Genomic DNA, 124,211 nt, shown 5'->3' on the forward strand with positions numbered 1-124,211 from the left:
GTACTTACAAGTTGCATCTGTATAAGAAGTATCAAGGGTTGATTCTCTGGTGCTTTGTATATCTGGGTGAAGATTTTGTCGAACGACAGCTTGTTACAATATCAACATATGGTAAGTGTATGCTACAGCACCACCGGATGAGGTCGTTATGACTTTCCCTTCTGAATTAAAAGAAGGGATAAACATCACCGTGATCTGCAAGGCTGCTAATGGGTACCCAGCTCCTCACATTTACTGGTACATAGGATCAACAAATATGACAGGTCATTCATCCCTGAATATCAGTGAAAATGGGGCAGGTCGATATGATACTGAGAGTACTTTGACATTCGTACCAAAGAGGTTCGACTATGGGAAACATCTTCTGTGCCTGGCAGTTCTACCTACATTATCCGCAACTTGGTCTTTGAATGATAGCATGGTTTTAAACTTACCAGGTGCCTAGTTGTTCAATATCATATCAATGTCATTTGCGATGTTTTCCAATTATATTTTTGAAGTAAGGAACTCCATAGAGTTTTGCAGAATGTTATGATATGTCTGTAACGTTTGCGTAAGTCTCTGTGTTTCTGGACCAGTTGAGATATCGTCTTTTTGATTAATTCGTAATTGACTTTTATTAATGAAATAAATATAATCGTCATGTCATGTCTATAGACCTATTAGGATAATCTACTTTGCTACCTATCGATTATTCTTAAATTATTAAACTTCAAACTGCAGTTAGACCCCATTCACCTTCTTGGTTCATCGTCAATCAACACCAGACGACATCTACGTCTATCTTCTCTGCCTGGAAAGCTAGATGCACCAGAACTGGACATGCAGAAACAATGTCAGTAGGTCGAATCAGATTTTATTGTAATATTTCACAAAATAAATAACAGAATGTAAACACAATACAAAACATTGCATTTAATGATTATGATACAGAAGGCAGTGTGTTAAAATAATGAATGACTGTATATGCTTATAACAATAACTGAGCAGTGAAATTTAAATGAACTTTCATAAAAAGCAGAGCTTGTGAAAATATTATGAAATCAGCAATGAAGGAGACACACACATACAATAATTCAGACTACAATGTTTTGAGAGAGCCAAAGATAAGGCAATAGCATAAATCAGATTCACCAAAAAAAGCATGATGGGGGCCATCTTACCTTGTATACCCTCTACTTCTAGTGGATTAAAGAACGGATCACACCACGATATATTGACGGTATTTGTATTTACAATATACCGTGCGTTCATTATTATGTGGAAGTATTTATGAAATATTATACCTGGCTATACATTTTACATTTTAAAGAGTGAAATTCATTATTTTGAAGCAAATTGAATCAAAAGGCAAGTGGAAACATAGTATAGACATGGCGGGATCTAAACAAATCATCAAAGAAACTTTACCCCAGTAACATATAAGTCATATAGGCGAGATAGTATATTTGATTATGATGATATTCATAACAAATGAAAGTAACCTTACTGAGCATTGTAACCTGAAACCTGGCGATCAGTCATGGGAATCATTTTTTTAACGTTTCACCATACACTAAGAACAGTGCAATCATTCAAAGAAATCAGGCCAGCGATCAGTCAATAAGCTTGTCGTTCAGAGGCAATGATGAACTAAACGATGAACATTTTTTTTGTCGCCATCACAGCCTTTACAAGCTAACCAGAAGAGATACAAAGACACGGATTGAGGTTATAATCACGCTCCGATCCCTCATACTTCACAATGATCCTTGTCTGAATGATATATATATATATGAGTTTCTCCACCTGCACGTGACTAAGTGCATACAACCAGTCAGCGCAGTGCAAGAAAAAATTCTCTTTCCTCGATTGTGACAGGATAGAAAATTCCTCCAAATCCTACTTCAAAACGATATCACTTGTTGAAAAGACGTTTGTTTCACCAAATACTTTGTTACTCTGTATTGCGATGGTACTTGTTCTTTTCGAATCGGTTAGGCTGATGACATTGATATTGCACTGCTTGGATTGATTGGCGAGGATCATCCCATTTCTGTCAACATCAACGTTCTGGGCAATTATTACCGGCAAAGCTGTCATCCTTTAGACAGGTAGACATACACTGACGTTTTTAATCACATTTGGCCTTTCTGTCGTAGAGACTGATGCATTAAAAAACTGGTTAATTAAAAAAAATTGCTATTGACAACGAATTTCAAATGAATTTTAACAATTTTAACAATTCCATTCGACAATGCTTCATCCAGGCGGCCACCTGGTTTCCACTATTCATAGACTACAACTTCAGCGATGTGATATACATGCTCCGATCTTCATCGATGATTAATTAGTGATTCCTGTGATGATATTTGTAGCATACATGGCGTTACTGTCCTCCTCCCACACGAACACCTCTTCATCACTGATAAATCCACGAATTCCCGGTTTCTCGACGACCGACGATATATGGCTTGACTTGACAAGCTCCCATTTGCCGATGTACCCATCAATTATACCATAGTATTCTCCAAGTTCTCCCTCTACAATCTTCACTCTCTTAATCTCACGATATATTCTGTTAAGGATGTTGCCAGCGTCTTGATGCACATTCAAAATGTTTCATCAGAAAATGTTAGTACCTGGTGAGTTTGATTCAATTTATTATTATATTCACCAATCTTTTATCCCGTTTGGTAATTTGTATGACAGTCTACTAAATATTCTTCAATGTATAAATTTCATGCATAATTCGGCTAGTAATATCCTTGATCCTTTTCGAAATGATTTCGCTAATTGTCATCACATCTGAAAAGGAGAATTTCTTCTCGGTTTTCGATGATTCTCTCTCGCTTTGCTGTTTAAAACCTTCCATATGTCATGTATGTCGACACGTTCCTTCCTATTTCCTCTTGTAGTAGAGATTACCGGCTCCTCTTCATCGATGATTACTTTGATCATTCTGTTCTCTTTTTCCGTGCTCTCTTTAACTTTTCTTCGGAAGCAACCTAAAAGTTATCGTTGACTACCAGGGAGATGCTTACTTATTGAGGCCTCGGCGGACGCGATCGTAGATTTAACGTTTTTTAAAGACTGCGCTTCTGCTTCTGCTCTCTTGTGCTGCTTCTCACCCAAATTGTTCCTGCAGTCGGAGGTTGCATCCTGGATATTCTTTACCCTACATGTTTTCTTGTGATTTCCCGTAGCGCATAGACTGAAAAAAGGAATTTCTTGTTGTCTGCAGTATCTTCTGATTGGTTTATAATCTATATCGCATATCCAAATCTCAACTTGATGTTCCCGAGTTCTTTTCTCTTTTCTCTGCTAGTAGTGGAAGCCATTACAATCAGGAAGTTGTAGAAACTTCGGTTGTTGAATTCGGTAGGAATGAACCAAAAAAATATATTGTTTTAGATTAGACAGACTGACTGGTATGCAGTTGCGCTTATCAAATATACAGATAGATGTGATCTCCCCTGGTCCGATTTTAAGGGGTTCACAAAATGCATAAAAGGAATCAAAATGAAAAAAAAAATATTGCGTCAAAGATTCAAATATGGTTGGTTTTATTGTTTGCGTCAGTTGAAGATCAACAAGGCATGTAAGGCAAAGCCCTCTAAGATGGCGGTGCGATGATATCATTGCCTAAGGTCGTCCCGAAGAGTATGTGTAGTGACAGTTCTCTGGACGCCTTCCCAATCCATTGTATGTTCGATTAAGCAATCTCGACATCAAACCGGCTATGGGAAAGAGCACACTCTGTCGTCCGAACAAATGCAGCTATATATTTGATATATGAAATATCGCACTTTCATTTTCGACCGCTGACAACCTAAGACATTAAGTCGTACATGCACTTTTGAAATGTGCTTAACGGCATAGGCTAGCGAAAGTAAGGAATAAACCTCACCGTCATCATTATTACATCAATGTGTTTGAGACACATCGGAAATGTCTTAAAAACAATTTGTCTCACCTACTGCAACTATCTTACATTTTGATAATGAACGTTTCTTTGTTGCAAGGATTATTGGATTGGACATTATCACTCTGATCTCAAATGGCGTATCATATTTGGTGCATGTTTGCTCTTCTTGTTTTCTGCAAAGGTATGTCAAATTAGATTAAATTTGAATAAAATTGAATCTATACATATTGGCTTGTAGCGTTTTTCTCTCTCTCTCTTTTTAAAGGTAGGCTGTTAATAAAACTAAGAATATAGAAAGTATGACTTCTTACGTTAATGTATGATTATTTTCAGTGAGTTTAAGGTCAAAGTAGACTGCCGACAAAAAACATATTTTCCCATTCATGCTTGCCATTAGCAGGATCAAAAAAATATTTTCTTTCACTTAATTGCGTTGTTCACGTCTGTCTCGGAATGCGCCTTCTGGGCATGTATCCATCTAAAGACCATGGACTGTGTTACGCATTTAAGGTGCACGAAGGGTGTTATCCTTCGCAAAATGGTGCAACCTGTAGCAAAACTCGAACAAGTGCAAGTTTGAACCCTTTTGTCACGTTAGAGTCAAATATGAACGAGAATCTTGAAGGGTGCAATTTGCAGCTCTTGATACTAGTCTAAAAAAGATGACGGTCTTGTAAAGTACTATGGATTAGCAATACGTCTATCATTACCAATCATTGACAATATTCCTTACCAATCCATTTACAGGCTCCCCCTCTACCATGTCTACAGCCACGATATCTTTTCAACGAAGGCAGTTCCTACCTGTCAAAGGAGAAGATTTTACGATGGAGTGCACCTATTTCCCTCCTTCGAATGTTCGCACTGTCAAGTGGAAACACGAAGAAACGCGAATTGCGTCTGAGTGGTGCACAACTGCAAGTGAATGTACACCCAATATTTCAAATCCTACAAAGTACAAGTTAATGGGTGATGACCGCAGCACATCCCTTACAATAATCAATTTGAACACTGGTGACAATGGGAGATACACATGCAATGTATTTAACCTACATGGAGAACGTTCAGCGACTGAAATACTGAAAGTACTAAATCGAGGTAAGAACAAAAGGGAGGTTTGACAGCATCGGTTACATTTCATTCCACCTAGCTAAGATTTTTCGTTTAAGCACGCACGCTATTTTGCGACGCATAACATCATTTTAATCGTAGCAATGTCTTAATCACGACCATGTTCTTACAGAAAAAAACCCTTCCCTACGAAGAATTTGCATTAACTACAATGAGCACGATGATCTACGAATGCGAAGGCCTACTCATCCAATTTTTTGCCATCATTCTTACCCACTGAAAATACATCGTAATGAAATACCTAAACCATTTTACCTAGAGCCCGAGACTATTCGCTGTTTAAGCAGTAAAAAAACAAACTTGATAAAAATTAAGGGTAATGCCTTTGTTTAGCACGTGTGAAACCAAACTGTAATCATAAACGCTAATCACAATCACAAAGTCCAATTCGACTCCGGATGGAAGTTCCAGTAAAATTTTACCCAAATTACGGTACGAATCTTCTGTGTGAAAGTTCAAGTGCTTCTAAAGACAAATTCAAGATAAAAGTTTGAAAAGGCCTATGATCAAACTGCAAAGATTCTATCGACGATGCTTTTGTTTCACCAAACATGTGAAAGGTGATTTAATTGTAGATATTTTTAGTTTTACATAACCCCCGTCACCTCCTGCTTTATGTATTATTTCATATAACGGGCTATTTCCGACGTGTTATTTGTAAGAAGTTAATAAATATGAATACATTGACGGGGCATAAATGTATGTGGCAAGGTTATACATTATATAAATAACATTATGACTGTTTTATTACTTTTTATTATTTATTTGTTTATTTAGCCCTTTGAAAAATTTGCATGAGTTCATACTCGCCAACAAGAAAATCATTTAGTGATTAATCATTTAAAAACTGAAATGGTAAAGAACCATTTGGGATGAGGGTGTATATTTCTAATGTACTCTGTATTTCTCCAGTTCCACCCTCACGGGTTTTCATGTCTGACGCCGAATCGGGACGGCAATACTTGAACAACGCCAATATAAGTATAACTGCTGGAGAGTCGTTTAGCATCACATGTGGAGCAAATAGGGCAAGGCCTCCCGCAGTACTGCAATGGCTAGTACCAGAGGACGTGACCGTTGTTCATCAGGATCAATCTGATGTCATTCAAGACGGATCTTACATCTCCCGGAAAGCCTTGACGATCACATCCACCAGAGATGACCACGGAAAGATTCTCAGCTGCATCGCATCACACCCTGAAATGCAAAGGAGTCTTAGATCCTCAGTTCTACTAAATATTCATGGTATGTATCATTCAATGAATTCTTACGTGAACGCGTATTGATTTAAATCCTAGATTTTTAGTCCTTGCAAAATTTCGTAACACTCAATTCATCCACAGTAGCCTAAACATTGGACGAAATATGCTAACACTTTACGTCATTTTAAGCTCCATTTCAATCTATTTGCATACTTATCTACACAATGACGAACCAGTTGTTTCCAAGCATTATTCCGTAGTGAACACAATTTTCTTTATTTCTTACCTTTTTATTGAGATCATCTCCTGTTTATTTACGCGCGGTATCGTTAAGTTACAAAACTGCTTTTCACAAAGCGCCTGTCCGCATTTCATACAATGCTTCCTTCTTTGTTCTAGTACTTTCTCTTACGATTCTTCTATTGTTTGCCATGCATACAGTTCTTCCTTCTTTGTTCTACTACTTTCTCTTACGATTCTTCTCTTGTTTGACATACGCACAGTTCTTCCTTCCAGTGTGCTGCTCTTTCTAACTGGAGGTAACCGGTCACAATCAACAGTCCTATACGTTCAAGAAGATTCACTGACTTCAATCACTTGTAAAAGTATTGGGTCATTTCCAGCAACTGAACTATCATTGTGGTTAGTTGGTGACTTTGGCAGGACTCCGATCCACGCAAATGTATCAAGTAATAGGAGCGTTTTAGACGACACTTTATTTGACACTGAAAGTACCATAACCATAAGACCGGATGCCATTAAACATGGAATGCACATTTTATGTTCATCGTATATGGACGATGTTTTCTTTGTTAAAGTACTGGCAGTTAGACTATTTGTTTACGGTGAGTTGTTTCCTTCAATAACTTAAAAATCTAGAGTCAATATTGTTAACGGTAGAACTGATAAAAGGTCATCAATGAAAATTCATCTAGAATAGCCTAACCAAACCTGAAAGAACTAAAGGATAGATACTCATGTGTTTTTTTAATAAATAAAATCATTTTTGCTGTTAGTGATGATTTAAATTTTTTTTGTTCGATTCCCAATATACTGTCCGGGCTATGTAAAAAAAAAAAAGTTTAATTCTACAGCTGAAGTTTGACTATGACCAATAGTTTTTCATGTTTTGTCTGAAGGTCTACCAGACAATGTCGCAATTATTGTCCGTGGTGATATGCTCGAAGGCTCTGAGACCAACATAACATTTACAGCTCTTAATGGATACCCTGCTCCTCACATTCACTGGTATATCGGGTCAAGGAACGTCACAGGCAATTCATCTGTGAAGACATCCATCAATAGCGCTGATCGATATGATGTTGAAAGCACTCTGACCATCATACAAAATAGGTTTGACCACGGCAAACGTCTTCTCTGTCAGGCAGCTCAACCTACTTCATCCACTTTGTGTTCCGTGAATAACACAAAGGTTTAGAAAAAAAAATTTCAACCTTCGATCAGGACGATGACTGTAATGAAAACCCAAAATCACCAGATTATTCAGTTATAAAAAATGAATAATGAAGAAAAAATATACATAATTATTGACAACGAAATTCAAATGAAATTCCACAGTTCCACTCGACAGTGCTCCATTTCGATAATTAAAGCAAGGTTTATCATGGCCGTACCCATATTTTTTCCCGGGGGGAGGGGGGTCGTCAAAACGCATGAAATTTCTTAGGAATGTTTTTCAAAGTAATTAATAGATTGGCGGTGCATATAGACACACGCGATTTTTGTTGATTTGGAGTATACCCGACGTTTTCCTAGGACCTAATGTAATCGAAAGAGTAACTTAAATGAAATAACGAGAAATTAGGATTATACCTTGACAGGAATAATACACGTAAACGGAGATGTCAGAGAAGCGCAAGCTGCAGATCACCAACGCATGTATTAAAAGGTAAAGGTATCAGCCTCTAGATGGAGCTGCGATGACTCCAGTACATAAGGTCTTTATTAAGTTAAATGACAGGTGATGTAATAAGTAATTTCAAAGTTGTGTGTATGTGTGTGTGGGGGGAGGGGGTCTGACGAGGAGTTAACTCGCAAAGTGTCAGATTGGTTACAAGTTGATAATTTGTTGCGTATCACTTAGTGGCACAGTGGTATGTTAAGAGTAAGCGGTGTTGATTAGGATCAATATGAACTCTACACACAATAAATGTGTTCAGGAACACTTTCACTGAGTTACCTCTGATTGTGTTCGTTTTGGAGCCCATCTTGAAGAGAATATGTGTCCTGACGGTTCTCTGGAAGCCATCAAACTCCATTGTTTGTTATTAGTATGTCAAGCAAATCTCAACCTCAAATCGGATAAGAGAAAGAGCACACTCTGTCGCCAGATCGTTGAAATGCCGCAATACCACTTAATATGATTAATATAAATAACATCGTACTTTCATTTTCGACCGTTGACAACTTAAGACATCATGTCGTTCTTTCGTAATGTGCTTTAACGGCATGGACGATTGAAAGTAATCGAACTTCATTGTCATCACTATTGCTTCACTGTGTTTGGGACACATCGTGGATGTCTTCTAGAAACGAAATTTGTCTCACCTACTGCAACACTCACACTCTCATATTTTGATAATGAATGCTTCATTGATACCAGGATTATTAGATTGGATGCTATCACTCTGATCTCAAATGGCGTACCATATTTGGTGCTTGTTTGTTCTTCTTTTCCTTGGTAATGGTAAGTCGGTTTCATAAGATTAAACTCCATAGGCATACATATTGGCTCGTAGCATTTCTCTTTGTAGTAAATATAGGCTATGAATAAAAAACAATATTCTATTCTGTAAGATAACTTGAAGTGAGGTTATGACCCACTGCATTCAGACTGTCTGGAAATGGTCCCCCCTCAAAAAAAACCGCTTCCATTCTTAATTCCGGTATTTGTCTCAGAATGCCCTTAATGAGCTTATGAATTTGGAGAGGACGTATAAACTGCATAAAATACAGAAACATTAGGTTCACAAAGGTGCAATCCGAAAAAGGGAAATGTACATGATAATAATTTATATAAACTTTAACAAGGACCAATTGTAAGCCTGTTTATTTAATAAGTGCTCATGATTCATCATCTAGAGCTGAATAATTTTTTTTTTCTGAATAGAAACGTATAATAACTAAATAAAGAAATCTGCAGCAAAAAACTAAAACAAGTGAAAATTTGCACCCCTAGAGTCAAATATCCGTTCGAATCTTGAAGTGCGCAACTTTGCACCTACTGATATAAAACAGATGCTATCCTGTAAAGTACTATGGATAAGCAATGAATTAATCTTGACAATGGTTGTTTAAAAGAATTCCTACCTACCCAATCCATTTGCAGGCTCGCCCTCTTCCTTGTCTTCAGGAACGATTTCTTTCCAACCAAGGTTGTCCCTACCCGTCAAAGGAGAAGATTTTACGATGACGTGCATCTACTCGCCTCCTTCGACTGGCCGCACCGTACATTGGAGACATGAGGGTATCCAGGTAGCTTATGAATCATGCACTTCTATGAGCATCTGTACAACTTCTATTTCCGATCCTTCAAAGTACAAGTTAATGGGAGATGACCGCAGCACATCGCTTACAATAATCAATTTGACCACTGATGACAATGGGAGATACACATGCGGTGTTTTTAACACAGGTTGGCAACGTTCAGCGAATGAACACTTGGAAGCACTAAATCCAGGTAATAACGAAGGTGCAAAGCCATATTTTTCATTACCAATTAAACACAAATATTGAAATCAAATTCCTGCACACTTTCAGGATTGGTCTAATTATACGTTTCTTGCTAATGTGGCTTTTCGTGTATTTCTATGCTTATCAGGACAGTTTATTTCTACAGGAACCCATCATCCTCATCTCGTCAGTGACATTTCATACTAGGGCCATGCTACCTATCTGCTTGTTATTATAAGAATATACACACGCTGAAATTCTTGTTAACGTTATCTATAAATTCTTGTTGAGATTTTTTTTAATGAAAATTCACAGATAAGCTTTACATGAAATGTTAAGACACACCACTCTATTTTGAAATAGGAGTAAACTTCACTCTCTATAGAATTATTAATATTTCTGGGAGAGAATATTACATATGAAATACATAATATGAACATGACATAAATCGAATATTGCAGTGCTTTTCACAATGCCACTGACATTCTTCAATGGTACACAAAGTTTGTGATGAAAGCCATTCAAGAGGGCATTCTTGTAGCTTTATTACTGCCCATGTCAAGGGCAGCACTTGAACAATGTAGTCGTATAGGTATTCACTATCTACTAAAGATTCGTTGAAATGTTAGATGTCCCTAGTATCAAAGAAAACTCGTGAGTTATAGTGTTAAAGACGCGCAAAAGAAAATAATTAAGATTGCAAGAAAACCAATTAATGATATGAATAACTGAAGCATAAGACATGTAAGAACAGGAATTTAGAAGAATATTACATTTGGATTTTAATCCTGAATAAAAACGCTTTCTTTTCCTCCAGTTCCACCAGCAAGGGTCTTTGTATCTGATACCCAATCGGGCTGGCAATACTTGAACTACGCTAACATAAGTATAACTGCTGGAGATCCGTACATCATCACCTGTGGAGCAAATCGGGCAAGGCCTCCTGCAGTTCTGCAATGGCTAATACCAGACGATGTGACCGTTGTTAATCACGATCAGTCTGATGACATTCAAGACGGATATTACATCTCTCGTAAATCTTTGACAATCACACCCACCAGAAACGATCACGGAAAGATCATCAGCTGCATCGTATCACACCAAGATCTACAAAGGACTATTAAATACTTAGTTACTCTAAATATTCGTGGTATGTATTTCAACCTAGGTTTTCAGTATACTTGCTGTTTTTTGTAATACACTGTTAATCCAAAATAGTTTGAATAAGCTGACATTTTGCTTCGAACCAGGTGCTTCTAAGCACTATTTAGCAGTTCAGGGATAATGAGTACATTCATTGACTAATCATATCGTCTTCTGATTTTTGTTATTTGCATGGTATCATGAAGTTTCTAAACTGCTTTCCAAAAAGGGCCTGTCTCATATCATACAATACTTCTTTCCACCTTTCTCCCTCTTTCCCTCACCCTTCTTTTCTAATTTTCTAATGCATACAGTTATGCCAGCCAGTGTGCTGCTCTTTCTAACTGGAGGTAACCAGTCCCAATCAGCAGTCCTATACGTTCAAGAAGATTCACCGACTTCAATCACTTGTAAAAGCATCGGGTCATTCCCAGCGACCGAACTATCATTTTGGTTAGTTGGCGACCTTGACAGGACTTCGATCCCTGCAAATGTATCAAGTAATAGGAGTGTTTTAGACGACACTTTGTTTGACACTGAAAGTACCATAACCATAATGCCAGATGTCAAAAATCATGGAATGCACATTCTGTGTTCATCCTATATAGACGATGCCTTATTTGTTAAAATGGTAGCAGTTAGACTAATTGTTTACGGTGAGTTGTTATCCCATAATGATTTTAGAACCAAGTAATAATATTGGAAAAATGGAACTGATAAAATAGTAAGACTATTCAATAAAAATTCTTGTAGTATAATTTGACAAACCTGACGAGAATTGCAAGGCAGTAGTTTACTGCTTCCACTTCTACTCACGGTTCTAAATATAGTAAACATAATCCCCTTTTGAAACGCAGGGTGCCTTACTATCATATTAAAGGGGTGCTTTGGGAGAGTTGATCGAAAATTCCAAAGTGCAGGTTTTAACCGATTATTCATTTACTGTTTCGTAGCTTTTAACATTAACATTAATAATGTCCTGAAGAGGTACATTTAGGGTCTGCCCTCTAGATAAAAAAATACAGAATAGTGTCTGACACGCTAATAACATATATTCAAACGGTTTACTTATTTTATTTTTTACTACTGTATAAGAAAATACACACAATTTTGAACTTTCAATGTCTCATTTCAGTTATTTGATTTTTGAAGCTGTGTATCCAATTTGTTAACAATACTAATCTAAGTAATTATTTTCTATTCCCACATGAACTGACTCTGCTGATAAAATCTTTAAAATTTCTTTCCAATCAAACATGATTATTAATGCTGTTTAGTGAGTACTCTTTCCAATTTATAGGAAGTATAATACTTCTATGAATCATTCACCATCTATGCGGTGAATTTTATGCATCTTATTAGAAATTCTATGTTAAACATTAAATGTCAGGTCTGTACCCATGGTCAGCATATAAGTGTTCAAAATCTCTTTATTTCAACAGTTGTATATGTTTATGTGTCTATGTGATGAGATATTAGTCAGTTTGTTTGTCAAATTGCTGGATTGATAACAAACAATAAAAAAGATAAAAAGGACGAGAATATTAAACACCTTTTTCATCAATTTTTAGTATGATGTGCATTAGCAGGTTAATAAATGATGAAGCGAATGCAGGAGAATGTGAGAATGTGTTCATAGAAATAACGAAACGTTGTAAGTAACGTTATGAAAATATAAATAGAAAATAATTAAGTTAACACTCTTGTAAACAATCTAAATAATGATCTTGCTACAGTTTAGAAATAGACTGGCCTTGAAAAAAAGATAAATGAGAGTTTGGAATAGGCATCCGATTGTTAAAACAGATAGCAGTACCCAATTTTACTGGTCCTGATGTAAGCAAAAGAGCAACTCAACTGAAATACTGATGAATTAGGATCATATTCCTACATGTAGGTACTGGAGCAAGCACAGAGAATAACAAGACGTCACTAAACAGTATCTATATATTCAAAAGCTTCCAACTACATTCGTATCCAAGCCACAACGCTGGTAAGAGTTCGATGCAAAGCATGTTTGATTGATGTGATACAATTTGGGGAAACTTAATAAAAACACTAAGTGATAATATATATAAAAAAATAGATCCCTTGGGCTTACTTTAGATGTGGACTGGATGTATATATGAATTTGAACCGATAAATTTGAACCTATATGTAACGAATTAAAAGTTAAAGGAATAAATCATCGTTTTGATATGTAGCAATGATGAACTTTGAACTTTAGAAGCGGATTCCTATACGAATACTTTTGCCAAACAACCTAGGGTCACAGAGTAAATTGTCATTTCACAAAAGCCAGCTTTAGGAGTGTTGATTTTGTAAATAGGGTTGTCGGCGAAAATGGGTGATCATGCCACATTTTGAAGATAGACGTTATATATTTTACGTCACAATCTCATAGCCTTTAGAGGATATTAGGAATAAACGTAAGCGGAGTTGTTAGAGATGCGCCAGCTGCAGATCAACAACGCATGCAAAGCAAACTCATTAGCCTCTAAGATGGCGGCGCGACATGACGTCAATGTATAATCTCTTAAGTTAAAAGACAAGTGGTGTCATAAGTCATTTCGAAGTTTGGTTGATTAGCAGTAATTTATGTCCCAATGTCTCAGATTAGCTGTAGCTGTATAAGATTTTTTGTGTATTTTGTGCAAATTGGCTACAGTGGCATGTTCAAAGTTCACGGTGTTGATAAGGATCAATATAAATTTTAAACAAAATGCTTTCGGAACAGGTTTTCTGAGGTATCTCTGATTTATTGTGTATTGGAGCCCATCCCTAAAGAGTATGTGTCGTGAATTTTTTCTGCACGCAATCCTCAAAGCTCAACCTCAACTATAATAGGGAAAAGAGCACACTCTGTCGCTAAAACATTGAAATGCAGCAATACAGTTAATATAATCTATAGACCTAACATCGTACTTTCATTTTCGACCACTGACAAATTAAGACATTAAGTCGTACTGTTATAATGTGTTTAACGGCATGGACGACTGAAAGTAATCTAACAAATTGCCATCATATTCCTTCAACGTGTTTGGTGCACATCGATGATGTCTTCCAAAAAACGAAATTTGTATTACAAACTGCAACTCTCTTATAGTTTGATATTGAACGTTTCTTGGTTACTAGGATTTTAGATTGGTCAGTATCACCCTGATCTGAAATGGCATACTATATTTGGTGCTTGTTTGTTCTTCTTTTCCTTGTTAATGGTAAGTCGAATTCAAAAGATTTAAATTCATATATATTTGCTTGTTATATATGTTTATATTATATATATTTCTCTTTGTAGTAAATAAAGGCTATGAATGGAATAAATAATATTACGCGAGGAAGTCATCCAGGATCTTGTAAGACCATTTGAAGTGATGTTATGGCTTAATACTGTCTGTATGTATTCATTTTTCCATCATAAGAATTTTTTTTTTTACATTTTTTGATATCATATAAGAATGTGCACAATAGGCCTATCCATCTATAGATGACCTATGAACTACATTAAATACATATAAATAAAAATACGTTCACAAAGGGTGGATTCAGCAAAAAGTGAAATGGACACGTACATGACAATAATTTATGTATGATATAATTGAAAGTACCCGAATGTAAACCAGCTCTAAGATTGTAGTCATTATTTATCGAATTGTTTTCTCTGTATACAGGTAAAAAAGAATTATTAAACAAATCTGCAGCAGAACTCGAAAAAAGTGCAACTGTGCATCTTTGGGGTTAAATATCATGAAGGGTCCAACTTTGCACCTCTTGATAGTCTAAAATTGATATCCGTCTTGGAAAATATACTATGAATTTATAGCAATCCGTCTGTTATTACCAATAATTGAAAATATTCCTACCCAATCCATTTACAGGCTCCCGCACTACCATGTCTACATCCACGATTTCTTTCCAACCAAGGCAGGCCCTACCCGTCAAAGGAGAAGATTTTACGATGACGTGCATCTATTCGCCTCCTTCGAATGATCGTACAGTACATTGGACACACGGGGGCAGCCAGGTTGCTTATGAATCGTGCACTTCTGCGAGTAGCTGTACATCTAAAATTCCCAACCTTACAAAATACAAGTTGATGGGAGATAGCCGCAGCACATCGCTTAAAATAATCAATTTGACTACTGGTGACAATGGGAGATACATATGCAATGTAATTTACTTAAATGGCCAACATTCAGCGAATGACATACTGGAAGTGCTAAATCCAGGTAAAGGATATGGGAAATGTAAAACATAAGAGCGACATTCAATACAGTCTGACTTAGATTTGCCTAATAAAAAATGAAAAAAAAAAACAGACAATGTCAATGAACGATCCTACTATAAAATATAATTTATACTCAAAAGTTAGACAATCAACAAGCTAGACACTCAATACTTAATATTGTGATTTATTTTCGTATATTGGTAAATCACCTACCATTCTGAAACACTGAAAAACAAATCTTTTACAGTGCTCATCAAACTAAAGTCATAAGATGATATACAAATGCGATTTCTACCAACATCCCTGAATGTTTTATCTTTCCTTACCAATTTCACAAATATCAAAATCAAAGTCAAGCATACTTTCAAAATCCTTCTTAGGAGACATTCATCACCGTGGATTATTTAAGTGTATGTCTATGCAGACAATTTATTGAAACAGTCAACCCACCATTCCCATTATACGACCGTCATTTCAAAATTTTACATGGACCTGTCTCCTATTTGCTAGCTATAAGACGTTTATTTATATACGAATTAATGTTTATCGTTACTCATTCCTGTTGAGTGGTATGTTTGTTAATGAAAAAAATCAGATTAACCAAACCTTACGTAACAAGACACACGACTAATCTGAAATAGAAATAAACTTCAATCTGTATGATACAATTATTACTCTCTCTGGAAAACAAAGTTTCGTATAAATGAAAACTAAAACATAAAAAAATGCAAATGATATTCTTCAAAAGTACATACAGTTTTTATAAAGTCCAGTCAAGAGGACATTCCAGTGGCTTTACCTCTGCTCATGCCATGGACAGCGCCAGTGCAATCTAGTACATCTAATAGTTCTTCACAATCTACTTGAGATAGCAATTAGGATCTATGCGTTGAACGGCTTGATCTCCCTTACCTCATAGCAAAGTGTTAAGTTATCAATTTTTTTTGTACGATGCTGTATAAGAACGTCATAAAGATAAAAAAAGTCAATTATATTAATCATCGAAACACATGAATAGCAAAGTGAGGAATCTTGTTAGACATGAGTTTTAAATATATCCTTTTTTTTCTTTAGTGTCACCATCAAGGGTCGTTATGACTGATACGCAATCGGGCTGGCAATACTTGGACAAAACCAGTATAAGTGTAACTGCTGGAGAGCCGTTTGGTATCACATGTGAAGCATCTCGGGCAAGGCCTCCTGTGGTACTGCAATGGGTGATACCTAAGGGTGTCTCCGCTGTTCACCACTATCAGTCGGATGTCATCCAAGACGGATCTTACATCTCCCGGAGAACGTTGATAATCACACCGTCCAGGAACGATCACGGAAAAATTCTTAGCTGCATTACATCACACCCAGAACTACAGAAAAATATTAGACGCTCAGTTAGTCTGAATGTTCATGGTATGTAACATTCATGAAATCATATACATTTACATGTATTGATGTCATCATGAGTCTAAAAAAATATATTTTTAGTCCTTGCTAAGTTTCTTAATATTCCATTTATGGAAAATAACCTAATAATTGAACCAATAATGCTGCAATATCACGTGCATTTCAGATCAAGTTTCTAGTCCCCGAGTCCGTTTAAATGTAAGAAGAACAGGCTGTTTCTAAACATCATTTTGCAGTAATCATGGTGATATGATATTGTACACAATTTCTATTTATTTCTCATTTATTTATATATCATTCATTTGCAAAACCGCTTTCCACAAAAGGGTATGTTCGTCTAGCGTTCAATACTTCCTTCTTTATATATCCCTCTTTATGTTACTCTTATTTTATATCTTGCCATATTTACAGTTATGCCAGCCAGTGTGCTGCTCTTTCCGACTGGAGGTAACCAGTCACAATCAACGGTCATAAAAGTTCAAGAAGATTCACAGACTTCAATCACTTGTAAAAGCATCGGGTCATTTCCAGCGACTGAACTATCATTTTGGCTTATAGTTGATGCCTTTGAGAGGACTCCGATCCTTGGAAATGTCTCAAGTAATAGGAGTATTTTAGACGACACTTTGTTTGACACTGAAAGTACCATTACCAAAAGACCAGATGCCACGAAACATGGAATGCACATTGTATGTTCCTCGTATATGGAGGACGTCTTCTTTGTTAAAATACTGACAGCTAGACTAATGGTGTACGGTGAGTTGTTATCCCCCAACGATATTAGACCAAAAATCACTATTGTTTACGGCAGAACTGATTAAAGACTATGATCATTCGATGGAAATTCAAGTAGTATAATTTGTTACAAACCTCAAATATACTGCAATGTAGTTTCTCCCCTGTCATTCTTTTTTAAACGAATTCTTTCTTGCTGTTATTGAGGAATTGACGAATTAACATTTATTTTGTTCGATTCGCCAATAAATTTTCCGGGTTCAGTTAAAAACCATATTCCATCCTTCAGTTGAAAGTTTATGTAAGATTAATCTTTTATGTTCTTTTAAAGGGCTGCCAGTCGATGTCACAATATCTATCCCAGATGACATGCTTGAAGGTGCAGAGATCAACATAACCTGTAAAGCTCTTAATGGATATCCCGCCCCTCTCATCCATTGGTACATTGGATCAAGAAACCTGACAGATAATTCATCGCTGGAGACTTCATTGAATGCAGCTGATCGATATGATGCTGAAAACACTCTCACTTTCACACCGACGAGGTTTGATCATTCGAAACGTCTTCTCTGCCAGGCAGTTCAACCTAATACAACATCTGATGCGGTGTCTGAGAATAAGACCATGGTTCTGAACATAGTAAGTTAGCACAGAGGGGCGATGTCAGTAATGAAGCAGTAATTTTGGTGGATTATTCAGAGATTACAATAACACAAACAAGTAAATGAAATAATAATCGTCAACGAAATGTTGATAGATGACGACAGTGCAAATCAAGTATGCCTCATCGCTATGTTTTGTTCAAAGAAGGTCGGCAGTGAGCGAGCAAAGCGACCAAGCTTATCATGGGGACATTTTTTTACCTTTTGCGCACACTTTTGGTAAATATTGTGAAAATTGGAGTCAGTAAAAAAGAATCACTTTTGATAATTCCGTGGGAGGGGGGGGGGGTGTCGTTGCGTACGGCTATGCAATGAACAAATATGAAAATGGCAAAATCTTAAAACACCCCCCCCAAAAAAAAAAACACCAACAAAAAACCTCGCCATTGTTTTACAGGGTACCTTACTCTTATAATGAAGGGTCAAAGTTTTTCGAAAAATTGAAAATGCATATTTTTACCATTTTATTTATTTATTCATTATTTACTGGTCTCTACATTTTGACTTCATGATTGAAAAACCCATGATATTCATTACTAATTATCTTGATCAGGATATGAAGAGATACCCTTAGGTGGTGGGTCAGGCAATTGAAATGGGTGAAGCTTTTCCCCTCTCAAATATGGGACTTTTACGTAATATATGCAATATATATTGCTTATAATATACATATTGTTTATATAAAACGTATAATATATGTATATTGTTAATTTCTTATTTTATCTTATTTTTATTCACAAAGAACTTATACAAGGGAGCCTTCATCCTACAGGCTCTGCTTTTTAGCTGGTCTCATTCCCTTTCGACTTCATGGCATTATTTTATTATAAAAATTAGTTAAATGTTATATTTTGTAAAAATGTATACTGAACTATCATTCTAAATGTAAAAAGATTGAATGAGAACATAAATGAATTGAATTTGAAATTGAATACTTACCCCTAGCATTACAGCCAGAACTTAAGTGAACCCATGATACTTAGGTGATTATTATTCACCATCTATGCAAGGAACCTTTATAGCACCGTATGATAGGTAAAATATCAAATGTCAGGACTGTATTATACCTAGCATCAGAACATCAGTATTCACAACATAGTTAAGTCTCTCTCTCTCTCTCTCTCTATATATATATAAAAACAGCGGTCTATGCTATGTGTATTTGATGTGATATCAAGCTGTTTATTTCTCACATTGCTGGATTGATAAAGTAGCCAAAAATAAAAACAAATTCATAGTAAAATCAAACCTGTTTCATCATTAATTAATAAGGTACTATAGTGCGTGAGGACGTGTTTATACACAAAAGAAGAATATTAAGGTTCTAAAATTATTTAACGTCTTACCCAAAACCAATTTATTCAAACGTTGACACACAAGTAAATCTCATGATACTGAAAAGATGGAAACACAGTTTCGGGCATATATATTGTAACATTTTGGTAGAAAAATCCAACTGTTAAACCGTTCGACGAATATCCATTGAGTGACAGAAATAAATTGAGATTTTTCAGATCTTCTGTCTGTTGTGAGGTTTCCTTACTATTTTTAAGAGGTAAGTGTAAAAGAGTAAATAGTAAATTCTACAATTCAAATTAGCAAGTTAAATCAGTTTAGAAAGAAGTGTAATTCAGTCAATTATCGATATCAATAACCAATTTTATTTTGAACTAATTTGGAGAAATAAAGTAGTCTCAATAACTTAAACATGACAGTGATCGCACATTAACTTTTAAGGAAATGAGTAGAATCCGCTACCCGTTTGTTATCTTCAAGGAAAAACTCAATTAGCTGAGTATATTATGCATTAATTAATGCATTCGGAAAAGTACTAAAGATTCCTCTCCTTTTGTCTCACATTCAACCTTGGGCAAACTAAATTGCACACTCTGTTGGTAACATGTGGAAAAGCCAAAAGCCATAGATTACACAATAAATGTTAACAAATGGAAACTAAGTAGAGTATAGCATGATTACTTTCGATTTTCGTGGCTGAACTTAAGTGTACGACCTCATAGCCAATAGTGTAATTTGTTCAATGCAGTTTCGGACTACTTGGGAGTATGCATGTATTCTTTTTCTATTACACTGCGATTGCTAAGCGAATTCTTATTAATATGGCCGTAAAGATGTGAACATTCTATCACCGTATCTGGAAATGGCATCTTATTTGCAGTTCTGCTTCATCATTCTCTTGTGCGGAAAAGGTAAGTTGCATTTCCTGTTCGTATAGCTCTAAAACATAATTTTCTGTCAAGAATTTCGAAACAAATGTCAAAATAAGTATTGAGGAGAAATACGGAATGCATAAAGTTTTACTCCATAAACGTATTGATGATTGCACCTTCCAAAAAGGGTAATGTGAACGTATTTCGCATGTTCTAAATCTGATTCAGATATTTTCTTTCCACCAACATTTGACCAAATACATAATACAAATGCTATAAATAGATTCTCATTTCGAAATGATACTTCTTGCTTTCACCATTAAATGTGAAATTTACATATTATGAAGAAAATATTTCTTTTAATTTTTTTTGCAGACTTCCCATCTGCAACTACTATCTCTGTTCTACAACAGACCCTACCAGTCACCGGAGAAGATTTTACAATTGAATGCAGGTATCCACCTTCTTCATATCCTCGCTTAGTACAGTGGAAACACGAGGACATCCAGGTTGCTTCTGAATCGTGCACTTCTACGAGTAGCTGTACAACTACAATTCCTGATCCAAAAAAGTACAAGATAATGGGAGATGACCGCAGCACATCGCTTACAATAATCAATTTGACGGCTGTTGACAATGGGAGATACACATGCGATTTTATAAACTATAGTGGAATTTGGTCGGCTGATGAGACAATACAAGTACTAAATCCAGGTAAGGACGTAAGACAATTGGACAGCATGGGCGACATTCCATTCATATTGACTCAGGCTGTTTGGGGAAACAAAATCAAATGTGAAAGACAGCGTCAATAAAAGAACGTTCAATTATGTTCATAGATAAAGGCCTGGCACAGTGATTCCAAGAAAGTAGGGGAAGGAGGGAAAAGTTGAGCATAGGGGCAAGGTGAGCCACCTCCCCCAGTCCAATAATGAATGAGTCAGACATTGTGGTGGTGTCATGTATTGATGATCCATTGCATAACCCCTTACCCCACCACATTGTTTTCAAATAAAATGACATCCAACCCAGAGGGCATTCCGATGCAAGTGCAGTGCAGTCGTAGTTATCCTCAATTAACTGAAAATAGCTATTAGGACCAATGACTTGAACTGTTAGACCTTCCTAGCCTTATAGAAAATCTTAGTTTATTTATACATACGATATTGTAAAACACACACTAGATAGTCATTAAGATTGCAAGGAGAGCAATCAATTAAAGTAATCATCGAAGCAAGAGAGTTTGAAGAACTGTTTGACTCGAGTTTAACATCTAAATAGTTATATCCTGCCTTCCTTTTCCCAAGTTCCACCATCAAGGGTCTTTGTGTCTGATACGCAATCGGTCTGGCAATACTCGAACAACGCTAATATAAGAGTAACTTCTGGAGAGCAGTACAACATCATCTGTGGTGCAAATAGGGCAAGGCCTGCTGTAGTACTGGAATGGCTAATACCAGAGGACGTGACCGTTGTTCATCAGGATCAGTCTGATGACATTCGAGACGGGTCTTACATCTCCCGGAAATCTTTGACAGTTTCACCTTCCAGAGAAGATCATGGAAAGATTCTTATCTGCATTGCATCACACCCAGAACTACAGAAAAATAGTAGACTCTCCATTAGTCTGAATGTTCATGGTATGTATCATTCATGTAATCATATACATGTTTCGATGTCATCATGAACCTAACACATCTTAGATTTTCAGTCTTTGCGGAGTTTTTTAATATGCCATTTATGGAAAATAAGCTAAAGTTTGAACCACTAATGCTGCAACACTACGTGCATGCTATATCCATTTTCTATATAGGCATCTGTTCAAATGCAAGACGAACCCGCTGCTTTTAAAAATCATTTCTCAGGAATCAGGGTAATATAATTCATCTATCATTTATTTATAATTCACTAGCCGTTTATTTACAAGGGATTTCATTCGCTTACAAAACTGCTTTCCACAAATGGCCTACCTGCCTTGCATACAATACTTTTATTATATCTCTCTCTGTGTTTGACACCTCTTTTCTATTACGCCTTATTTACAGTTCTGCCGACCAGTGTGCTGCTCTTTCTAACTGGAGGTAACCAGTCACCATCAACAGTCCTATACGTTCAAGAAGATTCACCGACTTCAATCACCTGTAAAAGTATTGGGTCATTCCCAGCAACAGAGCTATTGTTTGCGTTAGTTGGTGACTCTTACAGGACTCGGATCCATGCAAATTCCTCAAGCAATATGAGTGTTTTAGACGACATTTTGTTTGACACTGAAATTACCATAGCCATAAGACCAGATGCCGCGAACCATGGAATGAACATTGTATGTTCTTCGTATATGGAAGACGCCTTCTTTTTAAAAATACTGACAGCTAGACTAGTTGTTTACGGTGAGTTGTTTCCTTCAATGATATTAGAACTATGAATCAATATCGGTATTGGTAGAACAGATGCAAGAAAAAAATATGTTCATTCAATGAAAATTCATGTAGAATTATTTGGCAAGCATGAAATAAATTGCAAGGTAGTTACTTTTATGTACTAAAAAAAGATTCCACCATTGTTGTTATTAATGATTTAACTTTATTTTGTTTGATTCCCCAATAAACTGTCCGGAATATGTTCAAGACCATGCTTATTTCTTCAGCTGAAGTTTAACTATGACCAATGGCTCTTTGTTTCTATCAAGGGTTACCGGTCGATGTCAGAATATCTTTCCCAGGTGACATGTTTGAAGGTGCAGAGACCAACATAACCTGTAGAGCTCTTAATGGATACCCAGCTCCTCTCATCCACTGGTACATTGGATCAAGAAACCTGACAGATAATTCATCACTGGAGACGTCATTGAATGCAGCTGATCGATATGATGCTGAAAGCACTCTCACTTTCATACCGACGAGGTTTGATCATAGGAAACGTCTTCTCTGTCAGGCAGTTCAACCTAATACAACATCTACTGCGGTGTCCAAGAATAACAGCACGGTTCTGAACATATCAAGTCAGCACAGAGGGGCGATGTCAGTAATGAAACAATAAATCTGGTGGACTATTCAGAGATTGCAATAATTACAAAACGGGTAAATGAAATAATAATCGTAACGATACAACAGTTGAAATGAACAATGCTTCATAGCTATTTTATACACGCTTTATCATGACCATACGCATATTTTGTTCAAAGAAGGTTGGCAGTGAGCGAGCAAAGCGGCCAAGCTTCTCACGGGACATGTTTTAAATTTCGCGCACACTTTTGGTAAATGTTGTGAAAATTGAGTCAGTAAAAACCTGTCATTAGTGTAATTTGTCTATGTGATGTGATATCAAGTTATTTTTTTTTCTCACATTCCTGGATTGAAAAAGTTGCCAAAAATAAAAACAAAATAATATTAAAATCAAACCTGTTTCATCATTAATTGATAAAATACTATAGTGCACGAGGACAGGTTCATACCCCCCCCAAAAAAAAAATATTAAGATTCTAAAAATATTCAACGTCCTACCCATAACCAATTTATTAAAATGTTGACAAATAACAAAATCTCAAGATACTAAAAAGATTGGAAGTACAGTATGGGACATGTATATTGTAAAATTTTGGTTGGAAAATAAAACTGTTAAAGCTTTCGACGAACATCTGAGTGACAGCAATAAATTGATATTCTTGAGAATTTCCTGTCTAATGTGTGGTCTCTATTCTATTTTTAAGAGGTAAGTGTAAAATAGTATAATAGTAAACTCTACAATTCAAACTAGCAAATCAAATCAGTTTAGAAAGAAGTGTATTTATTCAGTCAATAATCAAGATTAAAAATCAATTTTAATTTGAACTAATTAGGAGAATGAAGAGGTCTAAATAACTTAGAAATAACAGTGATGAGCAGAATCCGCTACCCGTTTGTTATTTTCAAGGAAAAAAACTCAATTAGTATATTACGCAATAATCAATTCGAAAAAGTTCTAAAGATTCCTCTCCTTTTGTCTCACTTTCAACCTTGGGCAAACTAAATTGCACACTCTGTTGGTTAGATGTGGAAAAGCCGATAGCCATAGATTACACGATAAATGTTAACAAATGGAAACTAAATAGAGTATAGCATGATTACTTTCGATTTTCGTGGCTGAACTTATAAAGTGTACGACCTCATAGCCAATAGTGTAATTTGTTCAATGCAGTTTCGGACAACTTGGGAGTATGCATGTATTTTTTTCTATTACACTGCGATTGCTAAGCGAATTCTTATTAATATGACCGTAAGGATGTGAACATTCTATCACCGTATCTGGACATGGCATCTTATTTGCAGTTCTGCTTCATCATTCTCTTGTGCGGAAAAGGTAAGTTGCATATCCTGTTCATATAGTTCCAAAACATCATTTTCTGTCAAGAATTTCGAAAAACATGCGAAGTATCGAAAAGAAATACGGAATGCATAAAGTTTTACTCCACAAACGTACTGATGATTGCACCGTTCTTACAAAAAGGGTAGTCTGAACGTATTCCGCATGTTTAAAGCTGATTCAGTTTTTTTCTTGCCACCAAATACATAACAAGATTGCTGTAACGGAATCTTATTTCGAAATGAGGATACCTCTTGCTTTCAACATTAAATGTGGAATTTACCTATGATGAAGAAAAGAATTGTATTAATTTCTTTTGCAGACTCCCCATCTGCAGCTTCGATTTCTTTTCAACAACAGACCCTACCAGTCACCGGAGAAGATTTTACAATTGAATGCAGGTATCCACCTTCTTTATATCCTCGCTCTGCACAGTGGAGACACGAGGACATCCAGGTTGCTTCTGAATCGTGCACTTCTACGAGTACCTGTACAACTACAATTCCTAATCCAACAAAGTACAAGATAATGGGAGATGACCGCAGCACATCGCTTACAATAATCAATTTGACGGCTGATGACAATGGGAGATACACATGCGATTTTCTAAACAAAAGTGGATTATGGTCGGCGGATGAGACAATACAAGTACTAAGTCCAGGTAAGAAAGTAAGACAATTGGACAGCATAGGCGACATTCCATTCAAATTGTCTCAGGCTGTTTGTGGGAAAACAAATCAAATGTGCAAGTCAGCGTCATTAAAAGAACGTTCAATTTTGTTAAAGGCCTGGCACAATGAATCCCAGAAAGTATAATGTCTTATTCTTTCACAATATTTCAACCTTTAGGTTTATTAATTACATTTTATTTTGACAAGACAAAAAAGATAAAAACGTTCGCCTGAATCAAAGGAAACTGACGATGTCAGAATTATTCCTTGAAGCGCCGAAGCGAGTAATAGCTAATACACAGGGGATGATTATGGTCCATTATTATCAGACGTCTAAAAAACTAAATGCTTAGAGTCGTTAAATGAGGAAAGTTTATCATTGGCCATCAATTATCATTACAACAGTGATGCTAGAAAGGCCAGGTAAGCAGAGGCCAAAACAAGATCGGACCTTCTGAGACCAAGGACATTGATTGCATGTCCGCTGCAAAGTCCAATTACTACTCTTCTATGGCCAAGCCCGAGTGCACTGCCTGAGTGAATGCATTGACTAAGTGAATGTCAAAGACCAATAAAACATGTCCGTCATTGAGTATGGACCCCCTCCCCTTCCCCATATGTAATTATTTTATTATTAATACCCCATCTTTCAGTGTATTATTTGATCTATGTAAAGAACTATGTAATTGCCGGTTGATTTTTATTTGAATGAAGGTTTTTTCGATAAAAAATAGCATGAATAATGGACATTATTCCTTAATTAATGAACAATCTGTGTGAGCAGGAAATGTTGCACCTAGTCTCTAAAATTGTTTTATAAATTTTCCCTACATTCATAGCTCCGCCGTCGCAGGTCTCCATTGACATTGCACAATCCGGCAACCCGATTTCGAACTCCGCAACTATAATAGTAACTTCTGGAGAACCGTATAACATTACATGCAATGCTTACCAGGCAAGACCTCCTGCAGTACTGACTTGGATTATACCAGATGATATGATATTTTATGTCCACGGTCAGTCCGATATAATTCAAAGAAACAAGTACGTGTCAAGTAAAAGAGCTACCATCACGCCCTCAATGAATGACCAAGGGAATGTTCTGCGCTGTGAAGCATCACATTCTACCCTATTCACCAACTTAAACGTTTCAGTGTCCCTGAGTGTTCATGGTATGTATAGGTTATAGATCAGCATAGCGTAGTATACATGTAATTATTTAATTGATAAAAAGGTCATTTTGGTACCGTTCAGTTAATCTGAAGGGTGCAGTCTATGGACTTGGTTCCATTTTCATGCAGGCTGTCAATCCTAAGATCATTCTATACGGTAGATAATAAATGCATAATTATGTTTAGCCAATATCGCAGAAATGTATCACGTTTAGTTATTGTTCATTGATTGGTGTATTAATACAAGACATATTCAAAATCATTTAACATTGTCACAAGATTAACGTCTGACTATTCTCTCTCCGTTTCCATTCAATTTTCAAAGTTCTACCGTCGAGCATGACCCTCTTTCAAAGTGGGATTGGCAAGGACAACGATTTTGGACAAGCAGTCATTTACGTTCAAGAGGGTTTACCCTCGTCAATAACCTGCAAATGCATTGGATCATTACCAGCAGTTGAATTTGTTTGGAAACTTGGTAGTTCTACCATTCTTCAAGATAATATTAGTCTTCAAAAGCATAACAATGCGATAGATCACAGTTTGTACGACACTAAAAGTATCATCACATTTATTCCAGAGAGAAAGCACCACGGAAAGTCTATCCAATGCTTTGCAAGCTTAGGAAGCTTTTCGGAACGAAGGTTTGCCAAAGTCCTTGTTAAAGGTGAGTTTCTTTCCTATATATACCTAAATTACATTTGTCTAATCCGTGTTTTCCTCCGAAATTACAAACATAATCCACTAAATCATATAAGATTTACACAGGTGGGATATATTTAATCATAAAACATCGTCGATACATCGGTTTCTTTACAAAAACACCATTATTTTTTTAACTCTATGTATATTTTGGGTGAAATTACGTGTGACGCCTAATATAACATCACGTTTGATAAGTAAATGTTTTTTCTATTTTATTTACGTCATGTGTTTGTTGTACAAATTCCAGTTATTAGATGGTCCAAATAATTCCCCCAAACGAATTTCAGCTAGAACTATTGATAGTGACAGTTGTTGATGGTGAGAGATTTTGATAGTGAGGCGCACTTTGGCGGTAAAGGTACACCAGTTAGATCTGTGGAGTATGTTTTAGGAACACTAAATTTTTTACCGTGCATGGACAATTTTCGAAAAGGTATTTCTTTTATTTGGATTTCCATTTCCATTATAAAGGTACACCTGACAGTATACAAATTGCTTCCCTTGAAGATGCTACGCTGGAGGAAGGAATGGAAACCAACGTAACCTGCAGGGCACTAAATGGATACCCTGCTCCATCAATTCATTGGTATATCGGATCAAGAAACATCACCAAAGACTCATCTCTTCAGAATACGGTCAATGCTGTTGACCGATACGATGCTGAAAGCACTCTGATATTAGTTCCGAATTGGCTTGAACATGGGAAGCGTCTCCTTTGCCAGGCAGTTCAAACTACACCAATTTCAAGCATCTCAATAAACGAAAGCCTCATCTTGAACGTATCATGTAAGAACTAACTCATGTCATGTTTTTGGTAGAAAATGTAGGATAATGGTCCCTTTATAAATTCACGAAACTCCCAAAGAGACTGCTGAATATAAAATGATGTTCATATTCTTAAATGAAAATAAAGTAGTGCAAAGAGTTGAGATGTTCATGATGTTGATTTGTTTATTGTTCTACCTTTTCGTATAACAGGGTAAAGTACTGAAGTCGAGTCTTTTTGGATACTCTATTTTCTTTAAAATGTAATTTTCCTGCTTTTTCTTGCATAAACCCTCCTGTCCTTATTATATAGTTCCTTTACTGTTCATAAGGTTTTCCCTTCTGTTTCTAGATTCACCCATCGTCTCCATTACTGCTCGACGTCTTACTTCACTTACATCCCATAAAGGAAGTGGGGCTTTAGAGTTCATGTTGACATGTAGAGCAGATTCCAATCCACCTGCCATTGTCTTTGAATGGTTAACTGATGAAACTATTGTTTTCAATGACACCAGTAACATGAAGCTCCACCAGGATAACCCAGAACAAGCAGAAAGAGAGACCGTAACTACTAGTGACCTGATGATTCCAAGCCGACCCTCTGAACATCAATCGATTTACAATTGCAGTGCTGTGTCCAGATACGGATTCGGATCGGCAGTATTCAACTCCTCGTTATTTCGTAAGTTGAACTGTGATTTTATTTTTATTTTGGATATTCTGTTTTCTAAAGTATATATAATTGAATGCTTATAAAAGCTATACAAGTTAGCTTTCATTTATAATACAAAACATACAGTATGTCACATATGAGACAAAACAATGAATTGTGGTTACATGAAATGAACAAAAAATCGACTGATAACTTTTACTCTATCAGGTCTGTCATTTCACGGTTTCTGTGTGCGCATTTTCATAAAGTTATCCCAGATCCACCTGCCTGGCTCATCGTTGATCAAGACCAGACAATATCTTCATCCATTGTCGTTGCTTGGCAGCCATGATTCATCATCGCGTTACATAAATATTGCTTTAAACTGAATCGAAAATAACTCTTAAAAATGCAGGGAATCAGATGAGTAAACGTATTCTATGTACATGTATAATGCATGGATGTAAGTATAAAAAGGCCCGAAACTATATTCACACTTAAAGTTGTTAGATATTTTTACTTCCGTGACGGAAATGCAAAATATTTACTTATGCATTAATAATGTTACATGTGTATTACAATGAATATTTGTTATAATAAATCATAATGTCCACCAACGACTAGATAATTGACTTTATTGGATATTATTGGATAGATTTGTGAGTGTGAGGCTGTATGTATGTTAATTCTGCCCAAATTTTCTTGTTCATCTCCATTTATAGCGGAACACCACTGATTTTACAATAAAAAATGATAGATTCAAAAGGAATCCCAAATTAATCACTCATTCAATGTATAATGTTACCAATATTATCACTTTCCCCCAGAAACTGAGGAGTAACGTAATCTGGATAATGTTCTGCCACCCTCATGCTAAGATAATCAAAGCCTGCCAACTGACGAAAGAGCGCCCCCTTTCCATCTAATAAGCTTTTACGGCTTTACTTGTAATGTTAATTTGAGTTTAAGTATGCGAAACCGAATCAGTGTAAGAAAGAGGATATATAAGGAAGTGTAATTGCTAATTCTCCTAAGCATTTTATCTCTTGAAATTTTGTGTTCTCATAGTTTGTGAATCTACTCTTGGCTGAAACAAATAGAACGTCGTCGCATTGCTTATGATCACTGAATGATGACGTCCATTTCATTGCAAGTAGTTATTGCTCTTTGCCTTGAAATTATCATGTCAAAAAGCTGTAAGTACAATGTTTTGTGTATTTTTATTTCAATAAAGTAATTTGTTTGAAGCTCCTTGCTTGTAGTAAACAAATACCGACCATCTGTTGTATATGGACCTATGACGTTTACCCACAGTCTTTACTTTGTTAGAGGGATATTGAAACCAATTACTTCAACGCTAGCACATAGAATATTTTCAGACTTTTTAACATTCATAGCTAATTCCTTCACGAATATAGTATTATGTATGACACGAAATGGACAAAATGTGATTGGCTCTTTACACTGATTATTTCATTATATCACCAGCTCCACCCAGCATAATTTCAATCACGGATGGAAGGGGAATCCAACACTATTGTTTTAACAACCTCTCTTTAACTGCTGGGAAGAAAAATGATATCACATGTGAAGCTCATGGGGCAAGGCCTCCTGCAGTACTTCAATGGCAGGTACCAGATGGTGTACTGGTAGATCTTCAAGATCAGTCTGATGTTATTCAAGAAGGATCTTACATCTCTCGGAAAGCTGTGACAATTACACCCTCCAGGAACGACCACGGAAAGATTCTCAACTGCATTGCGTCACACCCAGAACTACAGTTTGAACCTCGGTGCTCAGTTCAGATCAATGTTCATGGTGTGTATGCCATAGTTATTTTGTGTGTGTAGATGCCATTATTAGCCTTTTGAGAGCCTTTTATTGCCTCCACTGTAATATCAAATATAACGAAATGTTTGACCAATGTTTATACGTTGCAGATTGTTTTACATTGTCTCAGAATTTACCTTCAAGTCTACATAACAGACAACAATGTCCTGTATACTAGAGCATACATGTATCTCTCTTGAATATTATTTAATCCAAGTGTTAATCCAATACCATCCATAATCATCCCGTCAGTTTAGCTCTCCAGCTTACCCACTCTCAATCTGTCTCTTTCTCCTTTCATTTGAAGTTCTTCCAAGGGATGTACTGATTTTTCGAAGTGGAGGTAACCAGTCCCATTTAACCGTCATAAACATTCAAGAAGATTCGCCGACTTCAATCACATGTAAAAGCTTTGGGTCATTCCCAGCCACCAAACTATCATTTAAGTTATTAGGTGGCACCGGTCAAGCTGACAATGTCCTCATTCGCGCAAATATCTCAAGTAAAAGGAGTGTTTTAGACGATACTCTGTTTGACACCGAGAGTACTATAATCCTACACCCAAATATTGAGCATCATGGGAAGTTCATTCAATGCTACGCAACACTTGATGGGGTCTTAGCCGAATTAGTGTTTGCCAAGCTGGTAGTTTACGGTGAGTTCTTCGTCGTCTGTTTCTGTTGGCGATAAGTGGAAGGAGAATGTTATTTATGCAAATGTTGTTCAATCTAATGCCTTATTAAATGTGATCTGCTGGACGTCATCCTTAACATGATAAAGTATTTACTAAATAGTCGTGTATTTTTTTTCTTACGCTATTCCAAGCTGATAAAGGGCACGTCATCATGGGTTTATTGAGTTTCACTTAATCTAAAAAAAATGTTTCCAAGAAGTGTTTCCACTCTCTTTTACAATTTACAAAAGACGTTGTATGGGTTTAATTTGAACTAACACTTATTTCCTAATTTTAAAGCACTGAACTATGTATATCGATTTTACGTTTCGTCCAAAGGCTCACCAGAAGACATCATTATGAGCTCTCCTGTGGATCTTTACGATGGCAAAGAAATCAATGTAACCTGCAAAGCTGTTAATGGATACCCCGCACCGCATATCCATTGGTACATCGGATCAAGAAATCTTACAGAGGATTCATCTTTAAACATAAGTGAAAATAATGCTGGTCGATATGACATTGAAAGCACTCTGACTTTAATACCGACGAGGTTTTACCATGGGAAGCGTCTTCTCTGTGAGGCAGTTCAACCTACAACACTCCCAGCTCGATCGGTGAATCAAAGCTTGGTTCTGAACATAACGTGTAAGTATTGATTTCGGAAATGCATTTGATAAGACTTCTTGGCTGGTTGGAAAGATGGGGGCCTTGTTGAATTGCATATTGGTTGTCTACATGTTTACCTCATTGACCCGTTGACTATTTAAAGATTTGTTTTCGGCTTGTCTTGCTCGCTTGATTAGTAGATGTTTTACATATTTTAAGGAAAACTTTAGACTTTTGGATTTCCTTTTATATTCATAGACTATAAACATCGCAATAAGACCAATTATATCCAAAATTACACTTCCCTCTTCTGTTTACAGAGTAGCTATACAATGTTTTGTTGTCTGTTTTTGTTTCTGTCTAAATAAGTTTGATTTTGATTATCTATTTCTGTTCTATCCACATGATTCTTATGCTATTCTCATTTTATATTCATTTCTGGTGTATTTGTATTTTGTCTACTCTATGTGATGTAGATCATCCCGTTGTGTCAATTACTGCTCGCCGTCTTACATCGCACAAAGCAAGTGGGACTACTGTGCTCGCGTTGATATGCAGAGCTGACGCATATCCTCCTATCATTACTTTCGTTTGGCTTTGCAACGAAACTGTAGTGTCAGACGACTCCAGTAACTACAGACTCCCTGAGACTATATCTGAAGATGCAACACTAAGGTCCAGCGTACTTGAGATACAAAACCCACTCTCCCAATACCATTCTGTTTATAAATGCAACGCTGAATCAGAATACGGCTCGGGAAGTGCAGAATTCGATTCCCTTTATTTGTGTAAGCTGACTATTATTTTCTTTTTGTATTAATCAATAACAAAGTGGTGTGATCAAAATAATTCTAAATACTTTGTGTACTTTTACATACATGTAATTGATGTTGTTTTGAGTCTTATAAAGAAAACATTTTGTTTTTAGACATGTGGCTTTTAATGGCTCCTCCATATTTCAAAATAGGTGAATTTGATATGTTTTATTTAAAAATGAATAAAGAAAAAATAATAAACAAATTTATACATTTTGTTCAAAATGAAATATTTACTTTATCATATCAATAAGGTCTCAGCACAGAAAATATTGATGTGTATTGATTCATGTTATTAACTTATCCTGTTTTTTTAACCATATTTCTTCTGTTTTACAGATTTTATTCCGACTCCACCATCTGGGTTCATCATGTACCGAAACCAGACGAGATCGTCATCTCTCTTTGTTGCCTGGCAACCAGGATCACCATTAGGGTATGAGAAAATCGCTCCCTTTGCCATACTTTGTCGATGAAACAAACCTTCATACATGATACAACTTTTCAAATAATTCCAAGAACCAAAAAAAAAGATTGTTAAGAATTCGAACGAAGTGAAACAATCACTTTGACAATAATATAATTGAAAGAAAGGGAACAGGGTGTGAAACAAATCTAGGAGTATCACTTTCCACGTTTCGCTTTCCCCTTCATTTATCGCGTTTGAGCTTAGTTTTAGATAAATAAAATACATTTAATATGAAATAATATACTATTGTTTTAAGTTTTGCTCGTTGTTTGAATGTGAGTGCAATGAAAAACAGGTTTGTTTATTTTGGTATTCGAATTGAACAGATTTCTACAGCCGCATAAAACGCAGGATATCAGATATATGCTGGATACTATTTTGATACCCTTGCAGAATAATAATCATATCATACTCAGGTCCATTGACGAAAGAGCGCCCGCTTTCAATCTAGCGAACTTATGTATTGAAGACAGTTTGCGAAACCGAATCCAAGTAAAGAGTGCATATAAGGAAGTGCCACTGTTAATCGTCCAACCATTCCATAGAATCTTCTGTCTGTCGAAATAGACAGAACGTCGTCGCATTTCCTATGATCACTGAATGATGACGTCCATTTCTATGCAAGTAGTTATTGGTCTTTGCCTTGAAATTATCATCTCACAAAGCTGTAAGTATGATTCGTATTGTAATATCGTCTATGAACGTAGTGTACGAACCACATAAACACTTGCCGTATGAATATGCATGGGTTAGCATGACATATTTCCCCCTAAATTATTCCCCTAAGACCCCTGTACTCCATATTAGGGATGATACTTGAAGGTGCGAATATTCAACGAGGGCATTATTGAATAATTATATAATGTATATATAAAAATGTATCCCTTTTCTGTAAAATTATTTAGAATAAAGAATATTTTCTTTAATACTGAATGCATTATATTTTCATCGCAAGCTCCACCCACTTGGATCTATATTATTGATGGAAAAGGCATCCGTTACTTCAACAACTACTCTTTAATGGTAATAGCTGGAGAGCCATACAACGTCTCATGTGCAGCAACACAAGCAAGGCCTCCTGCAGTTCTGCAATGGCTGGTACCAGAGGGCGTGGCCGTTGTTCATCAGGATCAGTCTGATGACACTCAAGGCAGTTTTTACATCTCCAGGAAATCGATTACAATCATGTCCTCGAGAATTGACCAAGGAAAGATTTTAAGCTGTATTGCATTACACCCTGAACTACAAAGAAATCTTCAATGCTCTGTTCATCTCAATGTTCAGGGTAGGTATTTGTATGAATATTTCTATATCTGTAGGTTATGTTCCGATGCCATGCATTCTCATTTTTTGTCTAGCCTTTTATTGATCAAATAAGACAAACCTATATAGCGATATTACTGTTAAACAAGCCTTCTTTCAACATCCTATGATCATTTGTTCCATTTAGTATGTGTTCAATGATCTAAATTCTAAAATCATTCCTTCTCTCATTTCCTCTTTGCCTTCCTTTAACCCGCTGACTTGCTCTTCTCTTTTCTTTTGAAGTACCTCCCATAAAGGTGCTGCTCTTTCCAACTGGAGATAAACAGTCAGAGTCAAGACACATAAACGTTCAAAACGATTCACCGACTTCAATTACTTGTAAAAGTATCGGGTCATTCCCAGCAACCGAGCTATCATTTCAGTTAGAAAGTGACACCGGTCTTGCTGACATGATCCCTATTCGTGCAAATATCTCCAGCAAAAGGAGTACTTTAGACGATGCGTTGTTCGACACCGAGGGAAATATTACCAAGCACCTAAATATTGAGCATCATGAGATGTACATTTATTGCTATGCATCATTTGAAAAACACGTAGTCGGATTTACGTTCACCAAAGTGATCGTTTACGGTGAGTTTTTCCCCTTTTGGTTGGTGATCTGTTTTTCAAAAGGTGTTTTTTCCATACAAAATATTTTACAATCTGTTGGCCTATTACATGTAGGTGTTAGATGTATCTGGTGTTAACCGCCATCATTTGCATGACAAAAGCATATTCTAAATAAATGTGTACGGGGGGGGGGGGGGGGTAAGGGCCAGTTCATCATCGCTAATATTGAGGATTTCAAGTAATGTACATGTAAGAAAACGAAGGTTTGCAAGATGGTTTTTATCTCAGCCCCCTTTTACAAATTACAGAATACACCAAGTAGGTACCGTTGGAAACAAAATATTATTCTTGAGTTTACGGTATTGATTTATAAATACCCTTTTTACGATTCGTTAAAAGGCCCACCAGAAGGTATCAAAATTACTTATCCAGTGGACTTCTACGAAGGTATAGAGATAAATGTGACCTGCAAAGCTGTTAATGGATACCCCGCACCGCATATCCATTGGTACATCGGATCAAGAAATCATACAGAGGATTCGGCTTTAAACTTTAGTGAAAATAAGGCTGGTCGATATGATGCTGAAAGCATCCTAAATCTAATACCGAAGAGGTTTGATCATGGGAAAAGTCTTCTATGCGAGGCAGTTCAACCTACAACACTTCCAGCTCGTTCGGTGAATCAAAGCTTGGTTCTGAACATAACATGTAAGTGGTGACTTTTAAAATGCATTTAATACGACTGGTGGACTGGTTGAATAGATAGTTAACCCGTTTGAATTGCAAATGATCTTGTCTGTCTGAACACTCTCCTCGTTGACTTTTTGATTATTTAAGATATTTTTTTCTGCTTGTGTTATCCGCTTGTTATGTTAAACAATATTTCTAAAGAAAACCTGACGCATTCGGATTTCTTTTTACGTTCACACACTGTAAATGTAGAAACGAGACAAACTTTATCCAAAATGACACTGCAACCTTCTTTTCAGAAAGTTATTGGACAATGTTTTGTTTTGTGCTTTGTTTCTTTTTACGTACATGAACTTGATTTTATCATCTTTATCCTGTCCCCATGATTATTATACTTTTCTTATTTCATATTCATTTCTAGCAAATTTCTATTTTGTGTCTGTGATGTAGATCATCCCGTTGTGATAATTACTGCTCGACATTTTACATCAAACAAAGCAAGTGGGACTCCTAAGCTCGCGTTGACATGTAAAGCGGAGGCCAATCCTCCTGTCTATACCTTCCATTGGCTATGCAACGAAACTGTAGTGTCCAACGACACCAACTACAGACTCACCGAGACTATATATGAAGATGCAACACGAACATCGAGCGTACTTGCGATTCAAAACCCACTCTCCAAATATCATTGTGTTTATAATTGCACCGCTGTATCAGAATACGACTCGAGAAGTGCAGAATTCAATTCCCTTTATTTGTGTAAGCTGACTATTATCATTTACTTTTGAAATAATAACAAATCAAATGATGTGATCAAAATAATTCTAAATACTTTGTGTGGTTTTACATACATATATTTCATGTTTTTGGTCTTATACCAAACAAAAAAGAAAACATTGTTAGACATGTGGCTTTTATTGGACCCTCCATATTGTAAAGTAGGTGAAATTGATATGTTGTATTTGAAATCGAATAAAAAAGAATAAATAAATTAATACACTTTCATTTTGTTTTAAAAAATCAAATATTCATTTAATCCAACCAATAATGTCTTAGCACAGAAATATTGAGGTATTGATCTAATATTTCATCTTTGTTATTAACGTATCCCGTTATTTTTTTACCCCTTTTCTTCTGTTTTACAGATTTTATCCCGAATCCACCATCTGATTTCATCATGCACCGAAATCAGACGAGATCTTCATCTCTTTTCGTTGTCTGGCAACCAGGATCAACATTAGGGTATGAGAATATTGATATATTGGCCATATACACGTTGTCGTTAAAACAAATCCTCATACATGATGAAACTTTTGTAAATAGTTCCAAGAACCAAACGGAGACTGATAAAAATTAAAACGAAGTGAAACGATCACTTTGACAAGAATATGACTGCAAGAAACGGAGCAGTGTGAAAAAAAGATAGGAGTATCACTTTCCACACTTCAATTTTGAACATCGCTTTCCCCTACTTTTATCGCGTTTGAGCTTAGTTTTACAAATATAAAACTACATTCGTTATAACATAAAATACTTTTATTTTGCTCGTTGTTTGAATGTGAGTTCAATGAAAAACAGGCTTGTTCATTTTAGTGTTCAATTTGAAAAGATTTCTACACTCGCATAAAACCCATGATATCATATACTGCATACTATGTTGATACCCTTTTGCCGTAATGATAATCATACTCAAGCCCACTGACGAAAGAGCGCCCGCTTTCGATCTAACGAACTTGTGTTACCTGCTATGTTCATGGGTATTTAAAACAGTTTGCGAAACAGAATCCATAAAGAAGGAGGGAATATAAGGAAGTGCCATTGTTAATTTTCCAAACATTTTATATCTCATAATTTCAGGTTCTTTTACTCTGCTTGCATTTAGAATCTACTGTCGATAGGAAGAGACAGAACGTTGTCACATTGCCTATAATCACTGAATGATGACGTCTATATCAATACAATTAATTCTCGGTCTTTGCTTTGAAATTATCATTTCACAAAGCTGTAAGTATGATGTGTAGTTTAATTTCTTTCATGAAAGTAGCTTGTATGAAGCAAATAAGCACTGTTCACATGAATATGCAGAAGTTAGCACAGATGCTTGAATATGGCCCCTAAATTATTTGTAGGCCACATGAGGGATGATAGTTACTTCAACAGAACTTCGAATATTCTACTAGGGCATCTTATTACATAATAGTATTTCTAAGAATGTATCGTTTTACGTAAAATGATTTACAAAAATAAAAAATGATGCCTCTAATATTTGCATGCATTAAGTTTACGTGAATGCATTATATTTGTCATCGCAAGCTCCACCCACTTGGCTCTATATCATTGATGGAGATGGTGTCATTTACTACTCAAACAACATCTCCCTAACCGTAATAGCTGACCAAAAACAAGACATCACATGTGAAGCATATGGAGCAAGGCCCACTGCAGTATTGGAATGGCGTTTACCTGATGATATGGCAGTTGTTCATCAGGATCAGTCTGATGTCATCCAAGACAACTTTTACATCTCTCAGAAAGCCGTGACAATCACTCCCTCAAGGGACGACCACGGAAAGATTCTTCGCTGCATCGCATCACATCAAGAACTATCAGAAAACCTTCAATGCACAGTAAATATGAATGTACATGGTAGGTATTTTTTTTTTATAAATATATCTATCTGTAGATAATGTATACCGATGGCTGTCTCATTTACTCCCAGCTTGTCATCGCCCATTTTACACAAACCTCTTTACATTGAGCGATATTACTCTTAGACAAATCGGTTTCTTTTTCTTGCAAATAATTTATTTCATCTGCCGATGTTTATATCATTCTAAGTATACAAAAAAAATGCTAACGGCATGTCTCTTAACAATTCATCCAATTCTACATGCCATTTAGCATCTGTTAATAATGTGCAACAGAACTCTTTATTGCCATTCCTTCTCCTTTCCCCTTCCGCTGTCTCTCTTTATCCCTTTGACTCGCTCTTTCACTTTTCCTTTGAAGTTCTTCCTACGAGTGTACTGCTCTTTCCAACTGGAGGTAGCCAGTCCCAGTCAAGATTCATATACGTTCAAGAAGATTCACCGACTTCAATCACATGTAGGAGTATTGGGTCATTCCCAGCGACTGAACTATCCTTTCAGTTAGAAAGTGGCAATGGTCTCGACGAAAGAATTCTTCCAAATATCTCAAGCGAAAGAAACAATTTAGACGATGCTCTGTTTGACACCGAGGCTACTGTCATCTTACACTTAAATATTGTGCATCATGGAAGGTACATTAAATGCTTCGTATCGCTTGAAGAATCTGTAGTGGAATTGCTGTATGCCAAAGTAATCGTTTACGGTGAGTTCTTCTTTACCCCTTCAGGTTTGCAATTTTTGAAACTGCATTTCCTATTCATACACAATATTGATAAATATGTTCCCTTATTAGGTGTCTGATGTTAACCATGATCATTCACATGCTAAATAAATATTCTAAATTGTATTGTTTAGGATTTTTACAATTTTCATTGCTAAAAATGGGCCACGTCGTCATCATCGCTTATATTTAGTTTTTCACATGAGCTAAGAAAATGAAGGCTTGCAAGAAGTATTTTCCACCCTTCTACAAATCGCAGAATACATTAAGCGGGTTCAAATTGAACATGAACTTATTCGTACTTTTAAAGCATTTAAATATGTTTTTCGTTTTTACGTTTCGTTCAAAGGCCCACCGGAAGGCATCAAAATTACTTCCCCATTGGACCTATACGATGGCAAAGAAATCAATGTAACCTGCAAGGCTGTTAATGGATACCCCGCACCGCATATCCATTGGTACATCGGATCAAGAAATCTTACAGAGGATTCATCTTTAAACATAAGTGAAAATAAAGCTAGTCGATATGATGCTGAAAGCACGCTTACTCTAATACCGACGAGATTTGACAATGGGAAGCAACTTCTCTGCGAGGCACTTCAACCTCCAGCATTCCAAGCTCGTTCGATGAATCAAAGCTTGGTTCTGAACATTACATGTAAGTTTTGGTTTTGGTAATGGCTTTGATAAGACTTCTTGGCTGGTCGGATAGATAGGAAACATTTTTTATGCAATCGACCTTAATCATATTTTCCTAGTTGACCCATTGGCTTTTAAATCATTTTTTCTCTGCTCTTCCTGCTCGCATGTTTAGCATGTTTAGTACATGTTTTAAAAATTGTAAAGAAAACTATAAACGTCGCAACGAGACAAATTTATTTCAAAATGACACTGCAACCCTTTTTTATTAAGTAATTAGACAACGTGGCGTTTTCCGTCTTGCCTCTTTCAAAGAAAAAAAATCATTATTGATTACTTTCCGTTTCTCATGATCCGTATGCTTATTTTATTTCATATTCATTACTAGCAAATTGCATTTTGTCTCTTTGGTGTAGATGCTCCCGATGTGTCAATTGCTGTCCGACGTCGTACATCGAGCAAAGCAAGTGGGACTACGGACCTCGTGTTGATATGTAAAGCGGACGCTAATCCTCTTGTCACTACCTTCGTTTGGCTTTGCAACGAAACTGTAGTGTCCAAGGACACCAATAACTACAGATTCATCGAGACAATATCGGAAAACGCAACACTAACGTCCAGTGGGCTTGGGATTCAAAACCCACTCTCCAAGTATTATTCTTTTTATAAATGCACCGCTGTATCAGAATACGGCTGGGGAAGTGCAGAATTAAATTCCCTTTATTTGTGTAAGCTTTCAGCTATTTGTTTTTATTTACTAATAATCGAATAGCAAATATGAATATTTTAATATTACTAAATACATTGTGTAAATATTATTTTAAAAAATTATCTCGGTTTGGTCTGAATACAGGGAGATTCATCAGTTTGTGTGGCTTATAATGTCTCCCTAAACATTGTAAACTACTTGAATTTGAAATGTTTTACTTTACACTCAATAGATAATAAGGAATACATAAACAAATTTCGCTTCAATATGAAATATATACGTTGTATTATTAATGTTATATTACAGAAAGTATTTTATTGGTTTAAAATTTCGTCAATCTTTAAAAATTCATCTCCTTATTTTAATTTTTTTTTTGCGGTTCTCGTATTTCTTTTGTTTTTACAGATTTAATTCCAATTGCACCTTCTGGGTTCATCATCCACCAAAATCAGACGAGATCTTCATCTCTTTTCGTTGCCTGGAAACAAGAGTTCATCATCGGAAAATGAGACAAAAACATTTTTCTGAAAGTAAGGACAATGAGATCAAATTATATATAATCAGTAAAATGTAGAGCTTCATATAAAGTAGTTTATATTAACCATCATATCGCCCACGTGTTTTTTTTACAGTATAAACACTCGAAAATATGAAAAATCTAATGTTTTTTTTTACATTTGATTGAAAAAAAGGGTCTTTGAAGGGAAATTTATTTCATGGAATTAAAGTATTTTTATAAATAATCAAACATATTTTAATAACATTTAAAAACATGCACAAAGGACAAGGCCGTCTGCTTCCCCAATATCGGATAATAGGTTGGTACTTGAAATTGTAAAGGCCGCCTTCATTCATTTTCCTCACCATCACACTCTTGATGAATAAAACAAGTAGAGAGATCGTTGAAATATACGAGCAGCTGAATAGAAAAACAATATTGAGCTAAGAAGAAACGTGTGTATGGATGCTTGTATTTGTTCGCCAAAAAGCTGAAACACTCCGCAATATAGGATGAAAGTTTATAATTTAGACACAATAGCAATTCATGAGCATCATTTTGATAACTGTCTCTGAGACGTATTTAGCTTTTGCCCAGCTTTCTCAAATCCAAAGCGTCTGTTGGTTGCGTTGAATGCATTATGTTGTGTGTAACTGATGTGCACACGCTATTATTAGCTACACAGTACATTCATGTATGTAGGTCATGCTGTGTTCTTCCAGAGTTTGTGTGTTGCATAGGCGGCGGAAGCGGGAGGGGGACGTGTCCCCCAAAAAAAAAATTAGTTGGGGGGACGGTCCCCCCTAAAAATTTTTTTGATAACTTTTTTTTGCTTGTCAACTTTTTCCTGCGTCCCCCCTGAAACGTGTGTTGTCCCCCTAAAATTTAGGTTGATGACCTTTTTGGCTGGCGCTTGTCAAATTTGTTTACCTGTGTCCATCCCAACATTTCAGGTGGACACAATGAGATTTAAAAAAAGAAGAATCAGATCAAAGTGAATTTAACAAGAACATCACTGAGGGAAACGAAGCACAGTGTGAAATATATCTAGGAGTATAGGCACCTTCCATACGTCAATCATGAGCATCGCTTCCCTCTACTTTTAGAGCGTTTGGGCTTAATTAAAATTACTTTCGTTATAACATGAAATACAATTACAATATCCGTTCATTGTTTGAACATGAGTTTAATGAAAAATACGCTTGTTTATATTGGCATAAAGTTTTAAAGGTTTTTTGCAGTCACATAATGATAATCATATCATACTTAGGCTCACAGACAAAAGAGCGCCCGCTTTCCATCTTACAAGCTTCAACATAATTACCTGTTATGCTGACGGGTGTCTTAGACAATACGAAACCGAATCCATGTACGAAGAAAGGAATATAAAGAAGTACCGATGTTAATTCTCCAACTCATTTCATATCTCATAATTTCGTGTTCTTATACTTTCTTTCCATTCAGAACTGACTGTCGGTTGAAACAAGTAGGATCTCGTAGCATTGCATTAAATTGTCGCTTAATTATGAAGTCCATTTCTACACAAGTAGTTCTCGTACTTTTCCTTGGTGTTATCATCTCACAAAGCGGTAAGTAGACCTAGGTCGCATTTGCTTCATCAAAGCATGATGAGAGCAAGTTTTACGTAGCAAATAGATACTGATCGTATGAATCGGTAAGAACACTGTGTATGGACCAACGATTATTGATTATCGAAATATGTAGGGCCTACGCAATAGCATATTACCCATAAAACGAAATCATAATTTTACGGATAATATCCTGATAAGTGTGTATCAAGATATACATCATAACACAAAAAAATAAGTTACAAATTAAAAACCATTAATATAGCAAACTGACTTTACTACTGAATACATCTTATTCTTATATCTAGCTCCACCCACTTGGATCTACATCATTGATGGAAAGGGGGTTCGTTATTACTTTAACAACCTCTCTATAACGGTAAAAGCTGACCAACGGAATGACATTACATGTGAAGCATATGGAGCAAATCCTCCTTCAGTATTGGATTGGCATGTACCAGATGATATAGTTATAGATCTTCAGGATCAGTCTGATGTTATTGAAGACGGATCTTACATCTCTCGTAAAGCTGTCACAATCACACCCACCAGGGATGACCACAAAAAGATTCTTAGCTGCATCGCGTCACACCCAGAACTACAAAATGAACGACTACGCTCAGTTCATCTCAATGTTCATGGTGTGTATATCATATAGGTTGTCTTTGTAGAAACCATTCTTAGTCTTTTGAGAGCCTGTTGTTGCCTCCACCGTAGAATATAAAATAACCAAATGTCTGAGCGAATCTATTCCTTTGCAGATGGATTTACATTATCTGTGCATTTTATTTTCATGTCCACATAGCATGCGTAATATACAGGAAAATGTTTTTAATGTATGTACTAAAACATTCAGTCTCCTCAATATCATTTTACCGAAGTGTAAATTCGATACCATCCATAATACGGCCCTCCCGCCCCCCTCTCCTTAGTTTTCCATCTCACACACTCAAAATGTCTCATTATGTTTTGATTTTAAGTTCTCCCAAGGGATGTGCTGCTCTTTCAAATTGGAGGAAACCAGAACTATTCAACCGTCCTGAAGGTTCAAGAAGATTCACCGACTTCAATCACTTGTAAAAGTATTGGGTCATTCCCAGCGACCAAACTATTATTCCAGTTAGTAGGGGGTACTGGTCAAGCTGACAATACCCCCCTTCGCGCAAATATCTCAAGCAAAAGAAGTGTTTTAGACGATAAGTTGTTCGACTCTGAGGGTACTATAACCATTCACCCAAATATTGAGCGTCATGGGAAGTACATTTATTGCTACGCATCACTTGAAAAACACATAGTTGGATTTAAGTTCGCCAAAGTAATCGTTTATGGTGAGTTTTTCTTCCTCCTTTTTAATTGGCATTTCTAAACTTCATCTTTAACTCATTCAAATGTTTTTCGATATCTTGCCATGTTAGGTGTTATATGTTGTTGACCGCCAACATTTATATGATAAAGTATATTCTAAATAGTTATTTTCAGCTTCTCACAATATTCTGAAAGAGGCCACATCGTCATCGCTGATATTGAGGATAAACGCTATCTAAGGGTGCAGGGTGTGTTTTCTCCATCCGACAAACAAAATAATACGTTATGTGGGTTATTTTTGACACATATTCTTCAGTTTACGACATTGATCTACTAGTACATATTACTATTCTGTTTACGTTTCGTTCAAAGGCCCACCAGAAGGCATCAAGATTACTTCCCCTATGGACCTATACGATGGCATAGAAGTCAATGTAACCTGCAAGGCTGTTAATGGATACCCCGCACCGCATATCCATTGGTACATCGGATTAAGAAATCTTACAGAGGATTCGGATTTGAACATAATTGAAAATGAAGCCGGTCGATATGATGCTAAAAGCATCCTAAATCTAATACCGACGAGGTTCGATCATGGGAAAAGTCTTCTATGCGAGGCAGTTCAACCTACAACACATCCAGCTCGTTCGGTGAATCAAAGCTTGGTTATGAACATAACTTGTAAGTGGTGACTTTTTAATTGCATTTACGACTGGTGGACTGGTTGAATAGATAATAATAGTTAACCTGTTTGAATTACAAATGATCTTGTCTGTCTAAATACTTTCCTCGTTGACTTTTTGATTATTTAAGATAATTTTTTTCTGCTTGTGCTGTCCGCTTGTCATGCTTGTTATGTGTTAAACAATATTTCTAAAGAAAACCTGACTATTCGGATTTCTTTTTACGTTCACACACTGTAAATGTAGAAACGAGACAAACTTTATCCAAAATTAACTGCAACCTTCTTTTCAGAAAATTATTGGACAATGTTTTGTTTTGTGTTTTGCTTCTTTTTACGTACATGCCCTTGATTTTATCATCCCTCTTTATCCTGTCCCCATGATTATTACAATTTTCTTACTTCATGTTTATTTCTAGCAAATTTCTATTTTGTGTCTGTGATGTAGATCACCCCGTTGTGATAATTAAAGCTCGACATCTTACATCAAACAAAGCAAGTGGGACTACTAAGCTCGTGTTGACATGCAAAGCGGACGCCAATCCTCCTGTCAATACCTTCGTTTGGCTATGCAACGAAACTGTAGTGTCTAACGACACCAACTACAGACTCACCGAGACTATATATGAAGATACAACACTAACCTCGAGCGTACTTGCGATTCAAAACCCACTCTCCAAATATCATTGTGTTTATAAATGCACCGCTCTATCAGAATACGACTCAAGAAGTGCAGAATTCAATTCACTTTATTTGTGTAAGCTGACTATTCTCATTTACTCTTGAAATAATAACAAATAAAGTGATGTGATCAAAATAATTCTAAATACTCTGTGGTTTTACATACATATATTTGATGTTTTTGGTCTTATACCAAACAAAAAGAAAACATTGTTAGACATGTGGCTTTTATTGGAAAATAGGTGAATTTGATATGTTGTATTTCAAATCGAATCAAGAAAATGAATAAATGAAGTAATACATTTTCATTTTGTTTCAAAATCAAATATTCATTTAATCCAACCAATAATGTCTTAGCACAGAAATATTGCGGTATTGATTTAATATTTCATTTTTGTTATTAACGTATTCCGTTATGTTTTTTTAACCCTTTTTCTTTTGTTTTACAGATTTTATCCCGAATCCACCATCTGATTTCATCATTCACCGAAATCAGACGAGATCTTCATCTCTTTTCGTTGCCTGGCAACCAGGATCAACATTAGGGTATGAGAACATTGCTATATTGGCCATATGCACGTTGTCGTTAAACAAATCCTCATACATGATTAAACTTTTGTAAATAGTTCCAAGAACCAAAACGGAGATTGATAAAAATTAGAACGAAGTGAAACGATCACTTGGACAAGAATATGATTTCAAGAAACGGAGCAGTGTGAAAAAAAATAGGAGTATCACTTTCCACACTTCAATTGTGAACATCGTTTTCCCCCTACTTTTATTGCGTTTGAGCTTAGTTTTACAAAAATAAAACTACATTCGTTATAACATAAAATACTTTTATTTTGCTCGTTGTTTGAATGTGAGTTCAATGAAACAAAGGCTTGTTCATTTTAGTGTTCAATTTGAACAGATTTCTACACTCGCATAAAACCCATGATATCATATACTGCATACTATATGTTGATACCCTCTTGCATAATGATAATCATACTCAAGCCCACTGACGAAAGAGCGCCCGCTTTCGATCTAACCAACTTGTGTTACCTGCTATGTTCATGGGTATTTAAAACAGTTTGCGAAACCGAATCTATAAAGGAGGGAAAATAAGGAAGTGCCATTGTTAATTTTCCAAACATTTCATGTTTCATAATTTCAGGTTCTTTTACTCTGCTTGCATTTAGAATCTACTGTCGATCTGAAGAGACAGAACGTTGTCACGTTGCCTATGATCACTGAATGATGACGTCTATTTCAATGCAATTAATTCTCGGTCTTTGCCTTGAAATTATCATTTCACAAAGCTGTAAGTATGATGTGAAGTGTAATTTCTTTCATGAAAGTAGCTTGTATGAAGCAAATGAGCACTGTTCACGTGAATATGCAGGAGTTAGCACAGATGCGTGAATATGGCCCCTAAATTATTTGTAGGCCACATGAGGGATGATAGTTACTTCAACGGAACTTCGAATATTCTACTAGGGCATCTTATTATATAATTGTATTTCTAAGAATGTATCCTTTTACGTAAAATGCTTTACAAAAATAAAGAATGGTGTATCTAATACTTGAATGCATTAAGTTTACGTGAATGCATTATATTTTTTCATCGCAAGCTCCACCCACTTGGCTCTATATCATTGATGGAGAGGGCATCATTTACAACTCAAACAACATCTCCCTAACCGTAATAACTGACCAACAACAAAACATCACATGTGAAGCATATGGAGCAAGACCCACTGCAGTATTAGAATGGCGTTTACCTGATGATATGGCAGTTGTTCACGATCAGTCTGATGATATTCTAGACGGATCTTACATCTCTCAGAAAGCCGTGACAATCACTCCCTCAAGGGATGACCACGGAAAGATTCTTCGCTGCATCGCATCACATCGAGAACTACCAGAAAACCTTCAATGCATAGTACATGTGAATGTACATGGTAGGTATTTTGTATAAATACATCTGTCTGTAGGTTATCTATACCGATGGCTGCCTCATTTACTCCCAGCTTGTCATCGTCCATTTTACACAAACCTCTTTACATTGAGCGACATTACTCTTAGACAAATCGGTTTTTTTTCTTGCAAATAATTTATTTCATCTGCCGATGTTAATATCATTCTCAGTATACCAAAAAAAAAATGCTAACGGCATGTCTCTTATAAAATTCATCCAATTCTACATGCCATTTAGCATCTGTTAATAATGTGCAACAGAACTCTTTATTTCCATTCCTTCTCCTTTCCCCTGCCTCTGTCTCTATCCCTTTGACTCGCTCTTTCACTTTTCCTTTCAAGTTCTTCCTACAAGTGTGTTGCTCTTTCCAACTGGAGGCAGCCAGTCCCAGACAAGACTCATATACGTTCAAGAGGATTCACCGACTTCAATCACATGTAGAAGCATTGGGTCATTCCCAACCACTCAACTATACTTTCAGTTAGAAAATGGCAATGATCTCGACGAAAGAATTCTTCCAAATATCTCAAGCGAAAGAAACATTTTAGACGATGCTCTTTTTGACACCGAGGGTACTGTCATCTTACACTTAAATATTGTGCATCACGGAAGGTACATCAAATGCTTCGTATCGCTTGAAAAATCTATAGTGGAATTGCTGTATGCCAAAGTAATCGTTTACGGTGAGTTCTTCTTTACCCATTTAGGTTTGCAATTTTTGAAACTGCATTTCCTATTCATACACAATATTGATGCAGGTGTTCCCTTTCATTCACATGCTAAAGAAATATTCTAAATTGCATTGTTTAGGATTTCTTACAATTTTCATTGCCAAAAATGGGCCACGTCGTCATCGCTTATATTAAGTTTTCACATAATCTAAGAAAATGAAGGCTTGCAAAAAAGTATTTTCCACCCTTGTACAAATCGCAAAATACATTAAGGGGGTTCAAATTCAACATGAACTTCGTTTTTCGTTTTTTAAAGCATCTAATTATGCATTTTGTTTTTACGTTTCGTTCAAAGGCCCACCAGAAGGCATCAATATTACTTCCCCTATGGACCTATACGATGGCATAGAAATCAATGTAACCTGCAAAGCTGTTAATGGATACCCCGCACCGCATATCCATTGGTACATCGGATCAAGAAATCTTACAGAGGATTCATCTTTAAACATAAGTGAAAATAAAGCTGGTCGATATGATGCTGAAAGCACTCTTACTCTAATACCGACGAGATTTGACAATGGGAAACACCTTCTCTGCGAGGCACTTCAACCTCCAGCATTCCAAACTCGTTCGATGAATCAAAGCTTGGTTCTGAACATTACATGTAAGTTTTGGTTTTGGTAATGGCTTTGATAAGACTTCTTGCTGCTGGTTGGATAGATAGGGGACCTTTAAAAAATGCAAACGACCTTGATCATGTTGTCCTCGTTGGCCCATTGGCTTTTTAAAACATTTTTCTCTGATCTTCCTGCTCGCATCTTAAGTACATGTTTTAGAAATTGTAAAGAAAACTATAAACGTCGCCATGAGACAAATTATATAGAAAATGACACTGCAACTTTTTTTTACAAAGTAATTAGACAACATTTTGATTTCCATCTTGCCTCTTTCTAAGAAAAAAAATCATCGATTTCTGTCCTTTTCTTGTGATCCGTATGCTTCTTTTATTTCATATTCATTACTGGCAAATTGCATTTTGTTTCTTTGGTCTAGATGCTCCCGTTGTGTCAATTACTGTCATGCGTCGTACATCGAGCAAAGCAAGTGGGACTACGGACCTCGTGTTGATATGTAAAGCGGACGCTAATCCTCTTGTCACTACCTTCGTTTGGCTTTGCAACGAAACTGTAGTGTCCAAGGACACCAATAACTACAGATTCATCGAGACAATATCGGAAAACGCAACACTAACGTCCAGTGGACTTGGGATTCAAAACCCACTCTCCAAGTATTATTCTGTTTATAAATGCACCGCTATATCAGAATACGGCTCGGGAAGTGCGGTATTCGATTCCCTTTATTTGTGTAAGCTTACAACATTTTTTTTTATTTTCTAATAATCGAATAACAAATAAAAGTATTTTAATATTTCTAAATGATTTTTGTAAATTTTAATAAATAATTTATGTCGGTTTGGTCTGAATACAGGAAGAATCATCATTCTTGTGGCTTGTTTCCCTAAACATTGTAAACTAGTTGAATATGATATGTTTCACTTTAAACTTAACAGATAATAAGGAGTAAATGAATTAACAAAATTTGTTTCAATATAAACATATACGTTGTCCTATCAATAATGTTTTATTACATAGAATATTGATGTATTGATTTAACATTTTGTTAATCTTTATAAATTCATTTTCTGTTTTTTACAGATTTTATCCCGAATCCACCTTCTGGGTTTATCATCCGCCAAATCCAGACGAGATCTTCATCTCTTTTTGTTGCCTGGCAACCAGGATTCATCATCGGGAAATAAGACAAAAACATCTTTCCGAAAGTAAGGACCATGATATCAAATGATATGAGATCAGTAAAATGTAAAGTTTCATAGTAGCTTATATTAGCCATCGTATCGCCCACGTGCTTTTACAATATAAACACTCGAAAATGTGATACATCCGATGGTTATCTATTGCATATTATTTGATTGAATCAAAGGGTCTTTGAAGAGAAATGTATTTTATGGAATAAGTATAGTTTTGATAAATAAAAATATTTTTTTAAATGTATCATGACATATACAAAGGATAATACCATGTGGTATATTGGATATGTCAGTGAATGTTGGTACCTGAAATTGTAAAGGTAGCCTTCAATCATTTTCCTCGCTATCACACTCTTGATGAATAAAACAACAAAAAAGAGATCGTTCAATTCTATGAGCAGCTGAATAAAAAACAAAAAAAAAGATAACAAGCTAAGACGAAACATGTGTATGAGTGCTTGTATTTGTTCTCCAATATGCTGGAACACTCCGTAATATAGGATAAAATATTATAATTTAGACACAAGTAGCAATTTATTAGCATCATTTTGATAACCGTCTCTGAGACGTATTTAGCTTGTGCCCAGTTTTCTCAAATTCAAACAGTTTGTCGGCTGCGTTGAATGCTTTCTGTTGTGTGTAACTCATGTGCACCCACTATTATTAACTACACTGTACATTCATGGTGCATTGAATATACTGTATGTAGGTCATGCTGGGTTCATACAGTGATTATGTGTTGTAACATGTAGTACAGATTCGCTCAATAAACGTTGTCATTGAAACCACACCTCATTCATTAAGAACCAAAATGAGATTTTAAAAAAGAAGAATCAGATCAAAGTGAATTGACCACTTTAACAAGACCACCACTGACGGAAACGAAACACAGTGTGAAATATATCTAGGAGTATAGACACCTTCCGTACTTCAATCATGAGCATCGCTTCCCCCTACTTTTAGAGCGCGTGGGCTTAACTAAATTTACATTCGTTATAACATGAAATACAATTACAATATCCGTTCGTTGTTTGAATATGAGTTTAATGAAAAATGCGCTTGTTCATATTGGCATAAAGTTTTAAAGGATTTTTGCAGTCACATAATGATAATCATATCATACTTAGGCTCACAGACAAAATAGCGCCCGCTTTCCATCTAACAAGCTTTAACATACTTAACTTTTATGTTGACGTGTGTCTTAGACAATACGAAACCGAATCCATGTACGAAGAAAGGAATATAAAGAAGTACCGATGTTAATTCTCCAACTCATTTCATATCTCATAATTTCGTGTTCTTATACTTTCTTTCCATTCAGAACTGACTGTCGGTTGAAACAAGTAGGATCTCGTATCATTGCATTAAATTGTCCCTTAATTATGATGTCTATTTCTACACAAGTAGTTCTCGTACTTTTCCTTGGTGTTATCATCTCACAAAGCGGTAAGTAGACCTAGGTCGCATTTGCTTCATCAAAGCATGATGAGAGCAAGTTTTACGTAGCAAATAGATACTGATCGTATGAATTGGTAAGAACACTGTGTATGAACCAACGATTATTGATTATCGAAATATGTAGGGCCTACGCAATAGCATATTACCCATAAAACGAAATCATAATTTTACGGATAATATCCTGATAAGTGTGTATCAAGATATACATCATAACACAAAAAAATAAGTTACAAATTAAAAACCATTAATATAGCAAACTGACTTTACTACTGAATACATCTTATTCTTATATCTAGCTCCACCCACTTGGATCTACATCATTGATGGAAAGGGGGTTCGTTATTACTTTAACAACCTCTCTATAACGGTAAAAGCTGACCAACGGAATGACATTACATGTGAAGCATATGGAGCAAATCCTCCTTCAGTATTGGATTGGCATGTACCAGATGATATAGTTATAGATCTTCAGGATCAGTCTGATGTTATTGAAGACGGATCTTACATCTCTCGTAAAGCTGTGACAATCACACCCACCAGGGATGACCACGAAAAGATTCTTAGCTGCATCGCGTCACACCCAGAACTACAAAATGAACGACTACGCTCAGTTCATCTCAATGTTTATGGTGTGTATGTCATATAGGTTGTCTTTGTTTGTAGAAGTCATTCTTAGTCATTTGAGAGCCTGTTGATTTCTCCACTGCAGTGTATAAAATGTTTTAGCGAATCTATTCCTTTGCAGATGGATTTACATTATCTGTGCATTTTGCTTTGAATTCATGTCCACATAGCATGCGTAATAGACAGGAAAATGGTTTTAATGTATGTACTAAAGCATTCAGTCTCCTCAATATCATTTTACCAAAGTGTAAATTCGATACCATCCATAATACGGCCCTCCCGCCCCCCTCTCCTTAGTTTTCCATCTCACACACTCAAAATGTCTCATTATGTTTTGATTTTAAGTTCTCCCAAGGGATGTGCTGCTCTTTCAAATTGGAGGAAACCAGAACTATTCAACCGTCCTGAAGGTTCAAGAAGATTCACCGACTACAATCACTTGTAAAAGTATTGGGTCATTCCCAGCGACCAAACTATTATTCCAGTTATTAGGGGGTACTGGTCAAGCTGACAATACCCCCCTCCGCGCAAATATCTCAAGCAAAAGAAGTGTTTTAGACGATAAGTTGTTCGACTCTGAGGGTACTATAACCATTCACCCAAATATTGAGCGTCATGGGCAGTACATTTATTGCTACGCATCACTTGAAAAACACATAGTTGGATTTAAGTTCGCCAAAGTAATCGTTTATGGTGAGTTTTTCTTCCTCCTTTTTAATTGGCATTTTTAAACTTCATCTTTAACTCATTCAAATGTTTTTCGATATCTTGCCATGTTAGGTGTTATATGTTGTTGACCGCCAACATTTATATGATAAAGTATATTCTAAATAGTTATTTTCAGCTTCTTACAATATTCTGAAAGGGGCCACATCGTCATCGCTGATATTGAGGATAAACGCTATCTAAGGGTGCAGGGTGTGTTTCCTCCCTCCGACAAATAAAATAATACGTTATGTGGGTTATTTTTGACACATATTCTTCAGTTTACGACATTGATCTATGTATTACTATTCTGTTTACGTTTCGTTCAAAGGCCCACCAGAAGGCATCAAGATTACTTCCCCTATGGACCTATACGATGGCATAGAAGTCAATGTAACCTGCAAGGCTGTTAATGGATACCCCGCACCGCATATCCATTGGTACATCGGATTAAGAAATCTTACAGAGGATTCGGCTTTGAACATAATTGAAAATGAAGCCGGTCGATATGATGCTAAAAGCATCCTAAATCTAATACCGACGAGGTTCGATCATGGGAAAAGTCTTCTATGCGAGGCAGTTCAACCTACAACACATCCAGCTCGTTCGGTGAATCAAAGCTTGGTTCTGAACATAACATGTAAGTGGTGACTTTTTAAATGCATTTAATACGACTGGTGGACTGGTTGAATAGATAATAATAGTTAACCCGTTTGAATTACAAATGATCTTGTCTGTCTACACACTTTCCTCGTTGACTTTTTGATTATTTAAGATATTTTTTCTGCTTGTGCTGTCCCCTTGTCATGCTTGTTATGTGTTAAACAATATTTCTAAAGAAAACCTGACTATTCGGATTTCTTTTTACGTTCACACACTGTAAATGTAGAAACGAGACAAACTTTATCCAAAATGAACTGCAACTTTCTTTTCAGAAAGTTATTGGACAATGTTTTGTGTTTTGCTTCTTTTTACGTACATGCCCTTGATTTTATCATCCCTCGTTATCCTGTCCCCATGATTATTATAATTTCTTATTTCATGTTTATTTCTAGCAAATTTCTATTTGTGTCTGTGATGTAGATCACCCCGTTGTGATAATTACAGCTCGACATCTTACATCAAACAAAGCAAGTGGGACTACTAAGCTCGTGTTGACATGCAAAGCGGACGCCAATCCTCCTGTCAATACCTTCGTTTGGCTATGCAACCAAACTGTAGTGTCTAACGACACCAACTACAGACTCACCGAGACTATATATGAAGATACAACACTAACCTCGAGCGTACTTGCGATTCAAAACCCACTCTCCAAATATCATTGTGTTTATAAATGCACCGCTCTATCAGAATACGACTCAAGAAGTGCAGAATTCAATTCACTTTATTTGTGTAAGCTGACTATTCTCATTTACTCTTGAAATAATAACAAATAAAGTGATGTGATCAAAATAATTCTAAATACTCTGTGGTTTTACATACATATATTTGATGTTTTTGGTCTTATACCAAACAAAAAGAAAACATTGTTAGACATGTGGCTTTTATTGGAAAATAGGTGAATTTGATATGTTGTATTTCAAATCAAATCAAGAAAATGAATAAATGAATTAATACATTTTCATTTTGTTTCAAAATCAAATATTCATTTAATCCAACCAATAATGTCTTAGCACAGAAATATTGAGGTATTGATTTAATATTTCATTTTTGTTATTAACGTATTCCGTTATGTTTTTTTTACCCCTTTTCTTTTGTTTTACAGATTTTATCCCGAATCCACCATCTGATTTCATCATTCACCGAAATCAGACGAGATCTTCATCTCTTTTCGTTGCCTGGCAACCAGGATCAACATTAGGGTATGAGAACATCGCTATATTGGCCATATGCACGTTGTCGTTAAACAAATCCTCATACATGATTAAACTTTTGTAAATAGTTCCAAGAACCAAACGGAGATTGATAAAAATAAGAACGAAGTGAAACGATCACTTGGACAAGAATATGATTTCAAGAAACGGAGCAGTGTGAAAAAAAATAGGAGTATCACTTTCCACACTTCAATTGTGAACATCGCTTTCCCCTACTTTTATTGCGTTTGAGCTTAGTTTTACAAAAATAAAACTACATTCGTTATAACATAAAATACTTTTATTTTGCTCGTTGTTTGAATGTGAGTTCAATGAAACAAAGGCTTGTTCATTTTAGTGTTCAATTTGAACAGATTTCTACACTCGCATAAAACCCATGATATATACTGCATACTATATGTTGATACCCTCTTGCATAATGATAATCATACTCAAGCCCACTGACGAAAGAGCGCCCGCTTTCGATCTAACGAACCTGTGTTACCTGCTATGTTCATGGGTATTTAAAACAGTTTGCGAAACCGAATCTATAAAGGAGGGAAAATAAGGAAGTGCCATTGTTAATTTTCCAAACATTTCATGTTTCATAATTTCAGGTTCTTTTACTCTGCTTGCATTTAGAATCTACTGTCGATCTGAAGAGACAGAACGTTGTCACATTGCCTATGATCACTGAATGATGACGTCTATTTCAATGCATTTAATTCTCGGTCTTTGCCTTGAAATTATCATTTCACAAAGCTGTAAGTATGATGTGAAGTGTAATTTCTTTCATGAAAGTAGCTTGTATGAAGCAAATGAGCACTGTTCACGTGAATATGCAGGAGTTAGCACAGATGCGTGAATATGGCCCCTAAATTATTTGTAGGCCACATGAGGGATGATAGTTACTTCAACGGAACTTAGAATATTCTACTAGGGCATCTTATTATATAATTGTATTTCTAAGAATGTATCCTTTTACGTAAAATGCTTTACAAAAATAAAGAATGATGCCTCTAATACTTGAATGCATTAAGTTTACGTGAATGCATTATATTTTTTCATCGCAAGCTCCACCCACTTGGCTCTATATCATTGATGGAGAGGGCATCATTTACTACTCAAACAACATCTCCCTAACCGTAATAGCTGACCAACAACAAGACATCACATGTGAAGCATATGGAGCAAGGCCAACTGCAGTATTGGAATGGCGTTTACCTGATGATATAACAGTTGTTCATCACGATCAGTCTGATGATATTCAAGACAGCTTTTACATCTCTCAGAAAGCCGTGACAATCACTCCCTCAAGGGATGACCACGGAAAGATTATTCGCTGCATCGCATCACATCAAGAACTATCAAAAAACCTTCAATGCACAGTAAATATGAATGTACATGGTAGGTATTTTGTATAAACAAGAGATATCACCTATCACCTTGGTATAAATATATCTGTCTATAGGTTATGAATACCGATGGCTGCCTCATTTACTCCCAGCTTGTCATCGCCCATTTTACACAAACCGCTTTACATTGAGCAATATTACTCTTAGACAAATCGATTTATTTTTCTTTCAAATATATTCATTTCATTTGCCGATGTTAATATCGTTCTATGTATACAAAAAAACAAAAATGCTTACCCCGTGTCTCTTATAAAATTCATCCATTTCTACATGCCATTTAGCATCTGTTGATAATGTTCAACTCTTTATTGCAATTCCTTCTCTTTTCCTCTTTCTCTGTCTCTCTTTATTCCTTTGACTCGCCCTTTCACTTTTCCTTTGAAGTTCTTCCTATGAGTGTGTTCCTCTTTCCAACTGGAGGTATCCAGTCCCGGACAAGACTCATTTACGTTCAAGAAGATTCACCGACTTCAATCACATGTAGAAGTATTGGGTCATTCCCAGCCACTGAACTATCCTTTCAGTTAGAAAGTGGCAATGACAAGACCGTCTGCTTCCCCAATATTGGATACTATGTTGGTACTTTAAATTGTAAAGGGCGCCTTCATTCATTTTCCTCACCATCACACTCTTGATGAATCAAACAAGTAGAGAGATCGTTGAAATCTATTAGCAGCTGAATAGAAAAACAATATTAACTGATTAAGCTAAGAAGATACATGTGCATGAGTGCTTGTATTTGTTCGCCAAAAAGCTGAAACTCTTTGTAGTATAGGATAATTTAGACACAATTAGCAATTTATTAGCATCATTTTGATTACCATCTCTGAGACGTATTTAGCTTGTACCAAGTTTTCTCAATTTCAAATAGTCCGTTGGCTGTGTTTTATGCCTTCTGTTGAAAGAGACCCTATTTGCACACTGTACTCTCAATGTTACATTGAACTCACTGAATGTAGGTCATGCTGGGCTAATCAAGATCAAGAGATATGTGTTGAAGTGCAGATTCGCTCTACACACGCATTCACTGAAACCAAGCATTAGGAGATAATCAAAGCACACTTTGTGCATAGGAATGTCCTCCAGAATATTCAGATCCTCAGTTGAGGTCCTCCTGTCATCCATTTCGTCCCATTATTCCCAATATGGCTATGTGCCAGTAGCATCAGGACGTGATGCCACCTCCAGCTACTCAATTTTTGTAAGATGGCTTTATATCTCTTCCAAATCCGGGTTGAGGACATTGTAGCAATCTCCATAAAGTTCAAAGCCAACTTCCTTCTGTTGGTTATTCCCATCTTTGAGAGAAGAAACGGAGAGACTTTGTTCGATATCCACTGCAGATAAGGGGGGGGGGGGGGGGGCTACAACCCCCCACCTTCCGACTTTGAAAACTTTGTTAGACAAGGGATTTCTGACATTCGGTCAATGCTTTCTAGTTTTGAGGAGTCTCTAGCTTTTCAGGATGTTGCACAACGGAATTGGAGAAGAAGGTTACTCCTCTCGAGAAACAGGTGTAGGATTTATGATCACGCATTTCGACCCATGAATCCCGTCTTGAAATGGCAGAGCTAGCCAAAAACAAGTTGGAGCGTTTCTCCAGGAGATATAACTTTAGAATCGTTGGGGTACCATTTCATCCCAATGAGAACCCCATGGAAGTTGTAAATCATTTTCTTACTGAGTATTTTGATATGGAACACCCACAGATAGAACGAGCCCATCGGTACGGCCCTCAAGTGAAGAACCTGCCACTCCATCTTCTGGTAAAAATGTTGTCGTATCAGGACAAGAGGTAGGCCTACATTGTTTCGCAGCAGAGAAAAAAGCTAGAAAGGGAAAGAATATATATATCATCGATGATCTAACGTTAAGAGGTAGAGAAGAGAAGAAGAAATGGATGAATGAATGAAGGAAGGAAGGAACGCGGCGTTCCGTTCGGGAGCACGTTACCATTTCTCTGCCGGAAAATGGCGGCAAGGGCGTGGCAACTTAGCACCATTCTCCAAGACCAGCGCCGCTGACTCGCCTGCACAGAACGTCTCGTGGGAAACTCAGGCAAGGCACGATACTCCAGGGAAGGAACCAGCGTTCATATATTCTCCTACACACCCACTGCCACACCCCCTTCCACGTCTTCTACCGGTGTTTAGGACCTCCTCATATTGATCGTATCGTCACAGCGTAAGTGCATCGTGATCCCGACGACGATGATTTGGTTCTTCCTTGATCTGATTGGCATGGAATTATTTTGAATAACGAATTGCGAAAGGTATGGAAAACAATATTTACTCTACTTATGTTTGGCGAAAACATTTCTACTGCCACAAAGTTCTTGTTTGCGATACGGAGTCTTTCGGTGAAATGTTACAGAAGTTACCTTTACTCATTCAAAGAAAAAGAACCGATATTGAAGCAACGATACAAGTTGATCTTTGTAACTTTTGTCTACATAGACACTTTAATTAATTCTCATGTTATGATGGACAAAACATTCTAATTCAAGCTATAAATAATACAATTGAAACGACCTCATTTGTAATCCATTTTACGTGGTCGGTATATTGGTGAAAATATTCACTTTATCTTAGATATGATTGAATTTACAAATGAACATAATATTCCAGGTTTTATGTTAATGGCCGACATAGTAAAGGCAAGCTTTGAAATATTTTAGTTTTGGTGAAGATTTGATATTATGGATTAGACTTAAGTACAATTATATATATTATTGTATTTTGAATAATGGACATGCTTCAGATTTTTTTCAAATTTCATGTGAAGTAAGGCAGGGCTGCCCTTTAAGTCTTCTTTTTAATATCATTTGTAAAGAAATGATGTGTTTATGGATAAGGGGAAACAGTGATATTAAAGGTATAACAGTGAATGGAATAGAAATGAAGCTTAACTCTTTTACAGATGACACAACATTTTATATAAATGACGTCAAGTCTCTTAAACTCATTATGTATATTTTTGATGAATTTAAGGTTTTTTTAAGGGCTTTGTATTATTCGAAATAAATTCTGAAATTGTGGCACTTGGTTATTATAAAGCACATCCTCCAGACATATCCTTTTCCGGATTAAGAATTCCCAATGGCCCATTTTGATTATTAGGAGTATATCTTTCACCTGACTTAAAATACATATTTGAATTGAATTTTATTCCAAAGCTTTAAAAAATAAAGAATGTTTTAAGAGTATGGAAAATGAGAAATTTAACTCCAATAGGGAAAATAACTGTTTTGAAGTCTCTCGGCCTTTCTCAAATTATATTTCTATTGTCTGTATTACCAAAACCTCCAGAAGATTTTGTGAAAGAATGAGAAAATTTAACTTACGCTTTTATTTGGAATGAAATACCGGGTAAAATCAGTCGTCTTACAATTAGTAGAGACTATAGTCAAGGTGAATTGAAAATGTTACATTTGCCTTCTGTAATTTCTGGCTTGAAAATTGCGTGGGTTAAAAGTTATATGAGCACAGAAAATAAAGGAAAATGGAAATGTTTTTTTCGAACTCAACTTGGTCACCTTTAGACATGTTGGAGGAAAATCGTTTTGGACATGTAATTTAAAATACGATGATCCCAAAATATAACAAATCAAAAATAAATTCATTCGAGAAATTTTAATTAATTGGAGTTGTTTAACATTCTCTCCTAATTTATCCGATTTGAATATAAAGAATCAAATGTTATGGAATAACTCATTGATCAAAGTAGATGGGAAAGTTATATATAAACAACTTTGGCTTAAAAATGGGATCATCAGTATTGAACATTTAATGGATGGACCAAACAGTTTTCTCTCACATGCAACTTTTTAACAAAAATACAAAATTAATTGTAATTATCTTGAATATTATTCATTGATTTCTGCAATACCCAATAAATAGAAACGTTTTAGTCATCATCTTGTTCAGAGTAGAACACTCAAGAAGTCCCCTACTTCGCAATCAAAATTGGCATCCATTTTAAATGAACCGGTTAATAATTGGAACAAATGGTATATAATTCCCTTTAAATGCTGTCTTTCAAAAAAAATCCGCTACTTTCAATATAAACTTTTCAATTGTATAATGGGGGTGAACAAACCTCTTTAGGATATTGACTTGTCTTGAATCTAATATATATACATTTTGTTCTTCCTCTGTTGAAAGTATTTCACATTTTGGGACTGCCCTGTAACTCAACAATTTATTCAAAACTTCCAAACCTCTTATTTAAACAATGACGTGCATTTGAAAAAGAATTTATTTCTTTTTGGTTGCCCTGACTCTCAATACTCTACTGTAAATCGTTATATTCTTTATGCTAAATATTTTATTTTTTTCGACACGTTGTAAGGGTAATCGGTTGCGTTTTAGCTCTTTTAAGAACGTATTGAAACGCTATTGTGAAATTGAAAGGCTTCTTGGTTAAAAACATCATAATTTTGTTTTATCATTAAATAATAGTACGCATGGAGAGTTGTTGTAAACGTGTTAGCTTCATGTTTTTTCTGTAAATTGAATTGCTTTCGTGTTTGATTTTTGATAAAATCTTTCTATGAAAGAATAAAAAAGAACATCATGTTCAACAAAAGGAGACATTACAAACACATTATAACTACGTATTGGCAGATTTTTTCGAAATCAAAAATTAGTAGTCGAGATGATGAATCTTTTCAGAGAAATTATTTCTTTGAGAACAACAGCTAAATGTATTTTAGCACAGAAGCGCACAAGCATAAGCATGGGGGGGGGGGGGGCGAAGGGAAATTACGCCAACTTTTAAAGAATGCGCTCAAATATTTTTCAGAAGAGACGCTTCTACTGGTTGACCTAAGCATATGCAGAATTTATTGATTGGTTTATGATAAAATATTGGGCATCTCAGAGATAAAAAAAAAGGCAGGGGACGTCCTTACAGAGATAAGACAATTTCCAGAACACCGATATGAGGCAATTTAGCGAGCTGTTATCTTACTAAAATTGCAATAATATTTAAGACAATTTTCAGAATATCACCCCAGGATTGTTTATTTTTGTATTTACTTTGAAAAGATGTCTACAGCTGTATAATAACCAAGGATATGTCGTATACTAAATACTTTGACACATGTACAAATGTACATGAAGAAAATCATATCACACTTACGCCTACTGACAAAAGAGCGCCCGCTTTCAAACTGACAAACTTTAAGCGTTTTGTATGTAATATTGATTGGTGTTTAAGTGTGCGAAACCGAATCACATGACGTATAAAGGGAATATAAGGAAGTAACATTGACAATTTTCCAACATATTGCGAATGTCATCATTTCATGTTCACATACTCTCTTTGAATTTTGGAATCTACGGTCAGTTGAAACATACAGGACCTCCTTGCATTTCCATCCATGTTCACCGAAGGATGATGTCCATTTCTACACACATAATACATGTACTTAGCCTTTGTATCATCATCTCAAGAAGCTGTAAGTATAATGCGTTGTTTTTTCATGGAAGTAGTTTGTGCGAAGCAAATAATTACTGGCCGTATGAATGAGTATGGGATAGCATGAGTGAGTGTATAAAAAAAGGCTGTAAGCCATAATTATGAGGGATAATATAACCAGTATCTTGACGGAGGTCAGAATGTGGACCATTTCCTAATTACTTAATGGACAATTCTCGTCAAATGACCTTTCATTTCTTTAATTATGAAAGGCAGATTTCCAAGCAAGATATTACGTAAGCATGCCTTACATAGCAGGTGGATAAAGTGAGTAGACCAGGTGACTTGAATAGCACATTAATAAACACTCTATGAAGAAATATGTTGCATTCTACTTTGAATGCATATTATAGCATGTTGGACAATGTACCTGGCAAACTGTAAAATACCAGTCGTCCGTGGACGCATGGTTGTTTTTTTGTAGATGTAAATTAAAATCCACAATTTAAAAGAGAATATGAATAATCAATACATCGTAATTAGTGCTTATCTCATTAGATTTTAAATCACCATGTCACTTTTAGTACAAATAGCCTTCCTCTGATCATGTGCAGAATCTTTTGATCATGCACAGAAAGGAACTACGAACTGGCTTATTCTTAGAGTGCATCTTTTTAGAGAATGGTATGCCAAGTTATGTATCAACACACGTAAGATGATTTAAAGAAACAAAATGCATACTGCATGCTTTACATTTTTATTGCAACCTCCAACGAATTGGCCATATATCGGCAAGGGAATCAATTACTATTCAAATCCCACTATAACACAAATCGTCGACCAACAACAAGACATCACAAGTGAAGCATATGGAGCTAGTCCTCATGTAGTCCTGGAATGGCGTTTACCTTATGATATGGTTGGTTTTCATCAGGATCAGTGATGTTATTCATGATAACATTGTACACTGCCGATCTCATTTCAAATGTTCAAACATGCTCTCCTGAGTTATGTCAATGCTATGCTGGTGACACACAGCTGTATATATCATTCAGTCCCACTGAGCATGCTCAAGAACAAGCAGTATCACCTCTCGAAACATGTATTGACTACGTACGGGGATGGATGCTTCGGAGTAGGCTCATGCTAAATGATAGTAAAATTGAATTTATAATTGACACAGCTAAACAAATATCGAAACTGATCTTAAATGGTGTTTCACTTTGAATCTCTTTGATACAACCATCTTTTAGTGCTAGGAATATTGGTGTACAGTTTGATACAGAGATGAATATGAAAGACATATCACTACTGTTTGTAAATCGACACATTACACGGTCTATAACATTTGTCGTATCCGAAATAGATGTAGCAAAAGATTGTTCATGCATGCATCATTATCAATTTTGATTATTGTAATTGTCCACTATAGGATTCCTGACTCTCAATTATTGAAATTACAGAGGGTGCAAAACAGCTGCTTATAGCTTATATTTGGTTGTACAAAACATGCACGCATCACACCAATACCAAGAAACCTACATTGGTTACCAATACGTTAGAGAATAACATTCAAAGTCTCACTTATTTTATACAAAGCACTTCTTGCTCAAGCTCCTGGCTTTATTAAAGAAATATTTAGATATAAAACCAATAATCAAGGCCGCAATTTGCGCAGTTCAACGGATCCTTTACTTTTTCAGATTCCATTCTTCAAAACAAAAGTAACGCTAGGCGATCAAGCATTTGCTTGTGTAATTCATAGATTATCATTAATCGTATCAGACATCTGAGCAAGGCAACTTTAATACATTATTGCCTGCATAAGACTGGGATAAAGTGGTCGCTCAATAAGTTTGCATTTGTTTCACCACGGAGAAATGTATTGCCCGCTCAGGAAATTTATGAGAAAATGAGTGGACAGGTATCGGACAATAATTAAAGCATGTAAAGTAAGCTAACATCCGGGTATTCTACGCGTTTTGTACGCGGCCTTGAACTGCGCAGAACTATACGTCAAGTGGAGACGAATGCTGCGTCCCCAAGCCAGGGGAGCTTCCTGTCAATTTTGTCAAAATGGTAAAGTTCGGAGGCCCAGTGTGCTCAATTTAGATTCCCATTCTTAGACTGTAAATATTAAAATTGTCACAATTCTCGCTTTAGATGTCTGATCTGGTTTATAATAGCAATATTGACTGGCCTGGGGGAGATAGAATATATATCGCCCTCACCAAATTGATATCACCCTCGTCTACCACTCGGGCGATATAAATTGAGATTGGGCGATATATATCGTATCGCCCTGAGGCCAGTCAATATTGCTTTATTATTATTTTTAATATTATAAGATGGAGTTTACATCTCCTGGAAAGTTGCGACTAACGCACCATCTAGGACTGATCACGGGAAGATTCTTAACTGCATCGCATCACATCCAGAACTACCAGAAAACCTTCAATGCTCAGTTCATCTGAGTGTTCATGGTAGGTATTTTCTATTAAAAATCTATCTCTAGATTATGTCGCAATTCCAGTCTCATTTCCTTCATTTTTTTTGTTTATATACACAAACCTCCGATTTATAGAAACATTACTCTAACACAAATCGATTTTTTTTTCTTTCATGTATATTTGCTTTATCCTCCCATTTCATCCTATTTATACAAAAATGGCAAACGGCATATGTCTTTTAAAGATCATAGGATCATTCATGACATTTACTAATTTTAAATTATATTCAATGGAATTATTCAAAACCATTCCTTCCCCCATTTCTATCTTTATCCCTTTACTCGCTCTTTCTCTTTTACTTTGAAGTTCTTCCTATGAGAGTGTTACTCTTTCAACTTGGGGGTAGCCAGTCCCGGTCAAGACTCATGTACAGTGCCGGCCGCGGGAAACGTCACGCCCGAGCACGCAAACAGCCTAGGGGGCTTTCGCGTCTAACCGAGGGTATTCAAGGGGAGCAGTCTAGGGCGTTTAGACGGGCCCGCGGTTTCCCGCGTGCTATATAATATTGGCCGTGCCCGCACTTACCCTCGGAAATCCGAGGGTACGTACATTGCACTATGTTTACATGTACATGTACTTCGATTATCTTGTGATAGACCATTATGTTTTTAAACTAGCGTGATCGGGATCTATTGTAGGTTGAATTTTTGATTTAAGATGTTATTTGTTTTCTTTTATTCTTTAATTTCTGTTTCCCTTTAATTCTTTTCCCTTATTATTTCTTTTCCTTCTTTCCTTCCATGTTTCCTTTCCGTTTTTTCTTCTGTCTTTGTTTCTTTCAAATAATGAAGGAATTATTTTTCTTTCGTTCTTCCCTTTCAATATATATTTTTTCTTTCACACATTCATTCATCTTCCCTTCCTTTATTTTAATTATTTCTTTCTTTATTCATTTCAAGTAATGACAGAAACCGTTATCTGTCCTTTATTCTTTCTTTCAACGTTTTAATCATACTTTTTCCTTTGAATTTTCCTTAATTTTTTCTTTCTTTCCTCTCAATTCATTTCTTGCTTCCTTCTTTCTTCCACTAGCCCTCCCTTCCCTTTCTTGATATATTTTGTTAACAAGTCTAACATTGTGTGGCCTTTTTTTTTGTTGATTTTTTTTGGCCTGGCTCGGTCGATCCTATGTAGTGCTTTGCCGATTGTCCCGTATTTAATTTTGTGAAATCTGGTCACCCCGGCTGGAACGTCGAAGCTATTATCGCAATGAATCTAAACTTTTCGACATATAGATACATGCATATACTCTCGGACGAAGGCCTTCCCCAAGTCTTGACATTTTTTCAGTGCTCATTTATCATTTCCTTTCGCTGGAATAGTCACAATGATCTTTGATTACGATACAACGTTACGACGTGTTTATGACATCGGTCATGCGCGAGGTCGACTCATGATATTTCACCGCCTCCTTTTTGTGCCACGATCTTTCTTTGATTTCTTTAAAGGGGGTTGTCGATTACGATCCGACGTTGGTGTGTTCTTTCGACATCACATCATGCACGGAAGGCAAGAGCCCCACTTATTGTCATTTTATCTCATTTCGGTATTGATATTTTATAAACCTTTATCATAATAAGCGGGGTATATAGGGGGCCGGGGGGGGGAGAGCAAAAAAACCCTGTCATATCGGGGAAAATTGTTCTTTCTCACATCATAAAAAGTAGACGCGCAAAAAGCGAACCCCAGCAAAACTGGTTGTGCTCATCGATTTTTTTTATTTGGTTCTTTTGTTATTGTGCAGTCTGGGAGAGTCTTGCTCCCCGTCCACGCCGACCCCTCTTCTTTGATCACATCCGCTTCCCAATTTATGACAGGATGTTCTTAGAAATGGGGGGGGGGTATTAATTATCTGATGCGTCAACAACAATGAATAAGGATATTCTTTTCAATTCGGTTCAAATCGGGTCTTTAAAACCCCCACCCTGTAAAAAGTATTAATTTACCCCAATGTTGCAGATTTAACAAGTTTGTCTTTTTGCTAAAACATCTGATTACATTATCTGCTCTCGATTGCGGTGTTAGTTACATCGGTAGATATTCGGATTGGGAAGATAATAATAATTAACATAATCAAAGTAAAGATTACTTGGCCAACGCATTTATTACGCGCAATTTTATAAAAAAGTTATAGATGGGTTAAAAACGAATATTAATATCCTTGATACACTTATATGATGATCGTCGAAGTAAAGATTAACCTATCATTTTTACGAACTGCGGTTTTATATTGATAGATTAGTTGGATATCATTGAGGGTCTACACATTGTGTCAATCATTTCATTTCAGTAAAACAATATTTTCCTTCGAATATATTTTGTTATATGAATTGGAAATGATAAAGCCAAATCACAAAACCAAACCACAGCTTGGTACAATACATAATTCAGTGTTATATGGAAGATAAAAATAATAATACATGAGATTTGTAAATCGCACTTTCCATCTTGATTAGATGCTCAATGTGCTCCAGAGCAGAACAACAAAACTATTTGCATATATGTAACTATTAAAAACTTTCCTAACGCATTTAGCTTAAATGCTTAAACCCAAGCAAAAGTATGTTTTTGAAAGCTACTATGACGTGTTGTATGGAATGGGTACTTAACGAGTTAATTATCACTTGCCAACAAAGCAAGAATGGAGCTATACAAACCCTTCTTTTCTTTTATTAAGAATTTTAGCGGGTGCTCACGCAAACGCTAACTATCAAACCTAACTTCTTTTCGGGGAACAAAGGAGTTAGTCGAGCCAAGTTGAAGAATAAAAGCCCGTCCGGGTTCACCTCTATACAATATAGTCGAAAATCCCTTTAATCATCACGCTCGATATCCCCCGCTATATTTTCTCTTTCTCTCCCTTTCCCCTCCTTTTTACCCCCCCCCCCCATTTATTCACTCTTTTCCTTCTTGCTCCCCTTCATATTTTTCTCTTTTCCCTCCTGCTGTCCCTCTATATATTTTTTCCCTTTCCTTCTTTTTCCCTTTCCTTTATCCCTTCTGTTCCCTTTTCCCCCCTTCCTTTTCTGTGCCCCCTTTCACTCCTTGATTTGTTTCTCCCCTTTATTTTCTATTGCTTTCCCTTCCCCTTCTTTTGTAATACCCCCTCCGTTATATTGCGAAACAACAGTTTATTGTATTCTATAGAAATGTATAAGTAGCTTAATTTAACATAGCATTATATGTTGGGAAGAGAGAAAGAGTAGTTTTAGAGAGGGATTGAGAAAGAACTAAACGATAAATGAAAATAAATTTGATGATGAGAGGTGCATATGAAAATGATGTCCACAGATAAACATCGGGAAAAGATGAGAGCTAGTGGTTGAGATAGATAAAGGTAAATCAGGAAGGGGATAAAAAATGATGAAAATTAGAGAGGGGTTCCAGTATTTTGATAAGAATAGTCGCATCCTTTTCTTTCCTTTTCCTTGTTTCTTTTCTTAGTCCCTTTCCCTCTCTCTTTCTCGCCTTCAGTAACTTTTATCCCCGCTATTTCATCTTTCTCAATTTTCCCTTCCTTTTTAATTTCTCACCCTTTATTCCTTCTCTTTATCCTTCTTTCTTTTATTTGCCTTCCACCTTCCCTCTTTTCTTTCTATCTCACCTTCGCTTTTTTTCATCACCTCTGTTTTCTTTCTCTCTAGGTTCTTCTTGTTTTAATTTCCCCCTTCCTTATCCCTTCTCCATTTTACCTTTTCCCTCTTTCTCTTCTTCACCCCCCCCCCCCCCTCCCCTCTATTCTCTTTCTCCCCTTTCCCCTTCTCTCAGTCCGGGCTCCCAGTTTTCTATTTCTTTTATCAGCCTCTTACCTTTTGCTTCCGATTTGAAAGATAGTTTTTGAAAAGTTTTAGTGTTACAGTGCCGGCCGCGGGAAACGTCACAGTGCCCCGGGGATAGACGCGGGCGGTTCCCTAGGGCACTCATTTTCTAGGTGAGCGGACGCGGGTGTCTTCCCGCGTCCGCTCCCCTCAAATGCCCGCTACGGGCTACCGCGTCCACCCTAGGGGGCACTGTGACGTTTCCCGCGGCCGGCACTGTAGCGTGATCGGGATCTATTGTAGGTTGAATTTTTTATTCAAGATGTTATTTGTTTTCTTTTCTTTTATTCTTTTATTTCTGTTTCCCTTTTAATTCTTTTCCCTTATTATTTCTTTCTCTTCTTTCCTTCCCTGTTTCCTTTCCGTTTTTCTTCTGTCTTTGTTTCTTTCAAATAATGAAGGAATTATTTTTCTTTCGTTCTTCCCTTCTTTCTTTCTCTTTTTTCTTACTTTTCTCTTAATATATTTTTTCTTTCACACATTCATTCATCTTCCCTTCCTTAATTTTAATTATTTCTTTCTTTATTCATTTCAAGTAATGACAGAAACCGTTATCTGTCCTTTATTCTTTCTTTCAACGTTTTAATCATACTTTTTCCTTTGAATTTTCCTTAATTTGTTCTTTCTTTCTTTCCTCTCAATTCATTTCTTGCTTCCTTCTTTCTTCCACTAACCCTCCCTTCCCTTTCTTGATATATTTTGTTAACAAGTCTAACATTGTGTGGCCTTTTTTTTTGTTGATTTTTTTTGGCCTGGCTCGGTCGATCCTATGTAGTGCTTTGCCGATTGTCCCGTATTTAATTTTGTGAAATCTGGTCACCTCGGCTGGAACGTCGAAGCTATTATCGCAATGAATCTAAACTTTTCGACATATAGATACATGCATATACTCTCGGACGAAGGCCTTCCCCGAGTCTTGACATTTTTTCAGTGCTCATTTATCATTTCCTTTCGCTGGAATAGTCACAATGATCGTTGATTACGATACAACGTTACGACGTGTTTATGACATCGGTCATGCGCGAGGTCGACTCATGATATTTCACCGCCTCCTTTGTGCCACGATCTTTCTTTGATTTCTTTAAAGGGGGTTGTCGATTACGATCCGACGTTGGTGTGTTCTTTCGACATCACATCATGCACGGAAGGCAAGAGCCCCACTTATTGTCATTTTATCTCATTTCGGTATTGATATTTTATAAACCTTTATCATAATAAGCGGGGTATATAGGGGGCCGGGGGGGGGAGCAAAAAAAACCCTCTCATATCGGGGAAAATTGTTCTTTCTCACATCATAAAAAGTAGACGCGCAAAAAGCGAACCCCAGCAAAACTGGTTGTGCTCATCGATTTTTTTTATTTGGTTCTTTTGTTATTGTGCAGTCTGGGAGAGTCTTGCTCCCCGTCCACGCCGACCCCTCTCCTTTGATCACATCCGCTTCCCAATTTATGACAGGATGTTCTTAGAAATTGGGGGGGGGGGGGTATTAATTATCTGATGCGTCAACAACAATGAATAAGGATATTCTTTTCAATTCGGTTCAAATCGGGTCTTTAAAACCCCCACCCTGTAAAAAGTATAAATTTACCCCAATGTTGCAGATTTAACAAGTTTGTCTTTTTGCTAAAACATCTGATTACATTATCTGCTCTCGATTGCGGTGTTAGTTACATCGGTAGATATTCGGATTGGGAAGATAATAATAATTAACATAATCAAAGTAAAGATTACTTGTCCAACGCATTTATTACGCGCAATTTTATAAAAAGTTGTAGATGGGTTTAAAACGAATATTAATATCCTTGATACACTTATATGATGATCGTCGAAGTAAAGATTAACCTATCATTTTTACGAACTGCAGTTTTATATTGATAGATTAGTTGGATATCATTTAGGGTCTAGACATTGTTTCAATTATTTCATTTCAGTAAAACAATATTTTCCTTCGAATATATTTTGTTATATGAATTGGAAATGATAAAACGAAATCACAATTCACCCCCCCCCCTCTATTCTCTTTCTCCCCTTTCCCCTTCTCTCAGTCTCTTAGTTTTCTATTTCTTTTATCAGCCTCTTATTACCTTTTGCTTCCGATTTGAAAGATAGTTTTCGAAAAGTTTTAGTGTTACAGTGCCGGCCGCGGGAAACGTCACAGTGCCCGGGGATAGACGCGGGCGGTTCCCTAGGGCAATAATTTTCTAGGGGAGTGGACGCGGGCGTCTTCCCGCGTCCGCTCCCCTCAAATGCCCGCTACGGGCTACCGCGTCCGCCCTAGGGGGCACTGTGACGTTTCCCGCGGCCGGCACTGTATGTTCAAGAAGATTCACCGACTTCAATTATGTGTAAAAGTATTGGGTCATTCCCAGCGACCGAAATGATCTTTCTGTTAGAAAGTGGCAATGGTCTCGTCGAAAGAATTCTTCCAACTATCTCAAGCAAAAAAAGTATTTTAGACGATGCTCTGTTTGACACCGAGGGTATTGTAACCTTGCACTTAAATAGTGTGCATCATGGGAAGTACATCAAATGCTTCGCATCGCTTGAAGAATCTATAGTGGAATTGGTGTATGCCAAAGTGATCATTTACGGTGAGTTCTTCTTCACCCCTTTAGATTTGCAATTTGTTAATCTTTATTCCTTATTCATACACAATGTTCTTCTTTTCTGCATTTTTTTATAAACTAACTTCATATTTAGATGCATATAAGAGATTGATAAATATGTTCTCCCATTAGGTGATGTCTGATGTTCATTTAAATGCTGAACATATTCTAAAATGTATTTTGGGGGTTTCTTACAGTTTTCCTCGCTAAAAAGGGCCACACTATCATTACCTAATTAGGGAATTCATGTTGCCGAAGGGAAATGAAGAATGCAAGATGTATCTTTAATCTCTTCCACCAATTTTAGAGAAAAAAATATGTTAAGCGGGTTCTATTATAAAAGAAAAAAAAATATCAGTTTACGGCATTAATCTATGAATATTGTTCCTGCACTTCATATAAAGGCCCACCAGAAGGCATCAAAATGAGTCCCCTTGGGGATCTTTACGATGGCAAAGAAATCAATGTAACCTGTAAAGCTGTAAATCGATACCCGGCACCGTATATCCATTGGTACATCGGATCAAGAAATCTTACAGAGGAATCATCTTTAAACATAAATGAAAATACAGCTGGTCGATATGATGCTGAAAGCACACTGACTCTAATACCGACGAGGTTTGACCATGGGAAGCGTCTTCTCTGTGAGGCAGTTCAACCTTCAACACTCCCAGCTCGATCGGTGAATCAAAGCTTGGTTCTGAACATAACGTGTAAGTACTGTTTTTTTTTTAAATAATTTGATAAGATAACTCTGCAGGTTGGATAGATAGGGAAGCTTTTTTTCAATTATACCTGATCTTGTCTGTTTACGTGGGGACCTTGTTGACCCGTTTGCTATTGATTTTTTTTCTGCTTGTCCTGCCTGCTTGTTTATTAGATTTTGAGACAATATTAAAAAAAAACACTATCCCTTTGAGCTGCTTTTTTACATTCAAAGACTATAAACATGCTGTAGGTCGCGATGAGACAAATTATATCCGAAATGACACTGTAGCCCTTCAGCAAAATAATTGGGCAATGTTTTGTTTCCTGCTTTGCTTATTTCTTAACAAATATGATTATCTGCCTCTGCCTTTCCCTACGTTCGCTGCATTTATGCAAGTAGACGGTTTTGCTTTTCTAATAACAAATGACAAATGAAGTGATGTGTTAGAAATATAACTACATATCATTGATGTTGTTTACATTTTTTTTAATACAATTAGAATCACCGGTCATGCCTGGCTTTTGTAACTCCTCCACAATGTAATAGTTAAATTTGATATGTTTCATTTTAAACTGAATGAATAACAAGAAACACATGCATTTGTTAATTTGTTTCAAAATGAAATAACACATTATCATATAATATATGATATTAAAGATCAGTAATATTATTTTCCAAACATGCACTGTCTATAGATTTTATCCCGAATGCAACTTCTGGGTTCATCATCCACCAAAACCAGACGAAAACTTCATCTCTTTTCGTTGAATGGCAACCAGGATTTATCATCAGGAAATAAGACATAAACATCTTTCCGAAAGCAAGGACAATCAGTAAAAATGTAGAATTCCATAGTAGGTAAGATTACACATCGTAACGTTCACGTGTTTTTTTTTCTACATTATTAACAATGGAAAATGAGATAAATTTGACGGTTATTTATTTCATTTCAAAAATATTTTGAACAATATACCATGACATATACAAAGGGCAATACCATCTGCTTCCCCAATTTTTGATATGTTGGTACTTGAGAACTGTAAAGGTCGCGTTCAGTAATTTCTCTCAACATCACACAATTGATAAAAAAATCAAGTGATGGTTTAAATTTATGAGCAGCTGATTTAAAAAATAAATGTATAAAGCTAAGAAGGAACACGGGTATGAGTGTTTGTATTTGCTTTCCATAATGCTGAAACACTGCAATATAGAGTGAACCACTGTGATTGGCATACAAGTAGCAATCTATTAGCATCATTTTGATAACAGTCTCTGAGACGTATTTAGCTTGTGCCCAGTTTTCTCAAATTCAAAGAGTCTGTTGGCTACGTTGAACGCTTTCCGTTGTGTGTAACTAATGTGCACCCTCTATTATTAGCTACACTTTACATTCAGGGTGCATTGAATGATGGTCGAATCTTTGTTGCGTTACCTGCATCAAATGGCAAAACTGTCACGAAACTTGTTAGATCACTAGAGGAAGCGAAGCAACTCTCATCATCTACTAGATCAAAATATAGATTTGGTATGACAGATGAGATGCAATAAACTCTGGAAGTTGATGAAATTGAACAGAATTTTCCTTGTTATACATATATATATATTTTTCCTTCAGTAATGCCATATGTCTTCAAACTGTAGCTGTGTATTATGTAGCAGGCAAAATAACTTGTAATGATTGTTTCTTATGTAGACCTTTAAGAAATGAACAAGAATCTGAAACTAGTTTTGATGAAAATGATGGGTACTTTGAAAATTTGATAAATAATAAATATACCACTACGGAATTCGGAAATGCCTTGAAATTACATGGTGAAAAAATCTGATTTTGGCAAATCTTAATTGCCGTAGTTTAAAGTGTAATTTTGAGACATTTACTAATTGTCGTGATGAAATTGGTCAGAAATTGTCATTTATTGGTACTTGTGAAACATGGCTCAATAATGAGGAAGAACATGAATGTATGATTCCAGGTTATATATTTGTAGGCAAACACATATATAACAAAAGAGGAGGAGGCGTAGGCATATATATAAATGATAACATAAAATATATTAAACGCCCCGACTTGGTCACATTTACTGAAAATATCGAAAGCCTGTTCATTGAAATTCCAAATAAGATCAAGAATTATATTGTAGCTGTGATGTATCGTCGGAAAATTGTAGACGCTTTAAACGATATTAGTGTAATTATGGGTAAGATTACAGGAGAAAGTAAAGAATGCATAATAATGGGAGACTTTAATGTCGATTTTCTGAACTAAGCAAATTAAATTTGGATGTTTTGAACGCAATTGACAATGTAAATACAAGGTATGATTGTTTTCTGAAGCTGTATAGAGATGTTTATAATATATATTTTAGTACAAGGATAAAGAAAAAGAAAGTAAACGCAACAACAAAACCATGGATAACGAAAGATATAAATTTAAGTAAACGAAAACATGCGTTGTACAAAAAAATACCTGAAGAGTAAATCTAATTTATGTGAAAACGCCTATAAAAGGTGCCGCAATGATCTCGGTAACTTGATAAGAAAAAAGAAACGCGAGCATTTTCACACAAAATTTGCCAAACTACAAGGTAATATGAAAGGGACATGGAATGTCATAAACCAGACTTTCAACAGAAATATATCGAAAACAATTGTAAGCGAGTTAGAAATAAATGGTAGTACAATAACTGATCAACAGGAAATAGTCAATGAGTTCAATGACCATTTCACTTCAGTAGGTGTGAAGCTAAGAGAAAACATCAACAGTAATAGCACAGAAAACTCATTTAGAGAGGGTATGACTGGTCATTTTGAAAAGTCGTTGTTTTTACATCCTGCTACGGAGAGGGGTATTTTAAACGTTGTCCTGAAACTTGATGTAAGTAAAGATCCAGGGTATGATAACGTTCCCCCCAAAGTCTTGAAGAAATCTATTCATATAGTCTTGACTCCTCTTTGTAATATCATTAATTTGGCCTTAGAACGCGGTATATTTCCTGATGCACTCAAAATCTCCCGAGTAACTCCGGTTTTTAAAAGTGGTAATACCTCTTCACTAAATAATTATAGACCTATATCAGTTTTAACAATTTTCAGTAAGATCTTTGAAAAAAATATATTTAATAAGTTGATTGTTTTTATTGAAAATAATAACATTTTATTCGATAAGCAATTTGGTTTTTGAAAAAAAACATACTACTTGCCATGCACTTTTAAAATTTGTTGATAGCATATCTCAGGCTTTTGAGTGCAATGATTTCTTAATCAGTATATTTTTAGATCTATCAGAAGGTTTTGAATGTATTGATTTTAATATTTTATTCCATAAATTGTATTTTTATGGAATTAGAGGGACTCCATTGTTATTATTGAAAAAGTTATTTATTAAATCGTAAGCAATATGTGAGCACTGGCAATATTCATCAGCATAGAGCAATATACAAATGGGTGTACCTCAGGGATTTAATCTAGGCCCATCATTATTCTTATTGTATATGAATGCCTTGCCAAGTGTTAGCAGTATTTTATCATTTATTCTTTTTGCTGACGACACAACAATATTTTTATCTGGTAATGATCCTTTTAATATGAATTTTATGTTAAATACTGAAATAGCCAAAATTCAACGATGGTTTCTTGCCAATAAACTTTTTATTAATTACGAAAAAAACAAATTATGTTATTTTTAAAACACACAATAAACATATTGATAACAGTGCAATACGAATAACAATTGCCAATAAAGCAATAAAGCAGGTTAATCAAATGAAATTCTTAGGAGTAATTCTTGACGAAAATATGACATGGAATTATCATATAGATTACATTTGTAAAAGATTTCTAGAGTAATCGGAGTATTGAAAAGAGTAAAAAAATACCATTACGCATCCTTGTAAATATATATAATACCTTGATCTTGCCACATTTGAATTATTGTCTGATTATCTGGGGTGGCTGTGCCTCATATTTATTCCAAAGGATATATGTGATTCAAAAACGTGCAATAAGGGTAATAACGAATTCATGTTTTAGAGCTCATACACAGATTTTATTTTTAAGCTAAAAAAATTAAAGCTAAATGAACTTTATGAATCGCAAATTATTTTATTTATGTACCAATATTTCATTTTAAATTCTACTTTTCCATCTTGTTTTAATAGTTATTTTATGTTTAATAGCAGTATAAATAATTATGAAACGAGAAATTCAAACAAATTATATATACCGTTCTTTCGTAATACGCTTTCTAAATCTACAATTCGTTATAAAGGGCCAAACTTGTGGAATAATTTACCCGATACTTTAAAATCATCTGTTACATTCTCATCATTGAAACGTAGATTGAAACAAAACCAACTGCGTATAGTAAATAATTCCAACTGCCTATCTAATGTGTGTGTGTGGGGGGTTGATGTCAATATGTTCGAGTATTTTGTTTGTTTTGTTTTTGGCCACTATTCTATTATGTTTTTATTCGTATAATGTAGTAATCAGGGGAGTCGGCTTGACAGGTCAATGGCCTTTCTGACTTCCATTCCTCCGCTGCATTTTATTTCCATTTCTCTTATATTTCTACCATTTTTATTTTTCTTATTATTGCTCATACTGTAATTTAAATTCTTTTACTCCTTTGTTGTATACTTGTTTATAGGCCTATGTTTGTATGTTTTTTAAAGGATGTCAAATAAATAAATTGAAATTGAATTATAAAAAAAAATGTACTGTATGTAGGTCATGCTGGGTTCATCCAAAGATTATGTGTTGTAACATGTGGTACAGATTCGCTCAATACACGTTGTTATTGAAACCACACCTCATTCATGAAGAACCAAAATGAGATTGAAAACTAAGGAAAATCAGATCAAAGTGAATTGATCACTTTAACAAGAAAACCACTGACGGAAACGAAGCACAGTGCGAAATATATCTAGGAGCATAGGCACCTGAAATCATGAGCATGGCTTCCCCCTACTTTTAGAGCGTTTGGGCTTATTAAGCCCGAACGCTCTAAAAGTAGTATAACATGAAATACAATTACAATATCCGTTGATTGTTTGAATATGAGTTTAATAAAAAAAATACGCTTGTTCATATTGGCATAAAGTTTTAGAGGATTTTTGCAGTCACACAATGATAATCATATCATACTTAGGCTCACAGACAAAAGAGCGCCCGCTTTCCATCTAATAAGCTTTAACATAATTACCTATTATGTTGACGGGTGTCTTTTTCAGTGAGCGAAACCAAACCCATGTAAGAAGGAGGGAATATGAGGAAGTGTCATTGTATAATCGCCCAAGCAGTTCATATGTAATAATTTCGTGTTCTTATCCTTTTTTTCCGTTCAGAACTGACTGTCGGTTGAAACAGGATCTCGTAGCATTGCCGTAAATTGTCGCTTAATTATGATGTCCATTTCTGCACAAGTAGTTCTCGTACTTCTCCTTGGTGTTATCATCTCACAAAGCGGTAAGTAGACCTAGGTCGCATTTGCTTCATCAAAGCATGATGAAAGCAAGTTTTACGTAGCAAATAAATACTGATCGTATGAATTGGTAAGAGCACTGTGTATGAACCAACGATTATTGATTATCGAAATATGTAGGGCCTACGCAATAGCATATTACCCATAAAACGAAATCATAATTTTACGGATAATATCCTGATAAGTGTGTATCAAGATATACATCATAACACAAAAAAATAAGTTACAAATTAAAAACCATTAATATAGCAAACTGACTTTACTACTGAATACATCTTATTCTTATATCTAGCTCCACCCACTTGGATCTACATCATTGATGGAAAGGGGGATCGTTATTACTTTAACAACCTCTCTGTAACGGTAATAGCTGGCCAACGAAATGACATCACCTGCGAAGCATATGGAGCAATGCCCCCTGCAGTATTGGAATGGCATGTACCAGATATAGTTATAGATTTTCAGGATCAGTCTGATGTTATTCAAGACGGATATTACATCTCGCGTAAAGCTGTGAAAATCACACCCTCCAGGGATGACCACGAAAAGATTCTTAGCTGCATCGCGTCACACCCAGAACTACAAAATGAACGACTACGCTCAGTTCATCTCAATGTTTATGGTGTGTATGTCATATAGGTTGTCTTTGTTTGTAGAAGTCATTCTTAGTCATTTGAGAGCCTGTTGATTTCTCCACTGCAGTGTATAAAATGTTTTAGCGAATCTGTTCCTTTGCAGATGGATTTACATTATCTGTGCATTTTGCTTTCATGTCCACATAGCATGCGTAAGATACAGGAAAATGTTTTTAATGTATGTACTAAAGCATTCAGTCTCCTCAATATCATTTTACCAAAGTGTAAATTCGATACCATCCATAATACGACCCCCCGCCCCCCTCTCCTTAGTTTTCCATCTCACACCCTCAAAATGTCTCATTATGTTTTGATTTTAAGTTCTCCCAAGGGATGTGCTGCTCTTTCGAATTGGAGGAAACCAGAACCATTCAACCGTCCTGAACGTTCAAGAAGATTCACCGACTTCAATCACTTGTAAAAGTATTGGGTCATTCCCAGCGACCACACTATCATTCCAGTTAGTAGGGGGTACTGGTCAAGCTGACAATATCCCCCTTCGCGCAAATATTTCAAGCAAAAGAAGTGTTTTAGACGATAAGTTGTTCGACTCCGAGGGTACTATAACCATTCACCCAAATATTGAGCGTCATGGGAAGTACATTTATTGCTACGCATCACTTGAAAAACACATAGTTGGATTTAAGTTCGCCAAAGTAATCGTTTATGGTGAGTTCTTCCTCCTTTTTGATTGGTAATTTTTAACTTCATCTTTAACTCATTCAAATGTTTTTCGATATCTTGCCATGTTAGATGTTGTTGACCGCCAACATTTATATGATAAAGTATATTCTAAATAGTTATTTTTTAACTTCTTACAATATTCTGAAAGGGGCCACATCGTGATCGCTGATATTGAGGATAAACGCTTAGGGTGCAGGGTGTGTTTCCTCCCTCCGACAAACAAAATAATACGTTATGTGGGTTATTTTTGACACATATTCTTCAGTTTACGACATTGATCTATATATTACTATTCTGTTTAAACTTCGTTCAAAGGCCCACCAGAAGGCATCAAGATTACTTCCCCTATGGACCTATACGATGGCATAGAAGTCAATGTAACCTGCAAAGCTGTTAATGGATACCCCGCACCGCATATCCATTGGTACATCGGAACAAGAAATCTTACAGAGGATTCATCTTTAAACATAAGTGAAAATAAAGCTGGTCGATATGATGCTGAAAGCACTCTGACTCTAATACCGACGAGGTATGACCATGGGAAACGTCTTCTCTGTGAGACAATACAACCTACAATACTCCAAGCTCGTTCGGTGAATCAAAGCTTGGTTCTAAATATATACTGTAAGTACTGATTTCAATATATATTTAATAAGATTATTTGACTGATTAGATATACCATGTAGATAGGGAATCATTTTGAAATACAAATGATTTTGTCTGCATACATGTTTTTTTTTCGTTGACTCGTTTGCTAAATAAGTTTCTTGCTTGTATGCTATATGTTTCGTAGACACTGTCTTTTTTTCTAAATATTTTATTGAAAACTTAAGCCTCTTGGAATTCATTCTGCATTCACAACAAACTGATTAAGTTCATGACGAGGCAAAAAAATGAACCAAAAATTATATCTAACATCTAGGGAATATTTTGTCTCTGTGATGTAGATCATCCCGTTGTGTCAATCACTGCTCGACATCTTACATCAAACAAAGCAAGTGGGACTACAGAGCTCGTGGTGATATGTGAAGCTGATGCCAATCCCCCTGTCATTACCTTCGAATGGCTATGCAACGAAACTGTAGTGTCCAACGACTCCAATAACAACATACTCACTGAGACTCTACGTGAAGATGCAACCCTAACATACCTAAGGTCCAGCGTACTTGAGATTCAAAACCCACTCTCCAAATATTGTGTTTATAAATGCACCGCTGCATCGGAATACGGCTCAGGGAGTGCGATCTTCAATTCCCTTTATTTATGTAAGTTGAAGGTCATCTTGCTTTTCTACTAACCAAATGACAAATAAAGTGATAGAAACATTACTACATATCATTGATGTTGTGTTCTTTTTTTAAATAATACAATACGAATTGTCCGTGTTAATCTTCTGGCTTTTATTCACTCCTCCCCAATGTAAAATAGTTGAATTTAATAAGTTTCATTTAAATGCGTTCATAATTTTTCTTTCAAAATAACATTACCACGTTATCAAAACAATAATTATGATTTATAATTGAAAATATGAAAGGTCAGTAATATTTTTTTACAAACCTGTACTTTTATGTTTATTTTATTTTTTACAGTTTATATCATATTTCTTCTTTTTCTACAGATTTAATCCCGAATGCACCTTCTGGGATCATCATCCACCAAAACCAGACGAAATCGTCATCTCTTTTCGTTGCCTGGAAACAAAGTTTCATCATCGGAAATAAGACGAAAACATTTTTCCGAAAGTAAAGACAATGATATCAAATGATATGAAATCAATAAAATGTAGAGTTTCATATAGAGTAGCTTATGATTTATTAGCCATCGTATCGTCCACGTATTTTTACAGTATAAAAATTCGAGAATGCGATGCATTCGATGGGTATTTATTTCATTTGAAAAATATTTTGAATAATATACAATAACATACACAAAGGTCAATACCATCTGCTTCCCAAATGTTGGATATGTTGGTACCTGAAAATTGTAAATGTCGCGTTCAATCATTTTTCTCAACATCACAATCTTGATGAAAGAAAAAAAATCAAGGGATCGTTTAATTAATATATATATATCAAGCTACAGAAGGAACATGTGTAAGAGTGTTTGTAGGCCTATTTGTTCTCCAAAATGCTGATACACTCTGCAATATAGGATGAAACACTATAATTTAGACACAAGTAGCAATTTATTAACGTGATTTTTATTACCGCCTCTGAGAAGTATTAGCTTTAATATGCCCAGTTTTCTCAAATTCAAATAGTCCGTTGGCTGTGTTTTATGCATTCTGTTGAAAGTAACTCCTAGTAACTGCACTGTACACTCAGGGTTCATGGAACGCACTGTACGTAGGTCATTAAGAGTTCAAGTGTTGGAGTACAAATTCGCTTTATACACGTAGTCATTGAAACTAACCATCATCCGTTATCAAACATTGTTTTACTTCTCCAAAGTTTTAAAATAGTATCTTGAAATTTTCCAAAGAACTAGAAGAGAATGTATGAAATAGGAACAAAGTAAAATTATCACTTTAACACGAATATAGCTGCAAGAAACGGAGCGGTGTGAAACAAATCTAGGTGTGTCACTTTCCACACTTTATTCATAAGCATCGCCTCCCTCTTCTTTTGGCGCGTTTGAGCTTAGTCTTTCAAAAATATAATTATATTCGTCATAACATCAAAACACAATTTCAGTTTCCGTTCGTTGTTTCCATATGACTTCAATGACAAAAACTCACTTCTTCATAATGGTACTCATTTTGAATAGATTGCTACAGTCGTATAACAACCCAGAATATCTACTGGATGCTATTCTGACACCTTTACATCTGTACATAAAAATAACAGTTTATTCTTGGGCTCACTGACGAAAGAGCGCCCGCTTTCAGTCTAACAAGCTTTTAACATTTTACCTGTAATATTGATTGGTGTTTAAGTGTGCGAAACCAAATCTTTGCACATGATGTAAAAGAATACACGGAAGTGCGATTGTTGATTTCCTACAAATTTCGAATGTAGTAATTTCGTGTTCACACACTCTGTTTTAGTTTAGAATCTACTGTCAGTTGGAACATACAGGACCTCCTTGCATTGTTCACCGAATGATGGCGTCCATTTCTGAACATATGGTTCTTATTATTTGCCTTGAAATTATCACCTCACAAAGCTGTAAGTATAATGTATTATTTATATATCCTTCGTGAAAGGAGTTTGTATGAAGCATATAAATGCTTACCGTATGGCTTTACATGAGTTCGTCTGAATAGTGTATATGTGTACCAAATTACCCAATTGTATAGGCCATACGAGGGATGATATAGCCGATTTATACTGAACGGCATATTCTACGAGAGCATCATTTGAAATAATTCTATATTAAGAGGTGTATAAAATAAAATATATTTTCTTTCATATTGGACTCATTTTGTTTTTATCTCAAGCTCCACCAAATCGGCTGTATATCACTGATGGAGAGGGCATCTATAACTGCTCAAACAGCCTCCCTCTAACGGTAATAGCTGGCCAACAACATGACATCACGTGTGAAGCATATGAAGCAATGCCCTCTGCAATATTGGAATGGCGTTTACCTGATGATATGGCAGTTGTTCATCAGGATCAGTCTGATGTCATCCAAGACAACTTTTACATTTCTCGGAAAGATGTGAGAATTCAATTTTCCAGGAATGATCACAGAAAGATTCTCACCTGCATCGCATCACATCCACAGCTATCTAAGAGCCTTAATTGCTCAGTTCATCTAAATGTTCATGGTAGGTACTTTGTATAGTTGCCAAGCTTGTAATTGCTTTACTTACATAGACCTATGAATTTTGAGCAGTATTACTGTTAAACGAATCGATTTCTTTCCTTTTAAATATAAATACTTTAATCTGTCATGTTCCTTTCATTATAAGGTCACATGAAAAAAAAAATATCATGCAGTATGTATCCCGCAAAGATCATATGGTCATTCATGACATTCGGCATTTGCTAAATATTGTTTATAATCATTTTGTTTCCCATCCCCTCTCTATCTTTCTCTATCCTCCTGACTTGCTCTTCATCTTTTCCTTTGAAGTTCTTCCTATGAGTGTGTTGCTCTTTCCAACTGGAAGTATCCAGTCCCAGACAAGACTCATATACGTTCAAGAAGATTCACCGACTTCAATCACATGTAAAAGTATTGGATCATTCCCAGCGACCGAACTATCCTTTCAGTTAGAAAGTGGCAATGGTCTCGCCGAAAGAATTCTTCCAAATATCTCAAGAAAAACAAGTATTTTAGACCATGATTTGTTCGACACCGAGGGTACTGTAATCGTACACCCAACTATTGCACATCATGGGAAGTACATTAATTGCTTTGCATTACTTGAAGAATCTCTAGTGGAATGGGTGTTTGCCAAAGTGGTCGTTTACGGTGAGTCTTTTTCTTCCCTTTTGGTTGGTTATTTCTTAAGCCAAATTTCAATCCATACAAATGTTCAATATAATGTATCAGGTGTTATCTGTTAACCATCATCTTGGTAAAGTATATTAAAAATAGGTGTGTATTGTTTTTTAATTTCTTACAAGTTTCCAAACTGAAAAGGGTTACGTCGTCATCGCTGATAATGTGCATTTCACGTTATCTGAGTATGCTAGGTGTTTTTCCCCCTTCTAAAAGCTACATACTATGCTAAGGTCTATTTGTACCAAAATATCATTCTTTAGTTAAGTACATTAATTTAGGACTATTTTTACGTTTCGTTCAAAGGCGCACCAGAAGGAATCAAAATGACTTCCCCTATGGACCTATACGATGGCATAGAAGTCAATGTAAGCTGCAAAGCTATAAATGGATACCCTGCACAGCATATCCATTGGTACATCGGATCAATGAATCTTACAGAGGAGTCCTCCTTAATCATAAGTGAAAATAAAGCTGGTCGATATGATGCTGAAAGCACACTGACTCTAATACCGACGAGGTTTGATCATGGGAAACGTCTTCTCTGCCAGGCAGTTCAACCTACAACACTCCCAGCTCGTTCGGTGAATCAAAGCTTGGTTCTGAATATTACATGTAAGTATTGATTTCGCTTATGCACTTGGCAGGTTGGGGAGATGGGGAAACTTTTAAAATTCCAACATATCTCGTCTGTCTACGTGTTTTTTCTAGTTGGCTATTTTCCTTTTTTTGTTTTTGTAATGTTTGGTAGAAGGTGTTTAAAGATGCTTTAAAGAAAATTTGAGCTTCTATAGGATTTTTGTATTTACATAATTCACAACAGACTGAACATGCTGAATAAAAGTTGCGCGATAAATTAATTTCATTATCTATTGCTGTCCTATATTTATACTTCTCCCATTCAATAATAATTATTTTAATATTGCATTTCGTCTCTGTGATGTAGATCATCCTGCTGTATCAATCACTGTTCGACGTCATACATCAAACAAGGCAAGTGGGACTACTGAGCTCGTGTTGATATGTGAGGCGGACGCCAATCCTCCTGTCATTACCTTCGTTTGGCTATGCAACGAAACTCTAGTGTCCAGCTACTCCAATAACTACAGGCTCACCGAAACTCTATATGAAGATGCGACGCTAAGGTCCAGCGTACTTGCGATTCAAGACCCACTCATCATGTATCATTATGTTTACAACTGCACCGCTGTATCAGAATACGGCTCGGGAAGTGCAGCAATGAATTCCCTCTATTTGTGTGAGCTTAAAGTTATCTCTGTTCTTTTTTTTATAATCAAACAACAAATGAAGTGATCAATATATTTATTAATACTTTGTGTTCTTTTTTATTACATAATTGATGAGGTTTTGATATTCTTCTACATTTCGAGAAGAATCATCCTTTTTAGGACTAGGCCTGTGGCGTTTAGTGACTCCTCCAAAATTTTAAACTGAACAAAATGGAGTAAATAAGTCAAGAAAATTTGCTTTAAAATTCTATATTTACGTTATCCTATCAGTAATGCCGTATCACAGAAAATGGTAAAGTGTTGATTTTTAACATTTTAGTGATACTTATAAACATTTCGTCTGAAGTTTATTTTTGTAGTTTATATCATATTTTTTTAAGATTTCGTCCCAAATCCACCTTCTGGGTTCACGATTCACCAAAACCAGACGAAATCTTCATCTCTTTCTGTTGCCTGGCAACCAGGATTCATCATCTAGAAATAAGACCAAAATAAATCATTCAGAATTTAACAATGCAATGAACGATGATCCTTTACTTCTTTGTACAGCATAAACACACGGAAATATGATTTTGTTCAGATGTATTTGGTGGCTTAGCTATTTAATATTTTGAATGAAATACTCTGAGTTGATGTCTATTTTGTATTATGTAATATAAAATAATATATTAGATAGCCAAGCGCAATTGATCCAAAGCGCGTCACGTGATATAATCGAAATCAATGTATTTTCCCAGGCGGTCAACCTTCGATGAATATATTGACCAGCCGTTCCATGAATATATTTTTCTACGTGTATGGCGCCCTCTTGTGGATTAGATGTTATTACTTACACGGAAATAACATATGTGGGACTAAAGTAGCGATCGTTTGCAATCGATCAACACTCTTCGAACGTACCGGACCGCGGAATTTAAGTGAGTCCGACGACGGAATAACCGTCTTTTCTGAAATTTTGGGGATCTATTTAATATATATGTATGGATATGTATTGATGAGTGGAGCCAATGAATTAAGTTAGTTTAGCAGATAGAGACTGAAGGCGTGTTAGTTTAGCTTACTTTTAAAACTTTTATTTTTTTATTTGGGCTAACGTCAAAGATTTGTGGTGATGTCTGATGAGAAATGGGGAATATGATACGTTGGAGTGTTGTGGCCCAGTGGATCAGTTTCCGGACTCTGAAACAGAGGGTCTTGGGTGCGAATCCCAACCATGGCGTAATTTCCTTCAGCAAAAAATTAATCCACAATGTGCTGCACTCAACCCAGGTGAGGTAAATGGGTACCTGGCAGGAATTTATTCCTTGTAACGCAGCGCGCGTAACAGCTGCACTGCTAAAACCAGGGTAATTATGGTGCATATACTTTAGAGCGCTTAGAGACTTCTGACAAAGTAAGTGTTAAGCGCTATATAAGCAAGTATAATTATGATCAGCTTCTGGACGATAAAATTGTTTAAGTTGATCTATAGATTTAGGCCTCGGCCAAGAGGTATTAAGGTCTAACTTTTTAACGTGTTAAATATAGATCTAGGCTAAAGTCAAAAAGTTAAAGTAAAAAAATCTAGCGTAAAATCTTGCTAAAGAAAACGTAAGTTAGTGTTAGCGAAACATTACTTAGATTTGGTCCTGGACCTGGTTCGACAACAAAAAATCAGAAGAACCTCCAACAGTAGTCTGAAATAATTTAGTTGTAACGTTAGATCTAACTTAGTCATGTCTCATCCCAAATTAGATCAGAATCTGCACCTGATCATGGCTCAACATGCATTCTCGATCTGCCTTGCCCTTGGGTACTGGACCTGGACTGCACTCTAAAATTAGATCTAACAAGTTAAGCTAAAACAAATTTTTAGTTAAGATTTAACGTTAGATCTATCTTCATCATTCAAGACTATCTAATATAACAGATATTGACCTCGTGAAAATCGTGATCATATTTTCCCTCAGCGCTGCGCACTTCGGGAAAATATAACCCCTCGGGAAAATATAAATCCGGCGGTCTGAAAAATTATTATATTGCAAACCACATCAGTCAATATCTGTTTAATATCGCTATGTATCCAAGCAACCACTGACGTGAAGACTGTCTCTTGTCTGTGTGTGTGTGTGTGTGAATGCGCGGTAGGGTGCGTGTGTACGTTAGCTAAAGGTATCGGGCCGCCCATTTAGAATGAACTGACTTGAATTGAACAAAAAATGACTGACCGTTACTAATAATGAAAAGATAAATAATGAAAGAAAAATAATCCCATGAATGCGGAAAAGGGTACAATTCAAAACTTCAAAACCTTTTACAATTTTTGTTTGGTTTGCTCCGAAAAATATGGGGAACGCTATACCTATATGGATGATGACTTATTTTGATACTTTGAGCGATCGGATATCTACTGCACCAGTATTGGCTAAAGCAATCACACTGGAAGAAATGTGGCATCATGGCGTGAAGTAAATTGAAGGCTATGAAGTTTCATTCCCACTTCCCCACTTTGTTTTAAAAATGCATTTTAGAGTCTTAAATCATTGCTTGAACATTAAAATATTATTTCAAAAACCATGATAACAAAAAAGATTTGTTGGAATTCTAGTATACATAAGTTGTGCCATTACACCGAAAGTTTTAACATGCTTATAATACTTTTCCACCCTTACGTTAATCACATTTTTTGCTGAAAGAGCGCCCACTTTACCAATAAAATAGATTCGAAACATTAACATGTTCACATTAGGCCTACCTGTCATGTTGATGGATGTTTGAAGTGTGTGAAACCGAATCCTTGTATCGAAGAAGGACTTAATACAACAAAGGGCCATTGGTGGCTTTTCGAAACGGTGTATGTCTTATTAGATCATTTTCCATAGTCTCCGTGCATTCATGATTGACCACAGTGTGAAGTGAGTATACGACTACATGGCATTTCTGTATTTCTAATTACTGGACGGCGATGGCCATCTCGATTCAAGCAACTTTTATTTTATCCTTGGTTGTAATCATCTCACAAAGCAGTAAGTTTTTATTATATTTGCATTATGGAGATAGGCCTATCGTAGTGAATTAAGATGCTAAAAAAAGGATTGTGTGAGCAATACGATTTTTTATGTGGTGCCTGTCACACTTTAAAAACGACTACGAGTATTTAAACTTGTTTGTATTCAATTTTACAAATTTGAACAAAATATATTTTAACTGACTAATAATGCTGATTAATGCATAAAATCCCAATTTCACGGTAAATCTTTTAATATAGCCCCAAAATGTTCATAAATTTCGGCTCGGACACGTTATGATTCTCATTAAAATAAATATATAAAAAAAACATGGCAGTTCATACAATATTTTTATTCATTTTGTTTACCTTTTGTATGTATATGGTCTCTATTGATACTATCATATTGCTAAAAGAGGCCCTTGATAAAGTAAAATATAGTATTTATTTTCCCTAAGAACAAACAGCAAAACCACAATATTCTATCAAAGTGAATAAACTACCCAGAAAACCCTTATTACCATTACGGACAAAATACCAGTATTTTCTTTCAAAGCTGATTTATACAACTGTATTTTTACCTTTCTGCTCATTAGAACATGTATTCCTGGAATGTCTAACAAGTAAAAAATCTCGCCCGGAATGATAACGGATAGCGGCATGAGCAATAGATATCGAGACAAAAATGCGGAGCTATCCATTCGAATTGACATGAAAACCATACTTATAATCCATTTATGTAGCGAAACTAAATATAATATAAACTGACAACATTTTAGAAAGTATCTATTTGTTTCCAAACTTAAAATTGATATCGTAGGGTGGCTCATATATCATAAACGATCCCATTAAAAAATGCACTCATTGTAACGCATTATGTTTTGTTAAGTATGGTTTGGTTCTACATTAGGCCTACGTTATAATGAATGATTATAAAATGAAAAAAATATTTCCTAACCAGGTACAACAGAAAAATAAAAATGACAAAGTATCCATTAGGCCACAATTGCAATTCCTTTGTAAACGTAACACTTGCTATCGAAAGGTGGCTGATATATATAAAAAAAATGACCCCCATTAAAATGCTCAACCCTAGTAAAGCATAATGTTTTGAGCTTGCAAAACATGATATCGGTCTACGTTAGGTATACATGTGCGTTATAGCGATTTTTAACTGAAAGATTCTATTCTAGCCAGGTTCAACATTAACAATGGAAATTAAACACTATCCAAGTAACTGTCATTCGTTTGCATACTTAAGGGTGGCTGAAATATCATTAACAATACCACCACAATGTTTAATCCTTGTAAACCATTATGTTTTGAGAACGTTGAACGTGGTTTGGTTCTAAGTTAGGTCTGTGTTATTATAAAAAAAATCTAACTAAAATATGTTATTCTAGTGAGGTAAATCATCAAAATGAAAAGTAGAAAAGGAATTCATTAAAAAGGATATTCGGTGTATTCATTACTTCAATCACCAGATCCACCACATGTGATCGTTATTATTGATGGCACGGGGATTCGCTACTGCTTTAATAACCTTTCAGTGACTGTAATAGCTGGAGATCAACACAACATCACATGTGAAGCATATGGAGCAATGCCTCCTGCACTACTGGAATGGCGTACATCTGATGATATGGCTATTTTACACCAGAATCAGTCCGATGTTGTTCAAGACGGATCCTACATCTCCCAGAAAGCCATAACAATTGCACCCTCCAGGAAAGACGACGGAAAGAGTCTTACCTGCATTGCATCACATCCACAACTACAATATGAACGTCTATGCTCAGTTCGTCTCATTGTTCACGGTATGTATCCCCCCCCCCCCTCAAAAAAAAAAAAAAAATACTGTTCTCTATATTGTATATGGGATATCACTCAGTTAAGAGAGAGATTTATCCAAATAAAACACCATTCCATTAATGAATTGACATTCGTTAGCGTGTGGATTGATAATTGGCCATTTCCTCCCTCTTAATCTCTTTATTAATTTGTTTCTTTTTCTTATCTTTTTAGTTCTGCCAAGGGATGTGCTGGTCTTTGCGACTGGAGTTAACCAGTCACATTCAACCATCCTTAACATTCAAAAAGATTCACCAACTTCAATCACTTGCAAAAGTATTGGATCATTCCCAGCGACCGAACTATCATTTTGGTTAGTTGGCGGTGGTGACGATACTCAAATTTACTCAAACCTTTCAACGACTCGCAGTGTCTTAGACGGAACTTTGTTTGACACTGAAAGTACTATAACCATACACCCAGACAAAAAGAACCACGGAAAGCACATCGTATGCTACTCATCTGTAGAAGGCGTCTTTGTTAAGGCGGGGTTAGCTAGACTGGTTGTTCTTGGTGAGTTTTTTTTATATTATTTCTTAAACGAAGTATCATGAATAGTTTGTAGATCCTAAGAAAACTAATCATGCTAACTCAAAAGGAATACAACCATAGCAACTGTAACATAGACAGAATTACAACTAGCTCGCTGCTGTATTTTTTTTTGATATTTTAGTTTTAATTAATCTATCGTCATCATTATTGGTAATATTGACGTCATATCAGAAGACAATGGCGTTAGATTAACTCTAAGCCTGTTGTACGCTGATGTCATATCTTATATTTTAGCTTCAATTTTACTATGATAATCGTAGGTTGTATCTTTCTTTAAAGGACCACCGGACGATATCACAATGACTCTCCCAGATGACGGTATGTTTGAAGGAGCAGGAACCAATGTAACATGCAGAGCTCTGAATGGAAACCCGGCCCCCGTCATCTACTGGTACCTAGGATCAACGAACGTGACTGATAATTTATCCATGCAGACAAGCAAAAACATAGCCGATCTGTATGATGCTGAAAGCACGTTATTCTTCACACCCAAGAGAACAGATCATGGGAAATGTCTTATCTGCGTGGCTGTTCAACCTGACATACCCTCTCCCCGTTCAGTGAATGACAGTACGATTCTGGCCATATCGTGTAAGTGCGATATAGGTTTGAGAATGATAGAGACTACGGCGTGATAGATATGCTGTTGACATGCGTCTGATTAATGTTTACATAATGCATATTTCATTGTTTGAAACAGATATCAGAAATAAAATAAATCGTCCGAAAATTCATTATGCCCAGTTGAACGTTGGCCCAGCAGTCACTATTAACTGAGCCAACACCAAAGCTCCTTCACTAAATTAGAATCATATAAACCTAAGGGGCAATGACATTAAAACAAGTGCTCTTCCAAACAACCTTTGTGAATAAATTCGATTATTTACCCCACTATGTGAGTTTTTCATCACCCTGTCTTGATATCAGTTCTAATTAATTTCCAAGTGTCATTGCTTATTTTCATTTCAGATCATCCCATCGTGTCTAATACTTTTCGAAGACCTTCAACGATAGAACCAAGCGGATCTGCTAGATTCATGTTAAAATGTACAGCTGATGCATATCCTCCCGTCATTTATTTTGAATGGCTCTGTAACGAAACTCTGATTTCAAACGACACCGGTAGCATCTCCCTCCCTGAAAATTCATCAGAACGCGAAACCATGACCTCCTCAGAACTTGCAGTTCAAACCTCTCTTCCTGACTATCCATGTATTTACCGCTGCACTGCCAAATCAAGATACGGTGAGGGAAGTGTGGTCTTCAACACTTCCATTCCGAGTAAGTTCAAATGTGGCTCGCGCACGTCTTAACATGTGAACATAAATCGCGCCTTATATTAATCATGTCAATGGCAAAAACATTTACAGAACAAAGATATGGCGAAGTATAAACGAAAACAACAACAAACGGCAACAACAATTGGTGATATTTCATCATTTTGGAGGTTTAAGAGATAGCAAAAAAAAATCAAAATAGCAATATCAAGAGGAAACTTTCATGTATTAAGGTAATGATGATATTTAAATTTTTCCTCGACTCTTTCAAAGCTACACCAGATTCACCTTCTCCGCTCATCATCGATCAAAAGCAGACGACATCTTTAGCTCTCTTCGTTGCCTGGCAACCAGGATTCATCATTCGGCTCCTTTTCACATTAATTTTCAAATAAGGTAACTTTACGATCATTGTAACTATCACAGACAACCTTGACTGTGATTTGCTTCTGACCCTTGTTACTAATTACGGCAAACTTATACAAACATCCTACTCTCGCCACGATTGAAACGGTGATCGCATACAGTATGTACACGTGGAGTGATCGTAGTGATCGTATCATATCGTATTAGATCAGTCGTGAAAATCGTCATGATCAATAAAAATGCATTGTTACATGTAGATTTTTTCGCGATTAGTAACGATTGAAGGGCCAATCAAAGCGTAATTGATTGTGAAACAATGAAACGGGGTATCAATGTCTTTGTTATTAAACTGGCTCCTGGTCACGAGACAAACAAATGTCTACATACCAATGACTGTGTTAATGATTTTAGAGTGGAGAAGTTTGAACCTTTAAGCATGTTCCATTTATCAAAATGTAATAGCTTCTCTTTAATTTTGTCTTCAAGATCATATCGTGCTTTTCTGTTATAAATAATGAACATGCACTGTAGAGATAGCCATAATCATTTCATAAATAAGTAATAAAGTATCTGCCTTAAACCGGCAACGCCGATATCCCTACCTAGAACTGTAGTTTGAGTGACAGGTGGGTATGCATGTGTGGAGTGGCGGACCTTTCAGATATTCGAATATTGACTCGGAGATAATCTTTTTTCTTATCATTTATTATCAGATTTTGGGACAAAATTTTGGAACACATTCTGCTCACAAAGTCTTATTCCATCTTATGAAAAATACTTTTTAATAAGAATTCAAATCAATTAATTTTCATTTAGTTCGTTTGTTTCATTTTTGTTATCGGTTTATCTACTTATTCAGTAAAAAGTATAATTCACCCCCCCCCCCCCCTTTAGAGGGGGTATTGTCGTCCCCACATTCATGAAGTGTAGTGTGTTGAAATGGATGATCCGGGCTAAAGTAGAATTCACTGAGCAAAATACCGAAAATTTAATCAAAATCGGATGACAAATAATAAAGTTATTGAAGTTTAAAGTTAAACCTTATTTTGTGAAAACGTCATTATTAATATTCAATAGGTGGGCTGATGTCACATCCCCACTTTTCGTTTTCTTATGTTATTACATAAGATCATATTTTTTAATTATTTCAAACCTGTGTGAATAATATGTCTCCCTTATAATGAAATTAGTTGCAGCAATAAATATATAATGCACTAAATCAGTTGTCAATCCAAGTTTTATAGTTCTCGGAGGAAAAAATTGAATAAACCTAATTTCATATGATAAAATACAAAGAACAAGTGGGGATGTAATATCATTGCAAAGCTTTAAAAATTCAATAACTTTTTTTCATTTGTTATCCGATTTTGATGAGTCAATGCAGCAACTAACAGGTCGGTGCAATTGGTTTTGTTAATATAACTGGCAGCTGTCCCGCCCTATCCCTTTCTTTTCCTCAAAGCATCTGATATTGCTTTACATGCTCCGTTTACATTTTCTATTACCAATGGTTTGATTTAGTAAAGGAAAAACATCCACTTTGAAAAAAAGAGATGAATCTTTAGAGGTATAAAGCGTTATTATCGGCAGTTTTAGTTATCACATTTTTGCTTCTTCCTATTTTATTTCAGCATTTTGCTCAGTGAATTCTGCACTATGTATTAAGATATGAATACTTTCAGCCCGGCAATCCCTTTAATTGTGTGCGCCTGTGTGTGTGTATTCGTATTCAACTGGCGTGCTTGTAAAGCCATAGAATATTTATTCTTTTATAGAAACTAAAACGAGAAAGTGTCGAAACCTCTTAAAAATACGCAATTCTGCTAAAAGCGACCCCCCCCTAAATGATAAGATTCTTGATTCTGAAAGTACTTTTCACAGTATACTGCGTTCTTCATTTGGACAGGAGAAATGAATTACGCACAAGCCAGTACCTTTACATGCACTCCGATAATCAGATTTAGGCTTGGATATTTGCCGTCATCACTTAGAGCCAATTCGATTCATATTACAATCTTCAATTGGGGAATCATATTCTACTGTTGCTTTCTTTTATCATCTTTGGGGAATATAGAATATGTAAAAGTACAATTTCGTTTTAAATATAGTTTGAATATAGTCCCAATTCACACACATTTTGTCACCTGACAAAGATATTACACACTGCAGGAGATTGATGGCAATTCTTCGTTGTTAGTATTGTGTGGAAATTGTAAAAAAAGGGTAAGAACTTGTGCTATGATGAAAACGAAAGAAAACAAGAAAAATAAGAGGAAAGTGAAATGAAAAAGAAGAGACCGACAATTGGAAAAGAAGGAAATGTATATCAAATGAATGAAAAAATGATAGAAACTGAGATAGGAAACCAATACAACGGAAGAGAAAGACCGCTTTTGCCAATTAATCAAACAGTTGTTTTAATATCATTCGACAAATTGGTCAGTCAATCGATCCAGTGAATACGTAGAACTCAAGCATGTTTTTATTCAAATTTGTCTCGATTTATTCTTCAATCACATTTTACCCACAAGATCCCTAATGAAAGAGGAAAATTCAATATTTCAAGTTAAGAACTTTTTTTCGGAATGGATCAAATTCCAATTTCCTCATGCAAATGGAAATTTGGTAGCACCAATCTCCTTTATTCTCACTCTGTCATGAGTACATTATGAACATCGATATGGGCTTTATATATGAAAGATGTGAATCATATCTTTTCATTGATGTACATCCATGAAGAAAATTGTTGATTATGATAGCAAAAACTTTCTTTAATTACGGTTTCGTTTTTTCTAACATAGCCTTTGTTTTTTGAAATACAGTGCCGAATTGTGACGTCATTAATTTTTCCTTTGTCCATTTTGGCATTTTTAACCATTTTTTTTGGAGTGCATGATGCAAAACCCTGATAACCCAAATTTGGTGGAAATTGGTAAATGGGGGCCCCAAGATATGACCTCATGCCTCATGAATACATAATTAGCCCCATTGAAGTCAATGTACTATTGGCCTAAACAAAAAGTTAGAAACCAGGCCAACAATACACTGACTTCAGTGGGGCTAATTATATATTCATGAGGTCATATTTAAGCCCCCCCCCCATGAACCGATTCGAACCAAATTTGTGGGGGGTATCATGCTCTACCAAAATGGTAAAAAAACGCTGAAATACAAAAAAAAAGTTTTGTGACGTCATCACTTCGGTACTCCATATTAGGAATAACGTAGCCACAACATGTTGCTATTATACCGTGTGATTAAAAACAATGGGGGAAAATAACATGTCATAATCACCAATTTAAGGGGGAAATGTCATGCAAATATATTCATTATAAGAGTAAATTTTCTCAAATAATTTGATACAATATTTATGCGGTATGCCTTCACGCTTAGGCCCATTATTTTGTAATATAATGCTCGAACAAGATAAGAAATTAGATAGAGTTTGCAGATTATAAGTAACCAAATAAATGGAATAAGGAAACACGATTTTTTTGTCAGTTCTGCTACCCTAAGTACTTAAAATCATACTTTTGAGGGAAAATCTTTCAGACCGTTCCTGGTTACAGGGGAACACTGTTTTCTCACCACTCTTCTCCCATTGTTATTCTTTTGCTACAGGCCTAGTAATATTCATGCGAGTCAAACAACTTCTGACCTGCGCAGCCTGTTATCGGTGAAAACTTCACAATGATGTGCATCTTCTCGTCTCTACATGGTGATAAGAGAGTAAGATGGAAACGTGAGGAAACTTTCGTTGCGTATGAACACTGCAACACCACTACGAAACAGTGTCAACCTGTTGTGCTTAATCCAACAAAGTACATTTTCACGGTAGATGACCACAGCTCATCGCTTACTATATTCAATTTGACTACATTTGACAATGGACAATATAATTGTATCGTATTAACTTTGACGACAGCCCTTTCATCTAATACGACATTAACAGTTCTAAATGCAGGTAAGAAAATGGAGTGTTGTATTTGGTAAAATGGAAAGTTTTAGTTGTAGCATTGAATTTCCCATTACAAACAATCCACTGTTGTAGATAAATATCGATATTGGGACAATACGCGTCTTTTCCTCTTCAGAATAACTGTATTCGTAAGGAATCAGTCACAGATTGTGACTATACTTGCAAAACGTGGTTGATTTAATTCCTTCGGCGCCTTTACTTTGAAAAAAAAATCGCCATTCTAGATAATTCCAAAAAAGATGAATGTCCCATGATCATGAATAATCAAATAAATTAAAATTCAAATAATCTAATTCAACCATATCGTTACATCCTGTCAATGGAAGTCAGAATGTGCCTTTAAAAAATGTAGTGGGACTAACGGTATTCATACATGTTATAAGTTACAACGTTCAAGTTGGTACGGAATGGGGTAAGGGTTGGCATGGGAAGGATATAAATGCAAGGAAGATAGGGAAATAAGCAGAAAACCTTGTAACACAAGTCATATAATTGAGAAAAAAGGATATGTTCCAGCATTGTTTGTCGTGACAAGCAAGAGAAGCACATTGTAATTTCTTTATCCTTTACAATTACCAGGACCCCGTCTTACAAAGAGTTACGATTGATCGAATCAATCTCAACTTGAATCCATGAATACCATATTTTTTGAGATATTCACAACATCCATACAAAACGAATACAATAGAATGATGAATGTATGAATATACATCGTATCTATAAAATATCTTAAAACATTTGTATTTTAGATGTTGACGTTTTTGGCTGCCCATAGTTGGAATGATCGGATCAATCGCAACTCTACACTGTTAGAAAAAATAAAAAAAATTACAGAAGGAAAAATAGATTTTACAGACAGAAGTAACCCAATAATTATGTAAATTGTTAAACAGGGAAAAAAATCAATTTTTTTTAATACAATTTTACAGAACAGGTCTGTTTTAAAAAGGGGAAGCCGTTTTATTACAACAGATTTGTTAGGTTGCATACACCAAATACCCCTTTTCAATGTAATTTTACACGAATGCATGTAATGTTACAAAGTGCAGTAAGATTACAGGTGTTCTCGAGACTCTGCTGCAGGAATTCGTTTTTTTAAGGAGAAATTTTCTAACAGTGTGTGTAAGACAGAACTCGGAAGTAAAGAGTTTGAGATATAAGAAATCATTAAGTAAAACATTCTTATAGATCGATATAAATTAGAGTCAATGAATATTACTTCCCTCTCCCCCAAATGATATCTAGTATCACCAAATGCGGTCATCATCGTCGATAGTCTGAATCAAGTCGAATATCAAGACAACCAAACCGTTTTGATGACAGCCAGCGAACAGCTCAACGTCACATGCACAGTGAGTGAGGCACGTCCGCCGGCTCTTATTGAATGGAACACCGATGTTGAACGTATCCAGGTCATGGATCAAATCAATGTTGTTCAAGGCCAAAGCTACGTATCTCAAAGGGTAGCAACCATTACTCCTTCTAAAGATGATCATAACAAATTACTTCGTTGTCAGGCATTTCATCGTGATCTCCAAAATGTACTTCAGTCAACCTTCTCTCTTTACATTCAAGGTAGTACATATTTCTATGTTTCATTAATTACAAGAAACTCCATCACCTTACTTTAACGACATTCTATTCCTTGTCTTTCGTCTCTACATTAAATGTATCGTTATTTTTCCGTATTAAATTGCATTAATCCAATTCTGTCTTTTATGACGATATATAATTATCTACTATCTAAAAAAAGAATTATATTCAAACACTATTCCATTCATATTCTTACATTTTGCGATGATTGAACAAGAAATTTAGGTAATCATATTTGAAATGTTTTCCGGCTTTCCCTTCTTCGGAGACATTACAATATAAAGTATATCCTCGCCAACATATTCCTATTTTTTCACAACCGACTTGGTGCGCAAGCTTGAGATAGGGCTTAGCATAAACTTGATACACCCTTAAGATTGGCAAGCAAAAGGACGGGTTTTATAAGAATGAATAAGCCAATGAGAAGTCCTGTAGATCTTTATATGTACTTCCAAAACATGTTCACTAAAGATGTCTGTACAACAAGCATCAAATATTTTTTCTTTAGAATAGGCACACAAAGTATATTCAAACACTCCCATCATTTCGGTATTCTCAATTACATCGATATAAGTTTATCTTACATGTGTAACAGAACTGAAAAATGTTTTATTCTTTGTACAAGTAACTCTAGATTTCTTTTTTTCTTTTTCAAAGAAATTTTTTTTTTTCTCCACAACGCATATAAACAAATGCAAAATGTATGTGATACATCAAATTCAGTATCATACATATACACAATACATAATTTAAATAAGCTCGATGTGCCTCGATTCATCAAGATATACAATAAACTTATTTTGTTGCATGTGCATAGTTCGTTCTTTATCATGCTGATACTTTAATTTCTTTTGAAATGATGAGAATGATAAGTTTCCTTTAAACACTTAGTTGAAAAGATATAATATTTGGCATATAAAATATCAAGATTAAAAGAAGAATTTCCAGCAAGTATGCCAACTACAAAGTCATTGAAAGATAATTTTATTTTACTTTTAAGAGTGTATTTTTCAAAATCATCTAAAAATCGACGAGTAAGGGGACATTCCCAAAATAAATGAGCAATAGTTTCCGTGTGTGCTGAAAAAAGGAACATAAATCAGAATGTGATATACCAACAGTTTTCAAGTACTTGTTAACACCAAGAAAATTATGAAAAATTTTGTATTGAGAATATCTAAGCTTTGTTGAAAAGGTACATTTGAAAGTAATCATATAGATTTTGTCCCAAGTAACGATTGGATCTTAAACAATACTCTTCTATTTGTTTGTGAAATAGGAATAAGAAGTAACTCTAGATACGAGACGGGTCTAAGCGCATTCTCACTTTATCAATCATGGCATTTCTGGGATTGTTTTTTTTTTCACTGTTATCAGTGCTGCTATAATATTGATTTATGAAGGAAATACTGTTTTAGCTTTCCAATATTTTGCTTCATAGTCCTGCCAAGAAAGTTACAGCTTACATCTTCGCAAACCATAACAAACCAAACTGGAACGAACACTCTCATCGTTTTTGAAAATGTTCCAGTAATCATTTCCTGTCAGTATTTTGAATCTCGTCCTCCTGTTGCACTCTCCTGGGAACTTGGACCTACAACGTTTTCTGTTGGTATCACATTTACCAGTAGACCAAACAACATTGACAACAGATTAACTGATGGAGAGAGTAGTTTGCGGATAACACCCCAAAGAAGGGATCATTTCAAATTTCTGAGATGTTCGACACCTGCCGGGGAATGGCAGATTCATGAACAAGTGAGAATCGTTGTTTATGGTGAGTTTATTAAAGTTATTTTATTTTTCGAATGTAAATGTCAACAACTCTTCAATTTTAGTGTCCAGCGTGAGACATCTTTAGCATAAGACGCTGTGAAAATGTTAGCATTATCATTATCATCAATATAAAAAAGATAGATAAACGCCATCAGCTTTAATTCAAATGCACTTGTGATATCAAAGTTAACAAATTAGACGGTGATGTTAACCATCATATTCGTCACTACCATATTTTCTTTTCTTCTAAAGGTCCACCAGACCCTCCAGAAATACTCAATATTACAAGCCTACCAGGCGGGATCCCCACTTCAGTCACTTGCATCGCAAACAACGGGTATCCAGCTCCTGTATTTCAATGGAATCTGGGAGCGACTGATCTGACAAACGAATCAGGGACAGAAGAGCTCACAAATGACAACCATAGAGTTATGGCACGAAGCGAGCTTACTTTCATTCCTAATAAGAAAGACCATGGCCGATATCTTACCTGCCGGGTACATCATCTTGAAACCCCGGATGGATGGTCGAGGAGCACACGGATTAAGATCACCATCACATGTAAGTTGGTTTTATCTTTTCGACAATAATCAATTTAATCAGGTACAAGTTGGTAAGAAATTTTCAGTTCCAGTTGTCACACATGTCAAAGCAACATCAATTGCTGGGATGCTCTCTTTAGCATGTTTAGAAACTTCATTATACAGTATTCTAGGTCTTAACTGCCTATATGACGAGTATAGTAAGATGTTTTTTTTCACGGGTTTAATTTTTTTTCAGGATAGTACTATGAAGCTTTGATCCTTTGTCTTCATTCGAGCCCATTTTATGCACTACATGTATTTCAATTCTTTCATTTAATATGCAGATCCTCCAACCATCGTGGACCTATCGATTCGCCGATCATCATCAGATGATGGCAACATTACTGTACTATTCTCCTGTCGGGTAGATGCGAGACCAAAGGCATATTTCATCCACTGGGTTTTCAATGGATCCAGAGTGGAGAATACTTCCGGTGTCACAATCAATCAAATTGACCTACCAGAAAGAGAAACACTTAGAACAAGCACACTGATGATAACGAATCCAAAAGAGTTCAATGAAGGAGAGTATTTATGTGAGGCCACGACACCACTTGGTAGCGACAGTGATGCTCTCATTTTAAACTTGTGTGAGTTGACAAGAATTCATTATTTCCAGCTCGTTTCGATGAGAATTTCAATGTGCAGATGTGAGGAATATTTGCAGAATTATAATTCACAATAGTTCATAAATGACTATCGATTCATTTATTACTTTTTCATTAATTCTCCGAAAATTCCAAATAAAACCACAAGTTTACATAGAAAATTAAAAAAGGCAAAATATAAATTAACGTTCAAGAATGAAACATATGCAGAAAAATAAAAGAAAGTCAGGCAGGTAATGACATCATTAAGTATACCCAATATAACAAACGGAAGCTAAACACAATTTAATCGATGCAATTATCCACTTCATTTAGGCCTACTGGGTCAATATAAGCAGTATGTACGATCGCAATAACTTTCGCTTTGGCATGCTATTGAACAAAACCTGGTAAGCCGAATTAAGTATAAAAAAATCAAGTATTACTTAAAAAGCAAGAGTGGGACGTGTTGGACTAAGGTTCAGTAGTGAGCGGCCTGTTGGCGTCCCGAGTAAAAAGGCCCTTGTAAAAGTCTCTATCGATTATTCAATGATCATAAGAGCGGTAATGGCATCCTCACTTGTAGATCAGATAGTAGACCAACAGCCTCGATATCCTGGCGCTGGAATGGTACAGAACTCAACAACAGCACCCGTCATCAGATCCACCAAAGTCCATCACAAGAAGAGACCTTGACTACTAGTGTTCTGATCATTTCTAATATTTCGTCAGAAGACGATGGCAACTATACATGTTTTGCTGAGACGACGATTGGGAACGATAGCGAGACGATGGTCTTTTTATATTCTGGTAAATCTATTGATATCAGACCGATGCGCATTTTCATTATTGATTCTCTCTTCCATCAAATGCCCTAGAGGAATATATCCTTTGTAACCTAAATGTGATATGGCTGTACTTCCATCGCGAAGTTGATGATTGTTTTACACTATTATTGTCCCACAACCCTTAACATCAATTCTTTGTAAATCCATACAGCCATCCCAGATCCACCTTCTCGGCTCATCGTCGACAAAAACCAGACGACATCTTCAACTCTCTTTGTTGCCTGGCAACCAGTGTTCGATGGTGGGTATCAACAGACGTTCAATCTGGAATACTGTCCAAACAACACAGCGGCGAAGGAGGAAGAATGTGGTGTTATCACCAACCTGACACAACCACCCTTTACACTGGATGGACTGAAAGCGTTCACATGGTACCGGTTGGCACTGTGGGCAGAGAACAGAGCAGGGAACAGTAGCACTGTGACTGCAATGGCTTCAACAGCTCGTATGTTCAATTCAAGCTATGAGAGTAAAATTAACAAAACAAAATGTTAACTTAACATCTTCTCTACCAAAGATAATAAACATTTTATCAATGAACACACAGAAAACAAAGATCTTCCTATTGAATTCGAGATAACATATACATGTATATATTTTCTGTTACAGTGGAACAATGGATTTGTGTCATGACTTTCATTCTTTAAGTTTGTTTCTTATCTTAAATACTATAATCAGAAGGATATCTTCTTCTTTACACAAGGCTTCCAGAATAAATTAGAGTATCTAGTGTAGAATATAAGGTTTGAGTAAACATGAACATAGTCCTGACATTTTTTTGCCACGTGCAATTTATCATGTAAACTTCTATTCAAAGTTTAATTAATGATCGTGATCAAGACATAGTTTCAGTTTATGAAAATGCTTAACCACTTAATATTATTATATTTGCTTGCATTTAAATCGAAACTTCACAAACCACAATTTCTCGCTCGAGATAAAGGACCACTTATGAAATGTCATTGAATCATATTTCTGTTTGTTTTTCTCAAATGTGCTTCCTTGTTGGGCATACAGCACTGCAGCCAGAGAACTATGGTAAGAATAAGGCTTTACATTTTCTCTCCTCTTTTTCCTTCTCTCATTACAACATTCACTTTCTATGCATACATGTATTGACGAGGATAGCCATCACTACAACACGCTACATGGATGTTGCAAATCCATCCTGAATTAATAACTTGGAAAACCCTGCTAGTCTGTAATATTAAAGAAACTTACTACTAAACGAATGTACATGTATTGATTGGGGGAATATTTGGAATGTTTTTTTTAATATGAAAGACACTTTATAAATATTTAATTAAAAAAAAACTTTCTATGAAAACTTAAAAACGATAAGTTGACAGTTGTAATATTTTTGACATTTCTGTAATAATTGATGATTCTCTTCCTGCTTGATAAAAAAATATTCATGATTTCACAAGGAGAGTAAAAGGGTAACGAATAGGCAAATAGTAAACATCGTTTATCATAGTACATTCAATGCACTAAAAAGTTTGACTTTTTTAATGTATTTTGGTGGGTATTTCTTTCATATAGCTTGGAAGAAATAGACGTTTGTTCCCTCTTATAGTAAAATCTCCCAAACATTATAACTCAATTGAAATTGTATCACGGGTTGGATCTTATTCATTTATTCTTTGTGAATGTAGCTAAAAAAAGTATAGTGTTCTTTTTTCTTCTTTTTTATGACTAAAGTGTAATTATATTAACCAATATTTAATCTCTCGAAATGTGTCTAGAAATATACAGTAAATTTGATATTTCGTGTTCAGGTGTTTGTGAGGTACAAGTATTACTATTTTTTTCATTCATCTTCATTTTACAGGCGTAAGCATTACTCGAGTCGGGGTGGGACAAGTACTTCATATACAGAAAGCAAATCAGTCGTTGGGTGAAGTTTGTTTTGTTTTGAAGTCCTCCAATGAGAGCTGTGCTCTCCTGGATAAATCAAAGTGCATTTACCCCACGAAAGGCATTAAAGAGGTCAGCGTTGACGCGGTTGATGATGTTGTTGTGACCTACGGAAGAGGGTTATGCAGTGAACCAGCTAATATATATATAGGTAACCATTTGTATTTAGTCTCCATCGTTTGTCTCTTTCAGTATTGGGATTTTTATTACAGAAAAAAAATAAAAACAAACAGAACCCTAATTTATGGTTAAATGGCTATTATTCAGCAGTAAATCTAAAAGCGAAAGAGAGCTGAATAAATGGCTGCATAATATTTAAATGAAAATGAAATTCAATTAATAATTACATTTTGCGATGTGCAAAATGTGAGGGAATGAATAAGCAAATGTCTCACTGTGTACACGGATTGAGGTATGTATAAAATGTTTGGGCCGGTGTGTGTGAGGGTCGATCAATTGCGAGCGTGAGTGTTGAGTGAGTTACATACAGTTTTCATCATGTGTGAGAGCTTTTTTTATGGCGACACAGTGCGTGGGATAAATTGTCTGCGGCTCATAAGAATGACCTGATACATAAACGCTCCAATTAATTTGTTCTCTTAAACAAGCAATAACTGCACCTATCATTTTAATAAACTAGAGTATTTCAAGCTCATGAAATATGGGACCATCATGCATACTAATATTACATTGATTCTTGAAATGGTTATAACATGATGATGTATTCACAATATCTCATTGGTCGGGGTTTTACCCTCTCATCCTAGATCAACCTGGTCCGACAGTTCCATCAAGTGATCAAGGAACTCCTTACATGATAATTGCTATTGGTGTGATTGCTTCAATCAGCGTCATCATAGTAATCTCACTTGGTCTCACGTACTTTTATGGATTGATGTGCTGTACCAAACGGAAAAAAGGTATGTTTCAGAGAAAATGATTTACCCCTACCAATATTCATCACTAAAGTATTAAAAATAAATATGTCCATTTCCAAAGTTATCATCCCAAATCTCGATTTATAGTGACAATATTTTTTTCTTCCAAACTTGTCATTCATTTCACTATTTGATTTAACACTCAATATCAGTTTGTTTGTATGTTATTGTATTTTTTTTTCTTTCTTGTGATTCCAGCATCTTTCGGAATGTTAATGTCCACAAATCCATGACGTAACGAAATTTTCATGTAATAAAATAAGTAAGAAGAACAACCACCTTTTAATACATAGAAAATATAATATAGACAACAGCCATTCTTAGTTAATAACCGACATGAACGACGTGTTTGATGATAAATTGAAAAGTGGTGTTTTTCAGTTTTTTTCTCAAAACGATAAGAATGAGTGCATGGTTATGTTTTAACGTATTGTTTGTATGTGCTCTGTATATCATTCTTATTTTTTTTTAGAAAGGAACAAGTAAAATCTTAATATCAATAAAATATGTTAGTTGTGTGGTAATTTTGGATTACAAACTGTTCATCAGAGTTTTAAATGCAGTCGAGATTCAAGATTCAGGCGAATAGAACATGTATCTGACCATGTAATAAACCTTTTTTCAATTGTTTAATCATTTAGTTATTGAGCTGACGATTTCATATCCTGGATTTTTATGCATTCCATTACAGCCAACCAAAATGCAACTCAACATCAAGACAGTAATGTATGTTCCTTATTATCTCCTTGTATTTTTATAAACATAATACTGAATAATGTCTTCATTATTAGGTATTTTTTCTAGGTAAAAAAGTCATATAAAGTGGAAATTAAGAATATGAAAATGGTTCAACTTTTAGTTTATTATAATAATGTTAATGTACTTGCATACATAGGTGTAAACAGTGTATTGATATCAGTATGATTTTTTTCTCCTTGTTTCGTATTATGTTTTTGTTTACTTATTTAGTATCGTTAAAAATCCATTGGACAATATAGTTATCGGCACAATAGATATCTAAGCAATTTATTGGTTTTTCGATTACGTCCTTCACATCTTTATACAAACATTCCAATTAAGATGTATTTTAAGAATGCTTTTTACGTTCCCGATATAACATGGTTTGTACAAATGCCCAGACATTGAATACAAAAAAAAAACAAGAATACAAAGAGAGCTTAGTCTGTAGTAAAATATTACTCGGGAGTGATGAAATTGTGACCATCCTCAGTGTATTCCCAATTGTTTTTTAAGTACCCTTTTTTATCATGTGGATACTTCGTCAAGTGCTCATAATTTTTTGTGCCTTTTTTACATTGTGTGGTAATTTGTTATTGTGCTCAGTATTTTTGAACCTTTGTTAAGATTCTGAAATGCTCCTGACAAACTTGATTTACCAAACTATTTTATTTTTATCAATAGTGCATAATCATATAATCACATATCCTCCTTTCACAACATATAGTATATATATATGTATGTATATATATATATATAGAGAGAGAGAGAGAGAGATATATATATATATATAAGAATCAAGACATGGATGCTAGACGTAGCTTTCAAAGGTATCTCATTTAATTTAATGCTAGCTTTAGAACAAAACCATACAAATAAAATCGTAATAACAACAAAATAAATAAATAGTAACAAAAGGTAAAGAAGGATTACAATAACTTATCAAAATAAAGAGTAGGTAATGAATTAAACAAGATGATTAAGTACAATAGAAAAGGATTTGGTAACTTAAACTGCGAAGAAAGACAAAGACAAAGAAATGACGTAGTCTAACGCCCATGCCAGGATTATTTTATGCCTACATAGAATATGACGCGCTGCCACACACGTTGTGAAAAAGTCCCTCTTCCTTTATATATGTATATATCTATAAATATATATATGTATATATTTATATAAATATATATGTGTGTGTGTGCATTTTTTTTCTGAGGAGGGGATGAAAATTTGCCTGTAGATTAGAGTCGTAGTAAATGAGATGACAACTATTTAATACCCCATAAAATATGGCCTAAGTGAACATTGGGGGTAACTAGACCATTACTAGGAGATAGTCTCGATCTGTCCATAACATCCCATTTATTTTGTTATCACAGGAGGGACAAGGAATCTATACTGAACTCGCAAAGGACAGACCATCGCACTCCTCGGGGCCAGGTACGAGCTACTACATGGACCTAAAGCCGACCAATCCTACATCAACCGCCGTAGCAACCTCCGACGGCAGGGGAGATCATGACTATGATACTCCCAATGTTTCTAATACCGCATATATGGATGCAGACAGTAAAGACGGACACAGACCAAACCATGACTACGTAAGCCCTAGCTCTTCTCCAAAGGGTTCTGAAAGTCATTATATGAATACCGACGGTATGGTACTTGAGAGTGAGTCTGATGGCCATCAGTCCATCAACCATCTTTACACGGGAGGAGATGGAGATGAGACTACGACTCACATCTATATGGACATGAAACCTATGCAGATGCCGTCAACTTCTCTCGGTGTGTCTTCCGTGGAAGATGACACACCGGATGAAGAAGAAGTTGTGTATGCCAACACATGATAAATTATATGAATTTGCCACTCATGAAACCAGGGATATTTTGTTCTTTCGTGAGAAAAAAAAATCGTTAATCACCTAAGATTTCCTCAAATTGAAAGTAGGAACTCAAGTTAAAATTGAAAATAAGCCATGCCTAAAACGATAGAGAAAGGACAATTTGTAGTGGATCTAGAAATCCCTTTAATGCTCCAAAAGAGACACAATACATACATTTAGTTCAGTTTGTATTGGTGGCAAAGTTTTGTAATATTCAATTCAGAAGTTCAGTATATTCCATCCGTTTGCTTGATTCAATTCCTTCATCTATATATGCACATTTGATTCAAGTACCATCCTCAAATTTGATGCTTCATATTTTATCTTTAGGAACTACATGTAGTATTTGTCTGATTAAACACTTAAACACTTTTTTACACGTATGAATCATATGCATGTCATGTAACTATATTAAATTAATGATGAAGAACAATCCATATCAATCGTATATTTTCCAGTGACAAATACGTTTTCTACGCTTTTCCTGATAAGAAGGAAACAAATATTATGGCATTGTGTCATTTATTTAACACATGCTTTCTGTACATAAATCCATCGATTGAACGTCTTCACCTAAGCGTAAATTGAATCATGCAGAGTATAAATATGTATTTTGTTGTTGCACATGTTTAAACATGTACATATTTACTGAAGCACCAAAATATATATTGTCTAATTAACAGACGAATTCCAAACATGTATCTACTCTGCTACTGATTTTTTTGTAATATGTCATCGATGTTTTTATTTGAATCATTTTGATATAAATTTTGAATTAGAACATATGCAATATAATTAATCACGGATTATGTTACCATGACTATGGCGTTTCTAAATTAAGACTTAGAGTGATGTTGTATGATGTCTTTGGTGTTTCTTCTACCAAAACACCAACGATTTAATTTACCAAAGGTTTCTTAATGAACAAAAAAAAATGTTTCAACACGAAATAAAGTTGTAAAATATCATATGCATATATCTATAAATAAATAAATACGGTTATTACAGTAATTGTTGCTATCTAATGAAACTCATATTAATCTAGAAGAGATACCGTTGTGAACTGCATCTATTAAATAATGATGATATTAAGGTGATTTTTCTAATATATCAACCCAATTACAAATACCATTAATGCTGCATTGCTATGATACTGCACGGATAAGCGTTACTTGCCATATATTTTATTGCAATTTAGAAATAAGTAAGCTATGATGAATTGCATTAGTTCAATACTGTATTAACTTGTTAGGTATATATATTCTACAAAGGGGAAATAATAAGTTTTGTATTAAACTTCACAATATCTAATTGTAGATAAATTTCTGCTGCATAAATAATTTTTCTTTTAATTAACGTAGTCATTATTCATTCACTGTATTATACCAGTTAAATTAGGCATACTAATATACGGGATAAGTATACGTTTAAATGAAAATAACTCAATCTTAATGAACAATTTTGATTATTAATAAGCATCATAATTCAAATGTACTCTAATTTTGTGTAGACATGATAGAATCGTAATAACACACGGTAGTTTTAACATTTATATGATTCATTACTATTATAAATCACGTGCGAAATTCCATTGGTAGACAAAGATGTATCTTATGAAAAAGTTGGATTATCGATAAACTTGATCATGAAAAATATACTCTATAATGCGCACACATGGTGTGAGCTAAATAATGCACCTTATTTTTTACATTTAGATTCTTCATACTATTTACAGTCCATGCGTCATTCCATTGGTTAAATTTTGATCATTAATTCATACAATGAAAATGGTAGGTGGTAGTTATCGTTGATTTTTCCAAGCATGTACAGTGCCAGATTCATTCTTTTCCTCCCATTGGATGCAAAACACGTGACTCTTCTATTATTATTCTGTCATGTCTATGAAGATGTGATTTTTTCCTTTGCATCAACTTTTTTTTAAACCGGTAATAATTCTGAACATCGTGACCGAAATCAAATTGCAAAATAAGAGAGGAAAAAAAATCTTGATTATCCATTGCGAGTATTTTTTGGTTCACAGTTGCCTGGGTGATACGCTGACCTGTGCATCATTACATACAACCAAAACAAAAATGAAATGAACCAATAAGTTGTAAATATTTCAGTGGCCTATAACAAACAGTCGGTAAAATCAATGGATACGTGTAGCAGTTTCATGAATTGTTTTCCTTTCTACATCAGGCATGTCTGAGATACCCCTGTTCTACCAGTTACATGTATTTTGAATATAGGCAATGCCAAGGAGGTATCAATGTAGTAATTCATCCTTGGTTAAAATCAATTGTTGGAAAGTATCACCTGTACGACTTTACAGATTGCATTACCATTCATCAACATATAAAATCTTTGCAATGCACTAATAAAATTTTCAGTTTCATTGTAAAACTATTAATATTTCTTTGTGTGGACTCATTCAATTGATTAGTTTCCTTTGTACACATGTCAAGAACAAAAATGTTTTATAATGATAAGCCTACTTTGTTCACGTTGTAGAGAGATTCCTTATTTGGATAGGGACAGAAATAAAAAAGGTGAGTGGAAATTGGAATAGTATAATAAATAATACCCCTAATGAAATAAAGTTGGGGATGAGCGTCCACTGGTGAATCAAAGTAAATAAGGAAAATACTCGGGAAATAGATAAAAGAGCAGGGTGGATGAGCAAGTTGGTGAGTTATTTAAAAGAGAGGGGGACATGCAGAGTAAGAGAGAGAGGGGACAGGCGTGCCGTAATGAAAGCTATTAAATCAGGACATGAGATTTGATTATTAAAGATGAGGAATGCTTGATCAATTAAATCAAGATAGATCTGTTTAGGCAAGCGATTTCGAAAGGTGATAATCCTTCCTTGGTGAGGTCTTTATGATTATTTTTGTTTTGTTTTGCTCCTGTTTTGTGGGGTTTGTTTGGTTGCTTTATGTATATGTTTGTGTTTTATAATTATATATATATATATATATATATATATATATATATATGTATGTATATTTACGGAAGAGATGTGCCTTAAGTCTTAGTTTAAAGGAACTGGGACAAGAATGAGATATTAAGTTAGGAGGAAGTGAGTTCCAGAGTGTGGGAGCCACAAGCGAAAGGGCCTTGTCGCCATGGGTATGGGAGGAGGTTGCCTTGGGAACAACCAAAAGGTTCTTGTCGGATGACCGAAGTGAACGGGAGGGTTGAGAGGTGTTGATAATACGATGTATGAGGGGGACCATTAAATTAGGCAATGGTACATAAGGTGTGTCTCCCCCCTCCCCCTAAAATGGAGAGAACGTATCACTAAGGGCCAAACCATAAAATATAGATGCATTTACATTAAAACACACAGCATAGAATGAGAAATACTTACATTGGACAGAAAAGCAATCAGTGGTTTGTAAAACTCCAACAGTATGGTTAACATTATAAGATATTAAAGCAAACATGCAACTGCAGTTAAACAAAAACATTATCAATTAATTAATCTTCAAACTGCAAGGACGCACGTCTTAACGTAAACCTTTTGTTCTTTTTCAAATAAGGTAGCAGTTGAGCTTTCTTTGAGACCTTTAGATAGAAGATAGGTTATTCCACATTGTAGGTGAATGACTCGTAGGGAGTGTTCTGATGTGCATTCTTCCGAAAATCTACTTGGAAGATTGAGTTATTTTTCTATTCATTAGAACATATCTAATCAGGTAGAAAAGATCGGAATAATTTTTTTTCATCAATGAGCTGGTGAAAACAACATAAATCATCATAATCATACATGTACACGAAAATAAAGTCAACATCTAAGTCAAAGATAACACTGCATGGTAAAATATATAATTATATTTACTTAAATAATAATATGAATCAAACTGAAATAGGTTATCAAAAGGGGACAGTTACTAATCATGAAACTGCTAATTTTATAATTTATTCACTGTTAAGAAACGCTGAAATGAAAGCAATGAAATAAGTACGGCATTATAGAAAATCCAGTGAAACAACGACAATCAGCTATACATGTATAGTCCCGAGGAGATGGGGATATCATAGCCCCTACGTCTTATCGTAAAAGAGGCATTGCCTATTCAATCATTCCCCATTCGTTTAATGACATAAACACTGTTTTGTATGAGAAATGATTAACACTATTGTAATTGCTTAGATTTATTTAAAATGCTTTTTAAAATGCTTTGATTTTGGCATTCTAAAATTCAGCAGTTCTTGCTCGGTTGCTCCGCTCCCGCGCTCAATTTTTGCGAGAGTTGGCCACCTTTTGACAAAGTACTGCTTTTGTCTTTTTGCAAATGTTATATTTTGTCGCTGCACCACGAAGTGTGATTTGTAGAAATATAATAGGCATAACCCCCAAACTTCAAGTTCAATGCACCATGAACTAGAAACCGGTGACCATGATGACATTAATCAAATCAGTGCGGTAAATACCTAGGACCGCGATATTTTCCATACCTTTACAAGTTTTCAATTTTAGAGGAGATTTAACAATCGAAATATATTTTTCAAGAATATGTTACACTTTCTCTGAATACACTTTTCTTTATATTTTTTAAAACCTTACCTTTCGTTTGTGATGGCCTTTTATCGATTATTAACTTCATAGGGCACTCCTATTAATAACGATAGTCATAATCCCGTGTTTTTCATTCTCATCTCACCTCTAAGCAGTAAAAAAAAATCAGTTTTGAAATTGAAGGACATATTTGCACGCCATTTAGTCTTCAAATTAGTTTAAATTCGCTCCTACACTTCGCTCCCTCGCATATCAATATACATTCTCAGACAAAATATATTTCATATGATAACAAACCAATGGAACATTCATGAAAAAGTGATAGCTATTACACTGTCATAAGCAAAAGTGATAGATGATAGTTTTATGTATCTTCGGTTACGTAGCGCTTGATGTGGGCTTGCCCCCTCCTCCCACTATAAATGAATGTTCAGCTTTACATATTGATATTATCATAAGAACAAATATACTCTCTTAAAGTCATCTTACAAAAGTTATGTTACTCTATAAGAAGAATCGCAACAAATGAATAGCAAATTTGATTTGGCTATTTTTATTACAATAAATAAAAAAAAATCTTACATAAATTTCCGTAGGAAGGTATAGACAGTTCTGGTAAATCCAAAGTATGGTCCAATTAGTCAAAATAGTTATCCAAATTGGATGGTAAAGAATTATTAAATTAAATGAATAATGATGATGATGGATTGATGATGAGTTGCGATGGGAATCAAAGTCCGTTACCAGAATGAGTCGATAATGACAGATATTCGATTTCGGCAATCCATGGGTTGATAAAAGTTCTCTTGACCTTGATGAGAGCTGAAAATTCCTTTCTGTAAATAATTGCCAGGAGTCCATTGAGTGAAAATAATTAAAGAAAATTTAAATTTGTATTGCACAAATTAATTCACTATGCACCGACATAAAGTCCCGGGCTCTGATATTAGTTCTGATATCCTCGAAGCATTTCCCAGCATTTGCACCCATTTCCAATATTCCAGGGATGTCCAAATTAATCTCGAATGAGAACATTCTCCTTCTTTCTTGAAAATTCCACTTCTACATGTGCTACAAGCGTCTTGAATTACCCCAGTGAAATCGAAAATTTAAACAACACACCTCATCTTATTGTCCATTTTCCTTGCTATCCATATTGTCTACTAGGATTGCGAATTCCTTGTTGTAAATTTCAACATACTGGCATTCCAGTACGTCATAAAATATGCAACCATCACATACTATCGAATGGAGTATTGTTTGTTGAGTGTACAGGAGATCTTACCTACAATCTTGAGAAAATGAAACAAACTGACATCTTAATAATGGACTATGCTGATGCACTGATAAATGTAGCCTATTGTTACATTGCTGTACACTTTCCTGGATACCCACAAAAGGTGCCAAGCCATGCTAATTGATGGCAAAAATCGTCCGACAGCCAGGCCAAATCGGGAATACCGCAAGGGTCTGTGCACGGCCCATGCCAGTTCCTGACATACATAAATGATCTACCCAAGTGTGGGTCATCAGATGTTCGTCTGATTGATATGACAGTTTACAGGGCGGTGACTAGTGATGGTGACCAAAGTATCATACATTGAGACCTCCCATATCTGAGAGAACAGCTGAGACATGATGCTCCACCCTACCAAGTGCACATCACTGGCTATCACCAGGAGCAGACACCCTCTTGACTTTAGATAATGAGATGGGATAGGGGGATAGTCATATCAGTGAGATCTGCCGTAGTGCCATGAAAAGCATTGGCTTCCCTATAACAAATCTGAACATAAGCCCTACAAAGAGCAAGGGGAGAGCATATAGAGCCTCTCTGAGACATGTGCTCGAGTACAGCTCCTCAGTGTGGGACCCTTCTACACAGAAACACATTGAAAAGCTAGAGCCAGTACAGAAACATGCTGCACGTTTTTTTTTTCATGAACAGGTACCCCCCCCCCCGAACAGATAATAATAATAATAATAACTCAAAGTGTCTGTGAGATGATGTAGATCTTCAGATGGCATAGTCTTCAGCAGAGAAGAAAGGTCACACGCCCTTCCATGCTCTTAAAATAAACCCATCAACCTGGCATGTAATCTGCCCAGTAATTAACTAAAAGCTTTTCCAACTACCAACTCTTTAAAGTCGTTCTCACAACAAACAGTTCTAGCTGATCACGGAAACGGCATCACCAGCAGTGTGTTTTTGTCTAAAAAATCATTGTGTCATCCGTTCAGTAGGACATCGCAAACAAGATCAAGTCAACTTTTTCATGGTAACCAACACTTTAACTGTAGGCATAAAAGGAAAAACGAAACAACATATTACTTCAATGAGACATTCAAGAATATTTTAGTCTACTTCGAACATTACAATCCTTTACTTCTAGTTTCTTTCATATGAAATTATAATTTCGTTTCTGCAACATTTTTCTCTAGAATTATTCACAACAAAAATAATAAAAATAATTATCCTACATTTTTATGTAACAGTATTTTACTAAGAGTAAACATCCATTTAACCATTTACACTTGATGCTTAAAGGACGATACGAAGTATTCTGGACAGGAATGAGATATTACCATCGGCATAAGGAATGTTAATCTTGTTAGAAAAAAAAAATCATGTAAGTTCTTGCGTTGATCCGGGGACGAGCGGAAGGTGTGGGTGCACCCCGTAAGTTTATAGAACCACCAAAAGGCATGAAAGGGATTCCCCCAAATGCAATCATTGAGGAGTGATAGACCCTTTTTCGGGGGGGGGGGGTCCCTGTCCATTTGTTTCCGGGAGACCGATGACTCTCCACCCTATGAGAGAGAGAATAGCTTTATAAATATAATTGTTATAATTTATCATTGTTATTACTATTTTCTTTTAATCATTTAGGTTTTTCTTTTCAGATTTTTATGGCAACCAGCGCAGTTCATCTAAGAGCACTGAACCTATATGTTTTTTTTTCTTCTTCTTTTTTTTTGGGGGGGGGGACGTATAGGCGATTGTTTTAAGTCCATGTACAGGATGCCCATTTCATGCCTTAGTAGTCATGGTAGGTTGCCTGGCATTTAAAGGTTTTGTTTAACTTTGTGAGCAGCCGATTTAAAAAAATTCTCAAACCAAGATGAAATATGTGTACAAGTGCATTTATTAGAACTAATAAACCCTGAAAACAACCATTAATGAGAACGAAAAGCGAAAACAACAAGGCAAACCCCGATTTTGTAAATAGGCCTCTTATACACACCTAAATATTACACAAAAGTATATGGGATGAAATTAAGATGGTGTTTCGGGTCACTTTATATTTCAATTTTTGAAGCACTAAATAATTATTTTCGAACGTATTTTTTCTGGGCTTCATTTTTGTAACATATCACAGACACAGGTGACAAGTGTGACCTTCTAGCTCATATTTTTCAAAAGTCAAACCAATGTTAACCAATCACTTTAAATAGGGATGTTACCCATATAAATTAGACTGTAGGCATGATAGGTTGCCTGGAATTTCAGCAGGGTTGTCATTATAAGTAAACTATAGGTTAACAGGTGTATAGGATTGCAGGCAAGCTATCATGCCTACAGTTTAATGTTAGTGTTACGTATTCTGTTTGGTGTGCTGGCAAGAAAAGCTAAGCCAACTCATTCTGATTTTTTTTTTTTTGGGGGGGGGGAGAGTCCGATCTCTGATTTGGGTGTGTTTTCCTAGCCAAGGAAAAAGGCGTGTGCCACTCAACCCAGTGCAAGCAGGTTCTTCTCTTCTCAATGCCGAATTACGACTGTCAACCCAGGGTCAACTTAGAGTCAATGTGGGTCAGCCTAGGACCTAACCTTAATGTCAAGATCATGAGTCACAATATCATTCAAGGGCAATGACTCATATTTCAGTCAGTGCGCTACTGTTTGTCAGACTTGACCGTAATTCTTCCTACTTGATGCTAGAAAATCTGGAGTTTCAACTCAACTCCGGTTCTTCTTTTTTATTTTTTGGTGGCGCCCTTTCCTCATAGCTCTACTCTCGCTCTCCACTTTTGCTATATGTTTCACCGTTTTATACATACTTGCTGATCAAGTTTCAATGTTAGAGATAATATTCTGCTTTCTTGTTATTTCCCAGTCATGTATTTTTTTGCCTCTATTAGAGGATTTATTCACATCAAAATCAGGGGTTACACAGTAAATCACATTCAAATGAAAGGTTACACAATCATAAATCATGAAACATATAAGTATTATTACAATAATTACAAAGTCATATCTACGTTACATTGGTTGTTCTTACACGAATTGTAACAAGCTCTTGGGCAGTTCAGCTTTTTCTTTTGGACTTTTTTTCCAAGTCATGTATTAAAGTTTGGACAGAATCCTGTAGTTAAAAGGGACTGTAATTTGGAAAACTTGTTTTCATCGAGAAGTTCGATTTTTAGGCCTTGCATGGTGTATACAGTATATAGGCCTACATTTACATAATACACCCTTGCTGCGATCGCGCTTATCGTTTCTTCAAACGCCATGGCAAGGACTAGCTACTTTCGTGAAGAGTTTTTGAGTATTGGATAGAGCCTTTCTTCACAATGTCATGATCGTCTAATGCCATCCTCTTGCGATGAATGGGATCTATTGAAAACTTGGGACATCGCCCGGAAAACAAAAAGGGGTACTTGAGGTGGACGCACCGCTAGAAAGTTTGCAATGCCCCGTGTAAAAATGTTTTGGATGGAAAGTCCTATTCATCCAAGTGATCATTATGTCCGTCGTTGATCGCATGTTGGATTCCCTCGTCCTAATAAGCAAAGCTATTCACATATTGGCGTTTGGAATGCTCGTTCCATGTCAAATAAGACTACAGGTATATGTGATATGATTGTGGACAGTGAATGGGATGCTCTTGTCCTGACAGAATCCTGGTTATCAGGAAACCAAAGAGATGATTTGGTTATCGGTGATATCAAGTCAACACTTCCGAATTATAAATTTCTGCATTGCCCTCGCCTTGAATCAAAAGGTGATGGGATCTGCATTTTGTATCCCTCTTCGGCGAAAGTGACCTTGAATAAAAGGATTGAATTTAAAATCTTTTACCTCATGGATGTTCCTATCCGATTCTTCGTAGGATCAGTTTTGAGATGCTATGCAGTATACATGCCTCCACCTTCCTTACGCAACAAGTTCACCTTTAGCATGTTCCTGAAGTATTTTTTTACCCATCTTGAGGCTGCAGGAATTTCAGACAATTATGCCCATATTTCTTGGTTATTTCGACTTTCACATTGACGATATTAACGACTCCGAGGCCAAGTAATTCATGTACTCAATCGACGTTGGGGGCTTTTTCGACATGTGAATGGATTGACCTATCAGGGTGGCCACACTTTGGACTTGATCCTCACAGGAAGAATAGACGATATCATTTCATCTGTTCGTATTATGTCTGGGTGTCCTTCCGCTCATTCAGCCATCATTCCTGATGTAGATCTTGCAGCCTCCAAGACCCCAAACGAAACTTGTGCAATATAGAACATTGTTTTATGCTGCCTTTACAGAGGATATTCGTAATTCTTTTTTTTTGGCAACGTCTACACCGGGACATTTTTTTGAAGTGGGTGGTATCTACAACGAAACCCAAAGCCAACTCATCGACAAACATACGCCGATGAAGAGCAAGACTATTACATCACATTTAGACCCTCTACTCCGTTGTACACACATGGGTTGAGAGAGGCTTAGAGAATCCGACGCCAGACAGAACGGCGGATGAAGAGTTCTGGTCTTTCCATCGACAAACAGCTGTATCAGCAAAGTTGTTTGGCTTATAACACGGTGTTACAAGAAGCTAAATCTGAGTACTTCAACGCTGGGATTACAGAGGCAGACACCAAATAACTCTTCTCTTCCGTATTGTTAAAAGATTTACGTCTCATTCTAGCCAGGAATTTTTCGTATCTGAACATCAGAATGATGTGGCAATGGCCAATGAATTTGGTAACTACTTCAATGGCAAAATCGCCAGCATTGTGTCTGAAGTTCAGTCTTCTGCACCATGCTATCAATTTTCACCAGCTGCCAGTCGAGCTCCTGACCTGGAACCAGGCAAATGTTTCTCAGCATTTAAAGAAGGTTCCTTGAATCAAGTGAAGAACTCGTTGAGTCACTCAAGCCTAAGTCATGCAGCCTGGATCCGTTGCCGACTTGGTTCGTTCGAAGAAATATGTCTACAAGTCATTCTGTCTATCATAACGTCAGCATTTAACCTCTCACTCATGTCTGGCGAAATCCCTTAAGCACTGAAGACCTCTATTATAACACCTTTCGTGGAGAAGTCATCACTTGACAGGAACGACTTGAAGAATTACAGACTAATCGCCAACCTCCCATTCCTTGGTAATGTTGTAGAGAGGATTGTGGTTATGCAGCTTAGGTGTAACCTCGAGTCTAATGTCTTGTTTCCAGCAAACCAGTCGGCCTACCGGCACTATCATTCGACTGAAACACCCATTGTAAAGGTTGCAAACGATCTCATGTTGAAAGTGGACGTGAAGCGGCCTGGTACTATTACACCTCTCATCTGCATTCGAGTGCCTGGACCACACAACATTCTTGAAGCGAATTGAAACTACTTGCGGTACTGCGCTTGAGTGGATTAAGTCATATCTGTGTGATCGTCCAGAAAGTAAGAGTAAGGGGTTCTCTGTCACAGACATACCCTCTATGATGGGCTGTCCCACAATGGTCGGTTGTGGGCATTTTGCTTTTCATCCTCTATACTGGACCTCTTTGCGATATGATTGCGTCCCATCATGGTATGCATGCTGATGATATCCAGCTGTATGTTGTTATGAAAGCAGATGTCGACGACAGAAATGGTGCCATATATAGACACACAGGGTGTTTACGTGATATCAAGTCTTGGTCCGTAATCAACAACTTTAAGCTCAACGAAGCAAATACTTAAATGGTGCATGGTCAAGGCAGCAGTGTGATGATCTCTCGCCCCAAGATCTGTCTGAAACGTGCGTTCGGAAATCGGATTTTGTCAGTGATTTCGGTGTGACAACCATTTTTCTCTTGCACAACACATCCACAACAAGTGCTGGACGGCTTCGATGGTATATCTAGAATTTGCCGAATCTGCAAGTACCTTAACACTGCATCTACTGAAAAGCTCATCCATGCATTTGTTTCTTCCCATCTGGATTATTGTAATAGCCTTCTAGCTGGGCTTTCCCAATCCCACATTGTTCCCCTCCAACGGATCCAGAATACAGCAGCCAGATTGATTACCCGGACAAAAACAAAAACACGAATGCATCACCCTAAACATCAAGTATTTACATTGGTTACCAGTTCAGCAATGCATTGTCTACAAAACTCTCCTTCTAGTCTACAAGACAATGTATCCGTAATCAAGCTCCCTCTTATTTACAGAACCTCGTCTGCCTCCAAACCCCATCAGTTTAATCTGGATCCAGAAGTCTCCGCACCCACAGCACTGCACATCTTCAACTGCTGCCCGTACCAAGAACTAAAACCCGACAGATCCATTTCATTTATTTCCCCAAAGGTCTGGAATAATCTCCCCATTAATGAACGCGAGGTAACATCGTTAGAACGGTTTCAGTTCCTCTTTAAACTCCACCTCTTTCAATAAATTTCATTTTCATATGATTTCAAATAAACATTTATTTTCCTCCATTTTACAAAATTTCTTAATTTTTGTTAACAAGAATTCATATGAAATCAATTTCCATAAAGAATATAAATATATACAACTTCTGTGTACAGAGGAAGGCGTAGGTCCTTAGAAGCACGTGCTTGTAGCGGGATACGCCTATGGACATATAAATACACAAAACACAATACAAAGATAAGAAGGGCTAGAAAAACGAAGATAAAAGGGAAGAAAATGAGAGTGGGAGAAGTGAGCAGGAAGGCGGGCATGAGTTACTGAGTACCGATCAAATATAGCGTACAATAATGTATGATGGAGAAGAGAGAGAGAGAGAGATAAAACAAAAACAATTCCGCAGCAACTGTTGCACATTATTCATTTTATCATGTTAACTTAAGATCAGAAGGAATATAAGGTATGAGGACATTGAAACATAGGATGACAAAATAATTTTTTATCTTAATTTTGTTTTGGTTGTTGCTGACAAGGATTTTGTTTTATGTTGTCTGGAAGATCATTCCATATTTTCGGGCCACTTTCCTATATTTCGTTTCCATTGTGGTTTGTATGAAATTATACCACTCAGATAATTTGCATTATTATATTGTGTTCAGACATTTTAAGTCGGATTGTGTTCTTAGGTATAAGGATTATTTCAATTTACATACATTAGTATCGACCCGTTATATTCAAGTTGTATATTCGCCGGTTATCTGTTTATTTGCCTATATATACTTGATTATTCGTAATGGTGTTTTCACTTTTCGTTTCTTTGTTGTTCTTTTACTGAGCTATTTTGTTCTTATTTTCTTTTTTCCCTTCTTTCTTCGCGGTTTGAAACTTCCTACAAGGCGATATATAAATTTTGTACATCATTGTTCGCGGTTTGAAACTTATTTGTTCTTCAAGGACGCGGCTCTACGTCAGTCGCGTCTTCATCGTTCCATACTCGTTCATCGTCTTCGTCGTCTATCATCGGCATACTTGTTTTTTGCCATAACCGTCCATCTTCGTAGACGTCGTGGATGGTCGATGTGCTCCATCTTCGAACTCTACAATTATCCGATTGAGGTTTGGTCGAATAGTTCATAAACTTTAACAGGATTTTCGGAAACATAATTTAGAAGGCCTTTTAGATCGATCTACTCCCTTACTTGGACAATCGATTATACTTATACTCCTTCACGTATGCATATATGTTCCATTTTATATAAATGAATATTAATTGGTCGATATACTATACGTTTTCAACGAAATGATGATAATGAATAAGTCTATTTTGTGACATTGAATTAATCACTTAATGTGTATCTTGACTATCCTTTGGTCGTTTATTCAGGGTGGTTAATTAGCCTGCACATTAATAGGTTAACTAGAGCAGTTTCGCTCGTGGCAGGACGAAATCAATTCCCTTCATAAATTTCCTTGATCCGCAGCTGACGCATACAACATTAATAGAGATCTGTTTTTATCTCATTACCTCTTTTCTGACCTTATTTAATGGCGTTGAAATTATATTTGTCGTAAGCCTTGGACCAGAGTTGAAGAAAATGAATGGAAGAATTAGACCCTACAGAAGAACAAAGCTGTTAAATCGAAGATATCTGACGTGGGCTATTTTATTCGCATCATGTCATTATTGTTAGGTAATGTATTTAGTCTATGTATATATTATACTGTGTTTCCATGATTTCAGAAATAAATACAAAATACAAATAAGCATCTGATTTAACTTGATTTAGCATCACGTTCCATTTTGTTCTCCCCCAATATTTTCCCTTTATTAGCATTGTTCAACATTCAAATGTCATTAGAATACAACTGTTTGTCCTCTTTTTTCGGAACTGAATTATTTCGGTATTTTATATAATTTTGTGATTTGAATCTATAAATTGTCATTCCAATAAATGTTACCCCCCCCCCATTGTGTTTTCTTCCGATTTATGTTAACAATTTTAATATGTAAATATCATTTGAATTTTTTGTCCTCTTTCTTCATAACTGGTCAGATTGTTCATTATCAATGCCTTACCGTAGGTACCTGGATTATTAATCACCATTGGACTGGTTGGGTAACATTTTTATCAATAAATAAATGTCCTATTTAACTATTTAATTTCTTCTTTTTAAAGTCTTATAAACACACAGTCAATTATAAGTGTCAAAACACATAAACGAAGTAGTTGTAAAATGTAAAAAAAACTCAATCTTTTAAAACGTATAGCTGGCACCAATTGGGGCCAAAAATCTGACATCTTATTTTTGCTGTATAAAGGTTTAATTAGATCAGTAATAGACTACGGTTGCGAGGCCTATGACGGAGCTTGTGGTAATCTGAAAAAAAAAAATTAGACTCTATTCAATATCAAGGCTTAACAATTATCATGGGAGCAGCCCACCAAACATCGTTAAATATTCTACAAGCATGACAAGGGGAATGCAATGGAATTTCACTACAGGCGCGAAGGAGTATGTTTGTAGGTAAATATAATTACTACCTAAAGGCAGCAAAAGAAACGCATTCCTCAAAAAGAATATTATTGTCATGTTGGCAGTACGAAATATTCACAGGAAAAACAGGAAAAAGGTCCGTTTGTCAAACGGATAAGAAATCAAATAAATGATGATATTGAAAAAACAGGTAGGCTGTGCTCCAACAAGACCCTTTTGGCACTACAAAACACCAAATGTTTCTACGATTATCAAAGAACATATTAATATTAAAGAAATTCACATCACCGATAGAGTCTAAAACATATGCTAATGAAATAATTACTAAGAAATGGTCTCAAACCCTCAGAATCTTTACAAATGGTTCTAGGTTACAAGATGGAAGAACGGGTTCAGCCTTTTACATACCGAAGTTACAAGTAAGAAAAAAGTTCAAATTATGTAAAGAAAACATTATGAGAGTTGAATTGTCAGCGATTATTATGGCCTTAGAATGGGTAGAGGAATATCTTTCAATAGCAGTAGTAATTTTATCTGACTCAAGTTCTGCTTTAGCTAGAAGCCATACAAAAATTTCCAGGAAAGTAGTATGATAGTTGAAATATATGAAAAATTAATGATAATAAACAGATTTGGAATAGAAGTGAATTTCGAATGGGTACCAGCACACTGTGGCCTAGCAGGCAATGAGGAAGCAGACGCTTTAGCAAAACAAGCGGCTTCAAAAAATAACATTGATGTTTACATTAACAAAAATAAATAAGAATACTTGAGTGAAAGGTCAGATTTTTATAAAAAATTGAAAAAAAAACACGATACAGGACTTTGTAATAATTGTCAAACTCATGAAACCATATAGCATTTCATGTTATCATGTCCTTTATATGCCAGACAAAGGGATCGACTTTATCGCAAATTGAAAGTTACGAACCCGAACCTAACGACGTTATTCGCCAAAGAAGAAAATTTTCCGGCCATTTTAGCCTTTATAAAAGGCAGCGGAAAATACAACCAACTGTAGAGAATATATAAACATTCATAGATGTGCATGTTCTCATACATGTGAATACCTATATATGAGGCTGGTCACTATTTTGTTGTGTGTATTTATATTCAGGCTTATTTTTTTTTGCTAATTTTGCAGTAGTATGTCGCATTATAATGTATAAACATGTATGTAAATAGGGAGGAGGGGAAAAAGATAATAAAAAAAAACATTTATATATTGATATTCTATTGGGAATTCCATATAGATACCATTTTCTTTCTTCTTCTGTTTCTATATTTTTACTCGTTTTTTTATTAACCAAAGGTATGGAGTAAGGAGCGCTTATAAATGATTTCGAAAGACACATTATTAAAACCGATAAAACTAACACCCACATCCATGAAAGGAAGACACAAGCACGAGTACTAACTGTTAGGTCTAACAAACGATGTTTAAACAAAGTACATGTACATGTATTGATAAGATTTGAATATACCACAAACGCTTTTCCTCGGCGAATCTATATCTCACACACAGTGCAATTAATAGCAAAATCGAATAGTGACGAGAGCTGTACAGGGGAGGGTGGAATCCCTCTCGCTTAGCCTGGCGGAAATCATCGGATATCGATGGATAGCGCCACCTCCACACTAAACTCAACCAATCAACATCCAATAAGCATGATAAGTGTAGATAACTGAGCAGTGTTGTTATGAGTGTATTTTTCCAAATAGGCATGTTTAATGTTTTACATATTACATAAGTAACCAAAGGGCTATGGAAAAATAAAGAAATGACCAAATCACAACGGGAGAGGGTAAAAACAGTATTGTTCACAATTAAGGATATGCATCTGAATGTGAATGACCTTTTCACACAAAACCTTATACTTGAAGGAAATGAAAACATCTTTTCAAATATCTTTAACGGTTTTTGCTCATACAATATTAATAGAGTTATGAGATATATTGTTCTTATTTTCTTTTTTTCCCCCTTTTTCTAGCTCTTTGAAACTTTGGTATAAAGCGATATAAGAATTTTGTATACTGTTATTATCATGATTATTATTCATTCTTCAAGGAGGCGTGTATTCTCGCTTATGACGTCAGTCGCGTCTTCATCGTTCCATACTCGTTCCTCGTCTTCGTCGTCGTCGATCATCTGCATACTTGTTTTTCGTCATACTACTGTCCATCTTCGGAGTCGTCGTCGATCGCCAATCTATTCCGTCTTTGAATTATCCAATTGAGGTTTGGTCGAATAATTGATCAACTTGAACATAATTTGCGGTAGCATAAATTTAAAGGCCTATTCGATCGATCTACTCCCAAACTTGAACAATCGATTTTGCTTATACTCCTCATTTGCACATATACTCCATTTTATAATTTCTATGCACAAAGTCTTACTGAATATTCATTGGTCGATTTTCTTGTGTTTTGAACGAAATGATGATAATGAATTATTGTATTTTGTGACATTAAATTGACCACTTCATGTATATCTTGAATATCATTTGGTCATGTATTTAGGGTGGTTAAGTAGTCTGATTATTAATAATTTAACTAGAGCAGTTTCGCTCGTAGTGACAAAACGAAATACATTCCCTTCATAATAATAGTAATAATAAAGAGCATTTAGTACGCTCTCCATAGTTAACTATATCACAGCGTTTACAAACGATTTAAAACAAAAGTACATAATAATTACAATACAATTACACGCAAAAGAATGAATCGGAAAAGAGGTATGTTTTTAGAAGTTTCTTAAATTGATGCGAAGAGTTTGATGACTTAATGAAAGTGGGGATGTTGTTCCATAAACTTCCCTGATCCGCTGCTGAAACATATTTGACATATTTAGAGTTATGATCTCATTACCTATTTCCTGACCTTATTTTATGGCGTTCAAAAATATTAATCGTAAGTTTTGGACCAGAGTTGAAGAATGGAAGAATTAGACCCGAAAGAAGAACAAAGCTGTTAAATCGAAGATATCTGACGTGGGCTATTTTATTCGCATCATGTTATTATTGTTAGGTAATGAATTTAGTTTATGTATATATTATACTGTGTTTCCATTATCTCAGAAATAAATAAAAATGCAATTAAGCATCTGATTCAATTTGATTTAACATCACGTTCCATTTTGTTCTCCCCCAATATTTTCCTTTTATCAGCATTGTTCAACACCGATAATAGTTGTCATACTGTCCGTATTTTCCTGGACTTCTCCAAGGCCTTTGACACTCTAAACCATGAAATTCTCCTTCATAAACTGTGTCATCATGGAGTTAGATGGAATGCCTTGGAGTGGTTCAGGAGTAACCTCACTGATAGGACCCAATTTGTATCAGTAAATAACAGCAATTCGACTACTCTTGCAATTACTTGCGGTAACCCCCAGGGTAGCCTACTAGGCCCCCTTTTTTATTACTTACATCAATGATATTAAAAATACATCAAATTTACTTTCATTTATACATTTTGCTGGCGACTCCAATATTTTTTTCCCATGATGATATTAACCAACTCGTTAGAATCTTTAACTTTGAACTAATAAATGTTACAGATTGGATAAAGGCCACAAACTTTCACTTAATCACCAGAAGACAAACTACATGCTTTTCAGTAATAAAATCAATATTCTAACTGACAGGATTTTCTTTGATAATTTCGTTCTTAATAATGTATCCACTACTAGATTCTTGGATGTCCTTATTGACGACAGATTATCCTTGAAGCCTCATATCGATAGTATATGTGAAACAGTTTCTAGAAACATTGGAAGTACTAATAAACTCAAACATTTTCATCCTTCCCGCACTTTGTTAACATTATATTACACCCTTATTCTACCATATATTAATTATGTAATTATTGCGTGGGGATGTACAATACAAACAGAAGTAAATAGAATATTACTTCTCATATTACTAGAAAAAAAGCTCTAAGAATAATTTTTCAAACACACTTTAGATCACATACTGATATCTTATTTTTTGAAAATAACATTTTTAAAGTAAATGACATATCTTTTCGAACTTAGTCAATTTATGTTTGAATTAAGAAGGGACGATCTCCCCGCCATTTTCTCTAATATGTTCCGTAAAAATGCTTCCGTACACTGCTACCCAACAAGGCAACGTCAATGTTATCGTCTTCCTTGTCTTCTCCGGGCCTGCCTGCTGGAAACGGTCTGCCTCAAGATTTCAAAAAATCCCCTTATGTAAATATTTTTAAACGCAAACTGAAAAAAAATGTTAATTCTGCAATATTCGTCACAAACAGGTCAAGTTGAATAACTGATTTAATTATACTCGACTTTTGTGAAATTGTGTTTATATTATATACATATAGTCATATATATTATTTGTTTTACATTTTTTTCTTCTTAAAACTGCAACTAGCCAAGTACCTGCTCCTGCTGCCTGCCATTTTTCTTTCTTCTTAGTGTACTGCACTCCTCTGTCCCTTCTGTTTTCTCCCCCTCGCCTCCCCTTCTCTTATAATATTGTATAACGTAAATATTTCCTCACATGATTCATCAGTTACGTTTTTTCAAGTGCACAAAAATTGTATTTATTTTTAAACAAAATCATTATTACGACCCAA

General features: G+C 35.7%; 10 protein-coding genes and 3 long non-coding RNA genes across 15 annotated transcripts in view; all 13 read left to right on the top strand.

The window, feature by feature from the left end:
• Positions 1-7,678, top strand: part of LOC121419605 (synaptogenesis protein syg-2-like) — an 8,497-nt gene extending 819 nt beyond the window's left edge. Inside the window, exons 2-5 of the mRNA XM_041614062.1 lie at positions 1-111; positions 4,655-5,005; positions 5,951-6,283; positions 7,380-7,678. The exon at positions 1-111 is cut by the window's left edge and continues 234 nt beyond it. Coding sequence (XP_041469996.1) covers positions 1-111; positions 4,655-5,005; positions 5,951-6,283; positions 7,380-7,678 — 1,094 coding nt within the window. The remainder of the gene's footprint in view (positions 112-4,654; positions 5,006-5,950; positions 6,284-7,379) is intronic.
• Positions 7,679-9,567: 1,889 nt separating this feature from the next.
• LOC121419606 (junctional adhesion molecule A-like) lies at positions 9,568-11,976 on the top strand. The gene is made up of 4 exons (XM_041614063.1): positions 9,568-9,940; positions 10,751-11,083; positions 11,391-11,529; positions 11,934-11,976. The coding sequence occupies exons 1-4, from the start codon at positions 9,670-9,672 to the stop codon at positions 11,974-11,976; spliced, it is 786 nt and encodes a 261-aa protein (XP_041469997.1). The 5' UTR covers positions 9,568-9,669.
• Positions 11,977-22,321: 10,345 nt separating this feature from the next.
• LOC121420787 lies at positions 22,322-23,857 on the top strand. The gene is made up of 2 exons (XM_041615423.1): positions 22,322-22,657; positions 22,957-23,857. The coding sequence occupies exons 1-2, from the start codon at positions 22,507-22,509 to the stop codon at positions 23,304-23,306; spliced, it is 501 nt and encodes a 166-aa protein (XP_041471357.1). The 5' UTR covers positions 22,322-22,506; the 3' UTR covers positions 23,307-23,857.
• Positions 23,858-24,556: 699 nt separating this feature from the next.
• LOC121419607 (kin of IRRE-like protein 1) lies at positions 24,557-29,414 on the top strand. The gene is made up of 7 exons (XM_041614064.1): positions 24,557-24,605; positions 24,931-25,269; positions 26,119-26,451; positions 26,777-27,118; positions 27,628-27,942; positions 28,274-28,603; positions 29,401-29,414. Exons 1-7 carry the CDS (start codon positions 24,557-24,559, stop codon positions 29,412-29,414), a joined length of 1,722 nt encoding a protein of 573 aa, XP_041469998.1.
• LOC121420788 lies at positions 28,298-33,032 on the top strand. The gene is made up of 7 exons (XM_041615424.1): positions 28,298-28,603; positions 29,642-29,769; positions 30,062-30,391; positions 30,711-31,058; positions 31,416-31,724; positions 32,162-32,473; positions 32,840-33,032. Exons 2-7 carry the CDS (start codon positions 29,703-29,705, stop codon positions 32,974-32,976), a joined length of 1,503 nt encoding a protein of 500 aa, XP_041471358.1. The 5' UTR covers positions 28,298-28,603; positions 29,642-29,702; the 3' UTR covers positions 32,977-33,032.
• Positions 33,033-33,932: 900 nt separating this feature from the next.
• LOC121420849 (nectin-1-like) lies at positions 33,933-36,980 on the top strand. The gene is made up of 5 exons (XM_041615469.1): positions 33,933-34,254; positions 34,518-34,865; positions 35,244-35,552; positions 35,985-36,293; positions 36,680-36,980. The coding sequence occupies exons 1-5, from the start codon at positions 33,990-33,992 to the stop codon at positions 36,889-36,891; spliced, it is 1,443 nt and encodes a 480-aa protein (XP_041471403.1). The 5' UTR covers positions 33,933-33,989; the 3' UTR covers positions 36,892-36,980.
• Positions 36,981-37,836: 856 nt separating this feature from the next.
• Positions 37,837-38,983, top strand: LOC121419608. Its single transcript, XM_041614065.1, has 3 exons — positions 37,837-38,180; positions 38,544-38,885; positions 38,976-38,983. Exons 1-3 carry the CDS (start codon positions 38,006-38,008, stop codon positions 38,981-38,983), a joined length of 525 nt encoding a protein of 174 aa, XP_041469999.1. The 5' UTR covers positions 37,837-38,005.
• Positions 38,984-42,220: 3,237 nt separating this feature from the next.
• On the top strand, positions 42,221-50,859 carry LOC121420789 (nephrin-like). 2 transcript variants are annotated; one of them, XM_041615425.1, is made up of 13 exons: positions 42,221-42,339; positions 42,648-42,980; positions 43,320-43,667; positions 44,017-44,325; positions 44,775-45,083; positions 45,457-45,553; positions 46,192-46,313; positions 46,624-46,953; positions 47,312-47,653; positions 47,997-48,305; positions 48,695-49,006; positions 49,357-49,481; positions 50,791-50,859. In XM_041615425.1, exons 1-7 carry the CDS (start codon positions 42,276-42,278, stop codon positions 46,244-46,246), a joined length of 1,515 nt encoding a protein of 504 aa, XP_041471359.1. In that variant the 5' UTR covers positions 42,221-42,275; the 3' UTR covers positions 46,247-46,313; positions 46,624-46,953; positions 47,312-47,653; positions 47,997-48,305; positions 48,695-49,006; positions 49,357-49,481; positions 50,791-50,859. The 2 variants fall into 2 exon arrangements, with proteins under 2 accessions (XP_041471359.1, XP_041471360.1); XM_041615426.1 differs by lacking the exon at positions 46,192-46,313.
• A 2,486-nt stretch (positions 50,860-53,345) lies between these two features.
• LOC121419834 lies at positions 53,346-56,042 on the top strand. 2 transcript variants are annotated; one of them, XR_005970631.1, is made up of 5 exons: positions 53,346-53,648; positions 54,022-54,118; positions 54,752-54,873; positions 55,184-55,516; positions 55,909-56,042. It is a non-coding gene; the product is annotated as an uncharacterized LOC121419834 (long non-coding RNA). The 2 variants fall into 2 exon arrangements; XR_005970632.1 differs by lacking the exon at positions 54,752-54,873.
• Positions 56,043-60,751: 4,709 nt separating this feature from the next.
• Positions 60,752-63,823, top strand: LOC121420811. Its single transcript, XR_005970838.1, has 3 exons — positions 60,752-60,985; positions 63,294-63,428; positions 63,762-63,823. It is a non-coding gene; the product is annotated as an uncharacterized LOC121420811 (long non-coding RNA).
• Positions 63,824-69,630: 5,807 nt separating this feature from the next.
• On the top strand, positions 69,631-77,132 carry LOC121420806. Its single transcript, XR_005970837.1, has 6 exons — positions 69,631-69,864; positions 70,284-70,592; positions 71,284-71,446; positions 75,934-76,054; positions 76,363-76,692; positions 77,027-77,132. It is a non-coding gene; the product is annotated as an uncharacterized LOC121420806 (long non-coding RNA).
• A 106-nt stretch (positions 77,133-77,238) lies between these two features.
• Positions 77,239-90,179, top strand: LOC121419609 (synaptogenesis protein syg-2-like). The gene is made up of 14 exons (XM_041614066.1): positions 77,239-77,374; positions 77,705-78,013; positions 78,337-78,654; positions 79,008-79,131; positions 80,436-80,556; positions 80,829-81,161; positions 81,470-81,811; positions 82,148-82,456; positions 82,788-83,099; positions 87,562-87,894; positions 88,103-88,441; positions 88,760-89,071; positions 89,450-89,761; positions 90,031-90,179. The coding sequence occupies exons 5-14, from the start codon at positions 80,490-80,492 to the stop codon at positions 90,150-90,152; spliced, it is 2,781 nt and encodes a 926-aa protein (XP_041470000.1). The 5' UTR covers positions 77,239-77,374; positions 77,705-78,013; positions 78,337-78,654; positions 79,008-79,131; positions 80,436-80,489; the 3' UTR covers positions 90,153-90,179.
• A 3,601-nt stretch (positions 90,180-93,780) lies between these two features.
• On the top strand, positions 93,781-104,930 carry LOC121419610 (synaptogenesis protein syg-2-like). Its single transcript, XM_041614067.1, has 11 exons — positions 93,781-94,087; positions 95,348-95,677; positions 97,137-97,472; positions 97,724-98,032; positions 98,340-98,645; positions 99,642-99,935; positions 100,508-100,528; positions 101,322-101,558; positions 102,175-102,327; positions 102,987-103,066; positions 104,460-104,930. The coding sequence occupies exons 1-11, from the start codon at positions 93,814-93,816 to the stop codon at positions 104,928-104,930; spliced, it is 2,811 nt and encodes a 936-aa protein (XP_041470001.1). The 5' UTR covers positions 93,781-93,813.
• Positions 104,931-124,211: the final 19,281 nt, after the last annotated feature.

This window comes from Lytechinus variegatus, chromosome 8, assembly GCF_018143015.1.
Source record: "Lytechinus variegatus isolate NC3 chromosome 8, Lvar_3.0, whole genome shotgun sequence".
NCBI classification, from domain to species: domain Eukaryota; kingdom Metazoa; phylum Echinodermata; class Echinoidea; order Temnopleuroida; family Toxopneustidae; genus Lytechinus; species Lytechinus variegatus.

Coding starts and splice junctions, on each gene's coding strand:
- LOC121420789 (XM_041615425.1), top strand. CDS start 42,276: ATGAAGTCCATTTCTACACAAGTAGTTCTCGTACTTTTCCTTGGTGTT. Junction 44,326..44,774: donor CTTGGTTATGAACATAACTT/GTAAGTGGTGAC, acceptor TCTGTGATGTAG/ATCACCCCGTTGTGATAATT. Junction 45,084..45,456: donor ATTCAATTCACTTTATTTGT/GTAAGCTGACTA, acceptor TTTGTTTTACAG/ATTTTATCCCGAATCCACCA.
- LOC121419607 (XM_041614064.1), top strand. CDS start 24,557: ATGGCATCTTATTTGCAGTTCTGCTTCATCATTCTCTTGTGCGGAAAA. Junction 26,452..26,776: donor AGTGTCCCTGAGTGTTCATG/GTATGTATAGGT, acceptor CAATTTTCAAAG/TTCTACCGTCGAGCATGACC. Junction 27,119..27,627: donor TGCCAAAGTCCTTGTTAAAG/GTGAGTTTCTTT, acceptor TCCATTATAAAG/GTACACCTGACAGTATACAA.
- LOC121420788 (XM_041615424.1), top strand. CDS start 29,703: ATGATGACGTCCATTTCATTGCAAGTAGTTATTGCTCTTTGCCTTGAA. Junction 29,770..30,061: donor AATTATCATGTCAAAAAGCT/GTAAGTACAATG, acceptor TTATATCACCAG/CTCCACCCAGCATAATTTCA. Junction 31,725..32,161: donor CTTGGTTCTGAACATAACGT/GTAAGTATTGAT, acceptor TATGTGATGTAG/ATCATCCCGTTGTGTCAATT.
- LOC121420787 (XM_041615423.1), top strand. CDS start 22,507: ATGAGTGTTTTAGACGACATTTTGTTTGACACTGAAATTACCATAGCC. Junction 22,658..22,956: donor AGCTAGACTAGTTGTTTACG/GTGAGTTGTTTC, acceptor GTTTCTATCAAG/GGTTACCGGTCGATGTCAGA.
- LOC121419608 (XM_041614065.1), top strand. CDS start 38,006: ATGGCAGTTGTTCATCAGGATCAGTCTGATGTCATCCAAGACAACTTT. Junction 38,181..38,543: donor AGTAAATATGAATGTACATG/GTAGGTATTTTT, acceptor TTTCCTTTGAAG/TTCTTCCTACGAGTGTACTG.
- LOC121419609 (XM_041614066.1), top strand. CDS start 80,490: ATGATGGCGTCCATTTCTGAACATATGGTTCTTATTATTTGCCTTGAA. Junction 81,162..81,469: donor AGTTCATCTAAATGTTCATG/GTAGGTACTTTG, acceptor TTTCCTTTGAAG/TTCTTCCTATGAGTGTGTTG. Junction 83,100..87,561: donor AATGAATTCCCTCTATTTGT/GTGAGCTTAAAG, acceptor TTCAATCACCAG/ATCCACCACATGTGATCGTT.
- LOC121419606 (XM_041614063.1), top strand. CDS start 9,670: ATGACGTGCATCTACTCGCCTCCTTCGACTGGCCGCACCGTACATTGG. Junction 9,941..10,750: donor CTTGGAAGCACTAAATCCAG/GTAATAACGAAG, acceptor CTTTTCCTCCAG/TTCCACCAGCAAGGGTCTTT. Junction 11,530..11,933: donor GCGACCGAACTATCATTTTG/GTTAGTTGGCGA, acceptor TTTGAAACGCAG/GGTGCCTTACTATCATATTA.
- LOC121420849 (XM_041615469.1), top strand. CDS start 33,990: ATGGTAATAGCTGGAGAGCCATACAACGTCTCATGTGCAGCAACACAA. Junction 34,255..34,517: donor TGTTCATCTCAATGTTCAGG/GTAGGTATTTGT, acceptor TTTCTTTTGAAG/TACCTCCCATAAAGGTGCTG. Junction 34,866..35,243: donor CACCAAAGTGATCGTTTACG/GTGAGTTTTTCC, acceptor ATTCGTTAAAAG/GCCCACCAGAAGGTATCAAA.
- LOC121419610 (XM_041614067.1), top strand. CDS start 93,814: ATGATGTGCATCTTCTCGTCTCTACATGGTGATAAGAGAGTAAGATGG. Junction 101,559..102,174: donor ACCAGCTAATATATATATAG/GTAACCATTTGT, acceptor CTCTCATCCTAG/ATCAACCTGGTCCGACAGTT. Junction 103,067..104,459: donor TGCAACTCAACATCAAGACA/GTAATGTATGTT, acceptor TTGTTATCACAG/GAGGGACAAGGAATCTATAC.